The sequence below is a fragment of the Patagioenas fasciata genome, chromosome 1 (assembly GCF_037038585.1).
Source record: "Patagioenas fasciata isolate bPatFas1 chromosome 1, bPatFas1.hap1, whole genome shotgun sequence".
NCBI classification, from domain to species: domain Eukaryota; kingdom Metazoa; phylum Chordata; class Aves; order Columbiformes; family Columbidae; genus Patagioenas; species Patagioenas fasciata.
Window position 1 is genome coordinate 32,809,759 of NC_092520.1, and position 144,179 is coordinate 32,953,937.

Below are 144,179 nucleotides of genomic sequence, written 5' to 3' on the forward strand. Positions count from 1 at the left end.
TCCAGTTGAGGAAAGAGATCCTGCTAGAGACACCATGAGAGAAAGCAGTGTAACCCAAGACACTTGAAGAAGCAACCTGAGGAAGGAGATGCTAAAAATACTCTAGGTTTGAGAAAAGCCTCAGCTGGTCTCCATGTTTTATTAAACATCTGGCCACAATCAAGGTTCACCTCCTCTGTTGGTCCTCTGAATGGGCTAAATACATACTGTGGTGATGGTCCTTCTGTAGGTCACCCTGCAGGCTGGGTACCCACTGGTAACAGAGCTCCTTGCTCTTCTGTCCAGCCCAGACCCATGTGGTCAGTGCTTCCCATGAGGGCATTGCTGCAGTGTTAGCTTAGCTCACACTGTGGGGAGTCCCACACCCTCTGCCCCACACGTTGCCTTCCACCAGCCATGCCTCTTCTTGATGGGATCTTCTGTGATAGCTGCTGCCATAGCATGTGAAGGCTTCCAGACACTGGGTAAGTGACTTTGAGAAACTCCCAGTGAGGACACCTGGCTTCAAGAAGGAAAAGAAGTTCGGGTCATACTGTTGAGACGCACAATTGAGATATTATGCAGGTGCCCCAGGAGGCATTGGTAGGACACACTGTCTGCTCATGCAGTAATTTGACAGTCAGGAGCTGTACAAACCCCTGGAGGAGAGCAGTGCTGGTGGCTCACTGCAGAGAGACTGGCCATGGTCAGGAGCAAACACCAACAGCGATGGATAAGCAGTAGCAGTGGGGTGACAGCAGGCTGAAGTGGCTAAACCTTAACCTGTCTTCCTAGGGCTGAGGGAGACCATTACCCCCTTATTATACAGATGGGAAACTGAGATTCAGTGAAAAGGCATCTGAGAGCTGCTTCACGTCCAGAGAGGAGTCTCCAGAAGAAAGAGGTGAAAAGGTGTTTCCTCCAGACAGGGTCTGAAGGAGGGAGGCAGAGGATGAGCTGCACTGGGGCTTCTAGCCGTGGATCAGCATGTCTAGTCAAAGATGAACACTGAATTTAAACTAGTGCTCAAACCCCACCATGTCATATGAAACAGGTTTTAAGATCTACTGTGAGTCATGTCATAGTGCTAATACCTCATTTGTTTATAAACCAGACCCAATTGCATGCTGCTCCTCCTCTTTCCAGTGTATGCAGCCTTTTGGCGTGGCAATATTGTTAGAGCCAAAGGTTTAAAGATAAAGATTTTTAGGTATGTGTAATAGCTTTTATGAAGGCAGTTAATATAGCTGGAGAAAGCCGATAAGCTTTGGGGCACACACGCTCCTCAGGAAAGACACAGTGAATTTCAAACCTAACTGCACATGGGGAACAATGGTTCTGGGTTTAATTAGACCTGTGTCTGAGCTAGACATCTGACAGCACCTGTGGAATATAAAGAGGGTATTGCTGGTTATCTCCTAAGAGGAAAAGAGAGGCAAGTAATTTGTAGAATAATAGAAGCACAATGTAGAGCACTGAGAGATTAGTGGGAATGGTGAAAAGAGGAGGATGGTAACATGCTCTAAAATGTTAATATTCAGAAAAGTGATGAGATACCTTTTCCAGGTTTACCTAGGGAAGGTTTTGTAGATTTTCTTTGAGAATCAAGACTGGGAGATCTGAGGTGGAATGACTGCCCTGTAAGACATGTTGCCTGTTGGGAGCACTCCAGCTGACTTTTATGAAGAGCTGAAGATTGTATTTTTTGACAGGCTGAGAAAAAAGCTTTCTTTTGCCTTTGCAAAGTTGTGCCTATTGCATTTCAAACTCCCAAGCATTTGGCAGATCTTCACTGTCTCAGCTTAGCTGCTAAACCAAGAATTCCTCCCTGTGAAGAGTTCTTAATGTTACTTTGCAATGAAAAAATGATCTGCTGCTAATTTAGGGGTGTGCAGCAGTCAAAACAGGATGATGCCTCAGCTGCCTGCATCGTGACTCATCTCAATCACTGTTGATATTTGGATGCTGGTGGGGGTCCCTACCTTTTCTGTGTGCCTAAATGCCATCAAGGGGTTCCAAGTCCACTGTCGAGCAGTGTTTCCTCCTTAGGACAGCAGGGATACAGGAGGTGTCAAAGGAGGAAGCCTGAGGTCCATGTCTTAGGAGGCATCAGTCTGTTGGGCTATGCCCATCCCAGTGCTAGTGAAGAATCACCACCAACTGGTGGCCAGACATCTCCTTCCACCCTTAATAAGCAAGATTCAACACTGTTTGCCTCAGCTGGTGATAAGACATTGTTTCATCCCAGAAATGGGCAAGGCGAAGCACATCTCTCCACGTCCTGGCAGAGAACAGGCCATGAGGCTCCTGCAGGCCAGCCCAGCCACAGACAGGGCAAAGACCAGTCCCATGGGGTGGACAGGCTCCAGGTTCATCAGTATGCTCAGCCTGGCATTACTGCAGCTCCTGCCTGCCTGGGGGGTAGATCTCAGCCAGCCCCCTTGCCTGGGGAGTACAGCATTGCCAGAGTAGGGAGCAGCTCTTCAAGCTCCAACTAGTCTCTTCTCAGCATATGGGACCTGAGAGGGTCCAAGGTTTACAGAACAGAGTAGATTTGTTAAAAAATAAAATCTTCCTGGCACTAATGGGACTCCCAAATGCGCTTCTCCAGAGCTTCTCAGCAACACAGCTAGAAACTCTTCAATATTGACAGTGCTACCAGAGTTTATGCTTTAAAATGCTTGAAAAAGAAAAATGATATGAAGTCTTGTGAGTGGATCAGAGCACACACCTGAGGTAGGTAATGCCAGCTGGTAGAATATTGGAAGCAAGTGGACAATGCCCTCAGACACATGGTGTGAATTTTGGGGCTGTCCTATGCAGGGACAGGAGTTGGAGTCAATGATGCTTGTGGGTCCCTTCCAACTCAGGACATTCTATGATTCTGTGATTCTAATATTTCAGAAAAACTGCTAATACCTGGAAAGGTGGGCCTCTTTAATGCCAAGTTTTTCAGACTTTTTCAGGAAGGTATGTACATACCCCTTATGGTTCCTGGCCATGCACTGGTTCCTGCCAGAGCATCAGTACTGTGCAGAAGCCTCCTCAAGAACATCACCCATAACCCTGAGCACTGCAGTGGTGGTCTCGCACTGGCTTGTGCCTGAACAGGCTCAGCCTGGCACTTGAGTCTCCCTGCCTGGGCAGCCGTTGTTGTGTGAAGGTAATGGAGAGAAGACACTGGACAAGGGGCAGCTGAAGTGCCGTGACTCGGCTGGGCATCTGTGAGCTCTGCGGGAAGCTGGTGGTTTTGTGGTGTGCTCCCTGCCTGTGCACGGCATGATAGTGAGGGGAAGAACCCTATGAAGTCCTTGGCAATGGCCTTGGTTTCTTTGCTGTTGGAAACCCTTTCCTTTTGTGGGCAATAACGTGTACATCAAAGAACTGAAGTATTCATTCAGTATGTGACTACGAGTGCATCCTCTCGCTGCTCTTGTTTTCCTCTCTTTTGCTGATTTTGATGAGGCAATTAAAGCCCAGTGGCTTTTGCAGAGATGAACAGCACCTGACTTGTGTGACCGGGTGCATGAATAGCTGCCCAGTTCTCTTGTGACAGCAGCCCAGCTCCCCCATGGTTGCCATGGAGATGAAGTTTGGGAAGCCTTTATTTCTTCAGAAGACCTGAGGAAAGCCTTGAGGCAGCAGCTGAGCCCAGATGGTGCCAATTCCAGGCTCATGGACTCATGGATGCTCTCAGGTGAGCATGCAGGGAAGGCCAGAGCCAAATTGTGCTGCACTGTGTGGTGTGGGCACCGAGGAGCTGTGCATTAACAGGATCTCTAGGCTCTCGACTCATGACCCCAGCTGGAAAGCCACCTGCAATAATTTTGAATTACCTGACTTCCTTCTGGCAGTGAGTCATGAAGGTTCAGCTGTGGTGGCCGAAATCCTCATTCCTGGCATTTTGCCTTGGTGGGCAGATGTGGAAGGCGAGCAGCCGGTAGCAGAACAGCTGGGGTAACACATGGCGTCTCGTGTGCATTTTGTTTTCCAGTTCAGACCCACTATCTATATTCTGCCCATGTGCTCACAAAGGCTGAGCCTCACCTGGGTCTCAGAAGATGGAAGTTACCTTGGAAACTGCAACAAGCCCTTGATGGTTTAGACAGCTCCCCCCTAGGCTGTGGACTTTGTGCACACCAGGAGCTGGCCTGTCTCCTTTTTCTAAAGTTGCTGGTTTTCCATCATGCCTTTTCTCTGCAGATGGGAACTGACCACTTTGACTTACCATCTGCTGGTGGTCTGGGGGCACTGGACACCGAGGGACAGCTGTACTGGGAAGCTGTGGTGGGAGGTGGGCTTGCTTGCTTTCACACAGCACAGACATCCCTTTAGATAAGGCAAAACCTTCATCACCCTTACAGGAGAGGTACAAAGCCGCTGAATAGAAAAAAGCAAACCCCAAGCAGTGGAGAGGGTTGTTAGTCTTCCACAGCCTCAGTGTAAATGCCCACCAGGCCTCCTGCATTTGACATGGTCAGATCAGCCTGTGTCAGGTGGAGTGGACCCAGTGGCCCTTGCCAAGCTCAGAAGAATCAGCTGTCAGCACAGCAGGACAGATATGAAGCTTTGCAGAAGTCCCCACCAACCTTTAAATTCGTCAAAGCTCTATAGATGCGATTTCTTTCCTTTCAAAGGTCTTAAACTTTTCTTGCTCTGGGATCTTGAGTGCCCAATGAAGGATAGAGGTTTGACACAAAATACCTGGATTGCAGGTCTCCAGATTTCAAACAGAGACCCAAGAAGGCCATGCTTTTTCCCTCATAAAGATCAGCCATCAGTAGGAGGCAATATTAATGGAAGGAGTGAACCAGGAGGGGATGCTACCACATGGGACTTCCACAAGGCTCAGGAGCAAAGAGTCTGCTAGGCTGCCAGGAGCTCTGCTGCTGAGGAACAGAGGGGTGGCCACCCTTGATTCTCTATTTCCTTCTGCTTTATGTGTAATGAACAATTTCACAGTAGTGCAGGACACAGGACATTCTTCATGTATCATCTTCCCATTTTAGAAACAATATGATAGTTTTAGTTGCTGCAAAATACCACCCGAAGAAATTCTACCTACCTTCCATGCTCTACCACTGGAGATGATGTTGAAAGTGCATTGCGAAGTTCTACAAGAAGTTGCATGAAAGACAGGCTTAACAAGACATTACAAAACAGCCTTAGAGACTCATGTAAAATAAGTTTCAGACCAAATTTCAGAGAAGGGAAAACAAGGAAATTATTTACTTATCTAGAGCAACCTTTTATGGAAGAGTTTTAAACTTTGTGGGTTATTTGAGCTGAGTGTATTCCATGGAATATACCATATATGTTATAGTGAAACAGAAAATGTTGGGCATCATTATTTAGTATTGTGAATAGCGGCAGGTCTGGAGCAGCTGCAGCCCAAATGTGGTCCCAAAGGCTGCCACTTCATTTAGAGGCTGGTCTGAGGAGAATTACAATCACAATTTTTATGTTCTGCAACAGCCTTTTTAGCTTTAGCTGAGGCCTGGCACCACAGCCCACACTGTCATACTGGGAGTCGTGTCAAACCCTCACAAACTTTTTCTTGCCAAAAGGGAGCAAGTAGGTTACAGGAGCTTTTAAATATGTATATATGTGTGTGTGTAGAGAAAAGAAAACCTCTTCGTTTTCCAAGGGTGTGCTTCTTAATAACAAATAAATGCCTAGAAGAACACCGCTTCCAGGGCTGCAGCTCCGTGGCTGTTAGGCAGTGCTGAGCTCAGCCATGCCCAGCCACCCTGAGGTCTATAAACATTGACTCATAGAATCATTTTGCTTGGAAGAGACCCTTAAAATCATTGAGTCCAACCATAACCTAAATCTAGCACTAAACCATGTCCATAAGAGCCTCATCTATGTGTCGTTTGAACACCTTCAGGACCAGAGGTTAATTGAGGGAGGGACATGGCTAATGCAGAGATGGGTCCTGCTGAGCAACAGTGCTGCTGCTCAGGCTAAGGAAGGTGGACACGTACCCGTGGAGCTCTCCTACTCGGGGATTTCTTGTATTTGAACCAAAGGTTGTCTTGAGAGACTTAACCAGGCCAGCTGCTGGGTTCAGGGTGGTGTCACAGCTCTGCTGCACTACCATAAACCCAGCTATCAAGGTCCAGCGAGCAGAGGGTCTTCTCTTCCATGAGCTGAGGCCAATGTAATAACTCAACACTTGTCCACTCCCTGTCATGGCTGGGCTCAGGCACATTCCTTCCAGATAGCGATGGGTGGCAACTCGGCAAGACCTAATGACAGATCCTGGGAAACAAAAGAGTAGCCACAAAACTGCAGTTGGCTGGTTCTTAGAGCCAGGCCACCAGGAGGAGTGATGGGAAGAGCTGCAGTGGCTCTTCCAGGGCTCACACAAATTAAGACTTATAAAAAATTATTTGTTGATGGACATAAAGGGTTTAGTAGCAGCTCAGGTATTTGCATATGAAGGGAAGCAAGGCTCCTCAAGAGAGACAATTGGGAAAAGACAGAAGAAAGATATAATTTGCCCAGAGACTGGGAAGTTGTCAAACTCCTGGTCAGGTGTACATGTGCAAGCACAAGTGGTTACAACCCCATGAAAGGGAGCAAGCCATGGCAATGTTAGACAGCTGAGAGCCTGGGCTACCCACTTCTTTTAATTTATTTTTTTTTTCCCTCTGAAGTCTGCTTATGAGAATTGCTTTTGAATATTTATGTTTGGATTGCTTATTTGGAAGAAGTCACAGCTGCAGCTGTTCCTGCTGAAGTGACAAACAGTCTGAGATGCTGTCTCCTAGAGACCTTAAAGTTCCCATTCTAAAATATCTTTTTTAATTTTTTTTTTTTTTAAAAAAAAGGCTTGATTTTCCATGGTGATTCAAAATGTGTAGAATTATGAAGAACAATGTGATTTATTACCCACAAGTGGCTGCTGCATGAGTAATACCTCAGTCTTCACGTCGTCACAGAATGTCAGGGATTGGAAGGGACCTCAAAAGATCATCCAGTCCAATCCCCCTGCCGGAGCAGGAACACCCAGGTGAGGTTACATGATTGAAAAGAACAGAAATGCCACATTAGGGTGCGTTACGGTTGAGGATCACCACTTCCCATTCAGCTGCCAGAGCGGGAAGATGCGTTTCACATAACAACGTGGGCCTGCACTTGCGTTCCTCACTGACCCCAGGTAACGAGACACCATCTTCATTAGTGAGTGCATGAGAAAAATATAAAGCTGTTGGCTGAAAGACATTGCATAACTTTTTTTTTTTTTTTAATCCCAGCATGTAAAACACTGAACACAATTCATAAGGATAGAAAATCACAATGCATTTTATTTGAGAATTAGGAAATGCTGCAATTAGAAACTCTATGCGCTCTATGCAGGTGGTGTGGCTGAAGTTAAGGATGCACATACAGATAGTTTTCACAGATCCTGATTTTTAATTTTTTAATGCTATATTACTCTTAAATCAACATACAAATTACAATCGTCAGGACAGAAATAATGTTTACATTTCAGAAACAAGTCCCCAAGCAGGAGTAGCCCCTGGACTCCTGAAGCCCTCTGCAGGATTTTGAAACTTATGTAAAAAAAAGCCCTTTCCTACTGGACAGAAACATATCAATGTTTCATCTCAATGTTTCTTTTGAGAAGAAAGCTATTTCAGCAATGCTACTTTTATGCTATCAATATGACACCATCAAAGCCCTAAATAAAATGCATTTCTATTGCTGTTCATTTTTGGGAAACGCACTTCATCCAGAAAAGCCAACATGCCCAGTGCATCCACTGACTGTAATGGCATAAGTGAAAAGTAACTCTCCATAAATAGGTGTTAAAATCAGAAGAGCAGAGATTTTCCTCAGGTGACAGTATTGCTATACAATATTCTGAAAAAATTTTGCAGATCAAACACCATGGTAGCTCAGTATTCTGTCCTGAAGATATATGCATAGAAATCAGCAAGTTTTCTTGAAATGTCTTTATTGCTTTTAATGGTTACTTGGTAACAGCAGACTCAATGGGGTTTTTAAATTTTTTTTTTTGTTATTAACTTCTAATACTCCTTAAAATACATCTTAAATATCCAATTTATCATATGCCTACCACGAAAGCCTTGATTGATTCCACTATGAATTCCATACCTATTTGACATTTTAGAAGAAATGGACCTTACTCTTGTGCAGGAATTTTTAACATCAGTATTAATAAAGGATGTCTATGCCAGCACAAAACAAAGACAAGTACTTAAAAATCTAGGCTGATAGGCTTTTCACATCCAGGAAAACTTCCCTGACATTTTTTTACAAGACAGAGTTACCTGACATGCCTCAAGTCGATACGCTGCAATGCAAGCTGGCAGTGCAGAACAGCAATAGAATCCATTAAATCTGCACTGGGAGCCGGTTACCAGAAATGTTACATAGTAATTACGGCAAGGATTTTCTCTGAAATAAATTCTGGTTTTTCAAATGAGATTCTGGAAAAAAATCACCCAGTAGCATTTCTGCAGAAATGCTTTACAGTTTGTCCAAATTGTAGAGGACAGCTCATCTTTTCCCACAAAAGCTTACAGAGCTCATATTATAATTTACTGAGTTACTGCTTGTTGTAATGACTGTTCAAGGGAACAGTTTGCCATTGGTAAGAGATTAGTTTGTGTATCAATGCAATTCAAAAGTTCACTCAGTTTTCACAAAGTAATGAAAAGTTTAATTTGAACTCTCAGCAATTCCCCTTTCCTCCCATCTCAAGTTCATAACATGGATTACATTGAGTCTTTGAGAAGCTGCTTCAGAGTGGAAAAAAAATGTTCAGATGAGAGAAAACACTTTCCCAACTCCCATCAAGGCTTTGCTAATTAGACCCACATGTCCCACTTGCAGAGGTGTAATGTACCGCTGCAGGACCACGAAGGGGCTGCCCGTGCGCCCATTACAAGACCTTTCCTCTTGGGCAACTCCATGGATCCTCGCTCAAACATGCCCTTGGAGAGGGCAGGAGATCAAGATGGGGCCAGAGAGGGTGGCAAGCAAACAGCAGGGATACAGCTGGATGGCAACATCTGGCCATCTGCCACATCTTGTGACCAGTCTTCAGGCTAGAGGAGGAGGGATCGAAGGACAAAAATGAAAATGAAGTGCACAACAACAATAAAATCTTAATAAAAGCAGCCCTTGTCCCTCCTACAGACATGTCTGCATGAGTGGGGACTACACAGCGCGCTCACAAGAGCGGCTCCTACAGCATAAGGCAACACCTGATAATAAACTGATTTCTCAAGGCAGTAGGGTTTCCAAAAAGTGGACATGAGGTTCATTTTTTGTCAACTACGGTGATTTAGCTAGTCACTCAATGCTTGCACTGTCATTGCTCCAGTTGCCTAAAAAAAAAAATCAAAACCACCCAAACATTCCTAATACTGCCTTTCCCCAGTAAGAAATCAACATCTCTCTAGCAATTCAGAAAATGTAATTTAACACGCAGCTGCAGGGGAGATCCTCAAAAAAGGGAAAGGAGACAACTCAGAAGGTAGAAACCTGGTGAGGCCTCGCTTGCTGAGGCAAAAAAAGCACCAGGCACTAGAAATCTGTGCTAGGGAAGGAAAAATAAATGGCCCTTGTTTAAACACTCCTCTCGCCTCAAAACAAAAAGGCTCAGAAACTCAAAACTGATTAAAGAAAACCCAAACACAATACAAAACCAGTCCCTCTTCCTCCTGAAGGTAACAGATTTTTCAGAAGGCAAAATGAATTGTCTATTAAAAAAAAAAAAAAAAAGAGAAAAGCAGTACTAAATATATTGTACGCCAGCATTTCATTTGCAACACTTATATTTCTCCAGGACTTCTTAGTACGTGGAGGCCGTGTCTTGGCCTCATGCACACATGCAATGAAACAAGACCAAGTTTTTAGCCGTTTGTTTCTGGGGCTTGTTGGGTCATGGCTCCTTTAACATGAACCAACCCAGAGACTGTCTGTCACAGAAGCTTTTTTCAAATTACAGTGAATGCCATGGTATTTAATACACAAAATGTTTCACACTTCAAATAAGTTGCCAGCGCCTCATGTATAAAGTTGTTTTTCATCTATAGATTCTTTTAGTAACTCCTTAAAAAGGATCCCAAACATTACTTGAGAGAAAAAGGATGAAAGTACAAGTCTAATTTTAAATAAGTAACACAACTCTCCCTTCAGCTTCTCTGCACACAGACAGAAGAGCAAAAGAACTCTAAGCATGGATGTAGATTTTTTTTAAGTGTCAGATTTATTTCCTTTTTGATACCAACGAGCTGTTTTGCTCTGCAAATTAACTGACAAAATAAGCTTTACTTTGGTTTGGTTTTCACACTGTATTGGCTTAAAGAAGATGGATTTTCTGATGATAAGCCCTGCAAATTGAAACTCAAACTTAGATTTTCCCTTCTTGTATGCTATCATTTTATAATTAAATCTGCAAATCTTGAGGTTTTATTACTTCTGCTACCACTAGCTCTTCCTGCTATCATACAGAAATTATATTGCATACATATAAACCTGTATTTATGTACAGACACAGAATCATAGAAATAAAAGCACTGGGCAGACATAAAAAGCTGCCATTTGAGTTTATACTCCCCAGCAGGAACTGCAGTCAAGCAACATCCTGCCCAGGAGCCCAAAGGGGATTTTTGACTTGGCCCTCAGGTCAGGCTCAGCAAGAGAACCTTAAGGATGGGGGAGAAAGGGGTAAACTACCAACTCCATTGCAAGACCAAATCCAGAGCTCCTTAAAATAATACCTATTTTAATTAATTATTCATGTGCTAACAAAAAAAACCCACAAGGTTTTAGAGTCGCAAGTTTACAACATTTTCTTTTTTTAAACCAGGACTTCCCTTTACCAATTTAGTTTTAGTACAGAGGATTGTCCCTAACACTATTTACAGACAAGGAAAAATAGTTAAACATCAGGATATTTATTTTGCATACAAATATTTACAGAAAAATACTTAAAAAATTAAGTATTCAAAAAAGCTTCACGCTTTTATGTTATAAAAACATGTTGCCTTTACTGTGCTCAAATTTACTATTCAGATCTCTGGATTTTCTTAAGAGAGCTTTCTTTTGTGCTTCGTCAAACCGATTGACTTTGAGATCCTGCTCTCGATCAAACGGTCTTCTTTCTTGAGGTTTGTTCTTTTCTTCAGAAGTTTTGCTCTTTAGCTTTTTCTGATGGATGTCCATGAGAGATTCTGACCTCCTTGATTCCTGGAAAAATGGGAAGAAGGAAGAGGAAGTACAGTATTACAAAATATCAACAAAGTACAGAAAATCCAAATGGGGAGATTGGAATTAGGAAGGCTAAAAATTCCAGAAAAGCAAAATGGGTTAGTAACTGGAAAACAGAATCACAATTTCACATACGCAGGGCAGAAAGCATGTGTAATATTGCTCATAATAAATAAAACATTAATATCTCACTGATGTTAAAGATACCTATAATGTTGTTGAATCTCCACCGACAGTGGAGATAAATTAAAAAAATAATGCAAAAGAAATATAAAAGTTGTTCTGCCATTACTAGCAGAGACAAATGAAGACAACATGTCAGTATTCCAAAGTACAGGCCCAGTTTCTTACACACTTCTCATAAGTATCTGGTCTTGGTCACTGCTAGGGACAGGAACAAGCTATTATTAATATCTATTATTAATAGATACCCTTTCGATCTTACCCTCAGGCACTACTGTGTTTTTAATGTGCGCTCTTAACTTTTCAGTATTTGAATCATCCGCTGCAAGCCCACAGGACAAAGTAACAGGTTTGAGCTAGAGCATGTGTTTTGCCAAGTTCAGGGCTTTAGTTTTATTTATTAAAGAGCATGATCCATTCTAAATACAACATAAAACTTTCGCAGATTTCACACAGGAGCAGGATTAGTTCTCACAAGACTATGTGGCTCCTTCTTTAATCAGGTAAAGTGTATTTGTACCCCTAAGCAGTCAATTTTTCAGACTCTCAAAACATTACAAACCAGCCAAGAGATCAGTCCAAACCAATTCTCTCATCAGAAAGAGCAAAAGATGGGCAGCTCTATTTTTTCATGTCTAGGAACACAAGATCTTTATTCTAAAGGTTCATTTTCCTTCACTCCCTGTGCAAACACTTACTTCTTCACACATAGAAATAATTATTAATACACAGCGTAAGAAATCATTATCATAGAAAACAGAAAATGGGCAAGATTTATTCATGGTGTAACTGTGTCAGCGTTGATAGAATTGCACCAGAGAATGTATATGGTATCAGCACTGAAATAATTAACTGTAAGAAACAAGCTTAAGAATTAAAGCTTGTGTTCTATGAAAGTAGCCTTGATAAAGGTCAGTGGAGAAAAAAATAGGAAAGAATAGAGGAAAAAAACTTTAAAAGGAAAAATCCAACCACCTAAAAATCAAAAAAGAGTTGATCTTAAAGACCCTAACAAAACAATCCAAGAAACACTGTTCTTAAGCAAGATGCTGCCTTCAATTTTTTTTTTGACAGAACACTATTAACCTTTGAAACAGTAAAAGCCTATTGTATTCTGGCAATGGTCCAGACCAAAACCCATAGTTTTACATGAAAATTATTCTACTATATTCATAATGACAGTAGAAACAGACAATGCAGAAGAAATTTAAGACAGCTCTGGATTTGCAAGCCTCTAAGTCAAGATGGACATGTGATTTAATGAAGTACCAATAAATTATTAAAAGTGCCAGATAAACTTCAATCATGTAATATAAGCCAAGACTGCAATTCTCAAGTTAATTATACTCTCGAGAGACCAAATTGCCTTCCATAAGACTTCAGACCATAAATCAGGGAAGAACGGGAATGAACAGCTATAAGGCGGGTGACAGTCCGTGTGTGGACAGGGCTGGCAGGCAAAAAAAGTGAGAAGGAATTTGACCTGGAGTTCAGATTTCTAGGAATCAACATCCATCCGTGAAAATTATCTGCTTCTGCAGAGACCGAGGAAAACTTCAACTACTAATGCTGTTGTAATGAGCAGCTAACATAACTAATTACATACTGTAATTAATGCACTGATCTGCTTAGCCCATCAAACTTCTTTTGGGTTAATGCATATTTTGTACTAAAAGTTAAGTTTTTACTACTGTTTCGTTCTTGGGATGTTGGTAGTTCAGTGAAGCAAACTAATACTTGAATTAAGCCTGCCTACTTCCAGCAATCATATCCTGACCTGAGGATGGTTTAAGGAAAACACCACCTAAAACTGAGACAATGCACAAAACCCCCAATTATGTCATTGTTTTCAGCTCGAGGACCCAATCCCACTTTTGTTGAAGTCAGTGGCAAGTGTTCTAATGACTTAAACAGCAGTAGGACTGCAGTGGGCACTAAAAGGGAAGACTGTGGTGGCATCACCATGGAAACCAGCTGCACTAGAAATGAAAACCAGAAGAGTGTAGAATTAAAGGAAATGCAGGAGGAGGAAGTAGTTCGCTATTACACTTACATTGTATGAAGTCACCTGCTCAACAAATCTCTTGTCTCTCCCAGATAATACAGTTTCTTCATTGTCCTTACTGGTTGACTTTCTTGCCTCTTCTCTTTCCTAATGAGTAGAAGCAAATCACACGCTATAGTAATCAGAACGTCTGAAGTGAAAAGCAAGGAAATCAATATTGACTTTAATTAAATCTGAAGTGTAAAGGCCGCAATAGAGGCCACGAGATATTTTTTGCTCAACTTAGTGACAGAAAAAAATGGACACACACTGGAACTGGAAATTCAATGAGCTGAAACAAAGCACCTGAGTACTGCAGAAGGGAGAAGGAATAAGTGAATATTAATGTTACTTAAAATCATTATTTCTTTGCCTTAGCCTGAATTATTAAGTGTTGATAACAAAGAAAAATCTGGGGAAAAAAATTTCATTGAACAGCTCAGAGTATCTTTGTTTTCACAGAACATCAACAACATACATACTGTCTGCAGGTGTATATGAATGAATAAATGCTCACCTTGGCTTTTCTCTCCCTGTCAGCTGGAGTATCTGTCCAAATAGATCTATCACCTGATTTGTCATCGGCTCTTCTCTTGAATGTTCTTGGGCCAAATCCAAAGCTTTTCAATTCAGGTGGAAGTTCCGTCATCCATGATTCCCTGGTAACTTGCTTGGGTTCATTCTTTGAAAAAGAATGGAAAGAGTAAAAAAAGCATAATCAAAAATTGCTGTCTCAATCTCTTAGCTTCCAGAAGAAATCATGGGTTTTTATTTGTCTTAATGGCAAACACTAAGCATCCTGAGCAGAATGGCAGTTGGGCTTACACAGAAACAGGCAAAGAAAAACACAAATACACTCCAACAATGAAGTATTAGAAATTTAAAAATTCAACTTACATTGTCTGCTGAAGTAAGTTTTTCCTTCATTTTCTGAGCTCTTCGTTCAAATTCTTTAGCCACATCAGACTCCACTGGTCCTTTTGCAGGCATTGGGCCTATAAGATTGTCTTCCTCCTCACTATCATCTGTTACCTTCCAAAAAAAAAAAAAACAAACCAAACAACATTTAACTCTACCACAGTGCTAAGACCATCAAGAAACACTTCAGCTTCATAGGATTAGGATGGTTTTGTCTAGAAGAGCACATAAACCTAACAGAACACATCTGCCAGTCAGATAGTCCAGATTAGATCTTTCTTGCACTTTAACATGGATACTTAAATCAACATGTTTCCAAAAGCACAACCTCCTGTCTGAGGCAAAACTGCTGGTAAACATAGTGGCAATAAGCGGAATCCTGCTACTTTACGTTGCTCTGCATGCAGCCACATCGCCTCTGTGGCCAGAGGTAAATCTGGAACACACAAGTGCACATCTTTGATACTTTGGGCTTTGCCATCACCAGCAACATTTGGATGCATCTCCCTAATAAGGATTGCAATTTTCCATTGCAAGGAGAACTGTCTTGAGCTCAGATTCTGTAAGGATGCTAGAAGGATTAACATGCAAGCTCAGGTACAGTGGCACACGTGGTACTACACCCCTGGGTGTCCATTATCTGCCAGTCTCATCTCTTGGTTCTGTCATTTGCTTCTTCGATCCCCTTTGACATCACATTCCAAGCAATTATTTGGACAATGGTTCAAAAAACTGAAAAGGATTAGATGTTAACAAGAATCTTTGTGGATGCCAGGGGTTGTAGAGAAAGCTCACAGGTCACTCCAAGTTAAAACAGACAGAAAATGGTGACACCACAGTGCCCTTGAAGCAAGTTAAGGTGCCCGATATCTATGAAAGTGAAAAGATTTAGGTACAGCCCAAGTATGTGTGATAAAGCAATGGGAGTAGGATGATGACAAGGCTGGATACTCAGGAAGCACAGAGCATTACCTGAGAATATAAGGTGGTGGCAAAGAAGTTTCAAATGAAGGATAAAGAAGGTGGGGGGAATGGCTTTTTTTTGCCATGCCAAACTTTGGTTACCAGGTGGACATCCTAGAACCAAGATATGACAGGACTAGAGAAGATAAGGGCTCAAAAGTGATGAGCAGTAGAAAACCTGTATCAGGGGTCTTCTAGGTAAAATAAGGCGCCTGAGGCAGAGGTGATCCAGTGCAGAATACAAGATGGAAGTAGAGAACCTCACCAGAAGAATCACCTAATGTGAGCATGGGGAGCAGAGAATGAGTGAAAGGAGGAGAGCAGGAAAGGTGTCCTGCTACATTGAGTTCAAGCCTAATACTTCACGCTGCTCATAGTTAGCAACCCTCTGCTGTAGAGGGATTTGGGCTAGGGAACGGAGCTGGTGTGAAATAAGTCACTTCACTCCTCTGTGTGCCATTTGATACAGAAACTGGTGTGCTTTAATGACACTGCTCCAAGCTGGCCAAGCCAGTTGGCCCCATCTGCCTTCAGGAGTCAGCAAAGGTACGAACAGCGGTGAAGCCAGGCTTCAGGCAGCAAGAGACATGGCTACGTATGGCTGTGGGACACAAGGTACAAGACGAGGCTCAGCAAATTCAATGGCTGTATGACCCGTTGCATGAAACTGATCTGAAGGGCGGGTGTCAAGAGGATGGGACCAGACTCTTTCCAGCCGTGCCCAACAACACGACGAGGGGCAGTGGGCACAGACTGAAGCACAGGAGGTTCCACCTGAATATGAGGAGAAACTTCTTTACTTTGAGGGTGCCAGAGCACTGGAACAGGCTGCCCATAGAGGCTGTGGAGCCTCCTTCTCTGGAGATATTCAAAACCCACCTGGACACATTCCTGTGTGATCTGCTCTTAGGAACCTGCTTTAGCAGGTGGGTTGGACTGGATGATCTCCAGAGGTCCCTTCCAACCCCAGCTATTCAGTGATTCTGTGATCTGGAAGACTGAGGAGGGTTAGAAATAGCTGCTCATTTATAAACACCATCCATGCAAGGTGGCAACACCAATTTGTCTCATCATTTTTCTCAAAAACAGTTACATAGTCAAGCTTTCATTAATTATCTGTTACTGTGATATTGCTTCAACTTTCAGAGAATGGGGTGGCTGCATTCTCTCTATTTTTTTAAATGAGCTGGTGGGGAAGAGGAATAACCATCTTGAGAAACCAAGGTGGTAAAACACTTCTCTCTTTCTGTGTACAAACAAATAAAAAATATATAAGATATATAAATATATATCTATATATTTATAAGATATAAAAAGATATGACTTTCACAATGAAGCGTATTGTAAAGTAGGTGAGGATGTAAGAAAAATTCCATGCTGAGTTTTAATTAAAGAAGAGCATCTCATTTCCTTTCTCATTAAGTCTCAAGCTAAATTCACTCCATTACCACCTGCCTCAAACAAGATGAAATTAAATAAACATTAAAACATATTGCCTTCAAGTTTGAAGGGAAAATCAATATAAAGTGATGAGTTGGCAAGGAACAAGAACACACGTACTAAAACACAAAATAAATAAATTAAAACAAAATAAACAAAAAAATTACATGTCATATTCAAAAGGAAAAAACAAAGTATTATTAGGAAGAGAAAAAATAAAATAAGCCAAGTTCTGTAATAGCTGTAACAAAGCTGATGCTAGAAGATCTATTTAGGAGAAAAGAGACGTTTTTGTTTGTAAAATATACAAGCAGACCAGTTTTGACATCCCTGCCTCAAGAGATCTGTCATTATGATAAATTGCTTAATCGTTATTTGGAGTTTTAAGATGATGACTATCTTAAAATGTCAGACAATCATTCTTCATGAAGGATTATGACAACGCTCACTGTAGGAGGCTGGAGAATTATATACTTCACAACTACTAATAAAAAAAAGTGCAGTTCCAGAGCAGCTTTTCCCTCCCTTCCTAGCATGTCCCATAGAGTCTCAGAGTTAAATTTAAAAAAAAAATCGAAGTACCTTAGAAACAAACAGAACAACTCACAATAAATTAATATTTAGTTTATCATAGCAGAAGAGAGATTCAGTCGCTTAATCGCTGGTATCCAGCACCATTTTTGATGTCTTCGGGTATCCTGCCTGGCTTAAGAGGTGCCACTCAAGAAGGATGCAGCTTCTTGGAGGTGCTGCTCCCAGTCTGCCAGCCCGCTGCCACCGATTCATATCCCTCAGAACGATACTAGAGGCCCATGTTCAGGGAGCTGAATCTTCCCTGTACTTCTGGTTTATTCCTAAATTTTCTATAGTAGTACTTGCATTATTTTGCAGCTAGGACTTATACCTAGTTCTTACTTAACCTGAGAAGAACAGTCTAAAAACACAAACCAAAAAACTGCGTCAGTGTCACTATCCTGCTCTGCCTTACTCCCAGTTACAGGTATCATCTTGCTGTCCATTAAAAACAGTGACACTGTAGCATCGTTCTTGATTGCATTCTTTTGGATAAACATATTTAACACATCCACTAATAAAAGAGGTGAAGATATGTGAAATATTCCGCCATTTTGCTCCCCCATCAGCAAAGGAGCAAAAGCTTGAATTATGGGTAAGTATTTTCATTCCAGCAGGTTGCACTACTTCTTTAATGTCTAAAATGTGAACCTTGCCAAGATGTTCACTTGTGAAGGATGTCACACCAAAAGAAAGAATGGAAAAAAATTAGTAAGAATTACTGTGACTGCAGTTTAAGATGCCTAGATCTCGTGTGTTCAGTGAGTGCATCATCCGTCTAACAGCAAAATCACAACAATCCAGACCAGCCTTTTTCTTTTTTAAGGCTTATTTATGCTTCAGTTTTTGAATCAGGCAAAAATATGCCAGACACTTTCTGGTCTTAAATTAAACTGTCATGCTGAAAAGTAAATCTAGTAGATGTTTTCAGGCTCCTACTTCTTTAAGCATTTCAGATAGCTTGTACTAAAACAAAAGGCTTCTGTTTTCACAAACCTGGCTATGGAATTCTGACGAAGCAGATGGTCCTATGGAACATCTACTGTTCCCAGTGTCCTGAGAAGGTTTCCTAAAGCCAGGTGGTAATGCAGGACCTATAATGGGCCTTGAGGAGGAAAAAAAAAAAAAAAAAAAAAAAAAAAGAGAGAAAACATTGGGATTTAGTTGGGGGGCAAAAGCCAAAGTAACATAACAGCCCATTAAATGACAGCCTTTCACTATTTGCTCCAGGAACAAAATGAGAAGCGTGATCCTCCTTCCTCCCTACACTAAGTGTGCCCCCTATGCACACACCATAGAAATAACTGAATAAGAAGAGTCTTTCTCTGTTTTCTAGGGGGACCTCTGCAGACAGCTGGGATGCAAGAAAACTGGGAAAGTTGCAACACGTAGTTAAGAAAATCCACTTTTTCCTTCTCTAGCTTCAAGAGCAATGAAAGGTAGGTGATCACATACATACTACACTTTCTCTAACAACAAAACCAATTTTGTTCATTCTTGCCTTGCACCACAGTCTCACTGCCCTTCAATAAAGAGAACGAGTGAACTGCTCTGATTTTAACTTTATTTTTCCCTCGGAGTGGGCATGAGAGGAGAAGAAAAGTTTGGTGATCCCAGGTAACTTCACTGATTTGTTTATACAGAGCAGCTCTGCAAGCAGTATAATTCAATTGTCTCCAGGAACACAGAAAGGTAAGATTCTCTTTTTAATGGTTAAAACAGTTTGAAGCATACTACAAACTGTGCTTGCAGTACCAAAAATACTTTTGTATACAAGTTCCTCTTAATAATCCACTGTCATATTCTTTAAAGCTAATAAAAGCTAATTAAAAACCCAAACAACTATCACCTGAAGAAATATCCAAGTGACAGTATCCTCACAATGTATCACCAGAGACTTTGTTTATTATGATCTTCAGTTTCTGAGCTTTAGGGCAATCAAATGTAACACAACATTAATTGAATTATGCTAATTATGGTCGTTTTCTACATCCCACATAATCTAATCAGTACAGCTCTGCTGTAGTGATATTATTGTCAGGATCTGAAGAGGGGAAATAACAAGCAGAAAGTCCTGCCAGAAAGTCAACCACAGACAGACAGACACAAATAATAAACATGCGCTCAGGCCAGGAGAGAGGCACTAGTGAGGTTTCAAACCCAGGCAAGAGGTCTGGGTTAAATCTGAAGTTCCACTCCCACCTAGCTGCTGCTGCAAAACACCTGATTTTTATTTTCCTTTGTTCCCTTCTGACTGTTTTCTTGTTAAAATCAGACTTTAACTTCCCAATATAATTTAAAGAGATTGAACTTAAACCCACACAGATACAGCCAAAATAATATTTTAGTATATAAGTACCTTTATTTTGCATGGAAAGAGAGATAAACCAAACTATTAAAAAAAGCTTTCTACCAAAATACATAAGAACATCTATTTTGTAGGCTATATCTGTGCAACTTGCGAAAAAGAACAGATCTCTAATACTCTGCCTTGCTTCTGTCACAGCTCAATGGCTCTTCCAAGAAACAGAAAAACGTTTTGTATATTCATCTCTCCCATTATTTCCATTTCTATGCCTTTTTTCCCCCCAGATAAATAACCCTGTTGCTTGGGTCTTTCCTCAGCAGTGCACAGCAAACATGACTCTTGACAGTTTCCTGGGTGTCCAAAGGGTCTCTGAACAGATGAAGTGAATCTAAATGAAACTCTGTTAAACACATTTTGCTGCTGTTGGCAACTTCAGTATCTATCTATATGCACGCAAAATAACATCCCAAACATACCACAAATTAATTAAGCTTTCATTTAACATATATTGGATTTTATATATGGCAAAGAATGCTTTCCAGTTGTTGGACTTGGAGTCCTTGCCAATGCATGTTTGCAGACGGGCATTTCAGCATTCTTCTGATGTTTAACTTAAAATTTTCTAAGATAACCTCTGCTCTTTACCTCGATGTGTGAACACTTCCGTAATATTTACAAGTGCTGCACTTCTGTCTAACATTGATAAACAGCAACGTCCTCTCCAAAGCTGAAGAAAATCAGCTCATATACATATTTTATGCTGCAGTGATTCAAGCGAGTGTTAAACTACAAATTGCCACATGAGCTGCTCCTAATCATTAATATTATACTTGGACAATTCTGGAAAAGGTGCAACAGAACAAAAGCTTTTATAAAAGAACAAGTATACCACACAGAGCTAACAAACAGTATGTCCATATGTTGAAACAAATAGCCTGCATTTGTTTCCATTGGTCACGGCGAGATTGTCAGCTGGCAGATCGCTGGGGGCAACACAGCAGGGAGAGAGTTAACAGCCTCGCGTGTGCACCCCGCACAGCTCCACATCCGCACGACGAGACCGCCGGGTGCACGGGGGTGGCAGACAGACAAGGCTCTTCCCACACATTGCACCTTTCCTACCTTTTCAGAGAATCACGCTCAGCTCAATCTGCTTTCTGTGTGCATGCCAGGAGCAGTTGTATGGTAAGCTAGAACAAAAAAACCCAAACAACCTAGCAAGGGCCTTTTGCTGCTTTAATCTCTCCAACTCACAGACACTTGGCAGGCTCTTGCCCTCAGTGTCAGCACAAGTTATCCACTACTTTGGAAATAAACTGATAAGTAGAAATAAAAGTTGGGTGAACATAAAAAAGACTAACATTATCGGATGCGTGATGACCTGTGTTATCGTTCATCTCTCTAACCTTCAAACTATAAGTTGCCATTTCTTTCTCTTTTCCTTCGTACACTTTGACGTAACTCTTTACCACAGGAGCATTCACGTCAAACATTAGGAAAACAAGAAAGCTATGTCTGCTGATATTAAAAGCATTTTTTTCTTCATTAGAGATCACATTATTTTTAGTGGCTTTCTAAATTTGATAATTAAAATAACATATTGTGCAAATGAAATGTAAGAAAAAGAAAATATATTAGTTACTTTTTGGACCATCAAAGAACCAAATGACCCCACTGAGCGTAACACCCACAAGAGTTCGTCGATTACAGTTAAGCATAAACAAAGAGATGAAGAAGACATTTCCAAATAACCTTAGTTACATAAATTCTTGCTTTCCTAACAACTGCCAAGCACCATAAAAATTGATACAAACTAAAAAAACCAACAATCCAAAAACTCCGAAATTTTCTTCGAGATGGTGTACTACATACACAGCTCAACAACAGATTGAGTCACTTTCCTAGTACTGAAAACTCATATCTGACAGGTAGGTATTGATTTATTTTATCTACCAGCTCCATATAGCTCTAAGGAAGATAACAGTGATCAAGGGACTCTCTTGTACCTTTCATCAATAAGCATCCCCTTGGAAGTACCAATTTCACTACGGATTATCATTTCACATTACAGTAGGAAATGCAAAGATTGATGTAAAGACTAGAAGGCTGTGAGACATGGCTAAGTTCTGCATAGAAAATCCATAAATAGCTTTTTTCAGGAAGTAATTTATAATTGCATGCAATCAAATGGAAAGTTTCCTAATAGAGGCTATAAATAAAGCTTATTTGCTTAAACATGACAGCTTGCTTTCTAGAAACCTAGGCTGTTCAGATTAGTTTTCTACCTGGAAACACTAAAAAGTAGTCTTTGGTGCATCAGCAAGGGACAGTTACAATAATCTGCATTGTACTGCACCACGCAAAAGCTAAGTGCCGTATTCCCTCACAAACCAGAATGAACTACAGAACTATGAGTCCTTGTACCTATAATCTGTTTTTTCTGCACTGATCTGAGACCTATCATAAGCAATGGAAGAAATTTGACATTCAAAATATAACTCAGACAATTCACATTTTTCCTTTCAAACCTTCCAACCAGGACTAGGAGGGCCGTGTGATCTGTTTCAAGGGAATGCTGTTCCTGTTCTCAGAATGTGCAGGAAGCAATTCTAATAATCTGAATCTCAGGTGCAGAATTGAAGTGTTCTGTAATAGTGCCACAAAATATTTTACCTAAAATAATTGCGTTTTAAGGAAAAGTGTCTGAATATACTTCCATTTTAATTACCTCCCTGGAGAATCATCCTGTTTTTTAAAGCCAGGAGGAAGAGCAGGCCCAAAAAAGCCATCATCATCATCATCGTCTTCCTGAATATTTTTTGGCTTTCTGCAACACAAAGATTTCACTTAATAATTAGTTTGACATGCATAGCAATTATCTACATTTTAAAGAGAGAAAAATTACATAAACTTATTTCAGACGGTCTTATGTACTAAATATCCCGCTGTTACCATGGAAATGGTGCAAAAGGATCCAAAACAATCTGAAGCGATTAAAAAATGTGGAGCATAAGCTTCACTCCAAAAATGCTCTGACATTTAAAAAAAAACATTAAGAATGCTTTTGTTGTAGAAAGAAGAATAGTATAATGTTGAAATACCATTTTCTAGTCACAAACTGATTTTAAATTCGGCACACTTCTTTCTCCAGTTTTATACATTGTCTGCATTTTGACTAGTGTTTTTCCCAGTTCAGCTCTACTGAACTGAAAAACCGTTGAACAAGACAAGAAAAAAAGTGAGTAATAATCACTCTAACACTAATTAAGATGGCATAATGCCCTTCAAGTCGCATACAAGAGTCATAGTACGAACACACAAGTTTTTAACATAGCAATTGTGAGTACTCAACCCCATCAAATTAGACTGCCTCCAGACTCCTGTCATTTCCTAAACAATCTGGGTTTTTTCATTAGGGTTGACTTAATTGAATGCATAAATTCATGCCCATAAACAGTTCTTATAACCCCTCAATGAGAGGTCATATACCAGAAACAGGGCAAAACTCAAATACCAAATAGTTACATACATGGTAAGTGGTGTCTGTCCTTAGTATAAACAAGCAAAACATTAAGGATTTCATTACTTCAATTGCAGTAATTTAACTAAATCTAAAGTAAATAAAACAAAACATGTAAATACAGAGATCTGATTGCCCTAAGTAACTTAATTCTACCACAGGGTGTCAAACAGGTCAGTTGAACATTCTTGACCACAAAGAACATGCAGAACAGGTCATCAAGTTTTACACACAGTGTTTACCTTTTTATTTATATAATACTGTCTCTTTCTCATCATTTATGCAAACGCATTTCATTTGCAATACAATGTAGATATACAAGTAATCGAAGAACATACTCACTTGGGTGGTGGATCTCCTTCTGTCTCCTCTTCAGAATCTCCATTTGTGCCTCTGGGTAGAGGAAGAGATTCCAAGTTGTCATCGCTATCAGAAGTTTCTGAGCTACAGCTGCTTTTATAGCCTGGAGGCAGTGCTGGTCCTGCAACTGAACACCCAGAGTTATCTGCGATACTTATTAAACACCTTAAATCAGTATGATCTACCTTGGTATTCCCAAAACTTATATCTACCTGAAATTAAGTTCATTCAGTCTTTGCACTGTCTGTCATTTAGAGAAGGTATCTAAATAAACTTCTAGAAGTTGTTTTTTTAGCACCATATTTCAGTGAACAAACCCCCTAAATTAAATTAATCCATTACTACATGAGTGTCTTCTGGAACAGGACTAGAAAGCCCTGTTTTATCTAACAACTGATTTACAATGCATATGGTATAAACTGGTATATTTAAAATAAACTACCACCTAAATAAAGCATTTGAAGTTACTAGTGAAGAATCACATCATTTTACATACTCAGAGACCACAGATAAGTGGAACTTAATTGCCAGCCTGCTTTAGGTATGGTTTAACAATTACAGTTATACCCAGTTCAGCCAAGTGTGAACAGCAGGCAGACTTCACTACTCTGCTGAAAAAGGGATGATTTAGGCATTCAGACTTCAAAGAATCGTTGCTGTCAGAAGGCTGGGGCAGTGGGTGCAGCTCTCATGCTCCAGCCAACCCTTTATCCTCCGGAGCAAAGAGGAGTGGGGGGATATCCCAGCAAAGGAAAAATCCAGACACTAACACTGCTAACAGACCAGAGCTGTTTCTGGGACTGTCCTCACCAGCACCTACAGTTCTTTATAGACTTATTCGGATACAGCAGCATACACACTGGGTCCAGAAGCAGCTTAGCTACTGATCGTAACAGCAAATGCCCCCAAAACAGACACTTAACACAGAGAGCCTCACAGGCTCAAGCAACACAGAGCCTGCTGAAGTAAGCAAAGACCAGAAAAGGTCCCAAGATGAGAGGCCTTCCCAGATCCTGGGTGGTGCATGTTTTGGTGGGGAAAAGACATGGTTAGCTTTATGAGTAGTCAAAAGTTAAATGAAAAGATGAGGTGCAATAAAATGACATAAATGGAGGGTACCAGGAAATAACATACCCAGTTAAAGAACTATGACTTTTGAAGGTGAAAAATAAAATCTGGTACAAAATATGGTTCCATAGTTAGTTGACACAAGTCAGGCAGAAATTGAGTCCTTCCAGTGAGCTTCACAAAGCTTTTACTCTTCTTTTAGCACAAGACAGAGAACAAGGACAGTCTACCAGTTACAAAGCGTCCAGGCAGATCTGCCACTTATTTTGTTTTCCATTTTAATGGGAAAGACTTTAACGAGGACTTAGAAATCCATTTCAGCACTACGGAAGAAAAAAAACCTCAACACAACAGCCCAGTCTATAAAGGTAAAAAAAGTTCAAGATGAGACAGATGAATGATACATAGGAATAAAGACTGATATCAAAAAGTCTCCATTTTGATATGAGAAACACCACTGGATAAAAAGCACTTACAGACCAGACAAAACCCACACAACAGCTTTCTCCAGATACCTGGTGCCCCAGTATCGTGAAAGCTGAGCTTTATTTGCTCTGAATGCAGATGGGTAAGAGAAAGGGTTTGGAGTGAAAGGAGCAAACAGAGATCCAGTTTGATGAGTCCGATACCACAGAGGAAGAGAGAAATTGGGAGCAGCTTTGTAACCTGGAAAGCATGAGTGAAACCAAAACTATTTAAGGAAGGAGACTGGTCCCAGTGACATGTTGTCCAACATTAGGGCTAACATACACACTTTCTATTGCAATTCCTCTCCATTATGTTGGCACAAGTGTTTGCGTGGGCTATTCAATAAACCGGATCAGAGAACTTAAAAGGCATAAAAACAACATTGCAAAGCCCAGCATCACCCTGAAAGAACTATTTGTTCATGGTACTGCAGCCTAAGCAGGACAACTAGAAACAAAATAGAGACAGAGACTGGTTCATGAAGGGAAAATGACATTTAAAGCCCGGGGAAGGAAAAGTCATCAAACGTGGTGAAAGAAGTGGAGGAGAAAGAGACTTGGGAGAATGGTGATTAAAAACTAACTTAGTGAGTATGGTCATGGTACTGACAGAGATTAACGATCAGCACAGGTGAGGGATACAGCTATGGATCAGGAGTCACAGGCAAGGGCAGAGAGGGAGGAATGGGAATTGCTAAGCCTAGATTGTGGGAGCAAAGAAAAGAAAGGGTAAGGAGGGAGGCCAAGACCTAAGAAGAAGTCTGTGTATGAAATTTCCCCGAAGCCACGTAAAAGCCAAAAGATCTAAGGAAGAACAGAGGAAAGCTCAGAGTGTCAGGAAACTAAAACTAACGAGGTGAGGAAGAGAAACAGATTTAGCAATGGTAGAGCAACAGGAAAGCGAGGAAGTTGCCAGAATAACTCAGAGCAGGACAGGGGGATAAGAATATAGGAGCAGAAAATTTTGGGGATGGAGAAGAGAGAAACAGAGCCAAAGACAGGTCTCAAGTCGGACTGAAGTGAATGTTCCACAGCTGCTAGAAGTCATCATTCTACCACTGCTGCTCTGACTTGCCCTCTCCATTGAGCTGGCTCTGGTGATTATCTGCCTGAAAATTAATTCAATTCAGAAACCAAATGAAAACCTACTTTTTTTTCGGTTTTGGCTTTCCTAGGTTAACTTCTGCTGCATTTGGCAATTCTAAGCAATCTACCATGCCATGAGCCAGGTACTGGGAACCTCTCAAGGACAGACAGAAGGCCTTTCACCTTCAGCAACAGATCAACTCAGATATTTCACATCAATGCGCCTGTACTTTAACAAATGTGGCCTCAATGCTGAAACAGAGAAAATCCCCTTCTGCATCCCTGATTATTTTTAGTCATTCCCCAGTATTTCTCTGCTGCTGGTACAAGGACAGCACAGAGGCAGGGACAAACTGGCTAAAGGAAGTATGATTCTTCTGGCAAGAAGACATTTAAGCAAGCCTCAAAGAATCATCATGAGCTGAAGAATCAAGAGATGAGTGTGTTCCATGGGTTGGACAGTGACAAGCTGCAGAAGGAGAGGTAAAGGTTTTACCAGGGATGAGCTTTTGACCCAGTCCAACTACCATTTGCTCCCATCCTGGTCCTGATAAAGGGTCACAGGGTTTGAGCAGTGTCAGTTCTCTGACACCAATGGACATAGTATCCCTTGGTAAAGTACATTTCAGCTCCCCTGGTGCTGACCTACAGGCAGAGCAGCAACCAGCACTTCACCTCAGCACCCAAAAGGATGGTCAAACCCTGGAACAGGCTTCGTAGAGAGGTGGCTGATGCCCCAAGCCTGTCAATGTTAAAGAGGCATTTGGACAATGCCTTTAACGACATGCATTAACTTTTGGTCAGCCCTGAATTTCTCAGGCAGTTGGACCAGATGATCATCATAAGTCCCTTCCAACTGAAATGGTCTATTTGATTCTCTTACATTGTACTTCTGAATGAAACCTTTTTGAAAGAATTCTCAAAATGGCTGCTCAAAGTCCTACTTTGTTGATGTTGGAAAAACACCCAGGTGTTCTTAAAGAAAAGCAAAGGGCAGCTCAAATATCAGTGAGACAACAAGAAAACATAACATACTGGAAAAGCCGCTCAGTTTTAAAAGATGAAGTATCTCTTAAAATAGCTAGAACGCAGTTACAGAACAGCTTCTAGTCCCATTCTGCCTCAAGACCCAGCAAGTATTACAATACAAAAGCCACTTGAGGAAGGCCCACCACACGATTTTTGCCACTCAGAACATTCAGGTGCAGGGCTCCAACTGGAGCTGCAGTTCTGCACAACAAAGTGTGTTACGACAAAATACTTGCTCTCTCTTCCTCCTCTGCACTGCAGCAGTTTGCCTCAGGTGTTGGGCAGGTACACTTTGTTGTTGTGGTAAGCCAAGGAAAGTTTATAGAAGTTATATAAACAAATAAACAACCCACCAGTATTTTTTTTTAAGGTAAATAAATTCCTTAATCCACCTCACACAGAAATCCCCAAGCAGGTCTGCCAGTGTAACTGTACTACTATGGAGCTGATGTACACTGGGACAAAAAGGGGACAAACTAGGCTGAGCAAGCTAGATCATATACTGCCGAAATACTTGGTATCACGAAACCACAGTCTAATGATAATTTTAACTTATTTTGTTCAGTGGATTCATACACAACACATATTTGCAACATATACCAGTATGTTGATAAAAGAAAGTGAATAAGCCATCAACATGAAATGTGAGTAGGAAAGGCTGCATCAACTCAAACAAGCATGTAGTCAGGACTTCAGTACAAAGCCAAGCTATGGACCTGGAGCTTGATGTTGCTCTGGTGTCAGCAGCTTTGTTCTGTCTTCCTATTGCTCCCTCTTCTGGATTAAAAAAATAGAGGAGTAGACAAGCACAGCAAACCTTTCCCATCAGAGCTGCTTTCTTTGGAACAGCCAAGTGATCATGGAAACACTATCAGAAATTGAACACATATATACATATATCTACACTAGTGATCTGAACCGGGGTTCAGGACAGACAGCATTAATGAATCATAGAATGCCCTGAGTTGGAAGGGACCCAAAAGGATCATCAAGTCCAACTCCTGTCCCTGCACAGGACAATCCCACAGTTCACACCATGTGTCTGAGGGTGTTGTCCAGTCTCTGCTTGAACACTGTCAGGCTTGGGGCCGTGACACCTCCCTGGGGAGCCTGTTCCAGTGCTCCACCACCCTCTGGGGGAAGAACCTTTTCCTAATGTCCAACCTGAATCTTCCCTGGCACATCTTCCTGCCATTTCCTCGGGTTCTGTCATTGGTCACCAGAGAGGAGAGATCAGCCTCTGCCTCTTCTCCTCCCCTTGTGAGGAAGCTGTAGCTGCCATGAGATCTCCTCTCAGTCTCCTCTTCTCCAGGCTGAACAAATCAAGTGACTTTAGCCACTCCTGATACAGCTTCCCCTCCAAACCCTTCACCAACTTTGTAACCCTCTTCTGGACACCCTCCAGTAGCTCAGACCGCGACCTTCAGAGATATTATTGATACAGCATATGACTAGTTTAAGTGGGGAAAACTGAGGTCTGCTGCAGAAGAGCCCGCTGGGCAGCCAGCTGGTCCTCAGAGAGATCCCAGCTGATGTGACCGCTCTCAACATGAGGCCACGGCAACTGAGGCACCTCAGCCTCACTCACTGTAAGTCAGTTCTGCATTCCGAGGAACGCTGACTGAAAAACGGTGTTTTCATGATGTGTTTTGGTTTGACAAAGGAAAGCATGTTGCAAAGACCTACTCATTGCCTTTTTTTTCTGCCCACCAACTTCATGCTCAGAGCTACTGTGAGGAACGTTTAACGAAGGAATGTTGTTTTTACAAAACTAAGGAGCTGGTGCCTGACTCCAGCCGGGGCAGGGGGGAAGGACTGAGAAACATCAGACTATGTATCCTTAACGTAAAACAAAGTCTCTTCAAACTAATCCCGGAATGCATACTGATACCTGTATTTATAAGTTAATCTAAGGGAAAGCATAGCCAAAGAGCAAGAAATCCATCTTTTAAATAGATTGGTAAGGGGAAGGGTATTGTTCAGATTAGATGAATGAAATATGTAAACTGAGGCAGACGTCAGGTAGTCTGTAAACACTGAAGTACCTACTATGTGTGCCTACCTTTAGGTAGAACACCCGATCTTGCAAAATCATTACTAAAATATGCTTTGCTGAGAGATCCTGCCTGGATCTATTATATTTGCAAGGTAACTGTTTCCTACAGCTACTAGGAGATGCGGGCCTAAAAACGCATACAGGATGTGAGCAGAAAAATAGCAAACAAATTAATACTGTTTTTTTCAAAAACAACTTTTAGACTATTTCATAGCCGCAGTACACCATTACATGAGATTTGTTCTTGTTGTTGTTCCTGAAAAAGTCTCTATACAAGCCACCTGTGCAGTTCAGCTCCACCGAGGCGCCACAGCCCGAACTGCAACACACGCCCCGCAGAGCCGCCCCGCACACACCGCGGGAGCGGCCTCGCCGCTCCGCCACCCGCCCCTTCGGGCCCCGAACGCACCCCGGAGCCAGGAAACACGGGGAACTGAGATCCGGGGGTGGGAAGAGAGAGACACAGGGGGCGTGGGAAGGAAGACCCGGGAGGGAGGCGGGGAGACCCGTGCTCAGAGAGTCCGGGGGTGCGTTAGGTGTCCCGGAGCCCCTGGCGCCTCACCCTGGCCGCAGTCCTCATCCGTGTCCGGCGGGGCGCAGCGCGGGAAGCCGGGCGGCAGCGCGGGGCCGATGAGCTGGCGGGACATGGCGGGGCGGGCCCCGCGCCGGGCTCGGGAGCGCAGCTCGGACCCCTCTCCCTCTCTGCCGCACTTCCGGCGCTGATAGATGACGCAATGCCATCCAGCTTTGAGAGGTTTAACCCGCCGGTGAGCGGCTAAGCTCCGGAGGTGACGCATTTTGTAGCGGCCGCCGGTGTGGCCCCACGCGGTGGCGGCAGCAGCAGCACAACGCGGAGCGGGGGTCGCACCCGGGCGGCCGCTCCGTGCCCGACATGAACCCGTTCGCCTGGTACCCGCCGCCCCCGCCGGGGCTGCCCCCGCCTGGCGTTCCCCCGCCCTTCTTCTGCCCGCCGCCCCCCTGGGAGCCCGGCTTCTGGGCTCCCCCCGGGCCCTACCCGCCGCCCAGCAGCTACCAGCCCGCCGACAACGCGCAGCCCACCGACAGCTACCCGCCCGCTGACGGCTACTCGCAGCCTGACAGCTACGCGCCACCCGCCGCCTGGTACCCGCCGCCCTACGGAGAGCGACCGCAGGGCCCACGCGCTGGTGAGGGGCACGAAGGGTGGCCGTCTGTGGGGCCCGTGGGCTCTTTCCCTCGCCACTGGGGACTCTGGGGCTGCCCCTGTCTCTTTTGGAGTGGAGGACTCCCCCTTCCTCCAAGTGTTTTTAGGATAAATTCTTCACGGCAAGGGTTGTGAAGCACTGGAACAGGCTGTCCTAGGGAAATGGTGGAGTCACCATCCCTGGAGGTGTTTAAAAGATACATAGATGAGGTGCTTAGGGACATGGTTTAGTGCCTGGTGTATGGTTGGGCTCTACGATCTTGAGGGTCTCTTCCAACCTAAATGATTTTATGTGTGCTCTGCTTTCCATATTGGTCTTGCAGCCCTGGCTCACCTTTCTCTTAGCTCCTTTCCTGCTACAGCAGGCCCACTGAGGTAGCAAGTGATGGGTTTTAGAAGCTGTATGTGTAACTCTCTCTTCTTTTTTTCTTTTTTGAAGGTGGAAATGGCAATTTCTCCCAGAAATGGCAAGGGGAGCAAGCACCTGGGTTTAGTAAGCGTTTTCCAGAAGAAAATAACAAACCAAAGGTAATGGACTGGGGTCCACAGTACAAGAAAGGCATGGCTGTATTGGAGTGGGTCCAGAGTGGGGACATGAAAATGGTCGAAGGGCTGGAGCACCTTTCATATGAGGACAGGCTGAGAGAGTTGGGTTTGTTCAACCTGGAGAAGAGAAGGCTCCAGGAAGACATTATAGCAGCCTTCCAGTACGTAAAGGGGACCTACAAGAAACCTGGAGAGGGACTTTTACAAGAGACTGTAGTGATAGAGCAAGGGGCAATGGCTTTAAACTGAAAGAGGATAGGTTTAGATTGGACATAAGGAAGAAATTCTTCCCCATGAGGGTGATGAGACACTGGAACAGGCTGCCCGGAGAAGTTGTGGCTGCCCCATCCCTGAAAATGTTCAGGGCTGGGCTGAGCAACCTGTTCAGGGCTTTGAGCAACCTGGTCTAGTGGAAGGTGTCCCTGCGCATGGCAGAGGGGTTGGAATTAGATGATCTTTAAGGTCCCTTCCAACCCCAACTGTTCTCTGATTCTGTGTGCATATCAGTACTCTGTTATTTTATCAGGGCCAGACAGCCCCATCACCCTGATGTGTGCAGTGGGAGAAGGAAGGATCTCTGCTGCCCTGTGAGCTCTTGCATGTCATGTTAAAACAGGCGTGGTCTGACTTGGTAGGGAAGAGGACTGGGGCTGTAGGCCCGCTCTCCTCCCAGCCTTCAATAAACCTGCCACAGCTTTGCAGAAGTGATAGTTGATGGAAAGGTGGGAGGGCAAAGAGCTAAGCACAGGGTGCTTTGTTTAGAAGATGAGTAATTTGAACTTCACTTCCATGTTAGCTTATCTTTGAAACATATTTTAGTTGTTGGCTTTATTAACAAAAGTACTCATGAAAGTGTTTCACACCTAACTACAAATAAGAATGTTTTGTAATCTTGTAACTGCAATCTTGAGATGATTTCTTTTTTTTTTTTTTTCAGAACAAGAAGAAAAAAGAGCCAGTTTTTTCTCATTATTGTGATACCTGTGACCGTGGCTATAAAAACCAGGAGAAGTATGATGAACATATTTCACAACATAAACAGGTTGATGAGTTTGGCTTGTTTTATTTAAACTTTTTTTGTGGGTGATAAGTAGTTTGTTGTAGTCACTCTTTGAATGGAAGACTTAGCAAAGAGATTCCAGAGTGACAAAAAGTGGTAGTAGGGATTTTTTTCTGAATGCTGTGTGTAGGGAGCTCTTTGTTGTATTTTCGGTTTTATTGCTGAAGTCATTTTAATGTCTGAAGTGTTGCTAAATCACTCCAGTGGTAGGAATTAATTAATCGACATTATATCATGTAAAATTTTTTTGTTTGAGAAGTCTTTATGTAGAATACATATTTTAAAAACCCACTCCCTTATTGCAAGGATGTATCAAAATTAGAAATCATAGAGTCTTGCAAATCTTTTTCTTAAGTTAACTTCACATTATCACCAATTGTCAGATACTTTGGCTTCACTGGTCATTCTAAAATCAGATGAAATTTAGAAGTACTTTGTCTCTTCTTGCTGTTTTTGCTATCATGTTTGGTTTGAAACTGAGTAGTGTAAAGGTTCTGTATAACTAAATGTACGAGCATTTTGCACTGAGTTTGTTTGAGGTGTACTTGAATGCTTGTTTATAATTTGTTTGTGTAACTTGATGTGTCTTATGTTCACCCCCTTATCTTGCAGTGCACGGAAGAAGGCTGCAATTTCAGCGCACACGAGAAGATAGTTCAGATACACTGGAAGAATGTAGGTGTCCCCCTGGGCCCAAAGTATGAGTCTATGCAATCTTTACTGTAGTCCCTTTTCTCATTCTTTAGAGCAGGGGTGTCAAAATAATTTTTCACCGGGGGCTGTGTCAGACTTGCAGTTACCTTCAAAGCGCCGAACATAATTTTAGGACTGTATTAGTGTAACTGCTCCTACATTTGACACTCCTGGTTAGAGGCTTGCTTTCATTCTTCTGGAAGGAAAAGTATTACCTCTGAGTAAAATCTCTTGTAAGACAATGTTTTGGATGAAAATATGTTGAATACTATGGGGTTTTTCAATGGGCTAATTTTGTAATCACTCTGTGCAGTCTTACTACTTTTGGGGCTGAAAACAGTGTGATACTACTATAGTTGGCAGAATGCTTTTGTTTTTCCTTGTGGGTTTTTTCCTTTTAAACACCTATGAAATACTTTTTCCTTAGGCACATGCACCTGGTGCTAAAAGAATAAAATTAGACAGTCCAGAAGAGATCGCTAGATGGAGAGAAGAAAGAAAAAAGTGAGTAAGACTTGTGACCTGTGAATTTGTTTTACTGTGTTTTCCCTGTGTTATCATTAGCTGACAGGCAGCAGCAGCAGCACAGGCTTCCTGCTGCTGTTCCTTTGACTTCGCAAAACTTGGGTGGCAGTGGTCTGTGTCAGAACAGCTGAGCAAGGAGGATGTGAGCTGCAGAGACTACAGTCATTTGGATTATTGTAACAGAAGGCAAGATACCAACTGAGACAGATTAGGTCAGAAATGTGTGTGTGTTTGGTGGGTTTTTGATTGCTAAGAAATCTGGAACTCTTGTGCTGTTGACAATTGTAACACATCCTCTGCGTTCAGATATCCGTAGCTTAAGTTGTCCCAGTACACCCCAACAGGGAATTCTCCTAATTTTTAAGAACTTTCTGAATTGCTTGACACTTTTCTACTGAAAAAGAATAGAATCCATGAATGGTGTTGTTTCCAGTAGTTTTAACTCTCATTGTACCTAGCATACAAGGTAAAGTTCACATATAAGCAGTATTTCTCATTCTGCGATGTGAAGTGGTACAAATTCTTTCCATTTACCAGGACTGAAGTATTTAGAAGTTCTCATTGGACTTCTGTAGATCTTATCACACTGATGTTTGGCTTTTTTTCGCCCCACACTAGATTGAGCAGATTAAAATCTGCCCTTCTCAAGCAGCTGAAAGTTGCTGTATGCTTTCCTCACTTCTGTAGTTGACTTGGAATATAGTCTTGCGAGTGATCGGTACATGGGCTTTGTTTCTGTGAGCAAGAGTTGTATATGCAGAGCGGGAAGTGATACAAATTTAATTACAAGATCACTGGTGATGAGCTTGGACAGTGTACTAGCCACCTGTTGTTTTTAAGTTAAAATAAATGTGGTTGTCTGATGCAATCTTACAGATGAATTCAGCTTGCATTTATGCTAGAAAGCATGATAATTCATTCTTGTTTTGAACCTGACTTCCTTTTTACACAGTGTCTTTCTAAAAAAGTAAAAATGAGTGGAATGCATGTTTAGATTTTTTTTCATGTCTTCTATCACTTTTTGTTGTATTAAGAAGCAAAATTTCTGCCTGTGTAATAAGAAAGAGCAAGTTTAGTGTTCCTTTTGGACATGGTTTCAGCTTTCTGTGAGAATTTCAGAAATGCAAAGCGAAGTGTTTGTCAGCACATCACAGCAGTCAACTGTTGCACTTGTTGATCATTTTTTACAAGTGAAGATAATCTGTAGCTCCTAGTATGTGTGGTGTTTCGTTTTTTTTTAAATCAAGGGACAAACCCAGCTTTTTGGTGGGGGTGTTGTGTTTTTTAAAAAACTTTATTTCATCCTCTGTTTAAAATGCCATAGTTAAGCAGACAAAAATTGTTTGTTATCTGTGCAAATACAAGTTTGGTGTTAGCTTAGTTCTGGTTCCAAGGTTTCATTTTATTCCAAAGATATTTAAGGGTTTGTGTTTTGACTTACTTTCAATATTTTCCCCCAACAGTGATACTTATCAAGTCTATATTACTTATAATACAGTGTGTTTGAACAGAGTTTGCAAAACTCAGAATGTCCTTAGATTTGTCTGTCTTGTGGCCCACACGTAATTTTCTAAGAGTAGCTCCAAGGAAAAGTATGAAGACTTGTGTGCAGAGTCTTCACTATTCATTTTCAACTTAGCACACACTTTACTGTTTTGGGAGATGTTTGGGACAGTTCCCATCTAGTGGCTGATGTGAGAGTTTAAGAGTTGAGATGGTGTTCAAGGTATGTATGTCAGTACATGCTTTGTTGTATACACAAGAACATAAGGGAAGTAGGAGTTGTATATACATTGTTGTTCGGGTACTGTTTGCTTGAGGTGCTGTTAGTAAAAGCAACATATATATATATACAGTTAATTGTAAGGATGATCCTTTGCCTGAGATAGTTTTACTTGATTTTCTAGAGAATCTCATGGCACGTACTGTTGTTTTTTACAGATGAATATAATTTGGCTGTGGTAAAACATTGCTGAAAGCCTTTGTTCACTGTGACACAGTAAAATAAATGGAAATGAAGTCTTGTAGTCACGACCACCAACCGAAAAAAGCAATATGGAATTAAGACCTTCTAAGCCAAGGCCACTAGATGGAGTAGTGCTACGGTTTCTTTTGGTGCTTTGGTCCTGTGGGCATCTTATTAACTATAATGGATGGGTGTAAAATGACTACCTGGGTGGCTTTTATTACACTTTGTACAGCAAGAAAGCTGTACTAATATGCTTTTTTAAAAAACAATTAAATAAATTTTAAAAAGGAGTAAAAGAGAGAAATCTAGCTGAAACTTTTGTGAAGCAATAATTGGGAATCCAGCAAAGCATCAGTTTACTATTGAAGATTTGTTGTTGACTCACAGTAAACAGTGCATTGTACAGAAAAAAAAAAGACACCAGAGGGAGTCTGAGCTATTAGGCAGTTTTGGCTTATGGTGAGAGGAAAAAGCCTTTTTCTTTCCAGAAGCCCCAGTTAGAGCTAAGAATGAATCTTTTTTGGACCATTAGTACTTTGCTTCTAATTAGGATGCAGTGATTTAATGTCTGTGTTCCCATGCTCCATCCGTAACATTCCTGTCTTGTGTGTTCTTTCAAGTAATTATAAATACTTACAGAGTTGAAATTTTTCTTCTTAATTCACTGCAGTGTTGCTCAGTTGTGTGTCCTGCTCAAATATGTTTGAAAGAGCCTGTGTTAAATGTGTAGCCTTGTTCACACAGTGGGAAAACAAGTGGGAGAGCTGTTAAGGAGCGAGTGTCTCTGGGGGAAGTGTGCTGGGTCAGAATGCTGTTCTCCTGTCTCAGATTCTATACAGTGCCCTGCTCATTGCTGCAGCCTTCATGTCTCTGCTTACCTAAAAGGCGCTTTAGTGGTTTGTGGCCACCAAACCTGCTGAGCCAGGCAATCTGTAGTTAAGTGGAGTGTGATAGAAATGAAGTTCTGGAGGATCTCAGGGTTTCCCTGTGTTTTGCAGACAGCTGGTTGTGAAGTCTGACATCAACTTTGGTGATTACAATGATTACACTTGTTTTGTTTTGTCCCATCCCTTCCAAGTATTGAGAAATATGCTGCATTCAGTGTATTTATTTTCTTAAGCACATCTTTAAAAGGAGTTGTCTACAGTGCATTTCCTTAATGTGTCAGAGTGAGATATTGCTGTCCTCCCATGTTTCCAAGTGAAATCTGGGTCCTGCAAGCCCATCTGTTTCTAATGAGCATTTCTTGAGCGAAGGTTATTAGAAAGAATGTGGCAAGGCTGCTCTGGTGCTAAAGCAAATAATTAAACTTACTTTTCTTTGGGTCCTAATATAGCACTGGAGGATTTTCTTGATCTTGTGTGTTGCCTGTAAGTTGTTCCCCTCCTTCTTCCCCCCTTTCTTCAATCTGTTGGGTTTTTTTGGTTCAGTTGTGAATTGGCTGCTGTATTTCCTCGAAATACGTCTCATAGGCTGAACAGGTACTTACTGAATGAAGGGTAGTACTGTCAACCACACCACTTTTAATTAATTTGTGGTTCTCTAGTTTAATAATGACAGTCCTTGAGTAGCTTGGAGTCCTTCCTGATGTTGCATTCATACTAGTTAAATACACAATAGAAAAAATAATTTCTTGGCACCTGGTAAAAATAGAGAGTACAGAGCAAAGTGGATGGAATGTGTTGGTAGATCAAGGCAGACATAAGTGCAGTACAGTTTATGCTGAATTGCAGGGATGGACTAGCAATAAAACTGCTTCAGCTAACACATGGTAAAATCACACTAGAGATGTAATGCTTGATAAAAATGCCTGGCAGTCTTAAACCAAGATTTAATCAGCTCTGTTGGGCCATCTTTGTTCCCTTTGGGCTATCCATGTCCCCTTTGTTGATTGTGTGTATGCAATCAAGACCAGCTCTAGAAATTATTGAGATACAATTTGATCACAAGTACTGTTCCTATAAAGATGATAAACATGTATAGCTCTGGGCTTAGAAATTTGTTGTGTGAACTACTACAGAAACAGGTCTCTCTTCTGTTCGACATTTGCAGAGCTCTGTTATTCCACTGCTTGTGAAGAGCTAGTTTATTCTGATGTTTATGTGAGCACGATAGAGTACATTTGCCTGTAAAATATGTATGACTTTGGCTAGTGCACTCATTCTGAAAAAAGCATCTATTCACTAAGGCACACGTTAGTGCTAACACTCAGCGTCACCATTCCCTGTCTCTGGAAGCTTAGAGTGTCTTTTACCTGTACATTGTTTTGTTGGTGTATATGTAATATAGTCAGCCTGAAAACCTTCCAGTCTGGACTATAAAAGTGTTTTGATTGGGAGCTGCAGCCACTATGAAATGCGGCTGCCTTCCTGGGCAGCGCTGGCTGCTTCATGGCATCTGTACTGCTGGACCATCATGTCCTCCTTTAACTCCCTCTTTTACAAGAAGTTGCTTAGGTTTGTAAAGGCTTTGTGGTGACTGATGAAGCTGTCTGTATTCAAGCTCTGACAAGCTGTTTACAAGACCTAGGTGCTGGGCTGCTTCAGTGTTTTTTTGCAGGTAACATTTTAAGAACCTCATTTTATTGGAGGAGGAGGGCACATTTTCCAAGAATGATGGGAACCCAAGTCAGCTCATTGAATGTCTACATGTGACCTTTTAGGTGGACAGATTTAGTGTAGGCTTTTCCTTCTGCATCATCACACCTCTGTTGAGGAGCAGTCTTCCTAAATTTAGCCTTTCTGAATAAGATTTCTCTGTATTAAAAAAAACAAACAAACAAAAAAACAAAACGAACAAACAAACCACCAGAACAAACCAAAAAAACCAAAACAAACAACCTCTCTTGACCTCTTGTGAGTACTTTGTGGCCATACTTAGATGGTGAAGTTTGCAAAGTGTTTGCCATGAACTTTTACCTCAAGACCATAATGTTTCATCTGTAGACATCTGCCTCCTCTTAGGGTCCAGGTGAATTTTGCTGCCTCCATGGGTAGATCTAGCAGATGCTAGGAGGTGTTTACAGACCTCTGTGTGCTGTGGCTGTGGTACCTGATGAGTTGTGGAGTTGCACTGGGGCTGGTACGTTGAAGCAGGTGGGTAACTTTGGTCCATACCTCTTCAGTCCACTTGCTCCTTGCAGGGATAACTGGGGTTGACTTGGCCAGGTCCCACCCAGACCCACTGATGGGCTTAACCCAGCCTTGTCATTGTACAGCATAGCCCTTGGGGAAGAGTGAACCCAGTCTAACCTGCTACAGAGACTGGTGACCTGCAGACTTGAAGATCAAGAGCTTGCTGCCCACCAAGTCCTTAGGTGGAAGAATAAACTAACAGATGCTCATTTGCTTATTATGAATCAAACAAAACACCCTTGTGTTTGTCTGCTGACAAAATGGGTGTGTCTTCTGCGCAAGGTGAAAGCAGTGAGTAAAATTCTGTTTAACATTTGAGGAGAGCTGGAGAAACATAGCCGCTGCAGATGCCTTCAAATGTGTTTTTGCAGGCATGCTTGAGCTTACAATTTGAGCTCTTTTTAGCTGTTAGTTACTGCCTGTGTCAACTCTAGAGGTGTTTTAGGAGACATCTGTCTTGGCAATGAATGGAACTGAAGGCGTTCATGGAGTCCATTAGGGTGGCTTGGTGGAGGGAGTGGTAACTCGCAGGAATGAAAGTGGGAGGCATCACGTCTCAAGTCATGTTGTGAGAGCGTGTCTGAATATGTCCTTAATCAGCATAACTACAGGAGCACATTGAAGGCTCCTTTGCTCCAGGATTAAGGGTATATCTTCTATTAGGGGCTCTTTTGAACATAAGTGTGTATTTTATAGTTCTCTCTCCTCCTGTGAGCTATACTGATGTGAAGTAAAGCCCTGTATCCTAAGACTGGGGAGAGGTGCCAAGCGCAGGGGTCTTTGTCACTGTGAAGCAATTGAGATTAAATGATTAATTGCACACTTGCTGTATGCTGGGAGTGTTATAACATGGATGAACAAATGTAGCTAATGCGGAAGAGTGGAGATGAAACATCGCATTCGATGCTTACTTGAACTGTATAGTGGGTTTCTGGGAGAAATCCAATGAAAATAGACTTGACAGCTCAAGTTCAAATCCTTTTAAAGGAGACAAGTTCTGCAGTATGTTTAGGTATGTCTCATAGGAAATGCTTCTTGTCTTTTTCCCTTGGTATGTGGTTGAAGCTGTCTTGCCTCAATGTGATGCTTAACATTCATGTTGTAAAACAGAAGATGCATGTGATAAGATTAAATATTTAAAGAAAGATAGCTGTCCTTTTTTATAGCTATATATAGTGAGTAGCTGTTCTAAGTTTCTTGTTACTTCATTTTGATAGACTTATTAAGTATTTATACTTTGTTTCTGTCCAGAAGCTGGTGGGGGTGCATGTGTGTTTCCCGTTTATCACCTTTATCTCAAAGCACTGGGATTTAGCTAACTAATGTTTACAGAGCAACCAGTGCAGCCATTTTTGGGCTTTGGCAGTAATTTGCAGCAGGTCTTGCACGTTGGAACCAGCACAGCATTTGTCTTCAGGAAGGGAGGTGGGGAATGGAAGAGAGGGATGGTTTGGGAGATGGTTATAACAGTAGATTTGTTTTGATCTGCATGACTTAGCAATTTTTCCTGGAAGCTGGAAGAAAAAAGGCAATAATTTTGGTAAAGTAGAGGTCAGTGTGCAAGAACAATACTGCTCGAGAGGAAACGTGTGTGCTTTTTCTTATCTATCACATTAAATGAATCTTTTGCATCCAGAAACTGCTCTTATAACGTTTTATTATTTTTTTTTTTGATAATTCAAGAACTCAGCAGTTGGTTTGCTAAAAGCATGTTGTGCCTTTTAAGATCATTCAAATAGTCCAATTGAAGCACCACAAAAATAAAATTGCAGGACTAAATTGTACTGTTACATTCTGTAAGCATGACTGAACTGTCTGTAGCTTTTTTGGTAGTTTGGTAGATCTAATCATGACAATTTAGTAGATTTTTTTTTTTAATCTGAGTATGTAAGCATTAATGCACTCACGTTTCTTGCCTTTTTAAAAAAGGAAACAGTCTGTTCCATGAAACATTTAAATTTTTTTTTTTTTTTTTAAACCTGTTATGTTTATAAAGGATGCTGATTTGGTAAAGGGTGAACTGACAAAAGTGAAACGTTTAAGATCCAGTGAATTATTTTTTTTTTTCTTCTAGAAATTTTCCTACGTTGGCAAACATTGAAAGGAAGAAGATGGTGCAGATGCAGAAGGAAGAAAGGGGAGAAGTATTGACTACCCAGCAGTTTGGGTAAGCGTTTAGAAACAAGCTTGTTAGTTTTCTCATAATGAGTTCAGAAGGACACACTCTTACTGTGGTCTCTCAGAACTTGCTGCTTTCATTGTACACATGATCTGGCTGCCCCTTAGCACAGGGCAGGTCATTTGACAAACTGGAGATGTAATGTTCCTTTGTTTACAGTTCTTCATAGTCCACTTCAGTTAAATTAAACAATGATTGCATTAGAAACCTGATGGTCTTGCTGAATTTGTTACTTTGGCTTGTTAGAGAAAACCACGTTCTAGTGGCCATTCATTAGATCAGTGTAACCTTGGTCTCTGAAAAAGAAATAACGGAGTCAGAAGTCGTGCAACATAATGAATCCGCATGGTGTGATCCTCTAGTACCTGAAAATGGCCAAGAGAGATTTTATGAGTGGATTTGGCTTCTTACCTTCTCCTTTCAGATCATAAATCAATAATCAGGTGAAGAGGGGAGGAAAATTTAACTTTATTTTCATAGCCTAAATAGTGCTCTTTATTTTGTCAACCCTACATCATCTTTATCTATCTACTACATTTGTTCTGGGCCCGATACTTAATCAGCTTGGATTGCTATGAGTTCTCTCCCTTATGTTGTAAATAACTTTCCATTACGATCTATGTTCTTTTCACCTCCTCGCAGTGTCAGTGAAATGTGGAACCAGCTGACTTCATTAGGTCTACTTTAAGGCCTTTGGGAAGGCTTTTTAAAAAATGTTTAATGATCCATGGCTCTAGAATATCACTTGTTTAAATGAGAACAACTGAGCTGGCAGGCACCACACAGACCCACTTCTAGGGGACTCATGCTAAATCCCATTTGCGGCTGCATGGAAGTGAAGCTGCAGCTTGAAACTAAACTATAAAAATTGCACCATGGTGAAGTGGTTTAATTAGTGCAGAATAAAGTTTGTGCCAGACTAGTATAATTTGTTAAATAGTGTTAGTGGCAATTACCTTGGTGCAGCATGTGCTTCAGAAGGCCCAACAGTTACCCACCCCCTTCAACCAGTTGCCTTTCATGACTTTGGAAGGAAAGGATTGTACAAAATTGAAGTAGAAACTTCCTTTGAAAGATGCAAAGTTGCAAAACTGCTTCAGACCAAAGACTTAGGCATTCAGAATAAAGTTGCGAAGGTGTATAGTATTACATGTGGAGATATTTATGAGCAAAGGTGAGTTTTGCTTGTCATAGTAACAAGCTTTTGGGTATCTACAGGTTTATTTGGTAACGCATGTGGCTGTTCTAGTGAACTGTGAGTCAGATGCATCATTTAGTCTTAAATGTACGTCAGCAATTCCATACTTGTGTATCACGTTGCTAATAACTTTGTATCTGGAAAATTGTTTGGCAGGGGGAAACACTCTCAAAACTATTGTTGTTTGATTTCACTTAGTGACCTTTAACTCTGGTTGGTTCTTGCAATCTCTTCTTTTGTCCCCTCCCTCCCTGAGCTGCTACGACTGTAGACTTGATGAACTGTCCAAAAAGCTGTTATTTCTGTTTGCGTATCAACAGTAAAGATTCTAGAACTGGTGCTTAACTGGCAAATTTACTGATGCATGAGGCAAAAATAGAATACAGCTGATTCTCTGCAAGCTACACTATTAAAGAAAATAGCTAAGCAAGATTTAGAAAGGATTAGATACTTAACACTTCTCTAGCGCTTTCCATTTGTGGTTCTCTGAAGTGCTTTACAACTGCTAATTCTCAGCATCCCCATGTGTGAGATTAGAGATGCAGAAGGACCACTTTGACAGTCTGTTTGCTGTCTTGCAACAGCTGATTAATAGCCCGTGGCTCTTTATCCCCTCCGCATGGGAAGTGAAGAGTACATCTTTCACGAGAGGAGGAGGGCAGATGCTAGACTGACGTTTGTTGGGATGTGTTTGTGACCTTAGGGTTTATTTCTTGGTGCTTGAGGGCCCAGGGAAATCAGAATATTGTTTTTAACCCTTGGTTAAGAACATAATCTCTAATTAAGCCTATATGTGCTCAGTATTCTCTAGGTACAGAAAACATCCTGAATTTAGAAGCCACTTGTACAAACTTAGAAATACAGTTTTGCATCTAGCTGGAGGTGAATTATGGGAGCTAATATTAGCCACCTTTTTGATGCACAGGAAGGTGTTGGGTTGGCTCTCATGCCTCAGGAGCACTATGGTGGATGGTGCTATAAGGGCTGAGCAATCGTTAGGCACTGCCTGGAGAATGAAATTAAATATGTTTTATTATTATATAAATCCATTTTGAATGTTATGGCAGGCCCCGTTCTCTTCTCAAGAAGGACTGAAGTCTGGAAAGGTGTGGAAAAGAGGAGTGTTAGAAATGGGACACATCTGTACAATCAAAGAGGTGGGTGGCTTGGAAGGGCTGTGTGATAGAGGTCTAGAAAAATTGCATAGGTGCAAAGAGGTGAATAGAACTCTTTATTGTAACTAGAGAAGGATGAGGGTACCAAATGACCATTTTAGACATCAGAATGAAGACAAACCAAAATAAGTCCTTTTTCCACAAAATAGTAACGCCTTGTTGCAAGATTTCAGGGATGCCAGATGTTCACACAGCATCCCACAGTATGAGATGCAAAACTATCAGTATTCTGGGAGCATATCTAATCAGATAGGGTCTCTAACTGGTACACCGTGGAAAAATAGATAAAGGGTGACCATCCACCCTGCTTTTATGCTGTTGTTTTCTTTGCTCACATGTTCCACTGGCTGCTTATCAGTGATGAGGTACCAGTTTAGAAATATATCTATGAGACTCTGCTTGCAGATGCATGATTCTAAAACCGGGTAGAAGTTTGAGGAAGAAGCTCTTGGCCAAGTATTACATGGGTGACTTGGGATAACAGGGACTTCTGCCATTCTGTAAGTGAGGCTGAGGGAGAGAGTATGAATGAACCACAGGGCTCATTCAGGATGGTAGATCTTGTATTTTTTTTTTTTGTGGTTATAATGTGCTGATGATTAATTGCAGTCTTGTTTTGCTGAATTAAGCTGCTGTTCCTTGAAAATAAGTATTTTCAGGAAGCTTGGGTTGTCCCTTCAGTACTTGCTTCTCTGTTCAAGTTGTACCTGTTCTTGTCTCTGTAGACTTTGACAAGAGTTTTAAGTTCTCCAGTTACCTTCCTATGAACATGTTTTGTGTTTATAGGATAACCTGGAAGATTATGGAACCATGGAAGATAAGTGGAACCAGTATGCTGTGCTCTTCCCGTACTTTAGGACTTGTTATTTTGTTTCAGGTTTATAAAAATCCATTGTCCTGATAGAAGTTTCTTTTATTACTTTTTCCATCGGAGTGAAAAAGATGACTGGCATGTTAGTTGGAGGCAGGAACAGGCAGTCATTGTTGCTGATGGTGTCAGATGGCTGAATGATTTAGTGCAGCAAGATCCTTGTCTGAGCCCTAAATGGAAAAAGGAGACTTCAGCAGTGGAAGTATGCTTTCAGTAGGTGCTTCCCTTTTAAATTCAGATTCTCCCTGTTTTGAATTCCCTAATTGATCAAGTGAAGGCAATATTTGTTAGCTTTGTCGTGTGAAATGAAGACATCATGTCCTCACACTGTAGATGATCAAAGAATTTGTTTAGCCCATGTACCCTTTGCCTTGTTAAAGGTAAGTCATGAACTTCTAACTCTTCATTTAGGTTCTGGTTTTGTCACATTGCCCTGCCAGTGAGATGAGCTGTGACTGCCTGTGTGGTCTGTCACCGTGTTTTCACTGAGCTGGAGTAAGTCCTGGCATCAGGCTGTGTTACTGAACCTTAAATATGGGCCTGAGCCATTTGGTTACATAAATTGATTTTATCCTCATAGTTTGTCATTTGTGTGAGCTTTGCTTTCCTATTCTTCAGCAAAATGAAGGGGATGTGGAAACCTCCAGAAAATGAAGAGAGGCTTGGGCAGCAAGGAAGACAGAGGAGGAGACAAAAGCGCCCGTTCTGGAAGAAATTTAGGAAAAATGGTGGCGAGAATAATGTACATAGAACTCAAAATGGAACTAATGGATCAGAAAACAGCGTGTGTGAAAAGGAACATGAAAAACAGTGTGATTTGGCAGCTCAGCCATATGTGAAGGACGTGGACCCCCTCAGTCTTCTGGCAAACAGCGACGTTGGTAAGTTGAAGGAACTTGGACAACTTTTATTTTAAGTAGTTCTGCTGAACTGACCTGCGTAACTAGCAGCTTCTAGGGAGAGCTGTGGATTTCCAAAAACGTGTAAACTGTGTCCTTAATTGAAAGAGGGCTAACTGTGCGTGTTTAAAATGGGAAAAATCTCCCTTACTAGAAGATTAATGTGTTGATGCAAGGCTTTACAGTATTCTTGGAGAGTAATACTGGCCAACCTGTTGTTATACTTCTTATTGTTACTAAAAAAAGTCCCGGTTTCCTGTGTTGTGGCTGGAATAGTGCCAGGGCCTAGAGCATCATAAGCTTGAGGGTAAACCAACATCGCTGTGCCTAAAACTTACATTTAGAACTTCCTTTTAAATGGAAATTTCCAAAGAGAGAGAACCTGATTCAGGATGTGACCTTCTAAGAAATTTCCTGGTGTGATTATTGTGGAAGAGTGGCTCGGCGCTTTATCTAAAGGAAATGGGTTGAATCTTGCATTTCGGGGAGCTTCTGCCCTAACAGGCCTGTCCTGTTATGGAGGAAACTACCTCAGTAGTCCAGAGGTTTTTGAGATATGTCTGTGTGTCTGAGTGAATTCATGTCCATGTGTCCTGGTGGGAGGAGCTAAAACTAGCGGACTTGGCTGAGGTATGGTCTGGAAAGAAGCTGAAACAGAAAGTCATTGAAGAGGAGGAAAAACTCTGATTTGGAAAGGCTGACACAAGAATGTTTAAGATACTACCAATGTTAAGCACTTCTGCATAAACTTGCTCGTAAGCCAAGTTCATCATGTTATGAACATATAGGGAAAATCTAACACACTACTCTTATGTCTTTCTGATTTTTCTGTGAGAATTAGAAAGCGTTATGTTTTATTCTGTATCATCCAAAATGCTTAATCTGAAGACACAAAGATACTGAGAGACAGGATGTAGATGTATCTTGGATTAGAAAAATAGCCATGCTGGATACTTATTTATCATAGCTTTGTAGGTTTTAAAATGCATTACTAGCTTTAAATCAATATTTAGCTAACAAACTGGAGGGGGTTTCTGGGCTCTTAATGCAGCATCTCAATTATATATTTGTTTTAACAAGTACTTTACCATAATCTTATTTAATTTGTAATCTTCTGATTAAGAATGCTTTCTTTTTCTTTTTTGGTCCAAAGCACTTACCTGGGAGAGGCACCACAGGGAAAGTGGATCAGGCCATGGGGAAGTGATGTCGTAGTAACTTTAGGAAGGAGAGGGGAAAAAAAACCCACGTCTGAGCTGGTTTAAGTGCGGAAACTTTTGCTTGCTAGTCAGGGTTGCTAAACTAGTATTTCAAATATGAAAATCTTTATAAAGGCAGAATAAAGTGCTGTGACAATCAAATTATTGTTTAATGACTATTAGATATCCCTTTGTGGTTTCGAAAGTAACAGTATTTAGAATGCAAAGACAAATGGATTTCCTTGTATGAGTCAAGTAAATGAATTAATGTCAGCATTTTTCTTTTAATTCTGTTTTTTTGCTGTATTATCTATTTTATTCTTGATACTCTCCATATGTGTGTGTGTTCTCTGAAGTATCGCTACTTAGTTTTTATTGGTGAGCATGTCTTGTTTCCATATGCTGGCAGCAATATAAACTCTCCAGATATAACTATTTATAATATAGTCAGCAGTGATGCAGTACTCTTAGAATATGGCATGTAAGCTGACTTATACTCCAGCTATTTTTAGCAAAAAGGCTAGAATGCTTCCCCTGGAAAGATGTCTGATGTTGAGTTTTTCCTCTTGAAAACATAATCTTCAATTAGTGGGAACAAGAGCTCAGCATCCCCATGCAATTTATTTATTCCAATAATCTCTCTGTGTTGGGAAATCTAAGTATGCTTAAATATAACTGTGTTTCCCTGCAGCATCTCTGTTTTACTTACTGATAAAAAGTCTAATTATACCAAAGTACAGTGATTAGGGTAACTTCTGCTGTAATAGGTAGAAAAGGAATGTGGTACTTATTACATATTATTAAAGCCAGTTGCAGTTTTTTATACTGTTGAGAAATATAGTCATAACAAATAATAACAAACACAATCTAACTAAGTAGAATTTTAAAAAATCATACAATTGAAGTCCGTGGTTTTACTGTATAGGTGCGTTTTGTTGGAGCATTTAAACCTTTCTAACAGCAGCAGCCCTTTCTCTAGAGGAAATGTAATTTTTGCAGAATGCATCCACTGAAGTTCTGTTTAGTGGCTGGTTCCTTCAAAGCTAAGAAATTGAATGGGAGATGATAAGAAAACAGAATTTTCCTCTTGATTTATAACCAGAGACAAGGTGAGATGATGAGCCTGTCAGGTGGAAAAAAAAGGCAGAAACTGTCAGTTGTATTCCGTAGTGCATGATGCTTCCTCCAAACATGTTACTCTCAAAGAGAAAGTATGTTCCAGTAAATGTGTTTTCCTAATTTGCCAAAAAACAAATTAAAAGTAATTCTTTAAAATTTAAATAGGATAAAAGGCAAAGGCACCCAACCACAGTATGCGCTCAACATTTTGCTTGAGATAGAAGAAAGCAGCAATGAATGAAAATAACTTGAAGTAAATGCTACTTTTTTAACTGCTTAAGTATATGGAAGTGCTACGTGTTATCCATCAGAAAAATGTACTGTGTTTAGCATGAGCTTCCAATGTAATTGCAAATGGGCATGATTACTAAACCAGCAGAAATCAGCCTTTCTCAAAAAGGAGCTCAAAGTAAAAAGAGATAAGTAAGTAGTTTAGATAAATACCTGTGTATATATTTAAAAGTTTTTTTACCAAATGGCATGAGCTCCAATGAATCAAATTGCCAATTATATATTAGAAGAGAAGGAAGAAACTTTTGTGATTTAAAAATAAAGATCTCAAAAGTGTTTAAAAATCTTCTGAAGAAGTGTGAGGCAGCTTTCTTGCGTGACAGGCTTAGAGAGACAGGGAATAGGAGAGGGCGCAACTTTTTCTCTGTGAAAATAAGATTACAACCAGTCTTTTTCTGGAAGTCTCAACAGACTAGTTTTTCAAAATGTTTCTATAGTGGTGTGTGTGTATATGTATGAAATTTTTGTGCAGGTGTATTACTGAAAATCATTTCCTAGTTTTCCTGCAGACTCTTGTACTGTTCACCTGAGAGTCTTTCTAGGATTTTGGCCCATATAGATCCTTTGTTTCGAATTATTATAAAGCCATTGCAATTTTGCATGTTTATTTTTAAGAATTGTTTTCTGCTAGGGCTCTATTTTCTGGTATCCTCAATTTCAGCATTTTTGGTCTGCTTTTCTGCTATCTTCTTGGTATTCTCTTTTGGGGCAGTTTGAGTCTGTAATAACTCACTCATGTATGACTATGATGCTCTGTGGAGATTTAAGTATCAAACAGTCTGAAGTACTGCTGAAAACTGATGTTCTAAATTGTAGCCTTGGTTCTCAATGTCCCTTATGAACTTTTTTTACTATCCAAAACCTTCTTTGCTCTTAGATTCTCACTTTGAATGAGCCTAATTCTTTTCCCCTCCTCAACCCCCTGACTGGCTTTTGAATCCTTCTCCCCCACCCACTGCCTCCGCAGGACTAAATCCAGCAACACTTCAAAACATATTATGAAATCTTCTCTCTCTCTTTACCTACATGTGATAATAAAACCTGTAATTATGTTTGGTATGTGAAAAAAGAGCTCTCGTTCAGGAAACTTTTTGCTTCTGACAGGACTGTAAATTGGTGGTAAGATGACTTTGGCACTGAATGCCTGTAGAGGGTAGGCAAGTGTGTTTTTTTGGCTTTTTTTTTTTTCTGTCAGTCCACAGTGTTGAGCAATGGTTGGGTGCCTTTTCCTTTTATCTTATTTAAATTTTAAATAATTACTTTTAATTGGGCTTGCGCAGTGGTGCAATGGGGATTTCGCTGCAAGGCTGGCTGTTGGCATGCAGGAGTATTGGGAAAAACCCCTCTTGCCTTTTCTCTCCCTGCAGAATCCGACAAGGAGGAAGCCTCGGGTGAAGATGAGAGGCTGGGACTGACCGTCGTTCCCAAGCAGGTCACCTCCGCCCTGAGTTCGTTGTCAGCCAACTACGGCAGCGCATCCGACAGTGAGCCTGAAGGTGTGTAGGAGCGTGTCCTCTGCCCTTCTCCTCTCCCTCCTACCTCACTGTGCTGGTGTGGACTGCAAGCAATGATAAAACATGATGACAAACTACCCTTCTTTGGGAAGGGTGGGGCGCTTCATCTCTCCTGTATCGGGTCCTTTTCCATCTCCCATCCCATTGTCTGGCCCCTGTGTATTTATAAACACAGCATTTATGTGTGCTGTAGCCCAGTGGTAGCTCTTTACAGCTGTGTCCCCAACTGCTGAAAGCTGCAGGTTATCTGTCAGAACCTATATAGTAATCAAAATTTCTTGAGAAAAAACTTTTAAGAGAAATTTTTTGTGGTCTGTGTACAGATCCTTTCCAGTTTGCTTTCAGTGATAGTGCATGGTAGCACTGGGGTAAGCCATGCATAAAGGCAAGCTGGGAGGAGTAAAAGGATGTGCCATTGTTCTGCTCCTCTTCTTTCCCCACTCCTCCCTCCTCCCAGTTTTGAGCACTAACTGGGGTTACTGGGTGAGCTGTTACTTGCTCCAAGTATGGTGATATCTCCCAGTCTAAGAGAAGCACCCAGACACAACACAGCATTTGTGCAGACAGCTGGGATGACCTTGTCCACTTGCCCTTTTAATTTATTCTATTTTATTTTTTTTATTCCCCCTAGCCCTGCAGCATATGTTAGAAAGCTTCAAACAGAATTTTCTGAAAGACTGGATGCGTATTTTTCCCCCCTTTCGTTGCCTTTTCTCAGCAGCATGTCCTGGGTTGAAGGGGAACCATAAAATCTTTCTGATTTGGGTGTGTGTCATTGAATTTCCCAAGCCTTTTTCCCTTTAGTTGGGGGAAAAAAAAGCAGCCTGTCTTCAGTCTCGCTTCAAATCATGTTCTAGTAGTGCGAGGAAAAAGTTGTTATGCTCATGCTCTAAACTGATTTCCGTGTCCTTAAGGGCTTTTTCCATCAAAGGCTGCTGGGTGTTGCAGTAAGACTTGAACTCTCTAGTACTTGGATTTTGTGCTTCTCTTGAGTGCTTGCATCAGTGTATGGTAGAGAACTGCTGCTACCACTTGTTTTTGCAGAGAGTTGCTATGCTTTGCTTGCTGTAGATGACCTGCCCAAAGTTACGCTGAGCATCTAGCAGGCAGGGAAAGGAACTTGGGTGTCCTCTGCCTTAACTATCATGATTTTCTCAAGAGCCAAATTTGTAGCAAGCTATATTGTGAAGCAGAAGCAATGTACTTTCTAAGTGATAACAAGGCAGAGATTTGAAAATCTTGTTCAGCTCTTACTACTTTTATTTTTCTTATTTGTATTGCAGAATTTAAAACTCTTTTTCTTTCTGTGAATGTTTAGAGTTTATTCTTTGTATGTTAAAAGAAAACCCAAACCAAACAAAACCCTCCCTTTTTCCAAGTAAACCTTGAGCATCTTCATGTCAGGCTATGTGAGTGAGAACAGTACTAACAAACTGCCAGTGCATAGGGATATAAGCATGTTAGAGAGGCTTTTAAGTTTGATATGAAAGTATGTGCTTTTTCTTTAAGAAATCCCTCTCAAGACGGCAACAAAAGCTGAAGAAAACCAGACTGTGCTCAGAAATACGCCTCAAACTACTGACGTTCCTCGGAGTCAAAACCCAAATCAAAAACGTCCCAAATATACAGGAACAATGTTAAGAAGCTCGAATTCAAATGCACGTCCACACAGAGGGCCTGATAACTTGGGCAAGAAAACATTACCTCTCCTTCCGAAGCGCCGTCCAACTCTGCTGGAAATGGTAACAGTCTGAGTGCTAAAATAATGCCTATTTGTAGCACTATTTGTGAGCGGTTCTCCTCTTCCCTGTGGGAAGTCTATTAGCAAAGGTCCTGCCTTAAAATAGTGAAGTGAATGTCTCACTAGGAGAAAGTGTAGATACTTAAATAGACAGATAGAAGAGATAGAAGTACCCCGTTGTGCATTCAGGTAATAACCGACTTTGGTGAGCAGGAGATGGCAGCTTAATTATATGCCTAAAATGAGCTGCACAAAGGACAAAACCTTTATTCTTCCCCCTCCCCTTCCTATGATAGTATCTGGTAGGTTTTGTGTGTGATCCCAACAGTCTGATTCTGATCTTACTCCCTTTTCTCCTGGCTTTGCTATTCAGCTCCATTCCCCTGACTGAGGAGCACACTTTTTTCAGATGTGGTCAAAGAGAACTTGGTGAAAAGGGTGTTGGTTACTTAAATTGTAGAGTCGTGTTGAACTGCAACCTGCACATGCATGGGTTTCTTCTCTGTGGGCATTTTTAGACCAATATGAGGAAGTGACAGCACTGGGACCTTGAAGAAGAGGTTGGTGTCTCAGAAGGCTAAAAAGAGGTTTGTAGGGATGAGTCCAAGATGTTATGATTCTGTTTGGAGTGACAGTGTGAAGCATCCTCTTAAGAAGCTTGGTAGCTTTCCCTGGTACAGACAAAACTTCGAAGCTCTTATTGTGTTTAGTAGTCATAAGCAACCTTAGCTGGGTAGACTACCCTTGTCATTCTCTAATTAGTCAGCATAACACTCTCCTGTAAAAGGAGAAGTGCTGTGGGCAGAGCACAGGAGAAAGCAGGGTGCCACTGACATCAGGGCTCTGAAACAGGATGTTCAGGCAAGACATAACCTGATAAGCCACATCCCAAGCTGCATATGTGGGAGAAATCCCTTGATAGCCCTTTTAGCATGTACTACCGTTGCTGCCAAGAATTAAAACTCCTAGTGACTGAAAAGGAAGTGTTTGCCCTTTGTGTAGCTCCCTAAGCATGCAGTCATCAGTATCTCTAGCTCTTCAAAGTTGTTGGTGATCAAAGCAGTGAAGTCTATGGAAAAAAAAGTCCTGTGAAGTCCCACATGCTGAGAAAAGCTGGCAGGGCACTGAAAGGCTGAATTGCAGCTTGCCAATAGAGTCCATTTTTGACATTGCATTTTGGTGGTGTCTTTTTGCGTTTTAATGTTGTTCAAAACTTGTTCAGTGATATGTACTGTGGCTGTGAGTCACAGAGGAGCACCTGAGATTTGCAGGTAGGCGTCTACTGTCAGAAATGGTCAGTCTATAAAAACCTTGAGGAAGCAAAGGTGAAATTTCAGTTACTGTGGAGACTTTTTCAAAGAAGTAAAAAAAAGGGATTGCTAAGAAAAGGGTGTTGTATCAGTGAAATAATGTTTTAAAAAAAATTAAAGGAAGGTAGGAGAATAGCTGCAGGTGCCTCTTGACTCTCAACAGCGAGTTTGGGCACTACTAAAACATGTATTGTAGCCATGCAAGCAGTAATGTGTGTTTAACCATCCTGTGTTCTGACAAAATAAAAAGCCTGTGTAGCATCACTCCACTGATACCCATCCCTGCATTAAAAAAAATACAGTACAAAGGTACAGTCTTTGAGAGGGTGATGTTGTATCCTCTCTGTGCCTTTATTCGGCCATTTATGAATCCAGCAGTTTCTCCCAGTCTGGCAAAGAGAACATCACTGTGCTGTCCCTTCTCTGCCCTAATATGCATCTCGTAGTTCAGATGGAAGGTTTCTAAATGCGTGTTTTAGGTGGCAGCTGCCACCTCATAATCCAGATAAAAATAATCACATTTTAAAGTGGCTGGCTAAATCGATGTTGAAACTTAGAACAACAACAGAGTTTCTCTGTGACATGAAAAGCCAAATTAGCTAGGATGTGTAATACAGATCTCCTGCAAGTGGTCAGATCATTACAGATTTGGCCACTTGCTTTAAATTTGTTGTTTGTTCAGAGTACTCGTTTGACTGACACTTAAAATGACAAAAAGTCCTTCAGTATTTTAGCTGATTGTTTGTTTGTTTTTAATACCAAAATGAACTTTGGTGAGGTTAAAGGAGGTAAGAGGGGCCTCTAGCACTTTGATTAAGCTATTAGACTTAGGTTTGTGGATTATAGCTCAAACCATTTATTGCTGTTTAAATCCGTAGTCTGGTACCTGAGGGAACATGCCCTTTCCTTGTATTTTTACGTATCTTTTACTTATGGGGTTTTCTAACAGAAAATGCATGGCATATCAAATTACAGATACAGTATAACCTAGAAAGTCCAAAATATGTTAATGGACTTGCAATCCTGATGTACTGGAGTATGTGACCTGGAATACACTCCTTGTTTCAGGCATTAATTATGGTCTGTGATATGAGAACATTCTTGTCTGGGTCTACAGTCCGATAATTGGGGGGAGAAATTCCTGGTATTTGCGTATATTCAGTGATGTTCTCTACCACCTGAGCAAGCTGAGACTGACAGCTTAATCCAAAAGACACCATCATATTTGTCAGCTTGTTCTACCTGCCTTAGTGCATTAATGGCACTAAATGAGCAGTGCATAAATGTTTGCACTTTAGGCATATGAGCATCTTTCATCCTTTTCAGTGATACAGTGATGTACCTGTACCATAGTGAATCGTGGCCATCATGAGCTTCTATCACTAGAAGTGGTGTTTGGCCACTAACCTGTGCTGCTCTAGCAGCTCTCCCCTGCTGCCTCTTCTCCAGATGCCTGGTCCCACCTCTTCTCTGCTATGGCTCTGCCAAAGCTCCGGTCAGTTGGTAGGAAAGCAGGGAATGTGGGAATATGTGGCTTTTTGTGCTATCTGTGTGGTGGTGGTCTCCCACTCCATATGCTCAGGACTTGTGTGGGAGAAGCAACTATTTAAATTTGGCGATATTCAAAATTACTGTTTGGAGCCGTACATCTTCCGAGGCTGGTATCAGCTCCAGAGCAATAGAAGGGAATGTGCATCACCTTCTCTCCTTTCTTTCCAGCTACTGGCCCAGGACATCCGACACGAAAGGAATGTGGTTTTGCAGTGTGTTCGATACCTCATCCGAAACAATGTGTTTGGACTTCATTTTGGAACAGAACCACAAGCTGAAACAGAGACTGAACAGTCCTCTACAACTACAGCAGAGTCTTTGGACAAACTCAATGCATCTAATTGTGTTTCTAGCTCTGACCTTCAGTTAGCAGGAGAAGATGCGTTATTAATAGCCCAGGGTGAGAAAGCACTCGTGGATCAGACTTCACAGATGGTTCACTTGGCAGATGAGGACACATGGGAAACCCCATCAATTCAGTGTGAAGAAGCGCTGTAGAGGACATCTGTTGTGGACAATAAAGCAAAGGCTCACCTTTTCTACTTGACTGATGCATTTTTAAGAGACATCAGTATAAGAAAATAGTCACTCAAGTGTGTACTGAGAGCTGTTAAAACCACTTTTCTGATCTTTTCTGCCTGACATGACCATTTTCTTGTGAAAGCATCATCTGCATTGTGTAACTGCCTTTCCCCATGGCAGAAAGGCAGCAGTGGCACAGAGTATGACTTTCCTTGAAGTAGGTGCAGATCTCCACTGTTGAGATCTGCAACAGTGAGAGCCCCTTCAGAGCTCTGAATGTTTTACCTTGTCATCAAATGTGTGTTAGTCCATTACCAGCACCAAGTAGTGTTGTGGTAGGTTGGATCTTAGTCACGGTAAATCATGGTGTGACATTTCTGGGAATCTCTGAGTGTCCAGAAGTATTTCAGTCTACTTTTGAAATGGCAATTGAATGCCCTGTTTTTCCCCTCAGCTATTATTGATGTAACATATCCAGTATAAATTGAAGAAATGAAGTGGAAGCTAAAACTGACCTGTCTCTAAAAGTACTGCTTGCACCAGGAGTCTCCTCCTCTCTGAAGCAATTTGTTAATTAAGCAGATAAATGGAAATGAGGGTGCAGAATGATGCAAGAAGCCTTTTAAAGAAATAAAAATGCAATAACTGCTAACTGCTTGCATCAGTGCTAGGTTGCTGGTTGACCTCAGGTACCCAATATGAAGCCCTAGGCCTTAACTGCTGATTCAGTTCATTGCCTGACAAATCTAATTCTTGATGCAGACTTGGTATTAAGAATATTATCAAAGTTTAGAAGGCTTACCAAGAGTTACTGGTTTGTCCCCTTTTAATAAGCATTGGGAATTTATTAGTTGGCCTTCTAGAAGAATGTCTTCCTTGGTACATTTTTATGATGCTCCTACAGTGTACAGCGCCTTTTTTTTTTTTACATAATTTGTGCATACATCCATAGTATTGTGAGCACTATAAAAACATTAGCCAAGGTTTAGAAGCAAGTTTAGTCTTTTGATTACATTGCGCATTTGTTTGTCAGAATCCTTCTTGTCAAGAGCAGATGTTGATTTGTCACATTGACACTGAAAACCTGCTGTGAAAACAATCTACTATCAGAACCTTCACTTCAGAGTGTGTCTTGATTCTTTGTCTTTCAGTTACGGTTAAATGTTGTAGTTAAATCTTTAGGACAGATTTCAATTTTTGGTTCTTTGGTAGAAGTCTAACCGTCCATTCCACGAGCTAAAATACGGAGACTCACATGGGGTTTTTTGTTGCCTAATAATTGTTTTCTTTCCTCTAGTTCCTTTAGTTGTGCCATACATCTCATTTGTGGTGCACAGAAAACAAGAAATATTTGAAAATTCTGTCCCACTGCTGTGTTATTTATAGCTACAACTGCATATTGTGTTTGTAACGCACCATCTAAATTTATGGAGTTATATAAATATCAACACCCTTGTAAATGTTGCATGTCTCAAGAATATATGTGCAGAATAGAAACAGTGATCATAAACATTTATATTTCCAAGGCAGATGATTCATTCTTTCTGTGATGGTCCCACGAGCCATCACCATCTCACTGGCTTACTTGTGGCTCTTTCAGTATTACTGTGATGAAAATACCAGCACAGGACTCTCAGCCATGGAGATCTGGCACTTGGGCAGAACCTGATTTCAGAGTGGAGTGGTACCAGTGCTGGTGAAAGCATGCGTAACAGCTACAGGAACAGAAATTGATGTCTTAGGATCGCTACTAAATTGCACTTTAATCAACCCTTAATGTGCTTCTGTCCCTGTTGAGTTGATGGCAGAGCTTTGTTTGAGTGTACACTCTGAACTTGTCTTAAAAAAACAAAACAAACCCAAAAAAACCCAAACAAACAAACAAACAAACCCCTTTAATCTGAATTCTTTATACTGTTATCATTATGGACTTAAGAATATTAAAATTTCACATAAAACCAAAATATTTGTTGAAAGAAAATATTTTTGAAATCTATTTCATCTAGACAGGAGGAGGTAGGTGGGTTTCTTTTGGGGCAGATCTATATGAGGCCAGCATGGCATGAATCAGGAGTTCTAACCTAGGCCTTGTTGCACACATGCAGAATTGCTGCTGCTGTTCTTGTAGCAAACCATTTTTGTTAGCTTGGGTAGCAGACACACGGAGCTGTACACTGCAGAGATGTTAAACCCTGAATTGCAGTCTTGGTCAAGTGGAAGGTCTCAGTCTTTTCTTCTCCCCTGCTTTGATTTTCCTGCTCTTCCAGGCCATGTTCAGACTTCCTGTTCCTGCTAATGAAGAATGTGCTTTCTTAGTGCTTCGAATTCAGCCTTTGAGTAGGAAAGCTGCCAAAATGACCTTTTCTGGTACCGTCAAATGCCTATAGGCTTCTCCAGTCCTTGCACCTTCACTGTCATGGGTTAAAAGGGGTGGGTTTTGCTTATTGCTTTCTAGTAAGGTGCCTCTCTGTGCCTGTGTGAGAAGGACCTGTTGCTTTTGACATGCTGCAGGAACCAGTGCCTTGATTAAGCTTTGTGTAGCTTTTAACTTTCTTATTGTTTTGGTGTGGGGTGGGTTTTTTTAAGTTTTTTTGCTATGTTATGAGAAAAAAAAAAATCCTACTTCTCAGGATTTGTGACTCACTTTAGATAAAAATATTCCAGTGACAACCTTCATGCTTCAGAAAGTTTATTTTTATCTTCTTTTATAACTTAGCTACTGAAAATGTAATGGTGGGTGTCTAGTTTAATTTCAGTACTACTGGGCTTTGGTGTTTTTTGTTTTAAATCCATCTCAACTACTGAGCTAGAACAGTTGTGCAGCGTGGGAGGGAAATCAGACTGTGGTGGTGCAGCTTAGGCCATCTCTGCTTTGCTGTGAACAAAATCACTTATGCTACGGCACAGCTGCTTCAGGGATGAGTGTGAGGGAAACAAGTGTTGTACATTTCTAATCTATAAATTCTTGGTCAGTGAGGTGTTTTGCAACTGGTTTTACATATTGCTGTTGCAATCCTTGCCTTGAGAGCACAGGAGTTGGAGATTATCTCTAAAAGCACAAGACAACTAAGGAAAGTTCCTGAGGACTGGAAGGAAAGCAACTGTCACCTCTGGAGGATCTGAGGACCTACAGGGTTATCAGCTTCACCTTGATCTCAGGGAAGGTGGTGGTGCAGATGAGCCTGGAAACCATTTCCAGATGTATTAAGATGATATTTAGGTTTAGTCAGCATGGATTTATGAAGAAGAAATGCTTAATCCGCTGGATGGTCTTCTGCAATGGGATTACTGACTTGGTGGCTGAGGGGAGGGAAGTGGATATTGCTGCTTGTAGCTTTAGCAAGACCTTTGATGGTGTCTTCCTGTAAAATCCTCATTGGTGAAATATGGGCTAGGTAAGTTGGATGGTGAGGTGGACTGAACACTAGCTGGCTCCAAGGGTTGTGATCGGTCCAGCAGGCTGGGGGAAGTGGTCCTTCGTTCAGCACTGGTGAGATGCACTGGGGAGCTGGGTCCAGTGCTGGGCTGCCCAGTACAGCGGAGACATGGGCATACTGGAGCAAGTCCAGTGCAAGGCCACAAAGATGATGAAGTGACTGGAACATCTTTGATACAGGGAGAGGCAGAGAGCCCGGAGAAGAGAAGGTTCAGGGGGATCTTATCCACATGGGTAGATACCTGATGGGGAAAGTAAAGAATACTGAGACAGGCTTTTTTCAGTGCTCCCCAGGGACAGGGCTTGAGGCAAGGGACACTAACAAAAATACAAGAAATTTAAATACAGAAAGAAATGTTTTTACTGTGAGGGAGGTCAAACTATGGCACGGGTTGCCCAGAGAGGCTGTGGCATCTCCATCCTTGGGGATATTCAGAACCTGACATATCACAGCCCTGGCTGACCCTGCTGTGAGCGAGAGCTGGGCTGGATGTCTCCAGAGGTACCCACCAGCCTCAGCAGCCCTGGGACTCTGTGGGCTGAAGTGGGTGTGCTGCTCAGAATTACTTCTTGGTTTAAGGCCCATACTTTGCAAGCTCTGCCCCTACTTAAATGACAGAGCAGGCAGACCCCTCAGGCTGCCCTGCCTGCACGCAACTTCAAGGACTGAAGAAAAGGTCTAAATTCAGCATCCGCAAGAACAGACATGACTCTGTGGCCTACATTCATCCCTAGTGTCTGCCTTTGCACAACCTCGGACTTCAGCTCCATGCATTAATTTGCAGAGAGGGGTGCTAAATCCAATGCTTTAACTCTCCTTGCGATGCGATTTGAGATGGATGAATGAAAAATGCTGCATAAGTGTTGGGTTTTGCGGTTACTTGGTGAGGTGAGAAAGAGTTGTGTCAGTCTGGGTGTTCATTGATGCTGTCTGGGAGTGCTCAATGCCTAAAAAGAAACTCCCACTCTCCTTACTTTTCAGTGCTCTTCTGGCTTATATTATGTGCCTTACTTCTTAAATTGTCCTCTAATTTCTAAATATACCCTGCAGACAGCACCTGTTGTTTGGTAAGACAGCTTTCTTGGCATGGTATAATTTTTCCATCTTTTCTTTATTGTGTATGTAAAGGAAGATGTATAGACTCTGTAGAGTATGGGCTCTTATACAAAAGCAGTACTAGCTCAGTACAGTAAAACTTACGTTGAGGAATACCTGAGGCACTGAAACCCCTAAGTGGTCACAGGAACAGCTGTTTTTTGGGGTGAGGGGAAACCCAGTACTGATTTCAGCTGAACATGTTCTTTCAGGTTAACTGACATAACCGTGAAGACACTGATCTGGGTACTTTTTGCAGGAAATGAGACAAGAAATTAGATCAAATGCAATATGTAGTTGGAGAAAAACAGTGAATTCATGTTCTATTGATCACAGCCAGGTACTGAGTTGTCAAACCTGCTTCCCTGACTCCCGTCTTACCAGTTTACTTTCTAAGAATGGGGTGATCTGCCTGAACAGTGGAAGTGTAACCCTGGCTTTGGGGAGGCTGAAAGAAAATTGCCACCACCAATATTTGTCTGTGCTGATCTGCTGCTGTTGTGACCAGCAGGCATCTCTTCAAACCCAGGTGCCTTTTAACCTCTGCTTCTTTGACAAGCGATTGGGGCGAAATAACTGGGTTTCCCAATGGATTGACTTATGGATGGACCTGGGCAAGCAGGATTTTTTTTTTTTTTCAGTTCCAGAGGTGGTCTGAAAAAATCTCTAAGTATGCCAGTTTGTAATAATTTCGGAGGAAATTTATTTGTAATATCTGCCCAGAGCATAACATCTTTGAGACAAGGGTTTCAGGTTGGTGAAACCTTTCTTTCCAATTTGACAAAGGCTATTTATTTCCTTTTAATGGAAGCAAGGAAGCCAGAGCAGCTCCTCCTGGGCACGGGAGAAGGTGAACCCCATCCCCAGGCTCCCGAGACAGGGGTGCTTGGAGTGGTGCCTTTGGGGCGTGCAGGGCTGGCTGGCTCCTTCTCCTGACTCCCTGTGGTTCCACTTGCCCCAAGGTGCTTTCCTCCCAGTGCAGGAAGAGCCAGGCTGCTTTGCCAAGGGGCTGCATCTCCCACCTGGGAGGTTGGACGTCCTCAAAATGGAATTTTAAAAAACAGAGGATGCTGGAGAGGCAGTGTGATGCTTGGAGACATGAAGATCTGCATCCTCAGGATGGTCCCCTTCTGAGCAGGTGTTTTTGCTGACTTGCCTTCTAATTAAAGCTGTCTGCTTCCTCCTCTGCTTGGGCTGGGGAGTCTGGTCCATGCTCTCTCATTTGCTAGAGATATTAAGTAAATTCAACCTGAATTTAAAAATAGCAGTGGGATTACTTAAACCACATTTCTCAGTGAATTCACTGTTGCTAAAACTCTTCATCCTGCTGTACTTAAATCTAAACCCTCATCCGTATTTTCATTTGGTCTCTTAGCCAAGAGATTTTGACTTTCCAGGGCAAGATGTCAGTATTGTACCAGGCAACATTGGAGGCAACGTGATTGCATCATATAGCGACAAAATGTTATTGCAGCTTTCTAAAGGTGGAGGCTGTTTCCCAACCTTTTTGTTAAAACAAAATCGTTCTGAATTTTGGTGCCTATCTTGTCTTTTGTGCTATTAGGTGACACTGTTGGTACAGATGTTTTCACAACAGATAATGAAACTTGTCTGCCCTTGCACCATGGAGAGAAAATACCAACAACACAGGAAGAAGATTCCTTTTCATTGCCCTTTGGTTTCATGGACAGGAGCATGATTTCCATTTCAGTTTCAGATGACCCTTTGTGAGAACCTGGTGTCTATTAGCCCAGGACCATTCACACACACAAGCTCATGCTGGTATCTGAGCTCCTGTGACAGCCTCTGAGAAAACCCCAAGGCAATCAGAAGCAACACATCTGGTGCTTTCCAAGGAATGAGGGTGTTGTGCAAAGAGCAGCGTTTCACTTCATGTATGTATTTAAAGCGGATTTAAAAAATACTTGGACATGATATTTCAACATGGATATTTACAGTATTTTTACCAATAATATTTATGAGATTAATATTCTTGGTGGCTCTGGGGCCATGCCAGGCAGATACCCCATCCCCTTTGCCTATGGAAGGGCTACCCACCTTCTGGCATGGAAACTATCCAGGGGACCCCTGGTGTGAGCTCTTGCTGCAGGCTCTGCTACACAGTCAGACGTAGCATAAGAAAAGCAGTAATGTGAAACGTGGTTCTTCTCTTCTGGAAACAGCTGAATTGTTGTTGAAGTTAAAGGTGGTGTGAAGCACAGGCTGTTCTCAGTGGAGGATTACGAGATTCAGTCAGGATTTAGGGATGGAAATGCAGGCAGGATTTCCTTTTAAAAACCCCGTGCTTAAGTAGCTGTTTTGTTCCTATGCTAAAAACAAAAAACCCTCAGGCTGGTGGGCCACTTTCTGAATTTTTGGGGCATTTTGGCTCACCCTGTGGCATGCCACCAGCAGCGTGACATACTGGTGTACTGTGCCATGTGCTAGAAATGCTGCTCTCTAGTGGACTTTCTTGCTGAGGTTGCTGCAATGATCTCCTCAACTGAAATATGAAGAGTATGCACGGATAAAGAGGTGGGGGCAAGTCACTTGTGGAGGATAATGCCGTGTGCCAGTAACTGCCTCTCACCCCTATAGCCCAAGGGGAGGGGACCAGCCTGGGCACAGGCAGCTTGAGGTTTTGGTGTGAGTACAAACAATGGTGCTCCATCCTGTTAAGCCAAGGAGGCCAAGACATCAGCCCACTGAGACCCAAGGCCAAGGTGACATCCCTGTGACCCACTTTGAATTTACCACTTAATTCATCTTCTCTGGTGCTATAAATAATTCAGCCTGAGGCAGTTCAACAGTGATAAATAGGACAATAAACCTCGTACTGCAGCGAAGGTTACAAAGAGAGCAGCGCTTTTTAATTGACTGTTGCATGGTTACTAGGAAAAGCAGAGAAAACTCACTCAAGTGCTGCACACAAACATCACTAAGCACAACTTCTTTGATGGCTTTGAAGTTTCCTAGAGAAATTCAGCCCTTATCAAAGGGCCATGTTTCACATAGTGTTGCGGGTTTAAAGCGGGAGATTATTTGTGATCCTAAAGACTTTGCGTGAACTAATGTAACCTCAAGGGACCTCTGTGAAGGTTCTGGTTTAGATCTGGTAGGGACTCTCTGAGTACTCATTGAGTCCTGTGTCCAGCTCTGGAGCCCTCAGTCCAGGAAAGACATGGACCTGTTGGAGAAAGTCCAGAGAAGGGACATGAAAATGATCAAAGGTCTGGAACAGCTCTGCTATGAGGACAGGCTGAGAGAGTTGGGGTTGTTCAGCCTGGAGAAGAGAAGGCTCCAGGAAGACCTTATTGTGGCCTTTCAGTACTTAAAAGGGGCCGAGAAGAAAGATGGGGACAGACTTTTTAGCAGGGCCTGTTGTGATAGGACAAGAGGTAATGGTTTTAACTAAAGGAGGGGAGATTTGAGCTAGGCATGAGGATGAATTTTTTTACAGTGAAGGTGGTGAAACACTGGCCCAGGTTTCCCAGAGAGGTGGTAGATGGCTCATCCCTCAAGACATTCCAGGCCAGGCTGGACAGGGCTCTGAGCAATGTGACTGAACTGAAGATGTCCTTGCTCATTGCAGGGGGGTTGGACTAGATGACCTTTGAAGGTCCCTTCCAACCCAAACTATTCTGTGATTCTCTCATCAGCCTGCTTCATTAATCCTGCCTGGACAAGAGCCTGGTAAAATCTGATGGCTGTTGGTGGGGAGGTCTGTAGCTCTTGTCACCAAGCCTTGTACTCAAACTGCTGTGCAACACCTATCTCTAAGTTAAAAGTTGTTTTCTTGGCACTTGACAACCAGCACTGTTAGTCAGGTGTCCTTACTGCCCAGGTCTGAGCCAAAATCATAGAATTGTAGAATGCCCTGAGTTGGAAGGGACCCACAAGGATCATTGAATAGCGGTGGGCTACGAAGATGATTAGGGGCCTAGAGCACCTTTATGAGGAGAGAGTGAGAGAGCTGGGCCTGTTCAGCCTGGAGAAGAGAAACTGAGAGGGGATCTCATCAGTGTTTATAAATGTCTCAAGGGTGAGTGTCAAGAGGATGGGACCAGACTCCTTCCAGTAGTGCCCAACGATAGGATGAGGGACAACAGGCACAGACTGAAGTACAGGAGGTTCCATCTGAATATGAGGGGAAACTTCTGTATGTTGAGTGTGCCAGAGCACTTGGAACAGGCTGCCCAGAGAGGTTGTAGAGTTTCCTTCTCTGGAGACATTCAAAACCCACCTGGACACATTCCTGTGCAATCTACCCTAGGTAAACCTGCTTTAGCAGGTGGGTTGGATTAACTGATCTCCAGAGGTCCCTCCCAACTCCAACCATTCTGCGATTCTGTGAGTCCAGCTCCTGTCTCTGCATAGGACAATCCCAAAATTCACACCATGTGTCTAAGGACATTGTCTAATTGCTTCTTGAACACTCTCAGGCTTGGGGTCATGACTACCTCTCTGGGGAGCCTGTTCAGTGCTCCACCACCCTCTGGATGAAGAACCTTTTCCTAATGTCTGACCTGAACCTCCCCTGAGACATCTTCCTGCCACTTCCTCAGGCCCTAAGCTGGACTGACAGCAGTGGCCTTGCAGGGTTGGACCAGGAGGTTGTCCCATTGACATTGGCTGTTTAATATCTGTCCCCAGCTACTGGTCCTGATCACAACCAATTGCTACCGCCACCCCTGGTGTCAAGGAAAAGATGAGCTGTGTTGTCCTCTGGGCTAGCAATCGAGCCTTGAAAGCAGGAGTGAGCTGCAGGAGGCTGGAAGGGGCAGCACATGTGAGCTCATTCATGTCTGAGTGTGGAAAATAACCAGGCATGCAGAAGGCTGGGTGTTTGGCAGTGAAGCAGAGGCACAGCATTCCTCCACGTGGTTCTGGGAAGATCTGGTTAAAGCATTTTGGCTCATTAGAGCTGCAGTCGCTTCATCTGAAGAACCATCCCATGTGTTACGATTTTCTGCTCCCTGATGAATTAGGCTCAGAGCTTCAGAATTACGTCGTCTTAACTTTTATTTAATGTGTGTCTATATTTAGCTCAATTTTTAATGGTCTGCTAGACTTCTCTGTAGTTAGCTAATGAGATCTGGTTCAATAGGTTACTGTGCTGCATTCGTGTCCGGTTTGACTTGTAGCTATGCGAAAAGCAGGGCCAGGGAATCTCGGAGCCTGCATTTGTACACTGCTTGTTCTGCACTGCAGATGTGCCTCTGTTCTTTCCCCTGATCCCATCCAAGCATGGAGTCCCAGGGTGGCTTGTGGGAATGGCCTGTTTAATTTTATAGGCCTGGGATTTCTACTTAGGGTCATGGGTGGTGGGGATGTAACTGGAGAGGAGGTTGAGATCCAGCAAAATCACTTCTTGGCGATCAGTGGCTCCAGGGAATAGTGATATAAAAGGCTTCTCCAGTCTGCATCTCATGCTCCCCTGGGAGCTGGCATTGCTGAGTAGCCTGAAATTTGTTCTGCTTCAGCAGGATCTTGGCCAATGCCAAGGGAGGTGTTATGGGGCATGGTGTGGGAGAGGAGGGGAAGGAGGAGAAGGAGATGGCTCAGCCTCTGTAGTCATCCCAAGACTGATGATAGATGGCTTTGGGAATGCATTACCCTATTAAGGGCAAGGAAATGAGAGGGTGTTGACTTATAAATACCCACAATTTCTTGGAAAACAAGACCCAAGATACAGATGGGCAGCCAGCCACTGGTTTCTGGACTCAAGAAGGTGCTGTTTATACCAGCAGCCAATGACAGTATCTAAATATCTGTCTAAATCCATAAATCCAGCAGTAAGCATCAAAAGGGTTAACCACAGTAAAAACCTAGCTTGGCATTGTGTCTTTTCACTGAGAATCACTGAAGTAGAGATTTTAACTCTGACCCATGTAGCTGAGCTTCCATCTCTTGAAGGTCTCTCTAAATTCAGGCCAGCATTCCCCTGAGACAGCACTCATGTTTTCTTATAGCTTTTTCAAATACCTATTAAAAATGCCATACCTGAAGCTATTTTGATCAACTGATATTTGCTGTGTTCCAAATGAGAGAGTAAGGTTGCATCCCACCTGATCTCAGTAATGGGAGGCAGTTTTGCTTCTGGTATTTTTTGATTTTTTTTTTTTTTTTCACTTGGTGGTTTTAACTGCACCACCAGGAAAAACTTCATCATTGCCTTCAGCTTCATGTAGCAATACATCAAAGAAGGAACATAAATTCAGCAGGCTAACGGGGACGAAGGGTCATGGGAGTAGACCTTGGCAGATAAGCTGATGTGTGGAGCCTGGTCAGTACCTGGCTGGGTAATATATCACTGCTGCTGCAGAGCGAGAGGCCACCCTCTGTTGCAGCTGAAATGGAAACCCCTGCAGTAACGGAGGTGGGGTTTCTCAGATGGTGGTGGGGTGAGGTAGATACGGGAGAGGAAGTTGTGGGCACTTAAAAGTGCATGGCAGGGGGAATGCAATGCCTCTGATTTTTCTTTTTGTTTTGGGGGGGGTGGGGGGAGTCTAATCCCTAAAATCACCTCCTGATCTCAACTAGAGATGCTAAATTTAGCGTTATTCTTCAAACAATTTGCTCTCCTCAATGGATATGCTTTAGCCTCTAGAAGCAGGACCTGTTCCTCTTCGGGACAGGAAGCCCCAGTATAAGACATCAACCCCCTGAAAGAAAGCACTACCCTGGTCTTTCTCCTGGACAAAACAAATGTCTTGCACTTTGTGTTTCTCGTGGGAAGTGTGCTCACCTTGGATACATCTTTAGGGGACAGTGTGTGCTCCTTTGAGTACCTTCATCTCAAGTTCCTAATAGAGGTGCTCTGGCTTTGAGAACAAGGATCCCTTCTTTCACCTGCAAGGGTGATGACTTTATAGATTTGCATTTATTGGTTCTCAGAAATTAAGCTGATGAGTGCTCTGTCAGCACCACTGTAGGCAAGAAGGTCCAGTGAGGTGGAGTTGACATAATTTGTAATCAATTGTATCATTTACAAGTGGCTGTGTAGTGTTCAGACAGGTCACGGCACAAAAACACTGCTGGAAAAATTTAGCCTTGGGTCTCGTGTGCTCCCTCTGCAGCAATGTCTGTCTGTCAACCCTGTACACACCTGCCACAGATCTTCAGGGCTAAAAGTGAGTCCTGGGTCTGGTTTGCAAGTAGAAGGATCCCAACAGCTCAGGAAATTGTCTTGGAGGCCTTGAGCAATGCCATGGGGAGCTTTTCGTCTCAACAGGGAGGTTGGAGAGCAGAGCAAATGTTAGCAGGCAGCCAGGTCTGGAGGGGAAGGGGATTCATCTCAGGATAAGACACTCCTGGGTTAAAATGCACTGAATTTGCAAAAAAGTTCTTTAGCTCCAATGGGACCACAGTGAGACAGACTCTGTGACAGTACCTTCCTCTAGCAGGTCCTGAGAAGGCTGGAACAGTTCCGCTATGAGGGCAGGCTGAGAGAGTTGGGTTGTTCAGCCTGGAGAAGGCTTCATGCAGACCTTATTGTGACCTTTCAGTATTTAAAGGGGCCTATGAGGAAGATGGGAACAGACTTTTTAGCAGGGCCTGTTGTGATAGGACAAAGGGTAACGATTTTAACTAAAGAAGGGAAGATTCAGGCTAGACAAGAGGAAGAAATTTTTTACAATGAGAGTGGTACAACACTGGCCCAGGTTGTCCAGAGAGGTGGTCAATGCCCCATTCCTGGAGATATTCAAGGCCAGGCTGGATGGGGCTCTGAGCAACGTGACTGAGTCGAAGATGTCCCTGCTCATTGCAGGGAGTACGACTAGATGACCTTTGAAGGTCCCTTCCAATGCAAACTATTCTATGACTCTGTGAGAGCAGGGCTGGTTCAAACTATTACTGAAAGCTCTGAAAAACTCCCCCCTCAGTGCTAAACTAGAAAATTAATCCTCTTCACAACCCAAATCAAGGATGGGGAAGGAGTGGGAAGGAGTCTTGGGACTCCTGGAGGGGCTGTGGCTTTCTCCTCCTTTCCCTCTGTTAACACTGCCCAGCACAGCAAGCATTCATGCAAGAGCTGCCGCCCGAGATCTTCCTCCCTCCTTCCCCCATCGGCACTAGGGGGGAGCAGCAGCTGCATCCAGCATCTTTGCTTCCCATAATAGAAGCTATAACCAACCCTGTAAATCAGGCTCTGTAATTATGGGACCCAATGTGGAATAACAGGATGAACATATCGGTCAGCAGCCACTTTGAGGAAAACACGCAAATACAACGAGGGGCCCCAGTAGATGCTGAAAACAGTCCATACTGAAATCTTGAACATCCTAACAGCTTCTCTTAATGGTGATTTGTGCTTTTGCTGTCTCCAAACATAGCTGAGAATCAACTCCTTCTTGTTCACCCTCCTCTGTTACCTTCTCAAAGGGCAACTGCAACCATACAGGGAGCCACTTCTCTTTGCAAAAGTTTGGAAATGAAAACAATGAGCAAGGCTTCGATTTCTCTTTCTGTCCTCTACAGCGTATACTTGCAAAAGTGTCCTGGTAAAAGACCCTGGTATTCTGCAGAGCACTAGTGTCGCTCAAACTTTGTGTTTTCAGGCTTTTAGTCATCAATAAACGGAGCGATTACACGCTCTTTCTGGATGTGCTCTCTCTTCTGCACTGAATTTGTTTGTTGCCATGGATATCGCTTTGTCTTGAGAGACTGAAATGGATTTAAACAGACCCTTGTGGGTCAATATTTCCGTAGAGGCGAATGTACATCTTGAGGCTTCCTGGAATTATTTCACTTGTCCATGACACAAGGAGCATGAAGCACCCAGAGCTTCAGCTGGAGAGGTAATGGATGCCCCTTCACTGTAGGGGAAGATGGAATAAATTTTGTACATTACTTTGCCCAAACCCACAAAGGCAAAGGAACCTCTCTGATCCCAGTGGCCAGAAAGATCAGGTACAAGTTTCTCTATTGTTTGTTCTTGACAATTTGAAACTACTTTTTCTTGCCAGTCCTAATTTTTTTTTTTTTTTGAGAAGTGCCTTTCAGTCTGGGATTTCCAAGATGTGTCGTATTGCAGCTCATAAATGGACTTGTGTTCTGGGCAAACAATAGTTGTTACTGTTTAACACAGAGATTTGATAAAATTTGCTAATGACTGCTGCAGAAAATGGGCAGATCAAGTGAAGAGAAGTTTTCAGTTTCTACCCAGGAGCAAAACTCCCACTCCCTGGGTTATGAATTTCATTAAGTGGAACTAATTAAAGGGATGTTTCTTATTACCAAGATGAGAAGCAGTCCAACAGGAGTCCAGGGAGGTTTGTATGCTGCAGCACAACTGCTCCGCTTTTAAATGCTGCGAAAGCATTGTGTCCTATTTAATTTGACATTCCTTGTGTTTGTTTCTCTTCGTGACTCATAGCACAACACTGGCAGCAGGCCTAGGAAGTAGGTTATGGGATCTGGCGTGGGGACACTGGTGAATTGTATTCCAAGTGTTGTGCTTACATTGCACCACCAGCCATGAGAGCACCCAGCAAACTGCGTTCATACTGCCCAGCAAGCTGGTGGCTTCAAAAATCAGATTAACAGCTGCAGCAGCGGGCCAAGGTGGGCCTGATTTAGCATTTAATTTGCCACATCTCTTAGCCTAGCTCGTTTAATACAAAACAATTTCAGCAAGTCAATAAAAAAGATCTGGAAACCATGCACTTCTAGCTGTTGCATTCTGGTTTTAAGCAATAGTTTGACCCCTTCCAGCCTCTCAGTGTCCCCTGACGGAGACACTAAACAGCAATCATCAGACCTGCACAAAACCAGGGTGATCAAGTAATTGTTGACAGGAATTGCACGAGGGCTCTGATTTCACCCGCTGATGGGAGGTAAACGCATTCATTTTCACGCTGATGGGGACTTGATGGCGAGATGGGGTTATGGTGAGTGGCAGCAGCTCTGCCTCAGCTCTTCAGCTCTTTGTCTCTCCAGTACAGCCCAGGAGCTCAGATCTTTGCTCCCTCTGGCTTAAGTTAATTAAAAGGCGAGGGCATCATGCTGCTCTTGTGGACTCTGAAGCTGAAAATGCTAGTGGTGTGTCTTGGGAAAGACTGGGTAGTTTATCTAGCATTGCTTTTAGTTCGGTCTTCTGCAGGATGAAGAACTCATGGCAAAGCAAATAAAATCTTTAGGAGGGTTCTTTGGCTTTGCATGGATGTTTCATAACTGATAAGGCCAGCAGGGTGTCAAATACAGCTGGACAGCAGGCTATGTCAAATCCTGCTTTCTTAACCCAATTCCTCTGTGTAGCAGGACCAGAGTCAAGATTTAGGTTGTCTGTCTTCCTTTGCTGATTTCTTCTGAAGGAAGACAGATGATTTTTTGCAGCTTGGTGTCAGAAAATGAGGAATATTTGGTGAAAGCACCATGAAAAGTGATCATTTGAAAGCAGAAGAAATACAAACATCATTAAAAGGTATTTGCCTGTGGTGCCTACCATAATCATGTTAGTGGCTTCTTGTGTCACTTAAAATGGTGTGTGCATTTTGCAATGCAGATACCGAATGGGTTTGTGCATGCTTGTACGTGTTGTGTTAGATACAGAGCTAAGACCTCAACCAAGTTAAATTTAGCTTAGTTTTGTAAATTTATGGGGAATTTACAAAGTGGCAGGTCAAGGGCAAGATGCAACATTTGTGGTGGCTTATGAAGACCTGAATAGCAACATTAATTTTGGGTGATTCAGGACTGATTTTTTAAAAATATTAATCCGAATTCAGCTAAGCAAGGAAGCAAACCAAAAACTATTTCCTATTGCATTTCTTGGGATTTGCTTTCTTAAGAAAAGAGTTTCTAAAACGCAGACCTGGCCTTCAGGATGACCATCCTGAGGTCAGTAGGAGCAGTACAAATCCAGCTTTTGTCCCATTTTGCAGCATCCAGCACTGTGGAGGAACAGGACTTTTCTTTGGAATCCAAGGCAGCATGTACCCATCTTCTCAGGTATTCCTGGAAATGTTTCCATTTTATCATGCTCCCAGGCACTCAGGGAACGTTTCAGAGTGCACTTAATTCTTCCTGAATTTAAATGTCTCTATTTTTTTTTCTTTTTGCAAGCAGTAGGTGTGAAAGAGCAGGGTGTTATTTACTATTGGTAAACTTGCACCAGTTCTTCTTTCCCGCAGTCAGAGACTGTCTGGTGGGCCATTCCACCTCCTTTATTTGTAGATGCACAGTGAAACATCCCTGTGGCTGCACAAGTACTAGAATACACAGAAAAAGTGAAATTAAGCAAGTCATTAATACTTTATTTAGGTTTTTGTTTTTATGGTTATTTTGCAGCTTGGAAACAAAAGGAGAAAGCCAGCTCTGTGCTGTCAGCCAGCTGGAGACAGGCCAAAACCTGGAGACACGCACACGCTCTCACACTGTCTCGTTCTTCTTTTAAATTCTTGACTGGATTTTTCTCAAAGCTTCTTGAAACATCTGTCTGACTTCCCTTTTGGAGAAGAGGGAATGGAAGACGGGAGCCATGGCTGAGGCCATCGGCAGAGGTTGCAGGCCGGCCGCTCCACACGCTTGCCATCACCATGGGCTTTCTGCCTGGGCAATGCTGGAAAACAAGTCCCAGGAATGGCTTCAGCCAGTGTCAGAGCGGTAGATCCTTCTTCTACTGTGGAGGAAAATGATGGAAAACACATGATGGTTGGAGGCTTTCTGCAAGTTTCTGGTTTTTTAGAATATATTACATGTTTCGATGATAAGTGCGGTGAAAGGGCAGTCTTCATTGCACTGCTGTGCATCCTAGAGAAGATTAAGCTCCATAAATGTTGTTACTTTGATTGTCATACGGGCCAAATCAGTTTAGAGCATCTAAAACATTGCGTTATCTGTGAAAAGCAACCTCTGTCTCCAGCCAGTGCTGTCAGCTCTTCAGTGCTCACTTTGACTTTCTCTGCAATAATGTGTTCTTCTCCAAAGCTGTAATTTTCTATGAAGAGAAACATTAGATAGAGGTCTGATTTGTCAATTACCCTGATAAAAATTATGTGGCTTCCTGTGGTAGATTGATATTATTATTAGAAATGATGTTTTGCCACACACTAAAATAATAAACACCATACAATGGTGACTTTTTTTTTTTTTTTTAAAAAAAAATCCACCTTGTGCACATGAAATCAGTGAGTTTATTCAACTGAGAGGAATTACTTATCTTCTTTCTTACTCTCCCCTCCTCAAACACTGCTTCTCCCACAGGGAAAGGTGGTGTGTCAGCAGGATGCACATTAAAAATGTAAGTGCACTTTCTTCTTGAAATTTTAGCACAAGGTCAGAAATATCCAAATGGAATAACCTGACTGCTGGGTTTACAACTGCAGCCTGTCAAAACATCAACACAAATCTAGTGTTGGTTACTTGAAACACATCTTGATAATGACTTTTTCTCTTCTGCTGAATAGTGTGTTTTAAAAGGGTAGCTGGAAGATCAAATAATGCCCCATACATCACTTTCCACACCTCATCTTGGATGGCTACATGGGAATAACAATAATTAACATTCCTGCTTTCCTGTGCTAGAAGATCCATCCTTCTGCAGTCTTGCTGCTCCATCTTAAATAATGCACACATCCATATGTGCAAGTAATTCCTGCATGAGAACAGGACCTATAATGAGCATTGTGCTCATAAGAAGCTCTGCCTCACCCAAAGGTATAATCCTTTATTTGTGACATCCCAACTAGTTACCACTGGAAAGGATCATGGTTTCATGTGAGAAAGATACAGGACCAGTGGAACCTAAGAGGTTTTTTCCACACATTGAAATGACATATTTATAAAAACAAAAACCAAAACACATATAAATAAAAAGGAGGAACTTGGGTGAAGCTTTGCCCACAGGAATGTTCCTGAGTAGATTTGCTCCTGTTATGCCTTGCTGCTGTCTGCCTCTGTCTTACTTGGACATTATTGTCAAGGAGAAGTGTATAGGCTACACAAATTTTAATGTAAAGAGAAATCTATACTAGCAAAAGGCACCCGTGCTTTAATCCTATAGCAGTAAAAATGACAAATGCTACCTGACATGCTTTTACCATTCTTTCCACTAGAAATCAAACCAGGGGAAACACCAGAGACTCAAGATTTGACCTGCATTTTGCTCACCCCCTGTCAAGCCCTCCCGAGAGGTGCTGGCTTGCTCAGGGCAGGGGTGAGGTGTGTTTGGTGGCAGCGAGGTCATGCATGTCCCTGTCCATCTCTTCTGCGTGGTGCAAACCTGCAGGCCCAACCCTGACAGCCCTGAGGAACCTTGGAGGGTCTTGTAGTTTTTCAGGGAAGTGCAGCCTGTTCCAGTGATCCAGCCCCACTCACATCTTGTATTATAAATACAGGCTTGACCTCATGGCCTGACTCTGTCCTCAAATGTTTGTGCCTGAAGAGTTGGAGCGTAATGCTATATCTTCCCATAGAAACAGGATAGGGGGAGGTTTCTTGGAAACTACAGAGACAGGCACCAAAAATAAAAGGCATCTGAGGAACAAGTGGAACCACATGGACACAGCTCTGCTCTTCTCTGTTTGCTTTTCTGGTTGGCACTTTTATGTTATCTTTTCCTCTTCAGGACATTTGTGGGAGGCTATAAATATATACGGTCTGTGCAATTGTTACTGTGGAAATTAATCTGTCTGGTGTCCCTGTGCTTGGGGCTGAACACCAAGGTGTGCCTGGAGTTGGTGCTGTGATGGGGGTCTGTGCTGCTGGGCTGCTCTGGGAAGCCTCTCCTAGTGGTTTAGGGAAGGGAAAAGAGAAGCGTGATGTTTTGAGGTTGAGATTGCTTATATAGAGTAAGTGAAGGCAGTATGGAAGGGCTGGGGACATTTGTCCTAATTTGAGATTGTAATATACAGATATTCTGTCTCTCTTCATCCCTTCCCCATCACAGCTTCCACAGAAGTCCCAGTGTGCCTGTGGCAATGAGTGTCTGGGGCAGAGACTTGGCTTGTTCTAAAACGTGCAGTGAAATATCATTATGAGGCCTGAATTACCCCAAAATACTCAAGCTTGGGGAAGGTCCTGCCTAGAGACCCTCCCACACAGGTGCACAATAAGCACACAAAAATTCGCCTGCACCTGTTTTACTAGGAATGCTACATGTAGCTGTTGGTGAAACAACAAGATTAGTGAAGTGCAACCTCTTCTGCTTTTCGTGGCAGGGCACCGCAGTGTTAATGGTTTCAATTACAGCACTGGGACCTGGATGTCCTGTGCAGGTGTGCTGGGATGTGCTTCCCCATGAACACCATGGGGCAAGTGGGAAAACAGATCAGGCTCTTTCCCTCCAAACACCAAGGTCCCCATTCTGTCTGAGGCTGGTGCACGCTTGTGAAATGGATTTTACCGCTCTGAGCTGACTCCAAAATATCCGCTCTGCTTAATTTCTGGTTACTGAGTCCAGGGAGAAGCAAGCCAAGCCAGAGGGGTGGCCCAGCTCTCTGGCTGTGAACTCGGAACCTGGAAGCTGGTACTACTGAGCGGTAGCTGTGCACGGGATGTTGTGACTTTGTGCAACACCTGTAAAGTTCTCTGAAGCCTGGGAGCAAGGAGAGGCAGGTTTAGCTCCTCAGCTCAGTGGAACAGACCAGGCAGTAAAATAAGGCTAAATGAAAAATTATAGGGTGAATTTGGCCTCATAATGACACACAGATAATTTGTTGCTTGAACAGAGTCAACTGAATATAAAAAAGTCTACAATTTGCAGCATTAATTGGAGCTATTTTTCTAGGAAGCCCCATGGAAATATGAAGTGGCTTTGCTCTGCAATTTGTGATATAGTTTGCTATTAAACACATTCAGTTTAATTGTAGTAATGGCTCTCATTTTGGAAGCTTTCACAGCCACCGTGTAAAAATAGCAGAAGATGGCAGGAACCAATTCCCCAGCACAGATGTTCTCCTCCATTTGCTGCCTGCTGCTGGAGCAGACAGGTGTGCCAGGTGAACCTAAGCTGTGAAGCACAATAACACTGAGGGCAGTGAGAGACATTTTGGGAGAAGTGGGTTTACTCTATGGGTAGCGCCACATGGGATAGGCTGTCACAAGTTTTGACTGCTTGGACAGTCACAGTGCCCTATCTGACTTCCATCCAACATTGGCTTTCCGTCTGTAGTCACAGCAATAGGCCCATACATCTCTGCACAGATATAGTGCCTAACATTAATACATCTGCCCATTTTATACACCAATCCTGTAACCTCCCAAAGATGACATCGTGCTGGGCTGCCATATATCAAACACTTGCATCAGCTTCTTGTTGACTTTGGCCATATGGTGTCAGAACAATGAAGCAAAAACATTTTTAACCTTGACACGCTGGGGCTTAAGATGGTGACTTAAAACATTTTTCCATATTTGGGAGTACAAAGCCTTCTCTTTAAATGTACAGTTCATTTTAATCTGTGTGCTTTAGAGTGGACAGAAACCTATGAGTGGGTAAAGGCCAAAGCTGATTAGGAGCCAGGTGAGCTTGCCCAGCACAGAAATCTTTGTTTTGATGATAGAATATGGCTGTTGCATCCCAAGACATAAATCTCTATTACTTGGCACAACGAAAATAAATCTGGGCAACATTTGAGTGACTGTGTTTGTTGATCATGCTGCATGGATCTGGGCTTTTAGCAATCTGAATATGACTGAAAAGGAATCATCCAGTCTTTTCAAAGATCTCCGGTCTCCTTCTGGGCAGGTGGCATGTGGCCAAAAGGCGTGAACAAGAATGTGGGTTAGGGAGAATGAAAATAATTGTCAAATATTTATCCAGCCTCTCGCTTTTGCCCTTAAGGCAACTGCTAATGGCGCACAGGAGGAGCTGAGAGGAGCACACCTGAGGTACATACTGCACATTAAGGGACCTGTGATAGACAATGAAGTTGTGGCTTTACACAGCACAGTGAGGAGGTCTCATTCACAGGAGAAGCAGCAGCACAGAGATATCTGAGGGAAAAGGTGCCCAGAGGTCTTATCTGCACAAACCAAATGCACACACGGTTCGGTGATGATCTGTGAACCTGGTGATGTTCGGCAGCAGAGATCTTCCCCAATAGCCCAGCTTTGCCGCAGTGGGACAGATGAGTATTCTCTTGACTGAGACCTTCCAACTGCTTTCTCTGCACACGCGAGCAGCATGTCCTGGAGAACGTCAGTGCAATCTCACAGCACATATTTTTCAAGGGCACGTACTGCGATGACACGTGTCACCCAGTGTCATCTGTGCCTAAAAAATATGGCATTCAAGAGCAAACACTTGGCAGAAACAACAGTACGGGCTCAAATTTAGACAGGAATAATTTATGCTGCGCATAAATGCTGGAAGGGGGCATGCTCCCTGGAAGGCAGGGAGGGAAATGTGTTGCTAATTTTGCTAGACAACTTCTGCCCTCCCCTCCTTTTCATTTTGTAGTTGCCAGCCTCCCTGGTTGCTCTTGAAATAGAAACATCCAATGCCTTGTTTAACTTATTCTGGGTGCCTGTGGGGAGGAGGAGTAGGAGAGGAATCCCCTCTCTACAGTGTGTTGCTCAGTCTTTTCCAGGAAGCCCTGCTGGGAATTAAATCCCAGTTTTCTACCTGCCTCTGGCTTCACAACCCCCTCCCTGCTCTCCTTTTCCTGCCCCAGCTTTGTGCTGGGTTGGGGACTTCCCTGTCATCATCCCACTGTCTCACATTACTCTCCAACCCCCCAGGGCTCGCTGCTGTCAGAGGTGTGGAACTGATGACAACCACCATGGAAAGGGGGGGCTTCTCCATGCCACACAGGCAGGGCACCCACACCAGCAGCGGGGACAGAAGCTGGAAATGGAGAAGGGGTATTTCGATGTGGTCAAGGCAGATCTCCCCTTGCATTTCAATGAGCCCGTTATTGTTACTTGCTTGTTTGCAGTTAATCTCCCCATGCAGTATTAGCCTCAAGAAGGATGGCTCAGTCATGTTGCCATGCTACTGAACACACTCAGTTAGCTGTGAGGGGGCCAGATTGTGCCTCCAAACAGTTTGAGTGCTTTGCAATCCCCATACAATGACCCGTGTAATGCTTGAGGTACTTTCTTATTTCTCCCTCCTGCAGGGGATCTCCTTTCCCCTTCATATGGATGAGAAAACAGCTTGATTTTTGCTTTTTCTAAGGGAAATATATACAGAAAGCTTGCAGGAGGATCCACGAGACATCCTTGTGGGGTGGGGTTTTTTGATATTTTCTCTGGGGAAGACACAGACAGTTGTCAGAGCTGTGGAGTCCTCAGTGGTGAAGCTCTTGCACACTCTTTCGGAGCCCAAAGTGTCAGCACATCCCTCCCCAGAGGAGACACGTGTGCAGTTGAGCACAGTGGAGGAGCTCCAGCTCATGGGACCATAAGTAGGTACATGCCCACCTCCCCTGTAGTCACATTGCAGCTGCATCTGCCCCATCCCGTTTCTTCCAGGGACAACCATGGGGACAGTTCTCTAGAGAGGATTCCCTGCTCTATGTGTGATCTGGAGGCTGCTGTCTTTTCAGGAGGGGTTGTAATGCAGCCATGATGTAATTGGGCTAAATACTGTCCAAGCCACGTCCTGTATAATTTTCTAGATCTTGTTACCCTGCCAGCTCAAAAGTTGTTCTGTCTTCTAAAATCGTCAATTACAAAGCAACGGGGAATATAATGGAGCATGGAAAATGCAAGTGAAGAAATACATACAGATGAATAAAAGAAAAAAACTTTCCTGGCAGAAATCCCCTGAACTCTGAATATAAAGGAAATTTCTCTCCTTGATTTCTCTCTCTTTTTATTGTTTAACAAGCTGCTCCTAACCTCATGTTCAGTGTCAAGCTGAGAAGTCTGGCCTGGCCTTGGGAATGTGGTCTCTTCATGCACGCTGCTCCTCTGTTTGTTTTCTCATGGTTTCATGATGAGGGCAGAGGAACAAGAGAGAAATATTAAGGTCCAGACCCAGTTGTATCCCCACTGTTTGGCTAAGGATGACCTCAGTTTTGCAAGAATGGAGCAGGATCCCTACAGTTGCAGCAATGTTTGTGCATCATGACAGACACCTGTAAAGCACTTAGATGTGTTAGACCTGAAGTGATCAACAGGTTTCCAACTACTTAAAAAACAAAGTGACCTTAGAAATTTCTATTTAGACAGGCGTGACAATGGCAGAAGCATGTGACAAGCCCATCCTAGCTCTGCTCCAGGACTGCAAACATAGTTTGGCCATCTGGTACCTGAAAGTAGGAAGTTTAAATTGGATTTTAATAATACATTGCACCATCTGATACCGTGACGACTCAAAGGAAACCCACTCTGCTTACACCTTGAAGACTGCAGCCTGCACTGAATCCCAAAGTGCGGAGGAAATCTGCTATTTCTTTTCAAAAGTGTGTCAAGTATCTTGTTATTAAGAAAAAAAAAAAAAAAAGAAGAAAAAAAGAGACAATAAAAACAAATTACTTGGATTTGTCATTTCTGCTTTACAAAAGAAGCGGCAATTAGGTGACAGGTGTGTAAATTCCCCAGCCATACTGCTGAACACAAAACACACACTCAATTGAGTCTGTTCTTGGAAATCCTTCACCTCATCTCCTAGAAGGAAATGATCACAACCCATCATTTCCTCCGGAGCTCTTCGAAGTTTTTTTTTTTTCCTCATTTGTTTCTCCAGAGAAACTGAAAGGCTTGGAGATTGAAAGCATAATGATGGCTCTTAAAAAAAAGTGGCTTTTAAAATTAGAGACTAAGGCAAGAGACAGGAGAGATGAATGATGGTAGCTGGTGAGGTTTGCCACTCCCTCCAAGCTTTGTGGTATTCCAGAAACAGCTGTAAATCATTTCCACCTCTGACCTATTCAAAGCGTCATCTCTGGGTCCCAGTGCAGCACACATGGATTGCACAGCTCCCTTTCACTCCTTCCTGGTATCACCCAGGGCTTCAAGTCCTAAATAGCTGGGGTAAATTATTAATCACATGTGCTGTTTAATTAGCTACCACATGGTTTTCACCTTCCAAACTGGAGCCAGCTTGATTTTTTTCTTCAGGATGAAAAATACATCTGGATGCAGTCATGTGGGTTTCTCTGCAGATTTTACTATGTGTTTGTTAAAAAAGGCTAAAAAATAAAACAAAAGGCCTCTGTCTATCTCTTTCCTTTGTACCTGTTAAAGCTTGAATTGCAAAGACCACAATGGTGCGTGCTATTTAGAGGAGGTTTCACCGGGACTCCCTGCAGGGGCAGGAGCAGTGACTGGGCACTACCACCTCATGTGAGCTGCAATCCCCAAACCATGTCTTGGGGTGTGATGGACCTGGTCTGAAATAGGAGCCATCAAATGTCTCTGCCTAACAGGACAGATGGAGGCAGATGGGCTGTGAACATGAACCATGTTTTCTGAGCATAGAGGGAGCTGCAGGTGACCATGCCCAGTGCAAATGTACAGCCAGACCCATCTTCACTGGTTGGCAGGTCTTGCCACTGGATATGAGCTGAGCAGTTGTGAAGTGCAGTGGTTAACTCCAGGGTTAAGACCTTCTTGTGGTGAAAACTGCCATCCAAAATGTCTGTAGCTGGGCTGGAGAGACATATTGTCCCTTGTTCCCTCCCTCTCCGGTCACCTCAACTCTACTCTGCAGTATCAGACATCGTCCAAATCTTGATCCATTTGATCTGTAATTGAACCAGACAGGCTCCCAGCTGCCGGGCTGATGTTCTTCCTGAGCAGTGAGATTCAAAAGGAAACAATTAACATTGGAGCTACTATTTGATGTTCCTTGACTGGTTGTGCATCAGCTGCACTGGGATAAGCCGTAACGTAGACAGTGCACAGGAATGGACTGAGAAGAGCAAAAATGAAGTTTCCCTTGCTGCTCTTCATGTCACCTTTCAAAGTCCTCTCAATAGCTGCCTGAGAACACTGGGTGATGGAGGATATAGGACACCTAAAATATGCCTTGTTCACAGCTTGGTTTTGATGGTTGTGTGGTGGTTTTTGTTTTGCTTTCTTTTGGGGAGGAGAAATATTTTCCTTCTTTAAGAAACTTCCTGATGGTTCTCACTCCACTCTTTTCAGCTCTTAACCTTAGCAATGATTGATATACGTATATTTAAAGTTCATGAATTGTCATTTCAATCAGCTGAGCATGAAGACTGAGATGACAGTTCTCTCTGCGATGGCTGATATGTGGAATTTGAGTCTGATTTGGCTTTTGTTTTTGTCTGACAATGAAGAGGTGAAATAACTGATTGTATATTTAAGAGGGCTCAAAGGCTACATCACTGTGACTGTGTGGTACCCTGGCTGTACACTGCCTTATTTTTGTCAGGTTATGGAAAGGGACAAAAGGGAAAACTACCTTTAGGAACAATCTAGTTGATAAAGACAGTATGATTACGATTTCTCAAAAAAAGGAGAACCAATAGTGTATTAAGTATGTAAACAAGAGTGTCTTGTGTAAAGCACGTAATGGCCTTAATTTCCCTACATCAGTGGGAATATGGGTTAGGTGTTAGGAAATGCTGTCTGCAGCAAAGGATAATGAAGCATCTGAACAGACTGCCTAGGACATGTGCAGGATCTCCATTGCTGCAGATTTTTTGAGATCATTTGAAAAGGGAATTCAGAAAAAATGTGATAAATGTGTTTAATCCTTCCATGGGCAAAAGGACCCTTCCAGCCCATTTTCCATAATTCCTTCCATTATTGCATAAAACAGAGACACTTCTGTTATCCAAGGCAAGATGGCAAGGTGATGGTGAGATACAGATCGCACCTTTAATAAGACTAATTGGTTTATCTTCAAAAAAGTATAAAAAGTTGATGCTCAGAAATCCTTCTTCAGGTTTGAAATAGAGGCAGCTTACTTCAGAGCTGGGAGACTTAAATACATCCACAAACTTAAACTTGCAGCTTTGCTGGATAGCATGAACTACAGACTCATTGATACAATTTTATGGTACATTACAATCCTCCCCAACTTTATGTTCCAGGATAGGTAATTAATTATTTGCTTCATTGGAGATTACCTATTGCTTTTCTTTCCCCTGCCAACATCTTTTCTTCTACACCAGTGTCAGCTACATTACCTTTCAGAGGTGGTCCCTCTGCTATGTATATAGCACATTGCTGCAACATACAAGCAGATCTGAAGTCAGGGAAGGACGACCCCTGCTATGTTTTTTAGGACAGCGTTCTGGTCCTTTCAAGCCCTGGGTCTGGCTTCACGACTTGATGTCTCCCAAGTGCTGTCTGCAGTCCCAGGACATACCTCTGCTCTGCAGGGGGGCAACTTCTCATCCATCTTCTTCCCCAGCTTAATGTCCTTTCTGACAGGTATCTGCCCACCTGTCCGTAGTGGAGACCTGCAGTGATGGAGAAACCACAGCTTTCTCAGTCTTCTCCAGCACTTCCTTATCTTCAGTTTTAGAAAGCCTCCCATGCCACAATGCTTAACTTTTTACTTTTACCGTTAAATAATTTTGTTTTAGACCTGGCTGCCCCTCTCTGACCTGTCTCTGCTTGGCCCACCCATCATACAGATTGTGTTTGAAACACTGTTGCCCAAACTGGGCACTGAGACCTTTGAGAGAAGATCTTCAAGCAGAGCAGAATTATCTTGTGTTTTCACATTGGGACACTTGTGTTTGTATATCCCCTACAAGACTTACCTTTTTTTACAGCAACAAGATATTACTGAGTTATGCTCAACCTGTAGCCCACTTCTCCAAAATTGCTCCTGACCTGGTAATTCCCTGGTGTGATTTTGCGAAGTTGTGTTTGCTGTTTAATGCAGAACTTCGTATTTGACTACTCAAAACTGAGTCAAACTGTTTTGCAGGGGATTTCTTAATTTATTTTATTTTTTAGTTCTTAATCTGTGCACTAATTTACATGCAGCCTCTTCCAGCTTCATGTCACTAGCAAATGTCCCTTCTTTTCCATTCCCAGGTTGTTACTGAAAATGTGGAGTGACATCAGACTTGGGACAGACCACAGCCTGAATGTCCTTTCAGTCTTATTGTGAGGTGAGACTAGGGCACCAAGAACTACTCTCTGTGATTTTCCAGCCACTCTTGTAACCACCTCATATAATTTAATCTGGACCATACTTTTTCAACTTTGAAAAGTCAAGATATGTGACATTTACTAATTCTTCCACTATCTTGTTATGAAAACAAATTTAAATTGGCCTGACATAACCCAATACAATTAGGTCAGTTTGATGCATGCTGGCTGTTAAGAAACTCCTTGTTTTCTCCCAAACACTTACAAAATTGTTTGTGATTTGTTCCAGGAGAATTCATGGAAGTGAAGTTGAGCAACGTGAGCTACTGGAGTTAATCCTGAAGTCCATGGAACCGACACAACCCCTGCCAGGAGTACCATGTGCTTTAGGTCAGCATCAAAATAAGGGGATCTTTGATATTTAATTAAATCAATTATCTTTCCTATCCATGTGGAAATGTGCCATTAAGTATTTTGCAGGTAGAATAGGAGTGTTCAGTGGGAAACTGCTGGAGCAGCTCTGGAAGCTGGTGGAAAGCTGAACTCGCCTCCTCCTTTGCTCAGGCAAAACCAACCCTCAGTTTACTTGCTGGGGGACTTCTCAGGGTCACTTGCAGGAGGGGGATGCCAGGCTTCTTGGAAGTGCTGCAGGGGTTAGCCAGCAACTGAAGCTTTTGGTTTGGTCTAGTCAGGGTTGGGCTCCTAGTGCCACAGTTCTGTGTTCAGGCTCAGACCTTCACTCCCCTACCTTGGACACAGTTGTTGTGTTTCCAAGGGACTGCAGTTGTTCATCAAGAAGGAGAGCAGATCTGGGTCTTGAGACTGAAAGAAAACCCTAAATGTCTGACTAAGTATTGTAAATGCGGGATCCATGCACGTTTTTGGGTGTGTGGGCAAGGAGGAATCTTGTGGCTGCCTCCAGCACAGATGTGATGTGTGGAGGGGCTCTTAATCCCAGTGGTTTGGTCTGGAAAAAAAAAGAGTCCTCCCACAGGTACTGCTTTCACTGATCTTTTTACTGATCTGGGCTTCAGGTCCTAATAGCAACTAATCTCGATGAGTAAATTGCCCCTCACCTCTGATGTGCATATTTTGCTCCTTTTACAGTGCTCACAACCACCCAGTGTTTCTGCTTTTCATTCCCGATGTTTTCCCACACCAAGGCTGTGCTTTCTGAGGGTTTTTTTAAATTTCGTTCTATGACACAATGTGTTCATTGCTGTACATTTCCCTCTGAAGATCCCTGCAACAATACCATGAAAGGATCTGTGCAACTCAGCCATCACAGGTGCGTTCAGCTGCTGCTGAAATTACGTAAGGCATCTAAAAATAAGCAAAACCTCCAAGTTTTCAGGGTGAATCCAGTTTCTTGGGATCTACTGCAGCCAGGAAAGAGGAGGGGGCTGGCTGGAGCTGAACCCCCACCCCATACCCCTGCCTTGCACTCAACTCTACCCTTTCCCATGCAAATGGAACTGACTCCTGAAATGGAAACCCTGTGGCTGGGCTGGTGTTTTTCAGAGGAAGGTCTGGTTTTTGCTGTGCCAAACACTGGGTTTTGACAAGCCAGGCAACATCCTCTTGGTCTGTTTGCATCTGCGTAAGGCTTCTGGTTAAAGTCTGGGGGAAGTGTAGAGATCACGCCTTAACTATGAAAACAGTTCTGTTCTCATGTCATAGGTTCCAGCACATCAGCACGTAGGAGCGCTCGTTTCCTTTGAGCAGCACTGGTTTGTATCAAAAAAGAAAAAAGGAAAAAAAAAATTAAAAAAGCAAGCAAGACACAGTTTTGCTCCTGTTGTTGCTTAAGCCGCTCAGTCTGATGTCAAGAAGAGGATAGAGGGGGGCGCTGAATTTCCAGACACCCTTTCTGGGTAATTACCCTTCCTCTTCTCACATCCTCAAGGAAAGGCTGATTTTTATAACCACTGCATTTAAGGGTTTTCTTACTCTATTTTTTTTTTTTTTTAACTGTGGCAAATATTTTAGATCAGGCATATGCAAAAGGCTATGGAATATGACTGTATTCAGCCAAAAGTGATTATTCTTATGGGATAATTCGACTAATGAAAGTTTAATTGTATTTCAGGGAACCGTATGCCATTGTGGCGCATTATTTTTGTACCTCACGGCTTGTGCTATTAAAAGATTGCAGCTGATACAGAGTGATATGGGAGGATGCCAACTGGATTCAGAGAATTTAATCAGATTACTTTGGCTTTGAAATCTCTTTGTTGGTTAGTTACAAAATTTCCTATTAATTTTAGGGCATTTCTCCTCAGTTTTGAGGGCTCTAATAGCATTAACTTGAAACCTCAGGAACGATCTGGGGAGGAAGAGATATTCCATGTTATTCTGTTTTCCTCTAGTCATATTTTTCTGAAGTTTCAGCTTGCGTAACTTTGGGATGGGTGTTGAGTACCTTTTGAAAGCATGCAAGAGCAGATTGTTTTAAAGGTTGCTGTCCACATATCCGAATCATCTGCCTTCACAGACTCAAAAGGCTTGTCTCCATTTTAATTTGTAGCCCTTTGTACAGCTTTTAAATTTTGAAGTTTCTTGTTTGAATAAAAAGCATGCAGGTGCAAAAGGCTTAAAAATATCAGTTACAAATTCAGTCTTTCCCCCCACACTGATACACCGGGGTGGAAGAAAACAGCTACTGGGTGGATAACAATTATGTGGAAGAAAAAAGCATCTACTAATGCTGGGTACCACAAGCAGAAAGAGGAATAAATGACTGGTGCTTAGGAGAAGTCCAACTGAGTTCACATTGCTGGAAAAAAATGCTCATCAGAAAGGACATCAGATAACAGGGTACTTTGCCTAGTGAGGTAATTACGATTCAAATAGTAGATGTATTCAAGGCAACATAAGATGAATTCTCCAAAAATATGGTGTAGGCTGCGTGGCGGTGCCAGGGGAAGATGAGGGCCTGGTGTTTGTTCACCCGCTCTCCTTCCCCACTACTTCTCCATCGCCCTCAGACTTCTCTGTTGGTCAGGGGACACAGGCAGGAGGGGGCAGTGGGTCCCACTGCATTTCACAGAAAGAAGCCAGGGCCAAGGTAATCACCTAATAAAAACAAAATTAACAAAGTTTTGGACACTGAACAAAGGGATGCATCCAATAAGGATGGCCAGGGCCAGATTCCCAAAGTGTGAGCTTTGTCTGAGCCTGTTTGGAGGGTGTTCGTCTCTTCTCCCAAGCAGCAAGTGATAGGACAAGAGGAAAAGTCACCAAGCTGTGGTAGTGGTGGCTTAGATGGGATATTAGGGTTTTTTTTTCCTGGAAAGCATTGCCAGGCACTGGAACAGGCTGCCCAGGGAAGTGATTGAGTCACCATCCCTGAGGTGTCTAAAACATGCATAGATGAGGTTCTTAGGGACATGGTTTAGTGACAGAGTTCAGTTAATGGTTGGACTTGATGATCTTGAGGATCTCTTCCAACCAAAATGATTCTACCATTCTATGTCTGCTTGTTTCTTATCAAGTAGGGGTGTATCTGGTGCCTGAGACAGTGCCAGTCCAGGCTGGGATTTTTTTTCAGCTTCTCATTACAGAGAAATAGGAACTTCTGGTTATGTTTAAAGAGCAAGGGTGGGAAGAAAATCCCACTGACAGCATATGCCTTATGACAGCACTAGCACATTCATTGTGAAAGTGATGGGCAGCTAATTAAATCAATGCAGGAAAGAACCCAAACTGGGGGGGCTTTTTGTTCGTTTGGTTTTGTTTGCGTGTTTGTTTGTGTTTTTTTTTTTTCCCCTTCTCAAAAGCTCTGGCCTGAGAAGGGGCTGCAGAAACAATCACAGCCTGTGAAATCAGGACAGTATTAAAAAAAAAAACACAAAAAAACAGAGGGGCAGGGGGGAGGAGGATATATAATTAGTGCCAGCTGGATGTGAAATCACTCTGGCATTTCAAAATAATAAAAATATTTTTTGGCCATTCATTTGGTCTGGCATGTAACGTCAACACTGCTGCCACATCAGCATTCAGAGTTAGAGTGCTGGAAAGGAGACACCAGCAGAGACCAAATGGCTGCTCAGCCTCCCGGAACAGGACATTGTTGTGGGATCACAGAATCACAGGATGTCAGGGATTGGAAGGGACCTCGAAAGATCATCCAGTCCAATCCTTCTGCTGGAACAGGAACACCCAGATGAGGTTACACAGGAAGGTGTCCAGGCGGGTTTTGAATGTCTCCAGAGAAGGAGACTCCACAACCTCCCTGGGCAGCCTGTTCCAGTGCTCTGGCACCCTCACTGTGACGGTTTCTTCTCATACTTAAGTGGAACCTCTTGTGTTCCACTTTGTACCCATTGCCCCTTGTCCTATCATTGGTTGCCACCAAGAAGAGCCTGGCTCCATCCTCGTGACACTCACCCTTCACATATTTATAAACATTAATAAGGTCACCCTTCAGTCTTCTCCAAGCTAAAGAGACCCAGCTCCCTCAGCCTGATGATGCTGCAGCTACAGCATCACTGGGAAGGATGCTCCAAGCAACAAGTACGCAAGCAGGAGCACTTCCTGGATCCAATAGATGGAGATCGCCAGGAAAAAAAAAAAAGCAATTTGCTGGACCAACTCCTGAAAAAGAGAGGAGTAGCTGTAGCTGAGATAAAACGGGCTGATGGCAATGGCACAGCTTTTCCTATGTAAAATTTTGCATTATTTGACTTGGTCATTGCTCGATCTAACCTTTATTTTGAGGTAGGCATTTTAAGTTTGACCTTCCCATACACACAAGATGAGAAAAATATTTCCAAAATGTATGGCACAGCCTTGGATGATCTGAGCATCCCAATTTGCAATAGGAGGAGTGAATTTCTTCAGTCTTCTTTAGCCTGACTCTTGTTTACAGCCACCTCTCTCTTTCAGAGTTATGCTACCCCGGGTGAGTGCTGTCAATGCAAGGAGGAAAAGCAGCTTTCACTTCTCTGTGCTTTGGACACACACACCTGTCCCCTTTTCTTCACCCAAAGCTGAGAGCTGTGGGGATGAAAAGCCATTTTAATGAATAAGACACCTTGTTGAACAAGCAAACGCCAGACAGGGAAGTGTTGAACTGGGAGATGTATTTCCTATTTTATTCTAACGCCTGCTCCGGGGCTGATCTGTGACTAAGACAAGACAGAGATGCTGGAGAGCCAGAAAAGCACATCAGGTGGAGCACAGCAGCATGGAGGTGGCTCCTGTGCATCGATGGGTGTCACAGAGATGTTTGTGAGGAGGTGGCACCTCCCCAGCCAGGGAAGTGCCATGTGCTCAGCCACTGGGACATCCCCCCCATCCCCAATCCGGGTTTGACACTGCTCTTCCTGAAGCAAGACACACCAAAGGCAGGGTTTCACTGGACGGACTTCACAAGGGAAAGCTCCAGACCTACTTGGACAAGTGACAGAGGGACACTGGGGTAGGAGCAGAGACCAAAGAAAAACTGGGAGAAGCGAAGGGGTCTCCATGGGTTGACATACAGAGGAAGCTGCTGTAAATCAAGCTGAGTTAGACCCAACAAGGACAGCAAGCAGCAAAGTCCTTTCTGAGGCATAAACAGAAAGCAGACAAGAGGTAAGTAAGGAAGTAGTAAGGGAAGAGGCAAGTGCAAGAGATATTCAGATAGTGAATCAGGCTAAAAAACCACCATAATTCAGTTTTTTTATAAACAGATGTTAAATATTTTGGGTAAAACCAAGAACGCTGTCAGGAATTAGGGCATGAAAGTTCAAGGGACCACACCACAGGTGAAAAACAAAGCAGTGTGGTCAGTGCTTACCTTACCTTATACACCTATATATATATGCCTTACCTTACCTTACCGCATAGACAAGATCACCTCAATCATCTCCATCTGAGGACCCTAAAGAGTCATTCATCAAACAACAGGGAATTGTTAATCCAACAGTAACTACTTTTTCTGTAAAGTACTCAGTCAGAGGTGCTAACCCAGATTTAGAAAACAGGAAATTATTCCTAGCCTGTTGACCACTGTAGTCTTGATATTAGAAAAGACCTAGAACAAAATTTGAAGGACAAATGAAAAATAAAAGAGTATTCAGGAGAAAAAAAAAACAACAAACACCTGTTAAATTTAGACTGAGTTTAGCAAGGGTAGCTCAAGGCAGCCTCATCTGATAGACAACTGAAAGACTGGCAGATGACTGATAGAAAATTGATTTTCTAGGCATGTAATATAGCTGAATTTCAACAGATTATTTTGATATAGAGATACCTGGAAAATTTTCAGAAAAGCTAACGAAAATGGACATTAGTGTAAGAATGACGGGTTGGGTAAAGGTTTGACTCACAGTGAGAAACAGCTTTTGTACTTTAGGGGAGCATCAAGTCAGACGGAACTTGCCAGTAGCATTCCTTACAGACAGGTCTTAGCTTTGGTTTTCTTAAATACTTGCATGACTGGTTTTGGCACAGACAAATGGGAGTGTACTTATGAACCCTGCTTTAATGTGCTGTCATTACGGAGTAGCATATGGGCAGGTTTTGAAAGGAACTGATTAAGTTTGAGGAGCGGGGTAAAATGTGTGAGATGAGATGGGGTAACACAGAACAGCAAAGTGATGCACAAAGGAAATTTTGTACTATGCTCTGGGAAATTTGTCTGTTGAAAGTCATCTGGCCTGGAGAGAACTGAGCACCGGACTCAACTATGGGTGACTGAAGAACAAATGTGAGGTGACTATGAAAAATTAAAACCAGCCCAAATAGGTATGAAAGCTAGTGTGGAGGAAGGATATACTGAGCTCTAACGAAGATGCTGGCAAGCTCTGACTTACTCAACTCCAATTATTCACTTTTAAGAGAGAGAAATTTTACTGAAATCAAATCAGATAAGGATATAAAACTGAGCTAAGGGAAAAAAATATCTAATTGCTAAAAGGTGAATAAAAAGCTTTGGCTTGCTTTCCTTAGTGAAAATGAAGCTGAGAGTTGGTTGATGTCTATCAAAATAACGCAGGTAACCCAAAAGGAAGGACACAAACTATTTAAGCCGGGGAGATGATTGGCACAAAAGTAAATGGGTCTGGACTGTTTGCTGTTACCTAAGGCTGGAAACTAGAGGATGTCTCCTCTGGCTTGAAAGCAGTAAGGTGCTGGGACAGCCTTCAAATAGAGGCAAGTGCCCAGCTGGCATGAAGACGGAGTCTCAGGAGGGTGAGAAAGAGCTGCAAGCATGGGGGCAAGACTTGAGGTTGTATGAATTTAATTATCATCCTGTCTTCTTCTGTTTGAGTAGCCAGTAATCACTTGATGAGCCTCACAGTGGACTCTGTTTGCTCTGCACTGTATCAATGTTTATCTCATTTGCAGCAGAGAAAGCAAACCCGGGAAATAGGAATTTCACTCCGAGGAGAAACGCGACAGTGCCCTAGCTTGCGAGCTGTGAAGGGCAGATCTGCCTCCAGGTTTCAGCAGACTATTCTTCAGCCATCTTTCATTCATCGTCGGGAATGAGAGCTAATTAACTCCTAGCCTGTTTCATAACGGAGAGACTAGCCTCTCTAAGAGGTAAGACACTTCCTTTCTTTGCTTGAAACATCATGAACTTTCAAACTTGGCAAGGCTCTTTTGAGTTCAATCTAATAGTAAACCCAAACTTCCCATCGCACAAAAGCAATGAGCCTGAACTTGCCTGAACTTGCCTCAGGGAGCTGAGATCCAAAGCTCTGTCATTCGCTCAAAAGCCATTCTCCTCTTTGCAAGGGCAGGATGTTGTTGTAACAGAGCATCCTTGCTGTTTGCTCAGCCTCCCTTCCTCGTGATGAAATCCCTGTATAGCGACTCTGGAGGTCCTCCTTCAGCTCCATTTTTGGGCATACAATGTGCTGCCCAACTAATCCCCACTCTTTTCTATGAGTGATTTATGGAGACTCGAAGGACATTGAGACTCAGCACATTCTCTGTTTTCCAAACGTTGGTGCAACGAGAGCGGTACTTTTTCTGCCAGTGGGAACCTGAAAGACCTGATGGGCTTTCCTGGCAGGACTCGATGTCAATGAAAGGGGCGCCAAGCTGCCTGTGGAGCAAGAGGAAGTACCAATGTGTGTTTGCTTTGACTTCCACTGGGAACCACGGAAAATATATTTTGACTTGATTTTACAGTTCAGTTTCTCGTTAGCACAATAAGAGCGCTCAGCCAGTGATCAGAAATGCTCTTGCTTAATTTGCATCGGTTCCCATTCAGTTATTACGCACAACTGACATTATAAGAACAAAAAAACCAACCACCACATTGAAGAGTGAAATGCTTTTTTTCTCATATCTTTTTCCTTGCAATACCAGTTCTTTTTTAAAGAGAATGGTTTTATGTCATCATGAAGTGTTTATTCTGGGAGGGAGGAGGGGAGTCTGTGATGTTTACTCTAGGTATCTAAATTTAAATGACTAAGTTAAGCACATAAACTCTCTAGCATGCCTGTAAAAACCTATGGAGAGGGAAGGGCTCCTCTAGTCAGCAGTTCAAGGGCTCTTGCTTAAATGAGCAATATTTTATTACCATGTCATGCAATAAAACAGGTGTTTAGGGTTATATTTTCTTTTACATTCTTGCTGCTCTTATGCTCCAGGATGATGAGAAAAGCACAAAAAGTTTTCTGTATATCTAGGTTTGCTACCCAGCATCTTCCTGTATTTCATTAAACAGATCACAAAATTACTAGAGCACAAGGGAATGAACTTCCTTCCCCTTGTATAAATACAAACAACCCACTCTAATGTTGAGTTCAAAGCTCAGCAATTTTACCTATGCAAGAGTGGAGATTGCTGGTGGAAACATATCCCTTATATTTGGAGTTGGAAAGTGAATTTGGACTCATACAGGCCTGATCCAAATATCATGGAAGTTGGGAAGCCTGCAATTTAGGAACTGTTACACTATCCTATTCCCAAATCTGTTTTGCCCATCATCTTATTTGCGATGGGGACCACCAGAAGATGCTTTTGGTGAGTGCTGAAATGGGTTTGAAATAGGCAGGCCGTGACATTTGGTCACATCCTAATCCTCCACGAACAGAAGCTGGCTGAAGTCAGGTCTGGCGTATGGATGTTAGTTTCCCTTCTACATCTTATCTTAGCATTAAATATTAAATACAGGTTTTCTTGTTGCCCACATAACAGGGAAAAGGTGCAGCTACAATGTATTAACCTTTAGAGAAGCAGTTTTCTTGTAAGAAAATCAAAGGGAAAATGTTTAAATGAAATTACTGTGAGTACTCAGAGAGCAGGTGAGCACTGTCAAACTGGAAAGATTTATTGAGCTGAATCCCTAGGGGTATGGCCTGGGTTCAGGACTATTCAGTATTTTCATCAATAATTTGGATGAAGGAGTAGAGAGTCCCTTTGTTAAAGTTTTAGCCAACAGCAAGAGACACTAGGGAGGAGAAGATTAGCGCTCAGGAGATTTCAGTAATTAGAGGGATGGTCTGGAAATAAACAGAATGTGACTTTGTGAAGACAAGTGCAAATCTGCACCTACATTGAAATAATCAGCTCCGCAGGCACACGGTGGGAGAGAGCAGCCAGGTAGCAGCTCTGCCACGAGGGAGCTGGAGGTTTTGAGGGAGCAATGACTCAGCCGTGGAAGGAAGGAACATCAGGCTGCGTTCGACAGATGAGGATGTCGCCTGTGAGACACAGAGGGATAATCCCTTCGGCGGGATCAGTGAGATTGGTTTCTGGCATCATACCTCAGGAAAGATGTGGCCACAGCCCCAAGGAGAGAAAGGCATCAGGGAGGAAGCCTACAAAACATCTACGGAGCTGTGCCAACGAGGAGAGAGGCAAAGCATTTGTATTTAGCCTGGGGAAGGCAAGGCTGAATGGAGACAGGATAACAATCTTCAAGCACAGTTAGTCTGCAAAAAGAGGAAGGTGGTGAACTATTCTGTGTTCAGAAATTATCCTTTGTGGTTTAACCACGATTTTCTGTGGTTAGACAAAAAAAAAAAAAAAAAGAAAGAGAGAGGGAGAGAGAAATGGAGATGGCAGATAACCTGACTTTACTGCTTTACTTATGAAGTGCCTTGGGGCATAAAGCACATGATCAAACATAGTCGAGTTACTGCAGCTTAATGAGTTATTGCCTGTTGGCTGAACCATAGTAATTAACCATGTGTATGCCCTTAGCCTGCCTCCCTTGCCAGATTAAAAGGGCTCCCTTAAATTCTTGTGTTTTACTCTGCGGATGAGGCAGGCTGAAAGCTTGTGTAAGATCAGTGATTACAGCTCAGCTGATGGAGGGTGACTTCTCAGGGATGGAAACTTGTTCTTAGCACTCAATGGTAACATGGGCATTGTTATATCTGGAAGTAATAAAAGGGATTTGACAAGGGAAGAGGGGCAGAAAAGAGACCTAAGTATATTTTAATTCACAGGCTTATGTCACACCGAGTTTTATAGAAGATCTCAGTAGTTTTTGTCTGGGAAGGCTTCTAACACAGTAATTTAAAAAACGTAATATTAAGAACACTACAGAGCACTGCACACATTTCTCTCACGACTGCACACATACTTGCTTTCAGTCTCTCTGCTGTAGTTTCTCCTTTCAATGAGAATTTTCAATGAGAGTTTTCCTTCTTCCTTTTACTGTGACAGGTAGGAGTTGTTGGAGTGGAGCTTTCCTGGTGTGCTGGTACATGTGGAGTATACAGTGTTCCTTCCTTCCTTCCTTCCTTCCTTCCTTCCTTCCTTCCTTCCTTCCTTCCTTCCTTCCTTCCTTCCTTCCTTCCTTCCTTCCTTCCTTCCTTCCTTCCTTCCTTCCTTCCTTCCTTCCTTCCTTCCTTCCTTCCTTCCTTCCTTCCTTCCTTCCTTCCTTCCTTCCTTCCTTCCTTCCTTCCTTCCTTCCTTCCCCTTGCCATTGTTTTTCCACTGTTATAATCAGTTTGAAGTACATTGCTGAGGATGAACCTTTGGATGTCACAATCTTAGAGAAGATTTTTGTTTACAGTCATATTTCTGTCCAGGTGTTGTATGTTGTCCCTTTTGAAGCAGCTTATTCTTTTGCTAATAAGTATATCATTCGGAGAGGCAGCAAACTTGGCAAATTTGCTCAGCAGACAAACTTGGGAAGTGCTATGTGAAATGAAAACAGAGACTTTGACTTTGTTAGTTTATTGCTGTTTTATAGAACCACATAAATTAGCCTGGTGAGGACCTCAGGAAGTTATCTTGTTCCTTTCTGTGCTCAGAGCAGGATCAGGTTTATCACTGTCTTTTCTGACTGCTCTTTGTCTAACCTGTTTTTGAAGCAAACCCCCTGGACAACCTTTCCCTGTACTTTCCTATCTTCAGCCACTCCATCTGATCCAAAACAACATAGCTGATGACAAGTTACACACAGTTCAGCCTAAATCAGCCAAACTACATTCATTTGCTGCTGCGATCCTTCCGATTTTTGGTAGGAAACAGAAATGCTAGAAATCTTCACAGAGATTATTTGATAACATAAAAGTTTTGTAATCTAATTTAGTCTAAAGTTGATTGATTGTTTTCCCTTCAGGACATAGATTTTTGCATTGGGAGAGAAATTACAACATACTATGAGCTATAATGCTATAGTAGTAATATATACACTTCATCTCTTAACTGCCTGCAATATGGAAACAAGTTTTCATAGCTGTGTCTTGTATATGTGGAAGGAGGTGCTATTACCTACTATTTGGTGTTAGGCTTCCTGGCTTTCACAGATACATGCTCTAGACTGAGGATTTGTGATTTAGTTGGAGCTGAAATTTAGTCTGGGTCTGGAGAGTCTGTCCACTGCAGCACAGAAATAATTGACATCTGCATTAAGTTAATATCCAGATGTGGATCTACAGTGGGGGAAGTCTGTGGCTGATTGGAGCTAGGGTTTGTCTTATCTCTAGTTTTATGGCGAAGAAATTTTATCTTAAAACAGTGTCCTTCCAGTACTGCTAACCCCCTCTGGTATTACCCAGGAAATATCAAATAACAACTGCTCCGCTGAGACCCAAAGTGAAACCATCATACAAGAAGAACGTGAGAACTGCTGAACAGACTGTATTTCCAGTTATCTGAGAACTGTACATCTACAAGTAGCTGAGAATTGTGATGCTAGTATGATTCTGTCATGTCCTTCAGCAGATACATTTTGTATAGACAGACCCTAGTACACACAGATTAAAGAACCAACAAACCGTTTTCTCCCCCTGCATGCAGAAGGAACTGTATGCAGCTTGAAAGTGAGGGGCGATGCTGGAAAAATGATGATCGAACTAGGAGGTTCTCTTAAAACAGATGAAAGAAAGCCTATTTCTTTTACAATGAGCAGCAAACTTCTGGGATTTATTCCTGCAGAAGGTTGTGGGTACAGGTACTACCAACTAATTCAAGTAGTGGTTGGATAAATTCATGGACAACAGGTTCATAAAGAGATACTTGGGGAAGAAGCAGGGTTGTACTCACTAAACTCCCTAGGCAGCATGTCCTATCATCATTAACAGTGATAGCACATGGGGTGAGGTGGGCTTTCAGGGTCTTGCCCCAGTAGCACAAATCTGATCTTTTTATGAACTGCATCTCCTCCTCATCCCATCTGCCAAGCCCGTGGCTCCAGAACCAAACCTACTTGTCACAGGGCTAAAAAGCTTCTTTGCTGGGCTTGCAGTAATCTACAAAACTGGAGGTGGCCCATGGAGAAATGGATAATTGGAGTCATTAGCATAAGGCATACTAGATCTGGATCTGGGTTAAGGGTGCTTAGACCTATCAGTATCATTGTCCAAAAGTTCCTATTCGCTGCTGTAGAAAAGAAGAGGAGGGACAGACTGTCAGACACACAGTTTGTCTATTTTTGTGTTCACTATGTTTGGCGAGAGCTGGAAATGTCGTGTATTTTCCAGAGCTCACACTATCAAATAATTCTCAGCAGTGTCACAAATAACGTTGTTTCAGGTCTGTCAGGGATTTATGGGCTAGAGCCAAAGACCCTTGAAATCGATATCAATAATTCCGCTGCTGAAGCTGAAGGCAAAGCTCCAACAGCTGTCAGGGGCTGTGTTTTTTTATACCCCCTCTAGCCGCAAGGAGGCAAGACCATCATAATTAGCTGCTAATTGAGAAGCCTGCATCTGAAAAGCACAATTTCAGAGAACAAAGAGCCAGAGAGGCTCATTTCCAGGGCTAATTAGAATTAATTCATAGCTATAAGTAGAAGGGCTCCCATAGTTCTGGGACTCTCTCTTGCCCTCTCCTGAAATTCTAGTCTAAACATATGTACGACAATCACAGAAGGCTCAGCGTGACTTGTGCGGCTCTTGTGCAATACAGAAATAGCACCGCTTGTTAAAAATTCTCCTGGTTTTCTCTTTTTTTTTCTGTTTTGCAGCCCTGGGCTATGTCTCCCTTTTGCTGCATCTCGTACCTGCGCTTGGGTATGAAACCTTCTGCCTTCACTGCCCCTGGGGGTTGTCATGGTGTTTGTCTGCATGGAGACTCCCATGCCACAGTCCTCACCCAGGCCTGCTGCAAGTGCCCAAGTGGCTCTGTTGCCTGCCCTTCCTCCCTTTAGTGATCTGTGTGCTAACAAGCAAAGTGACAACCCCCACACTTTTTCTATTAGTGCAGGAACAGAGCTTTTAGGAAGAAAAGAAAAAAAAAAGCTCTGCAAAACCAGGCTGCGCTGTCTGTTGCACCCTCTTGAAGATGGCTCAGGCAGGACTAACTTCAAGCACCTCCGTGAGCTGCTGGAGGCCATTTGTTTTTCCCCCAAGAGGTCCACAGGAGCTGTTTTCCTACCTGAACTGGAGCCCCACCAGAGTCTCTGGTAGCTCTTCAGGTGGTGAGGACAGAGGCTGCAGCTTCTATTCTTCCTGTGGTTTCTTAGAATCCTTCAAGAGCTGATTTTATTCTTTAAGGCCTACAGTTAAAAAAAAAAATAAAATCCTGTAAACATCTCTCAAGTCACAGAATCACAGAATCACAGAATGTCAGGGATTGGAAGGGACCTCGAAAGATCATCCAGTCCAATCCCCCTGCTGGAGCAGGAACACCCAGATGAGGTTACACAGGAAGGCGTCCAGGTGGGTTTTGAATGCCTCCAGAGTAGGACACTCCACAACCTCCCTGGGCAGCCTGTTCCAGTGTCTGTCACCCTCACTGAGAAGAAGTTTCTTCTCAAATTTAAGTGGAACCCTTTGTGTTCCAGTTTGTACCCATTACCCTACAATATTCATGTCTTACTTGAGATCACCATGTCTCTTTTGTTCGTGTTTAGGCTACCACTTGCCAGTCCCAGCACCTCTCATAACTTGAGGATTGAGTCAATGCAAGGGCACTCCAGTGAGAAAACGAACCATATCGTTCTCTTATGACAGCCAAAATTTTCAAAACGCCTCAATTTGTGTTGCTTCCACTTTTAGCTGTCCAATAGAACGTGCTTTTAAAATGAGCTTAATTTTTTTTCAGAGGGTGTTAAACAACTATCTCTGGAAGACTGCAATTACTTCAATTTGCATCAAGCTAGAGACCAGAAAAAGTGCAAGGTGATAATTGATCTGGAAAAATGCAAGATAACACATTCTCATTAGTGATGATCTTGTTATAGAGGAAGTGGCTTGCTGAATTCTGTTGTGCTGGCCTTCCTGTGTAAGGATGTCTAACAAACCTCAGAAACTTCACAGTTTAACTGTGGGTGTTGGAAGCTGATGCTCCTGAAGCAGACAAGTGGCTTAAATTGCAGGAAAGGAGTGTGTACTGCTCAGTAGCTGTGAGGTGCCTCAATTATGGCTCCAAATATAGATTAACTTCTGTAGCTTTCGTTATCCAAAACTGAAAATCTGGAGTGTGATACCTCTGCAAGTGTGTGCTGGGGCATATGTGAACAACATGTTGCTGAGTGCCTTGAGTACCTTTTAGATTTCCTGTTAAAGGAAACTGATTTTCTGAAAAAAGATTTTCCAAAGGATTTTCTGCCCACAGGTGGCCATCTGGGTTAGCAAATTGCAAGAATAATCTTTCAATTCTTTTCTACGTGGCTTAAGCAAATCCTCCTTTCTGTGCAGTGTATCTTGTACATTATTACACAATTCCCTTAGGTTCATTTTGGTGAGCGACAGCATCTACTGCTGTCACGAGACCAACCTGCCTTACCTTGGCTTTGCAGCCCATTGTGGAGAGGGGATCCAGCTGCCACAGTCTGTGCAAGCGTTAAGGCTTCAGCTGGAACCAAACCCCACCATAAGCACTCTGCTCACCTTCCACTGCCTCCAGGGCCCCAAGTCCTGGGGACATGAGCCAGCAATGTCCTCTTGCAGTCCAGAAGGCAAACCATATCCTGGGCTGCATCAAAAGCAGCATGGCCAGTAGGTCGAGGGGGGTGATTCTGCCCCTCTACTCCGCTCTGGTGAGACCCCACCTGGAGTCCTCAGTACAGGAAAGGCATGAACTTATTGGAGAGGGCCCAGAGCAGGCCACTAAGATGATCAGAGGGCTGGAACACCTCTCCTGTGAGGACAGACTGAGAACTGTGGTTGTTCAGTCTGGAGAAGGCTCTGGGGAGACCTTATTGTGGCCTTTTGCACTTAAAAGGGGCTTATAAGAAAGATGGGGACAGACTTTTTAGAAGGGCCTGTAGTGATAGGACAAGGGGTAATGGTTTTATACTAAAGGAGGGGAGATTAAGGCTAGACATGAGGAAGACATTTTTTACACTGAGGGTGGTGAAACACTGGAACAGGTTGTCAAAGGAGGTGATAGATGCCTCATCCCTGGACACATTCAAGGCGAGGCTTGATGGGGCTTTAAGCAACCTGACCTAGTTGAAGATGTCCCTCCTCATTGCCAGGGATTGAACTAGATGACCTTTGAAGGTCCCTTCCAAACCAAACAGCATAGCAGCTTCAGCCTGAGAGGTGGGACTTAACATTTCCATCTGACCCAGATGACCACACCTGCTTCCTCAAACTTCCCCATTGCACAGTTTTGCCACTGAAGGTTTACAGATAGCTTGAGTCTTCAGGTGCTGCATGCTAGGTAAAAGCAACTTGGCAGGCAGAGCTGGTTGTAGAGGGTTGCCCGACACAGTAATGCTCCTCAGTTATAAGGCAAAATAACAGCCTCACCTTCCCTTTCATACAGCCATTGCTCCTGCCCTGCCACCCCACACTGGTGCGGGCAGCCTGCAACCCGCTGCTTCTGACCTGGCTTGTGCTGCTACAAACCCACATGCTTCTCACCACAAGAGCCTCCAATTACTTTCTGAGAGGTTTCCATCAATTTCCTTTGCCTAACATCTGGATTCCCTGTGCAATCTTCAGTAACTTTACACTGCCTCGGTCCTGCAGGCAAATGGTGGTGCAATGGTTTGACAAAGTCCCACGCAGTTCAGTCTGGCTGAACACCATCATTTCCTTCCCCTTTACACATTGGATTCCTGCTGCATTGCCTGCTGTCCTACCTTCAGCTGCTGCTTGAAACACTGAGAAGTCACAGTGGGACTTGTCATTTTCCACTGGGGCCCAGTGGCTCATGTTTGCTGGATTTGTTTGCATCTGCAGTGGCTCGTGTTTCTTACATTAGGTCAGCAAAGCTCGATAAGGTTGTAGAGAAGTCTAATTTTAAAAACTTTAAAGCTCTTTTTATTTAACATCTCACTGACCTAGCCTGTAGTAGGGCAACCAGATGATAATAGAGCCAACTGCTTGTTGGGCACTGTTCTCCCCTTGACCTTAGGTCTCTTCCTCATGAAGGCATGAAGCATGATATCAAATGAAAACTCTTTCCTTGGATTGTAAAAATCTCTTTAACACCTTCTTTTCCTCTGCACTTTATGCAAAAATTAACTGACTGACTGAGATTAGGAGTGGAACCAGAGATAGTGAAATACCATTACAATGGTGCTGGGACTGCTTTGTACCTAAGTGATACCATATGTTGGCCTGCTTCTGGCAGTGTTTATTGTGTGACTACATCGGCTCAGTAGGGATCTGTCTGGAAAAACAGTCAGGATGAAAATGGATAGCTGAAGAGAGCTGCTCTGAGCAAGTGCTGAAAGAGCTGCTAAGGGGCAATGCCAGAACCACCGTCTTTGATGACTCTGTTTCCAAACCAGGCAACCTGCAGAATTGGTTATGACCAAGAAAGGAAGAAGACTGTTCCAAAATGCACTCAGGAGACGTCTTTGCTCCTCATTACTCAGTCTGTATGCAACGATGATCATCAACCCTGGAGATGGCACCCAGCCAGAATACCCAAATACTGCTTAGCATGACACTGTATGGCAGGAGACTGCAACCTGTAACAGGATAGAAACTGAAAGCTGGCAAGTGGCTTCAAGCTTCATATCTAACCCTCATCTGTCATATCAAGAAGTGTCCATAGATTTCAATGCTTGCATGATCCTGCTTTCTGTAGTACAGTCAGTCAAACTCTCTACACTCAGTCTGAAAACCAAAGGTGGCAATGACACAGTTCTCATTGCTAGCTTCAGATGTAGGCTTAACAACCAGCTTTGGACTGTTGTGAAGTAGAATAAATCCCAAGAAGTCCGTATAGTCACACACATGTGGAGGATGGCTGATACATCATTTATATCTCATATTATTGCAATTATAACATTTCTATCTTTAAGCAGTAGTTTTCTTGCACTGTTCTCTAATTATTTCTTGTTGAAGTCTTACATTTACTCCCTTTATAAGGCTCAAAATGTCCCAGAATCTGAAAGATATTTGATCCAATCCCACAGCTGCCATACCAACAAACATGTAAATAAAACAAAGATTCTGTGACTGAGGATCTCAAACAGTTGCGGGCAGGATTAGGGATTAGGGAAAGATGATTCTGCCATTGTTCTCCTAACCGATAAAAGACAGACCACTATTGTTTTGAATAATGCTGTTACCACACAAGCCTCAAGCAACTTAACAGAAGATCCTATGTAATCAAGAAGAACCGCTTCTGGATGTTGGCAATCTTCCTGTGAAGTTACTCCATTCCAAGTGCTCAAAAATCAGGAGCAGAGTGAGGGAGGCAGTATCTCTGTTTCTTCTTTTTAATTGAGAAAAATGCTTTCAGATTTATCCATTTATTTTTTCCTCTGAAAACTGTCTTTCCTTCACTGCATCTCTTCTGTCTCTGAGCTCCTTCCCAGCCCTGACACAGCCCCATGGTGTGCTGTGATGCTACATTGCTCCTGTCTGGTCAGTCACTCCTCCCCTCCCAAATCCAAAAGAGATGGAGAAATTATAAAAGCAGCTCCGCATGAACCCCCTCCCACCATGGCTTTCCATCCTACTCCTGTTCATCACCTGAACATGGCATCAGGCAGATTCATGTTTATAACAGTGAAAGCAGCCAAGCAGATTGGGTGAGATTACAAAGAACTTGAGGTAACTTTACGAGGTGTACTTAGAAATGCACACCTATATTTACTCTGAACATCATCTCTTCTATTGAATATTGCTGCATATTCAGAAGGAATTTAAAATGAACAAACAAACAAACAAACCCAACCAACCAAACAAGCAAACATATGAAAGAGAGAATCATATTTGTACAATGCATGAGCGTCATCCTAATGCAGATGTCATATATTAGAGGACAAAATGAAGGTGCCTGGCAACCCAAAACAGTCATCTGTATATTCAAAGGAGATTTAAACATGGGATTTAAAAGCAGCTCATCTCTGCAGGGTATCTGGATGAATCTTAACACAAACCTTACTAATTTGGCCTTTCAGGAACTCCCAAGACAAACCAACTGCTGAGCCCCAAAGCCTCTCATGGGATTGTGGTGGGATCACATGTGCAACACACTCCAAATATGACTGGCCCCATATGAGATTTGACTAAATTCTGCTGTGCAAGCCTCTGGGGTGAATGTGCAGAGTGAGAACCAGTCCATACCTTTGAAGCTGAAGTGGTGGCTGTTGGTTTAGAGCTGTAGTAGCACCTGGCTGGTTGGTGGGCATTGGTCTCAGGTGGGAGAAAAGGAGAAACGATCTACTCAGTGAAGCTGGAGCAATGAAGGGTGAGAGCCACCAGAGGGTTTAGAGATTGTGCTGCTCCATATCCAATACTATTGCAAGTTAAACACTGCACTGAGCAAGCTCCCATGAAGCATGCCTCATCTTCTTCCCAGCTCCACCACATAACTATCCATGTCCTCCCAGGGCTGCTATAGGCACCGAATTTGCCTTTAATAGAATTTTGTGCATCCAAGACCCTTGTCACACACAGTTTAGGTTGCGTTTTGGGAAAAGGCTCCAGGGAACTTTTAGGTCCATGCATGTCAGATGAAAAATGGCCATCTTTGGACATGAATTATTCTCCTTTTCTCCCTCTCAGAAAGCAAGTGTGTAAGCAAACCAGCTGGAGGTAAAGGCTGTGATTTTCCTTGCACTCTTCTAGCTAGGACCTCCTGTCCTTTTCCTCTGTCATTTAATGAAAAAAAAAAGTGCTCTGCTTCTGGTTGTTTGGCAGCTGCTCACAAGCCTGCATGAGAAGTGAAGAGTGATGTGCTGGGGAAATCTGACTCCCAGTGCGACAAGGACCTGCAAGCAAAAAAAAAGAAAGAACTGCTGAATATGTACAGAGGAGCTAAAGAGTCGCCGATGGACCCCTAAAAATAAAAACCCCACATTTGATATCCTTTAAGTGGGCAGCATGAGTAGTTGCATGAAATTAAGAAAGGGAAGTTATAGACCTTGAAATCAGGGAGCTTTTAGTAAGATATACTTTCTAATAGCACCCCAGGAGAAGAGCAAAAGATGTGTGACTTCATAAATTTAAAACTGGACAAGACAAAGCCCTAGTGAATAAACCAGAGTCAGTAAGTGAAACAGAGTCAATAATCCTGCTTGGGCATGGGGTGAACTGTTGGCCTCATGTCATGTGTCTTTTGCATTCCCCACTTCTGTGATACTAAAAAAAGTCTGATCCAATCCAGGGATTACACAAAGAATGCACTCCAACAAAGGGAAACGCATGGCCTTTCTACTCACCCTCCAGTGGCATTCAGGACCAGAAGAGGGGTTGGTCTGACTAGGCAGGATTACATTCCTGGCTGCGTCTAGCAAATACTATGTGGGTTAAGAGGAAAAATATATGTACCCTCTCATTAGAATATTTTCTTTGTGTTTTCCTGTCAGCCAGGTGTCAAATGGAGGCAGTGATGGCCATTGAAGCCATTCCTGCCTAACAGCATGTCTGAAACATTATTTCTTCCTGTGGCTGCACGAGAATGGGCTAGTCCCAAGTGCAGATCAGCAGTTAGGATATTAATAGTCTTATTACTTTGCACAGTCTGGTTTGCTTTAAAATTCATGGTGCAGTTAGACAAGGTTCGTTCATAACAGGAAAAGCACAGAGATGCAGGAAGACTGAGTCAGAATAGAGCTTTGAAATGCATCAAGCAACCATTTAATTAAAGAAGGGCACTCTAATATTGTGTTCCAAATGATTACTTATTTATGTACTCCTCAAATAGTGCTATTTTTAAACTAGGTTTTGAAGAGAAGACAATTTGTATTTTTACATGCAGACAGTCTTAAAGTTAAATGAGCTGCCAGCATAGCACTGCCCAAGAGGAGAAGGAAAAGAAAAATCCCTGTGTCAGTCCTGGTTCTTCTGCTCCCTCACAGCACCACAAGTGCTAGAGATCAAAAAAAGTACCTCAACTTCTGCAGGCTTGCCAGCTTCTCCCCATGGTCCTCCTGTGGCAGCTCATTGCCCGATGCTGTCAAGACACGGGTTTGGAGGTGCCTGGAGACCGGTGCTCAGAAGCCTGGGGAGATGGACAGGAAGAAATGCAGACATTTGAGGGGTGCCTCCTGGTGAGAAAGAAGGGTTTTGAACTTCTAAATTGTGGATATCCATGCGGTGTGATGCAGACAGGAATTTTGTCTTATGGTGCTGATATTAAATTAAAGGCAAACCTGGTGTTCAAGTGATGAGCTTCATCCTTCACTCCTCTGATATTTCTGCATGCACTGGAGTGGAGTGTGAAGTTCATCAGGGCCCCGTTTTATGCCCATTTTTTACTGCTCTGAGTAAGTTGCAAGGAAACAAAATTTTGGCTCCAATAGATGTTTGAAAACTTCAGTTTTTCTTAGGAGTGGAGCTGAGAAAGGCCTGTGTGGGAAGGAATGAATGTTTGCTGAGTTCACAAATAAATCTGAGCCCAGTGGCTTCTTCCATTTCCTTCCCTAACAAAAGGCTGGACCCAAGTGCCCTAAAGTCAAAGAGAGAGACTCTCATTGACATCAAAGGACATTGAATTGGTCCCAATGAAGGACAGTCTCAGCCAGGAACCAGCAGAAATAATAGCATGTGATGTACGTGACCAACTGCCACTAACCAGCCGCTCAGATTCCAGGCATTAAATACTGCAAACTGCGAACTTGCAAACAATTAATGAAAATGTGCCAAAATAATTCAAAGAAAAATATGTAAGGAAACTGCAATGTGTTTGTGGGTATTCCGTGAGCACAAAAATATGTTATATTTGTGGAATAAATTAGTCCCTGAGAAGTGTTCTTTCAGCTCAGGGTTGTGTGCAGTCAAGTCAGCTAATCGAACTAAAGCTTTTTTTCTCTTGCCAAAGGAAGTGGGTAAGTTCAGAGACATAGATTAAATGAGTTTGGTTCTGCTTTTAAAATGTGAGGCGCCAATTATATCTCATCTCAATAGTTCTCATCATTTTACTGCTATCTAAATGTTTCGGTTTATTCTCTCACGAATGCTGACAAGCTTTGGTCTGGTGTTTATCCATATCAGACACTGCAAAGCTCATCCAGTCTCTTATCTCTTTCTGATTAGATTACCGTAATGCCCTGCCGCAAGGTTCACCAGGCTGCTTCCTCTGACAGGGATTGCCACCACTGTGAGAGCATCGTGCGCGGGAAGAAATCCAGCCATTTTATTCCGGCCACATCATGCCCTTCGCTGGTTATAAACAAAAAGGATTAACTAAAAATGGGACTATCTGCAGCTGGGTTCTGGATCAATTAGGAAATGGGGTAACAGCAAGAGCAGGCATCTCTCCAATGTGGTGAGCAATATCTGTGCAGAAGCAGCACAGTAAAGGAATGAGGGTCAGGCTTAAACCTGCAATTCACACTTGGTCCTTTCTAGACAAACGTGTTAGGGCTGTGTGCGGACCGGCCTGTGCTTCATTTATTGGCTGTCTCAGGGAATTGAAAGGATCCATTTAACTCTTCCCTGGGAGGATCTGCACTTGGTGGCAAGCAGTGGAGTGGAGGTGGGCTTGTCTGTGTCTACGACATGGGATGGTGGCTTCTGATGGTGGTTGAAAAGAGTCTGTCAGGAGCTCTGGGGGTATCTATGGTTATCTGCATTCAAGCAGCCCACACCTCCAACAAGCCATGCAGAATCGGAAGTGAAGGAATGAAAGGGTTTTGGGGTGCAAACAAGCCAGCTCCAGACGAAGCCTCAGAGGCTTTCAGATAGGACCCCTAGAGGCAGGGAGCATGGAGAAAGATAGACCTATAGGATAAACTTCTCATTTACCTGCACATGTTGGCAACCACCACACCTGCTCAGTTGCAGGTTTGGGTACGAGGGTCACAGCTGTACTCACTAACACCTGGATTTTAGTTCAGCTTCTAAGGTGGGATAGCAGCAAGAGCCACACTGCTCCTGGGGCTGTCCCACTGCTGGCCCAGCTGCTGAAAGTTCCAGCTCTCTTTACAGGTGGGTGGTTATAAACAGGGGTGGTTATGAATGCTTTCAGATGCCAACCAGTTCTCGATCCTGACAAGCAAGCACCTCTTGCTATTCGAGCATTATGCAGTGCTCTAGAAACCTTCACAGACACTCTGCTAAAGACTGTTTTACATCAGGACACTGAAGCACACTGGATGACTTCTTCAAGGTCACACACAAAACCAGCGTGGCATAGACTGCAAGTTGCTTAAATCCCCAAAGATAACACATCTCCTTGCTTCCCTGGTGAGTCCCTGTCACTGAGCATCAGTCTTTGGCCCTCTTTGCCTTTCAGCTGTTCAACTGACCGCTGCTACTTTCTGCACAATTGAAATCCTGTTTTATATGGTTCTCTGGGTAGTGGTGTTATTTATAACTGCTCTTACCTTCAACTGGAGTGTTGTTTTTTCTTTTTTTTTTTTTGTTTGGTTTTTGCTTTGTTCTTGTGTGTGTGTGTGTGTATTTTTAAAGAATGTTCAGCTCATGATTACGCTTCAAGTGCTGTGAGCATCTTTTGTGCAGCAGGTGCTGCTCAAAATTAATTGTTTGCCTCAAAATTATACTCTCATCTAGTGATTTTCAGGTGCATCAGTTGTTCCATTAGGGCTGCCACTTCCTACACCCTTTTGGTGAGCACCACTTCTCTCACAGCCAGTCTTTCTTCACTCTTTGCTCCCCGTAATACAAACTATTTTCCGATTGCCAAGCCTTGCAGACCAATACCTCCCCTTTTTTGTCTGTCACAGACAAAAGGCTACTGAGTACAGCTCTAAAGCTCATTAAAGTCCACAGCATTGCTTGTTTAAATGCATTTTTTTTTTAAGTTACCGTGTCAAATGTGCTTAGCCTGCAGTATTGGGTTGCTGCAGCAGTGAGTGTCTGCAAGCTCTGCCATGCTTTTGCTGATGGTGGGTGGGGAGGTGCCTGGAGGGGCCTCCGGAAGGAAATCCCTTGGCCTGACTGCAGTGCCGGGGGTTTTCACATCTCTGTCAACCCTGGGGATGGCCTCTGCTCTCCCAGGCAGGCACCTTCTTTCTCACGTCTCTGAAGATGCTGTGGAGAAGAGCAGGCCAGTCTGGGCAGTGAGCCCACTGAGGGTCTTTCTGCATAAGGCAGAAGTGTTGCAGCAAACACTTGGCCTGAGACCTTGACCTGGCAACATTAGAGGAGCAGATTTAGCAGTGGGGATTAAGTGGGGCTTTGCCATTCCTCTCCATTAACACCATCCAGCACATGGGCGAGGTCACAAGACAACATGGGAAGATCTGCAGCTGCCCCCTTTGTAGCTGTATCCGGCTTTTACATCCAGCTCATGTACTTCTCCAGAAACCATGCTGGCCACTCAGTTGGGAATCTAAGTTCTTTAGTCCGAGGATGGAGTAAATACAAATAGAAGAAAATGCATATTGTCTCAGAATAGCTCTAAACATGATGAAGGTTGGGTTAGTCTGCCTGTAAGAACTGTTCTGCCCATCATGGTCTCCCACTTTTCAGCTAATGCATTGTATGGTGTGGTCTCAACTTCTCTCCCTCAGGATCCTGAACTTCTAGTGCAGCTTTTGATCTTGCACTGATGATAAGATCTGCCTCATACACTTGCTTTCAGCTTCTGGGAACTATCCAAGTTATTTTGCAAAAAGCACCCCATAGTAGACTTGCTAGTCACTGAGTCTTGGCTCCGCTCTGGGACTTGCATTACAAGCTAAACAAAGGTAGAGAGGAAAAGTGGGATTTTTTTTTACATAATAAAACAAGTTAAATCAGACCTAACAAGGTAAGGGCTCAAGTACATGAGAATGGCATAACGTAGTGACTCTGTCCCTCTTTTTGCTTTCACTGCTCAGGAACTATTTGGCTTCTTTCTTGTATCCTGAGCTCATGCATGTACCTAATATCGGCTGGGTGAAGTCTTCTTTAGCTTCTGTGTTTATCTTGTAGCACAACAAGGTGCTGGTTCTGAGTCCCTTTGGCTCTACTTACAGAGAAATACGAAGCAACAATAATTTTTGCTTTGCGTCTTCATGGTACAAAGGAAATGCTGCTTGCCACTTCTACTTGGAATCCACTAAACTGACTTCTAATGATGAACAGAGCTTTTACTGATGATAATTATTGCTCACTTAGCCTTTAGCATCTGGGTCCTCAAAGCCCAAGGAAGAGTCCATTTCCCAGACCATCAAACCATGCACCTAGATGGGATGGTGGGAGTCAGCCATGGAGGTGCACAGGACTTGGATATTTTAAATTTTCTTTTATTTTTCAGGGATTTGGTTGGTTCTTGGTTATTTGTATGGTTACAAGTCAGCTGCTCTTTCTACTCTACTCTCCACTTTCAAAAGCTTTGCTACGCTTCTCCTCACGGTCATCACTCATAGCAGTCATTGCTGCAATGTCAGTGTCTGCCTATGGCTGAGGTGGCTTCCAGGGGTTTTCCTGAGGCTTTCTTTTGCCTTCAGCAAGGACAAAGCTGGGCAGAAAGCTGTGTTCAGTGGCTTCAAGGACCTGATATGCAATTCTTTCATTGCAAATTAAATTTTCTGGTTTTTCATTTGCTAAGAAAGAATATCTTCGATTCTCAGACACTGCTGGCTGCCAAAGGTAGATTATCTGATTCAGCAGTGTTATTACCATTTTCTTCCTACCTCTGCTTTGCTTTACGACTCATTAGCTTTGTAAGAGCTCAAACAAGACAGGTCTCACTCCCTGGGAGCAGGTCAGAAGCTATTTGGTGAGCTTGATCACTGCTGCAGCTCATGCGGGCAGGCTCCCTCAACTGTGCTGCCATCTTTGGCTTATCGCAGAATCAGGAAAAAAAGAGAAATAACTCAGTGCCAGTGACAGAGAGTAGCAAATATTGCATGTCAAAGACCATCTCTGCCCCTAATGCTGTTGTTTTGGAATGCAGCCAGCTCTTCCCCCGCAACCAACCCTTCTTCTCACCTACGCTGTCATCTGCGTAGGTGAGCTGGTAACTGAGAGGGCTGTGACCCTGATCAGCAGCAGCAGCAATTTTATGGGACTGTAATTGTGCTGACTAGGAATGACCTCTGGTTTCTAGCTCTGTGGATGGAGAATCTGGTCTACAGTAGGTGTGGGAGTTTCTTTTTGGGGAAGGATTTTTGTAGGTTTGGGGTTTTCGTTTGTTGTTGTTGTTTAAATTCTTTTTTGTTTTGTTTTGTTTTTTTTTTTTTATTAAATCCAGAGGCTTTTGGAAATCTTTTGTCACTACAGGCCACAAAGTTGCATTTTCTTCACATTACTGAAGCAAGTAAGAAATCCAAAGGTGGCAAGTATTGTGCAAACACTGTAGCTAACGGCACACATGCAAAGAGGCTGTTCTGGTGGAAGGTGAGCACAGGACAATGAGGGGAAGAGAAAAACTTAAATGAATGAGATGCCAGCACAAACCCAAAATCTGAAAATGAGAACTTCTCTCTTTTTGTTAGGTTTTGGTGCTAAGGATTTTTTAAGTGCTGAGATAACCACACCATATAAAGTATATTCGTTGTATATACAGTACATACGCATATAAAGTATAAACCATTGAATTTTGTGTGGATTTCTTCTAATAACATTCTCATTTCATGGTTTTATAGTGTTTTAGTGGTGGGAAGCTGAGCTTAATGAAAGTAAGGCTCAAACTTACTCAGGTCACCTCAGAAGTCAGAAAGGAGGGATTTCTCGTGCCCTAGGCTAGTTTAATTCTCTCTCTGTTGCAGAGCTCCTAATTTCAGAAATATAGACAGAGAGTTTTCACTTGGGTTTTTACATAGGAAGCCACTTAGGCCAGTTGCAAGTGCTCTGGGAGATCTTGAGCCCTAGGCGAGCTCCTATGTCAGTGCCTTTGGAGGAGAGAGGCCAGATGGCCAAATAGCAAGTAGGGCATTAGAAAGCCTTAGGTTTAGTCTCAGGCTCTGCCACAAACTTGCCCTGAGCCTTCAGACAAACCTCTTCATTTTTTGGTTTAGTGTTTCTCATCTGCTGAAACACATAAGGCAGCTTACCATTTTTACTGGAGTGTTGGGAAAATTGATCCGTTCCTATTTTAAGTGTGCTTGAAACAGTTGATGCTAAGCTTTGTTAAAAAGCTATCAAAGACGAAAAATTGAGATACAAATCACATGAACTATAGCCACCTATTTGTATTATTATTGATTTCATTTTGCATTTATAGTGCAATTTATTCTAGAAGCCCTTGGAACAGAAACAACAAACTTTACATGATTCCATCCCAGGAGATGGCAGATCAGAGATCCTGTATCTGGCTGCACAATGCAGTTATATATAGAGATTGCACAATATTATCTCTCCCTGTACCCTTGCCTGGCTCACGTCTTAAGACCGTCAGTGTTACAACCGCATCGCTGCTGTTATTGCCTTTGTGCAAAGCCAATTGCCTGCCATCATCCTGTCAGGCACTTATACCTAGTTCTCCTAAAGTAATTTATATTAAGCTAATTTATATTACACAATGAGTACCTGACAGAGAAGGTACCCGCAGGAGGTTTACATGCTGTTTTACCTCCACGGTATTTAGCTGATCTACTGACAGGTATTACCTCTCCCCTTAGGCTTTGCCTCATTTACATACTTAGACCTTCAAACCTGCAACAACACAGTTACTCCAAAAACAACCCCTGTTTTTCAGGAATCATTTTGCTGTCCTCTCTGTGGGCTACAGGATAAGTACCTATCACCTGACTCTTCAGGAGCCCCAGCCAGTGCGCTTTGGTTTTCTCATTCTGTCTCCGATCAGTTCCTGTCCAGGTATGTTTGTGTTTCTATTTACTTTAGTTCTAGTTGTGTTTGCTCCTCTTTCTTGACTGAAGGTTTCTCTGGGAAACATGCAATTTGCTCAGCTTCTGAAGGTGCCAGCTTTTCACCATCTTCCAGTGATGGACCCAACTCCAATTGGGATTTTTGTCTAGTGAGTTAGCTGCTGTTTACATCAGTGGACTTATACTGGTGGAAGACTAACCTGATGATGGCTCCACCAAATCCTGTTAAGTTTCTGTTTCTGTAATTCACCTTCCTTGACTATTTTTCTTATATATTTTTGTCTTTTAGATCTATATAGTGCTCTGCTTGCTGGGTTCTTTGAGAGTGCTAAGGAATGGGCTAGCAGACAATCCCAAAAAAGATGAAAGCAGCTTCAAGTCATCTGAATGGGTTGGGAGGGAGTATACAACATGGCCATTACTTGAAAGAGGAACAGGGGTAGGTGTTGATATCTGGTAGCTAATATGGGGTGAGGGGTGGGGAATGCAGAGAAGGCATTAACTCCTCCTTTCTCCTTTTGTCCCTGATTAAGTCCATGCCAGGTTGTGATGCAAACTTGCATTTACAGACACAGTTCTGCCACGTAAACCTACAAAATCCCTTATAGAGCAAACATAATGAATCATCCTTCCTTCGTTGCTGTTGTGTAGGAGCTGAACACGCTCCTCTTCTTCTACCTTGCCCCTCTGCAAGGGGAGCAGTCAAAATACCCACTGAAATGCCCATCAAACTGGCTGTGAGAAATCTGACAGCCAAAGACATCTGGATGTGATGTCCTTACATGCTGCAGGTTGCAGCACAGGTCTGTCAGCTCAGGGAAAAGACTTAGCTGTCTCTTTCAGTTTTGACCTATTTGTGAGTAACATTTTATGCTTTCCCATATTGTCCTTCACCTGCAGCATGACAGCCTCAGGGCAGAGAGGGCTCTCAGCTCCCACAGGTGAGCCCAAGCCCACGGGTGCTGGACTTCCTGCCTGATCCCACGGCACTTCACTGATTTCCACAACAGTCAAGATTAAATCCTCCCATTTGCAAATCCGCTTTCCAGAAGGCAGCTTGCATTGCACAGCAGGGGTTGAGAATACCCTATAAAGTCCAGGCCAGCACTTAAGCCAGAGATGTACCCTTTATTTTTTTTTTCAGTGGCTTTTATTTTCTGCTCTGCAGAGTTTTCCAGGCTTTGGCTGACAATCTTACTGAAATAATTATGCGACTTTGAAAAAACAATTCATTTTTCACCACTTCCCCAGCACAGCCAGCTTTTTGTGGCTTTACAGAGAATCTCATGCTATTTGATGTTTTGCCTAAAGTTACATGCAATTAATCAAACAAGCTCAGCCTTCACTGAAAAATAAATCCCCGGTTCTGTCTCTGAGTCCAAAGCTTTGAGCTGGCCATGTTGCACATGGTGCGCTTTCGGCACCTCTCACCAGCTCCTTCCACTCAAGGTGAAGCCCACCAACACGGTCCAAGCCCTGGACACAGTCTGAGCACTGGTACTACACAACAATTTTCATTGTAGTTGTCTGCAGGGCTCCTGTGAATTAACACAATGAGGCATTTACCAGTACAATGCGACATTTACTGGAGGGGCCCGTGGGGTGTTTGTCGTCCCCCCTCCATGCACGTTAGCTCCAGCTGGCGTGGCACGTGCTCCCCGTATCACAAAATGCAGTCTTGTAACTGCATATCCCCCCCCATCCAAATCAGGGCCACCTCTGTCCTTGCTCACCCTGCCTAGGAGTGAAAGAAAAAACCAGCAAACAAACAACAACTACAACAATAACAACAACAAAACAACAACAACAACAAAATACACCCCAAAAAACCTGCAACAAAGGAAAGATTAAACCTTTCAAAAGGAAGTAAATTATTTGAATGAAAGTAGTTCAAGGAAATGATTTTATCGCTCTGAAATTTTATCCATCCTTTAAAAAATAAACAATCTCAGTAACTACTTTTTCAGGCTACATTTTGCTGGTAGTTTTTATCTGCAGAAAGGATTAGCTTATCCGTGGATGGAACGTGCTGCACACACCCTGTTCCCATGCAGATTCACGCAGTGAGGAGCTGCGTTTCCAGCTCAGCGCTAGGACATTTTTCTGCACCTAAATCAGATGACTGCAAAGACCATTAGAGCAGTTTATCGTCAGAATCTGCAGGAACATACTGTACCCAAAAGGAAAATGTTCATTGATAGGGGAAGTGCAAGATCTGTGATCCTTGTAATTATGTAGATGATCCTCTCTAGAGGTCTGTGGTATGTGAGCAGGTCCATACGATGGCTTTTGGCTGCAGCACTTTAATAGTCCACTGACATCCAGCTGTTCCTGCTCTCAAGTCCACTTGGCTGCAGCCCTGACTGGCACATCAGCACGAATGGTTTTGTTGCTCACTGGGGACATGCACAATGCTGACATCCAAAAGGCTCTTCAATATTAAACTGCTGCTTTTTCTGGGCAGTTTGTGTTGTGGCTCTCTTGAGATGTAAGAGAAGTTTTCACCTAGCAGGTGAGCACTGGTGGAGACACCAGACACATGGAGGTGACCGATTTTCGAAGTGAGATGGCAGTATGCAGGTCAGTTGCTTCCTCTGAAAATCTCCAGTCAAAACCTGGTCCAAGGAAGGATCGCTTGACATAAACACTTAGGTAAAAACAAAACCTTCTCCTCCCATAGCAATGTTTCTGCTTGATATGCAACTTGTGCAAGAGCTGCATGTTTTCCAGCATGAAACCAACCTCACTCATGCGCAGAGACCTTGCAATGCTCCACAAAAGAAAGTCACCTGGTGGTATTTATGTTATAATTTCTTGAAGGGCATTGCTGTAGTAAAAAAAAATCAGGAATCAAAAAAGGTTCTCCTCAAAGATTTGAAAGCCATAGCCCTGACAGGCACAATAGATGGTACAAAAATGTGTAAGTTTTGCTGCTGGTTTCTTGCCTTGCCAGGTGAAAGCCATCCTCTTCCCATAAACACTTGATTCCCATAAACACTTGATTCCCATAAAACCATGTCCTCACCAGAGAAGCCAGAGCATCTTAAGATTCCAGCACTGTAAACTTCTGGTGACCCCAGAGCAGCTTTTCGGTGGGGAATATGATCCATGTTGATCTTGAGGAAACTGTAGCTGTTTCCTGATAGTTTATCAAGGAGTTTAAAGAAGCATCCAGCTGAGTTATGCCTCTCTACATTCAGAAGATGATCCTGCCAGGCCCCACACCAGGACCTCTTTGGGCTGTACTTGTTTGTAGCAAGGCTCAGATCCTTCCCCTTAAAACTTACCCCTCTGGTGGGCAGGACTGGTTGAGAGTAAGGAAATGTTCCAGTTTTCCTGATAAGGACCCAGGGGAAGTGGAGAAAAAAGTGATTTTTGCACAAGGCCATAAAGGATGACTGTTTCAAATCTGGGAAACAAGCCTGGATCTCTTGACTCTCAGTTCTCTCTCCTTTTTGACAGTAACCCAACACACTTTTTTGATCTCAGGGAGACCTATCTTCAGGCAGGGGACAGCCAGGCTGACGCAGAAGGAAGCTTTGGTGGCTGCCTCTTGGAAGAGCTCATCAGGATTTTTTTATATGACTTAACACAGCTGGTTGCAGCACGGAAACCACAATGACTTTAGGCCTGCAGTTTTGATAGTGGAAATGGCCTGGACTAGCTTTTAGTAAAATTTTTACCCAAAAAGTTGTGTACCCAAAACCTGCATTACTTCCAGTGCAGGTTGTCTGAGCCTGATGTGAGTTTACCTGCGCAGTTCTTTCTGGAAAAAAGGTTATAGGATGTGAAAATGAGAATTTAAATAGCCAAGCAGAGACAAGGGGTAACACATTAAATGCTATTTGCCTGCTGTCAGGTAGAATCATAGAATGTCCTGAGTTGGAAGGGACCCACAAGGATCATCAAGGCCAACTTCTGTCCCTGCACAGGTTAATTCCAAAATTCACACCATGTGTCTGAGAACATTATCCAGTCTCTTCTTGAACACTGTCAGGCTTGGGGCCGTGACACCTCCTTGGGGAGCCTGTTCCAGTGCTCCACCACCCTCTGGGGGAAGAACCTTTTCCTGATGTCCAACCTGAACCTCCCCTGGCACATCTTCCTGCCATTCCCTCGGGTTCTGTCATTGGTCACCAGAGAGAAGAGATCAGCACCTGCCCCTCCTCCTCCCCTTGTGAGAAAGCTGTAGCCGCCATGAGGTCTCCCCTCAGTCTCCTCTTCTCCAGGCTGAACAAACCAAGTGACTTTAGCAGCTACTCATGCGGCTTCCCCTCCAAACCCTTCACCAACTTTGTGACCCTCCTCTGGACACTCTCTAGTAGCCCTCTAGGTAGCATTAAAAGGAGACAGAAAATAGAGAGCAGAGGCTTTCTGCAGTGCCAGGTCCCAGAAGAAGAGCTAGATATATCCTATTCCTACAGCATAAATTATAAAATTGCAATAGGCAGCTTCAAGTCAAGAATGAAAGTTGCTGTGCAAAACCATGGTTAGAAGATAAATTGCTGAAGGGCTAGTTGGATGTATGGAGCAGAAATCAGGATTTATTGGCAGGATATAGCCCATGCATGTATTTCATCTTCTAGCAATTATTTATATAGGGAAAGCTTAGCTGAGCTAAACCTGTTGTTGGAAGCCTACGGGATGAAGAGTTGCCCATCCAGGAGTGCCCTAGAGAGACGTAGTCTTATGGAAATGCATTCAATAGGGTTGATACATTTTCTCATATCTAGGAGGGGTGTGTGTTTCTGCAAAGAAACCACAGGTGAGCCATAGAGCAGAGGAAGGTGCAATGGCATGGGGGAGCCTGGCTGAATGGGCAGCACCCACGATTCCTTGCTCTCCCCACCTGATGGCAAAAGTGTGGGGCTGGGAAGAGGGTTGGGGCAGTGCCTGGGGGAACTCTGTGTGCTGAAGGGTACTGCAGGACAGGGGTCACCTCAGATGAAGGAGAGGAGGGTTTTCAGCGTTGTCGCTGTGCTGTGGGGAAGGAGGAGCAGGTTGTTGTGTATGAGCATCAGAAAAGCAGCTTCACTCCCCTTGCCCAGTTGCCAGCTTTAACGGGAAAACAGCTCTGGCTGGTAATAAATGTTTCATGTTCATGAATCAGCTTTTCATGGCTGCTCTAAACTTCTTTCTAAGCCCAGTGATGGCTGGTCACCTGCCCTTCAAGCTTTCTCAGTTGGGGGTCAGGGCACTCCATAAATTTCTCTCCTTCCTACACAATGTCTACATTTGCTTTGCAGCCGTGGCTCAGAGCAGTAGCACACGTGTCTCCCAAGTCACCCAGTACTTGTTGTGGCACGTCCCAGGGGAAGCGCTGCTCCTGACGGGGAGATGGTGAGGTGCCATGGAGCATCAGCTTCCACCCCTGGGAATCACAGCTCAGCCAGACTTCAGCCCCGGGACCCTGGCTTGCTCAGAGTGACACTTTTCTGATGGATCAGCAGTCCTTTGCCAACATAGGGGCTCTACTTTGCCTGTGCTGCAGATTACAGTGCTCAAAGCATTGAAACATATATATTTCTGTATGTATGTGTATATGCATGAATGTATATGAAGTCAAACAAAGAGTTATAAATGTGCAGTGAAGAAATAACAATCTGGCTTCTTTGATTAAACAGCTTGATTTATTGGGCTAAACAATAGGCTTACTACTCTGTGCTACATAATTGTTATTGGAGGACACATCTGGTCTCTGAGCAGAAATGCACTTTTGTGATACCAAAATATTCCAAAATGTGAGGAAGAAACAACTGTCAAACTGGATCTGTATATAAAAAAATCCATCCAGAAAGGTCAAATAAATTTTGAATGATATATACCTAAAAAAGGCTGTCAAAGAGTGTGGCTCTTCAATATTAGTGTGGCCAACCTATGACATTTATAGCTCTTCTCCTGACTGGCCACTGGAGGCTTCTCCATTTCTGTCAAGTACTGGCAGCTGCTGCAACACGATGTCGAAATAATTCACTCTTTTTTCCTAAGTTCAGGTATGGAGTCACAGCTACTTGAGATGCAGACCATGCTGGAAATCGCATGGAAATACGAAGAATTTGGCTAAGTACCTGAATAAACGCATGGGGCAAAAAGTCAGCTTCCATCCCGGTGAATGTGGAGGGAGGCAGAGCTCCCGCTCCTCAGCCCTTACTGCTGAATGTGGAGCTGGGGACTCAGAAAGGTTGTCTCATGGCTGTCAGTCCTTATCACCGTCACAAATGGGGGGAAAAAACTCAAACAAACTCACGACAAAGTTAAGAAGATTAGAGGGACTGAGCAGTGAGACCTCCCTCGGGTCGCTCTCAGTTTTTCAATGAGGCACAAAAGGGCCTTTGAAAGTATGCACTTTTTTTCCTGCTTGTTTTGCTACATTAGAAATTTAGATTGCCATTGTTTTCCCAGGAAGACTCAACTGATGGAGGACTTCCAGCAGCACAGGAGCACTGCACTTCCAGCAACCCTGAGCAACCTCCTTCCTCTGGCCATCGATGGCCACAGCCTTCATCTTGCTGCCCTCCTAGTCATCCTCATATCCAAACAATGCCAAAGGGCCATGTTTTCAAAGGTGACCAGCAATTTCCATCTCTTGGCCTGCAACATCCTAAAAGGAGGTGAGGTTTCTGAAAGCAATGAGTATGCACGCTATGGAAGAAGCCAAGTCTTCTAGAGATTCTCCAGCATGGTAGGCAGGAAGTGAGGCTTTCCACTCAAGTAACCTAAACAAAATTCAGACTGGGTACAGAATTCACCTTTCCCTTTGGAAGAATTTACTTGCAACATGCCTGGGAGGAATGTAGGACCTCCTAGTTCTGTAGGGCAGTGTATGTGTATGCTACGTTTAAGGGAAGTGTTTGATTGATGGACATTGGGAGAAGAAGTTTGTGTCATCTTTAAAAATTTACACTCATATGTCCAGATAACTTACATGGCAGACGACCACATCACAGAGGAAGTAAGCATCTGTTAAGACTCGTTTATTTTTCACACGAACTGGGGTTTTCAAGCTGCTGCACTCGTGTGCTACCAAGCGGCACTGTCACATCCAAGCATGCAAGAAAGCATGAGTCACGTCCCTTTGAAATTAGAAAATGAGCTTTATCTTAAAAAACCCATGCTGGTATTTTTTATTTTTCTCTCTGTGTATATATATATATATTGGAGTCACAGTTTGGAAGGCAAATTTAGATTTTTACAAAGAAATCACACATGAGATTTTTATGTAATACTGTGATTCCAGACAATGATGCCTTATGGGATCCATCATGCTGTGATAGTTGCAATTCATTTGTGAGACTTAGAGACTGGAAACTGGATACAAGATTGTCTTACAAAAACACAAACAAATCACAAAGATCCTCTGCTTTTCTTCACAGCAACAAAGAGCTTAATAAAGAAAACATGTTAATCCTGAAGCTGCTGTATTTTTTTCTTGGTCTGCTTCTTATACCAACCTCCATAACCTTCTAGTTTCCTCTAATGACATGAAAAAAGCATGAAGGACACTTTTTCTTTTTTTTTCCGATTCTTCCTCAAGTCCCTCTTTTCTGTATAAAGGAAGTTAACAAAACAACAACAAAAAACTAGTTCCAGAAGGAAACCTGGTTTCCCTGTTGCATGAGGTGTGGTCCTGTTTTGGGCTCTGCTTACCAGATCAGCAGCTCTTGGTGGTGTAGGAGAGGTGGCATCTCATGGGCAAGGGGCTGAACAGTGCAAGCAAAGAAGCTGGGATGCTTCGTGCCTCATTATCACAAAGGTACCATATACAGAAGCTGAAGTTTTTAACCTCCGTGTTAGTAAATGGGTGTTTCTGGGCATTTTTGTGTGCAGGTGCCTCAGTTCAAGAAAACTGACACACACCTGCTCATAATTTATTTCTAGCAGACAGTTGATACGAAGGAAAAACATGATAGTTTTCATTTTCAGTGTGTTAGGGCTTATCGCTCATTACCTTTGGAATTATAAATGTGTGTTTTCACCTATGGTAAAAATTTGGATGGAGAAACATGCTGAAATACTTTAAGATATACAAAATATAGGAAAAGGAAACATTGACACCTTTCTGAGGCTAACAGAGCTGCTTACCACCTGGTGCTGCATTCAACATGGTCAAACTGTTCCCCTAAAACCTGAAAAAAAACATGAAATCAGAATATGTGGAAACCACTGGGTGGAAACGTAAGGACCAATCCTGGAAATTTCACTTGTGAAATTGCTTAACTTAGAGCATGAGAAAAGCTCATAGGAGCTGAGGAGATCACACAGGAGTCCCCATGTGAAGCCCAAGGTGCAGCTCCATGCCATTTCAGTCCCCGCTGCACTGACAGCGTGGGGGTGGGATGAGCCACTAAGACACATCAGCACAAAACAACCCCCCCACTACTTGCAGGGATGTTTCTTGCTGGTGGAAGGACTGAAGGTGCACACCATGGGCCAGGCACACATCAGTGCTGGCTCATGGAGGAGATGGGAGCATGGGGATGGAGAGGGTAGCAGGACAGTGGCAGCCCTGGCTCAGACTGGCGGAAGACGCACCCATGGAGAGCAAAAAGCTTGAGGCTGGATCTGTATCTCCACCTCATGCAATGGGTTGCCCTGGGCACTGCACTAAATATATTAAGCAATGATGAATATACATAGTATAAGATTAAATCTACTTCCTAATGGAACTTTTCACTGGCAACCTTTTCTTCTTGTGCCTTTGAACTTTGTGTAGCTGAACAACCGCTTTTGGGTGGAACAGCTTCCCCATTAAAATATTTAGGGTAGTGTCAAAAAAAGGTTAAACAACATTCACACTATCCAGAAAAGAGCTTTTGTGGATAAAATTAGTGAAACCAGCTTCCATAAAGCTCTCTCAGGTTTAGGTCTTGGTCTTGGAATTTGGTTTAAAACAGCTGAATTTTCTTCCTGAGAATCTTGTTACAGATGGTTGGACTTAATGCAGGGGACAATATCCACAGTACAAGACTATCCCCTTTTTCTTGATGTTAAAAAAAGCTTCTGAAATCTATTCCCAGGCTGGATGAAGACCTCAGAAGAACTAGGCTCTCACTGCAGGTGCCAAATCCAGTGCTTTTTTCCCCAGCCTACCCTCTGGAAAGAGTCCAGCGCAGGGCAACAAAGATGATTAAGGGAGTGGAGCATCTCCCTTATGAGGAAAGACTGAGTGAGCTGGGTCTCTTTAGTTTGGAGAAGAGGAGACTGAGGGGTGACCTTATTAATGTTTATAAATACACAAAGGGTGAGTGCCACGAGGATGGAGCCAGGCTCTTCTCAGTGGCAAACAATGATAGGACAAGGGGTAATGGGATCAAGCTGGAACACAAGAGGTTCCACTTAAATTTGAGAAAAAACTTCTTCTCAGTGAGGATGACAGAGCACTGGAACAGGCTGCCCAGAGGAGTTGTGGAGTCTCCTACTCTGGAGACATTCAAAACCCGCCTGGACATGTTCCTGTGCGACCTCACCTAGGCGTTCCTGCTCCAGCAGAGGGATTGGACTGGATGATCTTTTGAGGTCCCTTCCAATCCCAAACATACTGTGATACTGTGATCTTGAAGGTGGAATAAGTGCCATTGCATTCTTTTGGTGAGAAGCAGCAGCTTCATGATGTGGCATTACAGGGATATTTCTCCACCCAAAAATCTGATAGCATGTCGAGGTCTCCATCTGAAGACATCCTTCCAGTGCCATCTTGCAGTACAGCGGTACAGTGGCACCAAAGCAAGCCTGGCCATACAGGTTGCAGCTCCCTGATTCCCCTGGGGATGTGGTGCAGCACCCTGACTTCTCCCTAGCCCTAGGTAGGGCCAGAAGCTGGTGGTGGGTCCTTGGAGAAACCAGGATGGCAGCCTGGGTCTTCTTTCCAGTAGAAGGCATTGAGCGATGAAGGTATGGTGAAAGGTGGTGAGGATAACCACAGTGTGGTCTTGTTGGTGCAGGATGGCTGCACTGGCCTCCTGCCCATGCTGTGATGTGAAGGAGGAGGAAAATGGGGGAATTACATAAGGGCTGAGATGGGAGGTGTAAAGGCTGGAAAACCAGGCCTCCCGCTTGGCAGCCTCACTGTGCACCCAGTGGCTGGGTCCGTCTCTGTGTGGAGAGGAGAATGTACTGTCACAACCACCTCTAAGGATTCTATCATGAAGTTTGGGAAAACCATCCATCCAAACACCTCCTTTGCCAGCTCCTCATCCATCTGGCCTTCAGCTTTTCCCCTGGAGCAGGGCCAGCTGAAGGGGACAGTCCCACAGCTTTCCCCAGGCCATTTCAGGGAGCACTGACTACATCCAGCTGGACCTGCTAACCGAGGAGGAATCTATGGGTTTTCTGCAGTTCCTACTCGGACGAAATTTCTGCTGGAGACAGTGGCAGTTTTGCTGCGGAAAGCTGGAAGCAAGGACAACAGAACAGGATTTTTTTCAGATGCAGTAATACTTAAAAAAAAAAGACAGTAAATAGAAGAATTGTGGGGTTTTAAAAGCAGGAAGATGACAGGCTGAGTCAGACAGAGTTGCTGACCACAGCTCTGCCTGTGAAATGGGAAATGCAAAGAAAATCACTTCTGCACTATAGAAATGTCTAATTATTATCTACCACCTCAAATGCCTCCAAAGGGAAACTCCTGCAGAGACCTTTGAAGCTCTTTCAATACAGAAAGTAGGAAAATACTCTGTCAGACTGAACCAAGATGCAGAATGTGATCATATAAATCCCGTGTCTTGGAAAACAGCCCAGGCGTTTCTGACTTTGTTGTTTTTTGCTGCAGTTTAGCAATTCAGCAGAATCACGTTTGCAGTCCTAGATCTGCTGGTTTTGGTAGTGATGGTACTTGAACTAATCGCTTATGTAAATAAACATTTTAAAACCTAGAGGAGGACTAAGACGGCTAAAAAAAAATACAGTTAACTTCCAGCAATATTTGGGGGTTACAAATTACCATTATTTTTTGAATTCACGGAAGCTTTATTTTTAGAGAGGATAAAACCTGCTAAGCCTTCAGTTCCTGCCACATCTCTGTGGAGCAAGGGAAGAGCGACAGCAATTAACGGGGAGGTCTCCAACAGTGCCGATGGGCAGGGGCTTGTCTGTGCATTTTAATCTTTTGGCTCCCTAAGTGAGAAGAATTGGTGAGGTAGGCAGTGCACAGCCATACAAAGATAATTATGGGTAATGAACACAGAAAAGCACCATCATCGCTTCAGCAAAATGGTCCTGGCCAGAACAGGTGTACCTGGGCTCATTAGAGACCTTCCAGAAGACCTTGTTGAGGTTCTTCGGAAGCAGGTTGATGTGATTCCCATGTGACTGGTGCTGTCACCCGTCCCACTGGCAGTGGCATTGGGGAGAGTTGTGAAAGAGTTGTAGGTGCAGATCAACCTTTGGTGGGCCAGACCTTTGTTTTTCCCCCTTGGAATATCTTTTAAATCAAGCATCTCTAGTGAAAAGAAGAGGGCAGGCAAGAATTCAAAACTCTTTATTGAATAAAACAAGGTTTTAAAAGCCATATTATTGTTCCAGGACACAATGGTCGTTACTGTTTTTGTTAGTAAGTACCCGTGTGATTTAAAGCTGCTGACAGCATCAGATGCTTACAATGAAATCATCTCTTCCCTCCCCTCCCCGCAGCTCGGGCAGACACTCATTTGTATGTATGGGTTCAGCCTGTCTGCTGCGGCCGGCCAAAGCGACAGATACTAATGGCATATGTTAATTACAACCCAACAACTTCCTTTCATTTGGGTGTTTATTAACATTCTCACTTCTGGCCGTGGAGGCAGCTGGCGGGAGATGCGGAGGCTGCTGGGGGGTCACATGCGATCTTCAATCTGGGACCGCGATGTGCACCAGATTCCGCCTGCCTGTCGGCTGGCGAATCCAGCATCCCAGCGGAGACCTTTTTCCCCCTCTGCTCATAAGGCTGCAGACAGGTTGGAAAGGAGATGAGAGCTCAGGAGCAAATTCCCAGGCACGGCTGCTGGTCTCTCGACCGCTCCAGGTGTGGCTCTGCTCTGAAACCAGGATTTCCCTGGGAACGCTGTTGTGTTCCAGTCCAAATAGCTGGAAAACAGCTCAACAATTTGGAATTTAGAGGGATCATAAAGTATCTGGTGTAATTGGTGAATGCAGCCAAACAGGCTTTGCTGGGAGCAAGAGGAATTGTCATCTCACATAGAGCCAGGATCCCTCTGCCCTCCTGTCCGATTTCTGAGTGCAATTGGAGATAAACATTGTATTTCAAAGGGAAGCCCAGCAAATATTTAAAAGGACAATTAGAAAGTAATATTAGAGGTGACATTTCACAGAATCTTCACAACTGCTTCGTGACGTTGGAAAAATTAGACAAAAAGTTATTTTTTGAGAAAGACAGGCTATTGGATTTTTATTTTTAAACACCTCATCCTCACTGAGCGTCAACTATCTCAATGATTTCTTATGGCATGGTTGTCCAAGGTGGTCAGTTAATTCTACATCATATTTAAAAAGAATCCTCAAATCCCTTTTCAAGTTGTTCTGCTTCAATTTCATGCAGTTTTATTCACATCACTGTGTTGGCCAGGAGTCGTGGCCAATGGAGCAGGGTGTCACACAGCCAGGTTCTGCAGACACATAGACCAAAGCCCACCAAGCTCAAGGTACAAACCAGGCAAAATCAGACACATGACCACAAAGGAGAGCAGCATGAGGAGATTATTTTCTGCCATCTTTCAAAAAAATTGTTTCAATTAAAGGCCATTTTCAGGAGCAGTTTGTAGGAGGCAGCTCTGTGACTGATGGGAAGCTGTGAGGCAGCGTGAAAGAAAAAGAGGAGAGTCCTTTTGTTTTTGGGTGGATTTTGATGCATGTCAAGCCCTGTGTGAGGTATGCCTGAGTACTCGTGACATTCCTCTCAACACGCATCAGGCTGCTTTTGGCATCTGGGGACTTCACGTAGTATTGTGCTGCTCTGGTGACTGTGAGTCGTTAAGTCCCTGCATAATTCCCTACAGCTTTCACTCATCTGGAAGTAAAGCATAATTAGCAATTTTTGCTGCCTCATTATTTAATCCTTTTTTTTTTTTTTTTTCTTTTTTTTGTGCTATTTGGTCACAAACATCCAAGCCAAAATGGTGTACCAGCTTTTATTTGTTGAGGTGTGGAAAGAATTACTGTAGATTAGTAAGATACGACTGTCCTTTGCATTTGGCTGTTTTATCATCTTTCTGCATCCTGTTTACCTTCTTGAGATTAATTATTTTAGCTACTGGTTTGACCAATTTTGTAGCGCAACATTTATATACTAAAATGAAATGAAATGAAAGATGGTGCTTTTCTGTGTTCATTACCCATAATTATGAGTTTTTATTTCTGTGCATAGTTGATTCTCAGATTCCAGCATGTCATTTGAGGTACCACATTTGGCCCTGCTCTTGTGCAATTCAGTGTTACTCAGTGGAGGATCTATAGGGTGAAGCCAGACCAGGGGCTGTTTGTCCGTGGCCTATAGCACCTTTTTACTCAGAGGAGACAGCAAATGGCTTCTCTCCTCCTGTGGGACACAGGACGAGGCTACACTCCTGCATATGCAGAGATGTCTGTATATTGTTTTTTCCTTTGTGCTGAGCCAGGGCAGAGCTGAATGGAGTTACACATGGTCTCTAAGGCTCTCAACAGGACTGGAAAAGTCATATCTGGGATGAGTAAGCCAGAAGTGCAAAATAAACAAGGGTTTTTTTTCAGTGTTTGCATCCAGCAAAATCCCCACATAATCACTTGTCACAGAATACCAAACACAGCCCTGCAAGCATGTCAGATGAGCAAGGGCATCTGGTTTAGCAGCCTCTATTGAAAATGACTTTGTGTCTTGCTTAAAGACAAGACATTTAATTATCTGGTCATACATTGTTCTCGCTCCCCATGCTACTGAACTGATGGAACATTTTAGTTATTTATTAGGATGCAGTAAAGCCAAACCCTTTGAATGTTAGAGCAACAAGGAGTTTGCATGCATTGTACCAGTCCTCTGTGTCTAACTTAGAGAGGCTGTCCACAAGACAGAGGAAAATCCATTTCTTTCTTAATGAGAAAAACACAATCCTACACTACCACAACCATATAACCAGGAGGTGCACATGGGGCTAGGTTTTAATGAGAGCTTACAAAAGACAAGGTTAAATACTCTGTCATTACCCCAGCACAAGGGCAGTCACACCATCTGCATACACCCATGGGCAGTTGCACAGCGAAGGGATTGTTTCAGTGCTCTGTGGCTTGGCCTCTACTTGTATATTAATAGAAATGATAAAGTTAGAGTGGACGTCCTTGGATGGCTTCTGCTGTGTTCTGTGGGAATGTGCCCCAACCTAAAGTGTTTCACAGGACAAACCATCCTGTGAGAGAGTCTCTGGTTGATAAAATCCCAGCTATCCCACAGATGTTCTTGCTTTTGCGCCTGGTCCCTATATGCACAATCACAAACCACACTAAATAATCCCTTCCCCCCACCAAAATTATATCCTTTGCGAGCCTCCACTGAGAAACCATGAAGCAGGGTTTTTCCAGCCATGGGCTTCCCAGTGTTGCAGATACATCCTTCACCCAGTTCAATATGTGCAAATTTGTGAAGGAGGAACAGATAAAACTGGTAAGCTGAAAGAAGCACCACAAGAGGAATCTGTAAGATTTTGTCATTGACCATGGCAGAGTGAATGCATTGGGTGAAGCAAATGTGGCCCCTCTTTGCAGCAAAGCCTGGTGAAACTTGTCAGTCCTTTGCTCACCTCAGTGTTGGCCAGCATACTTGTTGGTCCTAGGTGGAGCCAAACACTCCCATCACCAGGAGGTGTTTCTGCAGAAGCCCTCTGGGCAACCGCTTCTCCCACCAGAAGCACTCTCCAGCATGACCCCAAGTTCCCTGGAGATGACCTTTGAGGCAGGACCTGAGATATTGTTTCCCAACCTGAAAGCCTGAATGCTTTAGAGGGTCTTTACTCTCTTTTTTTCCTCCTTCCTGCACTGTTTATCCAATAACCAAGGACTGGAACGATATGAGATTGAGTTGCCAGTAAAAACATCCCTCTTAAGTCCTAAAGGAATTTGGGATATTTTTCTCTGGACTGCTAAGACCCTCCAAAGCACCAATCTTGGAAAAAATAAAAAAAGCCTTGGACCAGGAAGTCTTGAATCAGGAGCAGGAAGCCCTGGCTGAACTGATAACTGAAACGCTACTTTAAAACAACCTGGTGAATATAGCAGAACAGCAGCAGACCAGAGTGGCTTCTGCAAGGACAAGCAGTATCTCTCCCATCATCTATTAACTCATCTGTAGTAAACAGCAAAACCAATTAAAAAAAACACTTTCTCAGTAGCATTTTTAAGATGCTCCTCAGAAAACTGAACAGTCAGGTGGGTAAAATTCAGTCATGGATAAAAATCGCTGACAAGAGTATAAAGCAAGAGTTCACTTGCAATATGGCCAAGGCAGCGCACAGCTACAGGTGTCCCAGTGGGCAGAGCGGGAGGGAAGGAGAAGGAAATATGCTGAAGACATCAATTTGCCGAGGTTAATTGAAAGTAGAAAAACCTGTGAGGCACTTCAGACATGAGGTCAAAATAGTCTGAAGGAGTATAGAAAGAGCAATAAAAAGATTTGAGGAGCAGAAGAGACTGAAAGATGAAAAGGGTTAGGTGACAGTGATGGTAAATAGGAAGGAACCTGACAGAATGACTTGAGATAGTATAAAACTTGTCAGCTGAAGCAACGCAATTTCGGCTGAATACGTTATTTCGTTTTTTTAAAAGTGAGAGCGAAGTGACATCAGACAGAAATGAAGGACAACTGGTATAAATAGCCCAAAAAGAAATGCTGCATTTTCAGAGCGAAGCACACCTCTATTGCCATAACTGAGTAGTTTTATTTTTCATTCTGCCTGTATACAGGGCCATGTCCATAGGTGAGTGACTTCTTGTTTCTCTCATTACACTAACAACAAATGCTTGATGCGTGAGAATGATTTTCATAAGGTAACATTGGAAGTGATAATTCAGATGGATGCTAGAAGTGGCTGGCATTTCCATGACTAATAGGCTCAGCAGGTACTATATTTCAAGAGAAAAAAATGGTCTAGGAGACATCCCACTTCAAGCTGTGATCCAATCAGTAATTGCTTAGGATTAGCAGAAAGAAAATACATCCCAGGAAGGATGTATTCCAAATGTACCTGATTCGGAGATCCTTTCACTTTCTTCTACAATTAGACATATTTGGAAGCAAACAACTCAGCTGATTTAACCAGTGGGATGACACTTATGTCCTTAGCAAATGGCTGTAGTCAGGTGGAGATGCAGTGCACGTGAAGGCAAATAAATTCGTAATTTAAAACACTTCTCTTTAGACAGTGAAAATACATGCAAACCTGATGGATGACACTGCAGCAAAAATACCACCCTGTGCATCCCCCTGGGGCCCTTGAAATTCCCACAGTCAAAAGGGCCCAAATCAAGGGGAGCTTCAGTGCTACCAGGTGAAAAGAGAAGCCCAGTGGCTTCTTGAATAGGCTTGCATGCAGAAAAGTTGGTGATTGCAATAACATGTGCAAGCACAGGTCAGCCAGATCTTTTAGAGGGAGCCTGGGATGGGTGGCTCCCCCACCCCAGCCCTATAGCTCTCAGCATCTGAGCTGCAAAGGGAAGACGCTGTAGCGTGTCTGCAGGAGCAGCCAGCAGCAAGGGGCAGAGAGCAGAGCACGGGCTCACAGCTGTGTAAGTCCTTGCTATCCCGCAAGACTAATTCTGAAACCACCAGTGAAGGTTACGCAGGGGCGGGAAAGCTGCCAAGCAGCTATATCCCAAAGCAAGAGAAAGTGAAAGTGTTACAGTTTTGGCATTTGTTATTACAATGCTGTTTCCCTGCCTCATTCAAATTTCGTTTTTTTCCTCTTTAATAAGTGCATTTCTCATTACCTATCTGACTCTTGTTGGAGAACGCTTGGAGAATGTCTGCCCAACCTCTTTTTCTGAGGTTGCTGGTTCTGAGCTCAAGATAGAGGGTTTGTAGTGGTGCCCTTAGACTTGAACCCAACCCTCGCTGCTGCCAGTTAAGTTCTGGCAGAATGGTTACATACACATGACTCTTACTCACTCCTTTGGAAAAGCTGGACAGGTGTCCAAGGCCAGGCTTTGCCTCCATGAGCAGACACAATATCTCATTATGGTCTGGAAGCATCGTTCTCAGAGATTCAGCACTGGGATTACAAATCCATAAACTCCTCGGGGATCTGTTTCTTTGTAAATACGCAGACATGACTCAGATTATACTAATGCATTTATGTGTGAAAATTCAGGGGGAAAATATAACCCCAAACCACCCTCGTAAGAAAATAAGCTGCGAAGCCAAATGTTACTGCACGCCTTTTTTGCCTGGCTATCAGCAGTTTGCAAGTTTTCTCTTGTTGGCCCTTGGGAAACAACACATCCCAGGACTATGAGCACCAAGCAGTTCAAAGCCACACCAGTGTTCTCCAGTGTGATAGAAAAAGCAAGCTTGCAAAAGATTTGTCAGTATTCCCAATTGGCCTAGATGGTCCACAAAGTCCTTCTTGTACGTCATGCTGTCCAGTCCTCACAGGTGGGAGGTATTTATTCCCTGGGACACTCGTAGCTCTTGCGCTTGCTCAAGGCTCCCAGATCTCATCCTGTTCAAGAGCAAGCCTTTGGAGGGCTTGATGTTGCAGATCCTTCGCTAGTGGGCTGTGCACTGGTGCTAATGAGGTTCAGAGCACTGACCACAGGGAGGATGGGACACTTATTATTTTCCTAATTAATTCAAGAACTAATCATACAGTAGGATGCTCCAGAAGAGAGTCCATCAAACAACTGAGTTAAGAATTCTGCACAAATCTGTCCCCTCTGCATTTGCCTCTGAGTATTTTTTCCTGCCTTTTGCAACTCACTTGAGTAAAAGACAGTAAAAAAAATCTTGTTCTACCAGCTGCTTGTGTTCTCCCCCATGTCAGCTCATCCTGTAGATTAGCTCCTTCTGCTATTTTAAATCATCTCGCATTCCTTTTGGGCCCACCCATCCTGCGTACACTGAGCTTAAATTCTTGACCCCTACTGGGAGATGACATTAGCTCTCCATTTCATTGCCTCTCCCATTTTACTCAAAGCTTATCTAAACCCACACTTGCTCATATCTCTTTTTTTTTTTCTTTTTTTTTTTTTCTTGGTCGTAACACTCTAATTAGAGCCTTGAAGCATACAGAGATGTTATTTGCATGAAAGGCACTATTTGAAATGAAACTAGATCCAACTCGTGTAGCTCAAGAGCAACATTTGAAGGCAATAAGTTATTCAGAACCCTCACTTCTTGTCATTATTTTCTAAGACATTCAAAGTCCCCTTAATCTGCTCTTTTCTAAAGGATCAGAGCTAGTTTGTCGAGTTTTTCTGGGTGGGTAGTAACCTCATAGCTCTGCACTGTGTTAAATAAATCCTGTAAGAGTTTCCACGTTCCTCTTCAGTGTGTATATATTTACTTGAACATATATCTCCTGTTACCCAGCCCACACAGTGGATGTCTAGCTTGCATGTTAAAACACACAAAATAAGGCCATTAGTACAAATATCTGTGCTCACCAATTTCTTACTCATCCAAATCTGCTTACTAAAAAATAGACAATAAAAGTTAGTTATATCAGAGTGGTAGGTAACTTTAAAGTACAAATAGAAAAAATTAAGATATCTTCATAAGAATTATTATGGTTCATGACTATTATTAAATATTAAGTATTATCTTAAATATGGAAAGTTTGCAAATACCCCATTTACATACCAAAGTGTTTGTCTAACATTAGAAGCCTCCCCTCAGAAGAAAAGCAGCTCCTGGTGCCATTTAGCACGAAGGGGACATAAGTTACAGAAGACCTGACATGAGGAATTTGTACTGTGGCTATTCATGGTGCTGATGCTTTCCACATAACTCTCTATTCATGGCCAGCTTGGGGAACAGGATGTGTCCCAGGAGCTGGAGAAAAGCCAGAAAAGGGCCATTTCTTGGTAGTGTGTTTAAAACAACATTTGCAAAACAAATTCAGCTCAAACACAATGTATTGGTGTGCTCTTCCTGTAGCAATATTGACAAATCCTTGGTTGGGGTGTCTATGGACAGCAAGTCACGTCCTTGCCAGGTACTCTGGATGTGCTTCATGAAAGTCTCACTGCCCTAAGGATGCTTTCTCCCAGCTTTTAGCTGGGAGAGTTCCTGGCATGCTGAATACATGGCTAGTCTCACGGGAATCTTTCTGCTCCATGCTATTTCAGCAGCCAGCCAGGCAACAGTAAATGGGTTGTTCGCGGTTGTGTTTCCCTGTCCCCCTGGCTTGGAACCACCAAGGATGAAGAACAAACTTCTAAAGAATTAACTTCAGTGCATTGAACATGCCTCTGGATGGACTGGTATAGTTCTGCTGGCCTGGGGGATAAATGATCACAGAGTCACAGAATGTCAGGGGTTGGAAGGGACCTCGAAAGATCATCCAGTCCAATCCCCCCGCAGGAGCAGGAACACCCAGATGAGGTTACACAGGAAGGCGTCCAGGTGGGTTTTGAATGTCTCCAGAGAAGGAGTCTCCTGCTGCTGGAGGAGGCTGTGCCCGTGCTCATCACTACACCTCAACCTCTCCTCCAGCAGCATCCACAGTGGTGTCTCTGGTGTCCAGTGCTCTGGCATAGGCAAAGTGAAGAGCAGAGTCACAGACCTTGAGCTGGCCCCTTCCCTCCTCCCTGCTTCAGGACAACCCTTCCCTGTGGGGATCCATCTGCTTTGCCCATGCCTAAGCTGGTCCTGCACTGTGAGGCTGCACTTATTGTTTTATATGAAAGATATTTCTGAGAAGAGCAAGTGAGAGAACGTGTCAGAGGAGGGGAAGAAGTGACTTTGTAACTCCAAATAAGTGCATGCAAACGGGGAGGGTTGCCAGTGACTACTCCCAGAGCTGTGCCTCCCAGACCTACCACATTCCCATCCCGTGCTGTTTGCTCTTCTCTCCAAGCAGACTGCAATCATTATCCAACTTCAGATAATTTCACTACCAGTTAGTAAAACTAGGCACTAGAAATTAGCTTCCCCTGTAATTACTTCACAGTCCTCAGAGGAGCAGATTTGAGGCATGTAGGACACACCACAGCATCATAAGATGGTTGTGGTTGGAAGGGACCTCTGGAGGTCATCTAGTCCAAGCCTTCTGCTCAAACAGGGCTGATTGCACAGGTCCGTGTCCAGATTGCAGTCCCAAACTCCAGCAGGAGGAATAGTTCCAGGGAAGAACTGGCTTCTCAGAAGGAAAGGAAGAAGACTTCTCAAAAGATGCTCCAGACAAATGGCAAAAATGCCTTCATGACTTCTGCATAATGAAACAGAAAGGGAGACTGGGGCTACAGCGGAAATGGGTTTTGGCCACAAGGAAATAGATGAGTCCCACAGAAGTGGGGCTGCCCAAGGGTAGAACAATAATAGTCCAAACTCATAGAATCATAGAATTACAGAATAGTTTGGGTAGGAAGGTACCTTCAAAGGTCATCCAGTCCAACCTCCATACAACAAGCAGGGGCATCTTCAGCTAGATCAGGTTGCTCAGATCCCCATCTGGCCTGGCCTTGAAGCTGCTCCTCTTGGTGTAGCTTCATCAGTGCCCATGGAGCCAAGTTAAGGGTCATGCTTTAAAAGAAAATAAACGAGTGTGGGGAACCCAGTCCAGCTCCAAGGCTGGAAGGAGACCCCGCAAACAGGAACCTGGTGTGTGGGAGACCCAGGTTCATGTTTCTGTGTTGCATCGGCCTTCCTGTGAGATCTTGGTCAAAGCCCTCAGCCTGATGGTGCCTTGGTTTCCAACAGGCGCAAGATGGATGCAAGAGCACTGCGGTGCACAAGCTTGGATGGGATAAACCTCAAATACTGAAGTGCTGGATGCCAGGTAAGAGTGGTGGATATTTAAGTAAGCAGGCAAAACCATGAGCCAGTGCTGCCAGGTCACCTTTGATGAAGACATCTCTAGCAGTCTCAGAAAAGAGGTGATTTGAAGACCTCCCTAAAGTGTTTCGCTGCATAAATCCTGATTATATGGGCTTTGTGCAGACAAAGTGATTGTTACCCTAACTTCTTAAGGCACATAAGCATTTAAGCTGCCTTAAATCTTTAAGGTAGCACAATGTAAGCATTAAAGACAACTTAAATCCTTATTAAGTCTTCTAGGTGCTTAAAGCATTTAAGCCATTTTTAAGTCTTTTTCAAATGACTGCTGATTTCCATGGAAAGCATGCAATGTTGAAAGATGCTGTGTATGCAACTTCCCCTTAAAGTTCATGCTGTCAGACAAGCTCATGTCCCATATACAGCCACATCAGGAAAGATTTGAAAAATGTCTGGATTTTAATTTCCCTGCCATTTCAGGTCTGGTTCTGAGTTCACAGAAATGCTTATAAATGTGACAAGGTTTCAAGAACATGATGATCAAGCCACCAACTCATCCTGGTGGTTGATGTTATCCCATATTGTGGCTTTACCACACCAGTCTGTGGTACATACTTGAGAGGACAGCAGAGGAAGTTCCAAATGAGTGGATTCCCTGCACACACAGGGACAATCACAGCTCACAGCCAACTGAAAGCCTTTTGCCCTGACTTTTCAGTGGTGACCTTGGAATGCAATCAACCTTGGAACGTCCCATCTGAAAAGGCAACATTCTTGGTATGCCATGGAAGCGAGGCTTTACAGTAGAAACCACTTTTGCAACTTACTATATGATTTGCCCTCAAGAGGATGCTGTAACCAACTGCTGACTATAGCAAATCTTTCTGTGAAAAAGGACCCAATCCAGCAAAGCCTGTGCTCCATGCATAGTCAAAGAAACCACTTAACCCCAAGAATAAGGGCTGCATATGCAGCAGACGCCCTAGAGGCTCATCAGTTGACAGAATGCTTTTCCAATAACTCCTGACATAATTCTGACCTTTTCTAGTTCTTAACTTCTTTTGCTTGGTTCTACCTCTTCTGCCAGGAAAGGCTCTGAATGGCTGATGAAGCCCTCCTCTCTGCTTCTCCTCCAGACCCATAGCTTGTCCTGATATTGCAGGCAATCTCCAAAATCAACAGAGAGAGAAGACCCCCAGAAGGGCAAGCCAGAAAGACATCTCACCTAAGTGTAGATCGCTGTGCTGGGACACAGGTTTTCTGGTTGAGGCTGACACTACAGCTCTCTCAAGAAACCAGAGTACAATTCGTTTCTCTTAACTTGTATCCTAATAAAATCTATTATTAGGTATGTCATCTGTGACGAACCTAGTCACCCTTCATAGTCAATGGGCAGGGATGGACACATTTAGGAAGCCATTCATCTGACCTATTTCACATGTCTGTCTTAGTAAAAAGGAAGATGCACCTTAAAACAAGCTCATTTCTCTCCTTTATGAATCCAGTTAACTAGTGAGATGTAGGCATCCACAGCACACATTTGAGCAGATAAATACATGCACTTCATACCTATGTGCAAGCTAAGTGCTTAAGTGGGCCAGACTGGCTCTTACCTACTTCTCCAGTGTGCACAGAAAAGTGAATGACTTCCTCACCCACATCTTGAGGTCAGTTTTGAACTCCTTCTATACTCTATAAAATGCCATTGCTATTGAATCATGGGGTCAGTCTAGTTTTTCCTTCTTTCACTTAATTGCAAACTGTCAGTGTGTGCCATAAAAGGTTTATGCAAGCATACCCAAGTGGTTTTGAATGCTTTCCACTTCCCTGCATTTGCACGTGAGAAGTTGCTAACTCCCATTTGCAGACTCTCAGCAGATCCGGGGTTTATGACTGAATGCCTCCAAGCTGGGGTATGCAAGCGGACAGCAGTGTTTGGAGTCAGTGACCGCACTCATGCCCATGATAATCACTAGCACGTACAAGCCACAGGGAATTGTTAAAACAGAGACTGATTTGACTATAACAAAAGTCTTGACTGAGTTTCGTTATAAAGTGCCTCATTAGTCTGATTTTTTTTTGGTGACATTCCATTGGTGGTAGATAGAATAGAGGTGTTTTGTTTTGTTTTCCTGTCTCACACAGGAGCAATAGGCACAAATTCCCATGTCAGCTGAAAATAGGCCTGTTGTCCACACCAGAGCTGTGTATCCAAAGGACCTGAGCCTGCAAGATGCTGAACATCCCCCACTGATGAGAGGAGCCAGGTAGTTATTTGCCTCAGCCTCCGGGATAATCTAGCCTAAAAAGGGAATGGAAAGTTCAAGAGCTTATTTAAAAGCTCTGTGCCCAAACTTAGCTCGTGCAAAAGGAATCTGCAGGCTGAGTGAGAGCAGGCTGCTGCAGAGCTCTCTCTCCTCGTTACCTACCAGGATGAGTTAAGAAGTGTCCCAAGCCCGAGCAGAGACTGCACCTGATGAAACTGAAAGGGAATTACCACACACAGCATAGCATCCGATGGGCGGTGTGAATATGCAAAATGCTTGGGTACAGCAGCCCAGATCATCCAACACCAAGCACAAGGGGCAAAGGGAAGAGGCTGTGCTCCTGCTCATGCAGCCCAGGGTAACACTGATCTCCTCTGCTGCTTATGGTGACCTTGTGGGACACCAGGACCTTCTCTGCAGAGCGGCTTTCCAGCTGGCTGCTCCCAGATTGTACTGGTGCAGGGGCTGTTTCTGCCCAGGGGCAGGGCTTTGCATTTCCCATGCTCAGCTTCGTAGTGTTCCCGTTGGACCACTTCTCCAGCTGCCCTAGGTCCCTGTGCATGATGGCCCAGCTCTAGAGCTTATTGACTGCTCCCTCTGGCTCAGTACCATTGGTCACCTCACTGATAAGGCAAGCTGTCCTGACAAACTCCTCTAGCGGGACTCTGAACCACTGCCCACCACATTCTGACTCTGGCAAGCCACCCAATTTTCCACTCACTTTATATCCAGGTCACAATAATTGGAGCAGGTCCCATCAAGCATTAATTTTACAGATGAAGCCACCATGGTTAGGAATTCAAAATACATCTGCCTTTCCTTTTGAATGCAGTTATCCCTGTTTGAAACAGTCATCCCACTTCTCCCCCACTATCCAGACATGCAAAATGATTCAAAGTGCTGATCCCATGAGAAACAGCAAATGTCATCAGACACATCACAGAAACCATTCATTTGGCTCTATAACAATAATTCGCACCAGTGAGGAGGCATAAATTATATTTAATGGATTACAGATCAAAGGCCCTGAACCAATCCTTGGTATCACCTCACTTATTACTTGGCCAGAGGAAAGACAATATTCCTGGTACACCAAGACATCTCTGTTTATCTGAATGAACTGAAAGAGAGATTTGTAGTTGTTCCAGTGAGGTTCATAAAGAATATACAGCATGCTTAGCTATCGCAGAGATGGAAACCATGTGCAATGCGCTATTGTTAAATTGCTGATCACCTGCAGAGACAACGACCTCGATTCTGTAGGACCCTCTTAATAGCTAAGGCAAGTGATTCTTTGCGGTTGCAGTCAAGAGTTCATTCTGTTTGCTAAGCCATTACAGTCATTATTCTAATTACCTATCGAGTCCTGTTCTTGTGTGTGGTGCTGCACAAAGACAAAGGGAATAGTGTTTTTGTCTCCCAAAGTTTTCACTCTGAATTCTAGAAGGAAAGCTTTCAGGCACCTAAAAAGTTGTATAAATTAGAGAAGGGTAGAAATTACCCCATGAATTAGCTAGGTGATATTTGTAAGAAAAATGTCTGGGTGAAAACTGATGTATTCCTGTCAATCCCCAGGCCCTATATCCTTGCAAAGTAGCATGCGGGAAGGCTGAGTGTCTAATGGCCTGATTCACAGGCAGTAATTCCTCTGGAATATGGTGACTGATTTGCTTGACATTTCCTTCTGGCGTCTACAGTATGAGAACCACTAGGCAATTTCTGGGAAGCTAATTTGTTCCTTTCTACTATATGTTGATAAGGAACAAAGAGAGGTTAAGTGCTCAAATCTCTCAAAAATCCAGTGTGATTTGGATGCAAATCTCAGACATCTTCTCTATAGTGTAATGCAAGAATATATATAATTCCCTTTTCTATTTCATTAACAAAGTTTCCTGCTGGCAGTATCCAAAATAAATCTGAGGTCTGGCATAACTTATAGAGATGACTCTATAGAAAATAATTCTTTTAATTTAATCAATAATATGCCCATATATGGAAATCTTGTCAGAATGTAATAATATATCCAAGCAATTGTATTGCTGCATGCTTCTTATTAAGACTACTGCAGACCAAAGCTGTGAACGGAAAAGGATCTGAGAGGCTTCAGATGCCCAAAATATTCTACAGTCTCTGTGCAGAGGAAGCTCCCAGCACTGATGTGGCAGGGCCAGGAAGTCATTGTAACTCGGTTGTCTAACATTAGCCACTATTTGAGAATTTACTCTTTTTTGGGTTGTGGCTGAGATCATGCTAGTCCCCATTGATACATCAGGTTCACTAGACTCTTGGCTTGGGTTCAAACAAGTTTGTACTGAATTAGAAGGCTTGGCTCAACGGATGGACCTATTTACTTTTGTCTCTATGTCTAACCTTTCTGTTCCTGCTTTTCATCACCTATATAGGTCTTCAGAGGCAGTATTTCTCCCATGTTTATCGTGGCTACTTAGTGATGCTCAGCTTGGCTTTTTACAGTGCTGCTTCTGCACGGGTGGTGACTGCTCACAACAGTTGTCTGAGAGCTCATGGTGATCTGTCCACGGCAGAACAGCCCTTATCCTGACCTGCTGGAGTCAGAACAAAAGGTGAGATGGGTGCTCACTATGTAGAAATATCTGTGTTCTTATTGCTATGTCCTTTCCCTTTTTCTTCTTCCATTGTTTATTGCTACTCCCCATTGGCTAGGTCTCAGGTACAGAGTTAGTATTTCCTGTTGCTTCATCCAAGGTGCAGGTTAGACACACACAGGCACAAGCTCCTTCATATGCGCAGGAGCCAGTTGGGCTAATTATCTCATGTGAAAATGAGCTGAATGGCTTTCAAGGTCACCTCATATCTGACAATTGCTTTTGCACTACGTAAAGCTCAAATTTCCCAGAAGACTCTCCTGCTCTACCCCTATTCTCTGTGTTTTTCCATTATTCGGCTAACCCAAGTCCCTTGCTACTCTGGATCATGGAGAGTTGACTTCCCTCATTCTTCAAGCCCAACGGAACAACAGATTTGGGACCCAAATCCCGAGGTATCACTGAAACACATGTAAGAGGGGTGACAAGCACATTGCCAGCTTTGCTGTTTGCTGATGGTTGAAGATCAGTGCTCCCTGTGGTTTGAAATCAACTCCTTGTGGAAGCCCAGGCAAGAAGTCAGATTTTCCAGCTTTTGAAAGCTACTTGTTATTTACAAGTACAAGCATTTCACGGTGTGCAGCTTCCTAGAACACGATGATTTTTTTCTTCTTTAATAGTTTCAATAAAGCAAATATCCTTATGAGAATAAATTAGTGAGAAAAGACTGAGCCCCAGGTGTAATCTGATCTCAGAGCCAGACTTTGTGCACACTTGTGGTGGTGCAAGCTGCTGCGCTCAAAGGAGCGTGCTGGCTCGGAGTGGCACAGCTTGGAGAATGTTTAAAGGCGAGCACTGAATGCAAAGAAAATTGGCAGTTTACTGACGATGGTTCTGCTAATATGTTTATGCAAAACTTGTCCTTTGATTCTCCGAAGGCGTGGGCAAACGCATGCAAGCAATGTTAATGATTAGCTACAGAAAGTACGGATGACTGTGAGCTCTTATTTTACCAACAGTGTTGCATGCGTAGGCAGGCATAAAGCCAAACCATCTCATTAGGGAAGGCCAAAGGGTTTAGATTCACACAGGTATTGAAGCACTTATATCCCGTGCAGGCACTGGCTGCCAGACTCTCCCCACCAAACACAAGGGACATAAGAGAGGTGCTTCCACTTGGAGCTTAGTCACACAAGTCAGCAAGGAACAATAGGTCCTTCAGACCTGAGCCAGGCATATCCCCATGGAAATGTGCTGCCAGAGGTGCCTGAGGGCAGCGAGAGCAGATTTAGTGCTTTGCAAGACAGCAAATGACAATAACCACTGTTTGCAGAGTGTGGCCCATAAACAAGCCTGGAGAGCTAGATGGCTGTTGAACCTTCGTTTCTGCCTTTCAGACTATTCCCATTCTAGTATTTGAGTGTCTTCCTAAGGACACTGACTTTTTTTAGTGCTGTGAAGAAGTTTGAAGTTATGCCCATTTCTTAAAAGAGCACTGATTTCCATGCACTGCTCATTTAGTTTTTCTTTCTGCAAACCACCTAGCATGGAGAGGAGGAAAAAAGCACAAAAGGTCATGCAGGTCATGCAGGTCATGCAAAAGAATACCTAGAAGGTTTAACCCTTGACAGAATGTGTTTGCCCAATACCTGCATTTTAATTAACTTATTTCTAGAGCTGTGCTAGCCTGTTTTAGAGTACAGCAATGCAAACATTTATTTGCAGCTGCCTGCAATGAGGCTACAAATCAACTAATGATACAATATTTTCTCTTGGAATTTATTCTATGAAGATGATTCATACCAGACAGCTAAATGCCATCAGTGTTGTGTCAGCTTTTACTGACTAAAGTATTTTTCCATATGTGATAGTGGACTGTTCTCATTAATGGCTGAGCTGTAAAATCTTGCTTTCCCTCTTATTTATGACACTGGAAAAGATCCAGTGTAGCACAGTACATGTGTAAGTCATTACCCTCCCTCTAAGCTTCCCCCCCAAGTATGGAATGTTACTGTATTCTAATATATTACAGAAATAAACAAATGTTATACATGTGGGGGATGAGTATAAATCAGATATGACTCAAATGGTGAGGGGGTTAAACAGAGTTTGCTAGGTCTGAAAATCTCCAGAGTGCAAGGTCTACAGTGGGGGCGTAGTGTCCCCACATCACCAGTTTGGCCAGTTCCGACCCTCCACATTGCCAGGTTTCCAGCTCATGCAAGTTTTTGGGGCTAGTCTTTAAAGTGCTCGAGATATCCAATATGGTTTGGGTTGTGTGGTCTGTGCAACAGGCAATGGTGCCTGGCACGGGAAGCCTGTCCTTCCCAGGAGTCTAGGAGCTCCTTCTACGGCACCTCCTCAGCAGGTGTCACGGGGGAGTAATTTAGGGTTCCAGAGCTCACGTCCTTGAAGCCTCCTGAGGGACAGATCCAGACCCTGAGCTCTCCCATCCCCACCTCGGTAGCTTCAGCCAGCCACTGCCAAGGTGTCCATATTTCTTCTCACTGGGATGGGTAAAAGCTGGTGGAAGTTCAATGTAAAGACTTGGGAACAGGGACTTCCCAAGTGCCTATAAATTTTTGCTTTCTCCTCTTTTGACCCTCCAAACCTTGCATTTCCCCTTGGATTAGTGGCCTAGTTTGGAGAGGAGGAATACAGTGATCCTCTTTCCTGAGGAGCTGTGGCTTAAATGACCTCACCCCAGGAGTGAGCCGTCCCTTGGCTGTTGGCCCTCATCATTGACAGTGTCACCACGAAAAGGGCAGGAGCTTTTTGAAGAGCTCTCACAGCCCCCTTAGGTGCAGGACTGTGGTCTGAACAACAGTGGGTGTCATCTGTATGGGCAGGGAAAAGGGGCCACTGAGAACTTATGGCATATGCAGCTTGTCTTCTTCTCCCTGAACCCTTTCACCTCTCCCCAAAAACAGGGTGGCTTCATCTACCCTACCCGCGGACAGTCCCGAGCTTGTACCCTAGTCTTACCAGCCTGGCTGTAGGCACTGAATCTACCCCTAAAAATGCTGTGTAGGTAATGTAGCTGCCTAACTTGGGCCATCAGAGGTGGCTGGTGGGTGGTCACCCAAGCATGGGGTATCACATCTCCTCTCCTGGAGGTGCCCAAGTGCCGCTTTGCATCAGGCTTTGAGTTTGCTGTGCCAAACTCCCCAGCCCAAGCACTTACTCTTTGATCAATTCCCTGTCACACAGGGAGTGAGGAAAAAACAATATTCCTCTTGCAAGAGCCTTTTCTTCGCCCTGGATCAATGCGTACAACCTCATTTGACATCAGTGGGAGCTCTGTCATAGATCAAGAGCAGTAAACGGCCTAATGGAAAGAATAATAACGCTATCATGCATACATACTGCTTCTCAGGCATCTTGCGGTTCTAAAGACCTTCCTCTTGGCTGATCACAATGGTCACCCTCAGCTAATTCATATCTTTTAATTATCTTTTCAAAGGCGCTATTGAGAATCAGAAGGAAAATGGTAAAGCACAGAATATGCAGATTGCAAGCTGAAATGACTTGCTCTAAAACTTGAGTCTTTCCTTCTTTGAAATATAATAGGCAATATAAGTAAAAAAAAAATAAATCACAAAACAACAAAACCAGTAACTTTTATTTGAAGCACCATAATTTAAAAACTGTGAGCCTGAGGTTTAATTTCATCCATAAGCTGCAATGTAATACTTTATTGACCTCAAGGGTTTTTTTTATATGTTATTTTTCTTCTACCTCTTAATGCTAAGAGGCAGATTTTTATAAACCACTGTATTACTTGCTAATTCAACACTTTCTCTGCATTTCAAGTGGGAAGAAAATCTATTTGTTGTGGGAATTTATTTTTCATAGTGTTTTTTTCCATGGATTTTGCATCTTTGTGAGTACCTTTCATCTGATACAATATTAGCATTCATGATGGGGCTGACTGCTTCCTTGATATTCACTTGAAGCTGGATCAAAAAGTGAGATAACAGTAAGAGAAAGACAACAGAAATAGAAAAGTCTTGCATATATGTGACAGTGACTTGACTAGCAGCAGCATCATTATATCCCCAAAACACTGTTTCTGTATTAGAGTTTCATTCTCTTTTTGATTTTTATTTTGTTTTGTTTTGTGGTTTGGGGTTTGTTTGTTTGTTCGTGTTTGTTTTGTTTTGTTTTTGTGGCTCAGTGGACACTTAAAGAGTTATTGGGGTTTTTTTCCTTTTGCATGTATAGCAAAAACGTGCTAGCACTCATAGCTTCAGTGATCTTGTTTACTTATAGTTCCAGAAGTGGAATTATTGGAAAATATTTTTTAAGATATTGTGCAGTGACCCAAATAACACACACAGAAGGGACACAAGTAAAGCCTAATTATTTTCTATGTTTATTTTGGCATCCAGAAAAACATAAATCATCATCCTGTTACTATAAGGGTTCATTAGGAAGAAACTGAAAGTTTCTAATGGCATAATTGCTAAATTCTTAAAAATGAGGATGTTAAAAGAGTATGACTGTGTTAGCAAATTGTAATGGATTGATCTCTAATAAATATCCTGTCTATGTCAGGTATCACCATATATTCACATTACAGAAGACTTCCTACACAACGAATAAATAGTAATAGCCTGAACACAAGAAATCATGACAAAAGCATTTGCATTTATTTTCAAAATGTGCTAAAGAGCTAAAACTAAACATGTGCTTCCCTTCCCTTCCCTTCCCTCGGTTGATTCATCTCAATATCCAGCAGGTAAGCAGAAGCACATCTGTACATGACGCAATAAAACACAGAAATTGAGAATATTGATAGAAAATTATTTTAGGGTAATTGCTCTTTGCATTTAGTCTGCCCCTTGGAGATGAACGAGTTGTTATTAACCAAGTGTTCAAAACCATGCCGTGTAAATCTGCCTTCCTTGTGTGGCTCAAGAGATGAGTCTCAGAGAACAGGTAGGGTCGCTAGGAGGAAAGAGACATTTTAGCATGAAACCTGCAGCAATATGCTGTGGTCCTTAAACAGAAGACATGACTTTCTTCGTGGCAGGGGAGGATTTCATGCAGGAATTCCGAAATCTGAAGAGCGGGCAACTGGGGTTTTATTCACGTGATGGAACAGCACACCAGAAGGTGAGCTCATAGCAGAGCCCTGTTTTCTACCAGAAGGGTTGGGGAGAACTTGGCTTGTCCAGCAAAACCTTGGGACACATGAAAGCATATGGAAATGTTTGATATTTTCCCCACCAGCATTTGGGTGTTAGAGAGCGCAGGGCAAAAAGCCAAAATGCCTTGCGAGCAGATGCCTGTCATTTGGGACCCTGTCAGTTGCCAAGCAGCAGGGAGATGTGCAGCTCCAACAGGCTCTCCATTAAGGGCCAGAAAATGGGCACACCAGGTATCAGGGCAATCCTTCTTGGCAGGCTGACATGATTCAGGCAACAGGAAGGATTATTGACACCATTCTCCCTCCATTTTAACTCTTTTGAGCTCCCGTTAACAAGCAAAAGCAGCTTGTTCCCAGCTTCCAGAGCACTCCTCTTGTCAGGCTCTGCAGCAATTTCTTTTGCAGAGGTCACAGTTGAAGCTCAGAGAGGTTAAGTGCCTTTCCCAGGACTGGAGGGCAACAGTAATAAGGGCTATGGGGAGCGATGACGAAGATAGGTCATGCCGCAGAACAATTGCAAGTCAGGAAAGGAATCTGGGCCATGGGATGCTCAGACCCTGCACAGCCGGACGTACATGCACCACGGTGGGAATAAGAAAGACGACATTGTTTCTTCAAATATCTGAGGCCCGAATGTTTATCGACATGGAGCCATCCTCAGATTTTTTCGAAACTCAGTTGAGCACAGGGCTTTCCTGAACATGGGGGTCTGCTTTGAAGGAGTACATAAAAAGCAGCAGAGCCTAATGAGTCTTTCGTATGCTTGAACACTTTATTTCAGCGTTGCAGGATAGATGGCTGCAGATCAAAATAGTCTGAACAAATCATAGATCCTGTCTTTATCCAGAAAATAGGACCATGTAACAAAAAATCAACAATCTCAGAAAATGTCCACCAGAAAGACATCATTATCCAGACTCCTTTCGGAGAGTATGAAAATAGTTGAGGTCGAAGGCAGCTACACCAACTGCCTTAAAACATGTTTATACATAACATTTTCCAAGCATTCTGCTTTTAAAAGAAGATAAGGATTGGAAATTATTCAACAACTTATTTGAAATGAGTAAGAGCCCTCTGAACAGGGATGCAGCTTTAAGAATACCAGCACCAGGATGAAGAAATGCATAAAAAGAGGTCCATCTGCAGATGAAGGGCTGTAAGGAAAGCTGTTGTAAAGCCCTTCCAAGTTAAAGATGTTCGGGAAGACGTCCAGACATGCAGACATCTGGACACAGGGAGTTGCTTGTGTCACACAAGAACCTCAGCCATGAATAGAGGGAACCAGCAAGGACAGACTAAGGAAAAGAAGACTTAAGACGAGCTACTGGCAGAGAGAAATGAGAAGAACCTCAGTGTAAATCTCTTATTCCTTTCGTACGATATTTTGGGTGCAAGAGAGAAACAGAGTAGACATTTGACTTACAGTTTAGTCTGGTTTTTACTTTTTTTTTCCTGTCACATCACTAGAATGCTGTGATTTAATAATCTAAGTTAAGCCTGGGAAATGAGGGTACTTACCCTCTGTGTGGAGCCCAGATGCACAGAAGGAAGCAAAGGTTACCCTCCAGCAGCTGCTGGAGGCTATGATTCATTGGAGTTTTCTGTCTTCTACAGCTGTCACAGGGGTTCAACAGTGGTCTTATTTCATGAGAAGACAGGGATGTGTTAGGTTATCCACAGCAAGTGTGTAAGAGTTTATCATGCATGCAGTCTGGGTTTCTTTATTGGGTAGGAGAAGGAAGATACCTGCTTGGAAGGGACTGCTTTGCATGGGGATGATTCTTCCCTGACTTTTTTTGATGAGTAAAGTTCTCTTTGCACCATTTGAGAGGGATGAAAGGATCCCAGTGCAGAATAGATCCTAAGGAATGGCAAGTGTTTTTGCATCCAAAATACTCTTGAAATACAACATACCAGACCTACTGTTGAAAGTATAGGTCCTGCCTCCTGAGCACACACTTTGCTTTGAGTCCCACTGAAATCAATACCCCTTTGAAGCGTACTTTTGAGATACTGAAAGGTTAACCTGAGGTAATGGCACTATAAGCTTTAAACTTTGATCTACAGTTTTTCTAACAGCAGCTGTATAAATGGATAAATACCTTTTGATGCCTACAACCATCTTGCTGCAAAACAGCATTTAGAAATTGCACCTCTTGATTTATTGCTTGAGCCAATTTCTCGTGTTGCAACATAAGGCACAAAGAAGCTTCTGCAGACCTGGCAGGTTCAAGGACAAGTTTTGTCCGAGTGCTTCTGCTGCTGCTCATGTTGGGAGAGGACTTAGTCCTTGTGTGGAGCAGCAGCCATAGGCAGGCGAGAAGACACCCGGCTAAAGACAGAATTGCTTGGAACACCAGAATGTAGGTGTGTAACACAGAAATCTCCAGGGGAAAGCAAACTGGCTCCAGCACAGGGACACCTCACCCTGCTGTGCTTTCTGCTCTATGGTCCTTGCATCACGCGTGGGTGAGTGGGGAGCAGGATCCAGCACATACCACTGACATGGCCCTGTCTGCCCGCGGGGTCACGTACCATCAGGTCAAAATCATCCTGAGCATTTCCTCTCATGTTGCCATGCAAAGCGCATCTTTTGCTTTCTGTCACCTCTGGCTTTCCTCCAGAACTCTGACTTTCTAGGTTTTTCATCCCCTTGAACATCTGTGTTTCAGCTGTTTTTTCCCTAGATGTATTATGTTTCATTTTCTGAGTGAATGTCACTTTGTTATTTTTCAGTTGGTATGTGCAGATTCTTTCTATCCCCACTGGTGTTTGCAGCAGTATTGTCTGTGAATCTTAATAAACCGGAGCACAGACTATGAGAGACAGGCACTTGGGTTTTCAGGAACCGCTGAGCTAACAAAAGGGGAAGGCGAATGCCCTGCCCACAGCCCCACAGGCAGGTCCAGACTCTGATGGCACAGAGAAAAAAGTTTTCATCTGTTTGAAAAGAAAACAGCAGTGATGGTAACCCCTCAAGCCCCCAAGGTGTGTATGAAAGCACGGCAGTAAAGAAAAAGCAATAGGGACAGAAGAGGAAAAAACATCCTTCTTAAAAGTGGAACTGGCACTTCAGTGGCTGGGTTTGCTTTTAATTTGTGGCTTTGGGACATGAATGCACATTACTTGATGTTACAGAAGATGACTTGTGCTGAGTGGGCAAGCCTGGTGGTGTGCAGAGGAGCTGCCGGAGGAACAGGAGCTGCCTGAGGGAGGTGACACTCCGCCTGGCATCGCCTCAGGCATCCAGAGCTGACCTTTAAACCAGACATGAGCCTCAGGCTCTCCCTGAGGCCACCAGGATTTTTCTAGCATGTGCTGGGGTTTGGGAGGATGCTTGGAGGTTGGCTGGGGTATATTTGTAGGGACAGGTTCAGACTGTTCCACAGTCACCTTGTCTGTCCTGATGAGACAGCCCAGATCTGGCATTCCCTCCATTTAGGAATCCTTTCTTCCCCTTGGAGAGGACTGTTATCCCTAATCCCATTTCAATGTGCATCTGCATGTCATAGAATCACAGAATGGTTTTAATTGGAAGGGACCTTCAAAGGTCATCTAGTCCAACCTCCTTGCAATGAGCAGGGACATCTTCAACTAGATCAGGTTGCTCAGAGCCCTGTCCAGCCTGGCCTGGGATGTATCCAAGGATGGGGAATCTACCTCCTCTCTAGGCAACTCACTCCAGTGTTCCTCCACTCTCATTGTAAAAAATTTATTCCTTATGTCTAGTCTGAGTTTACCCTCTTTTAGTTTAAAATCTACCCGTTGTCCTGTCATAACAGGCCCTGCCAAAAAGTCTGTCCCCATCTTTCTTATAGGCCCCTTTTAAGTACCAAAACCCCACAATAAGGTCTCCCCGGAGCCTTCTCTTTCCCAGGCTAAATAACCCCATCTCTCTCAGCCTGTCGTCACAACAGAGCTGTTCCAGCCCTCTGATCATTTTTGTGGCCTCCTCTGGACCCTCTCCAACAGGTCCATGCCCTGACTATCCCTTAGCCTTTATAAACAGTGGGTAAAGGATGATTTTTAAAATAGCACTGGCCTATCTCTTTAAAAAAGTATATTCCTGCTTCCTTTCTCTCCTCACCTTTCCCATCTCTTTCTTTGTTGGCTTCAGGGTGAATGGTCAAGGGTAAACTCAATTTCACAGGCTTGGTATTATGTATGGTAGGCTGGAGAGCAACAGCTTTCTGAAGCAAGTATAAATATGGAAGGTCTCATGGGAAAAGAAAGGAGAGTGCACATACAGCAAAAAGGAAAGCTAGGATGAATGAGAAATAAAACACTGGGAGTGATTTCCTTATGGCTGGTGAGTACTTATTTAATTTAGGAGACAATGTATTATTGTAAAATGCATTAGCTAGCATGTTCTAACTGCTGCCTCTTAACATTCATACTAAATAATATTTTTAATTTTAATATATTATTATATATTTAGAGGAACGGCTCAGACTGAAGTGAAGGCTAATGAGGAGCTAACTTTGCCCTAGCTGGCTAATCTGTGCTAAAATAGTTTTCCTTGCCTAGATTAAGAGCACAGGTCCATGACTGCAAGCAGTTGTAGTAGCTGATCAAGCTGCCCCACATCAGCTGATGTGCAGTACTGGTAGAGTGCTCCCTCTTAGCTTATCAAGACATTGAACTCACCTGATTTCCCGAACAGGACCCCCAGGGAAAATCTGAACCACAGTTCATGTTAAGATGTATAAAACAAGTAGTTGCTGTGGCCCTGGTATGCTCTTTCAGCAGAGGATTTGCCTGATTTCTGTGCTGCAAATACATCTCTTGATACCATGAGGTCTGAGATCTGGATCACTTCTCAGTCCTTTGATCCTTTAAGAGTCACAGCACCTACATGAGGCACTGCTGATAGGCAGCCTGAATAAAGCCCGTTTCTCTATCTAATCTGACCAGGCTGATGTAATGCACGATACAAGCCAGTATCTTCACGAGATAGGAATCTAGGAGCTGCTTATGTGGCTAAGCCTTATACCAGACACTGCCCGGTAATGTCGATTGGATGGGGGAATTAACTAGAGGAACAGTCAAGGCTCTTTGATTAAGGGATTGCATCAATTGTCCGAAGATATGTTTGCAATAAAGATCTGTGGTTCCTGCTAGTAGGTCAGTATCACTTGTGGCTAAGAATGCTATCTTGCCATCTGCTCTTGGCAGGAATTGTACAATCCTTTCTTTCAAGTCGCAGATATTATTACACTTACTCAGCCTTTGTCAGCTCAGGACTTGACCATTATAATGCTCCCTGCAGGATGCTGCTTGCTGCGGCCATCTGGAAAATGAAGCTAGATCAGAATACAGCTGCTTGCTTATTCAG

At 43.1% G+C, this 144,179-nt stretch overlaps 2 protein-coding genes and 1 long non-coding RNA gene across 5 annotated transcripts; 2 read left to right on the forward strand and 1 right to left on the reverse strand.

Annotated features, from left to right (window-relative positions):
* Positions 1-10,903: 10,903 nt before the first annotated feature.
* GPALPP1 (GPALPP motifs containing 1) lies at positions 10,904-29,970 on the reverse strand. The gene is made up of 8 exons (XM_065846250.2): positions 29,810-29,970; positions 23,524-23,668; positions 22,390-22,488; positions 18,350-18,458; positions 14,357-14,491; positions 13,977-14,141; positions 13,469-13,567; positions 10,904-11,211 (listed from the first exon to the last, which is right to left on the reverse strand). The coding sequence occupies exons 1-8, from the start codon at positions 29,892-29,894 to the stop codon at positions 10,993-10,995; spliced, it is 1,056 nt and encodes a 351-aa protein (XP_065702322.2). The 5' UTR covers positions 29,895-29,970; the 3' UTR covers positions 10,904-10,992.
* Positions 29,771-55,890, forward strand: NUFIP1 (nuclear FMR1 interacting protein 1). Its single transcript, XM_065853140.2, has 10 exons — positions 29,771-30,413; positions 30,870-30,958; positions 31,914-32,018; positions 32,649-32,711; positions 33,157-33,233; positions 40,432-40,524; positions 44,399-44,661; positions 48,656-48,784; positions 50,312-50,544; positions 53,573-55,890. The coding sequence occupies exons 1-10, from the start codon at positions 30,140-30,142 to the stop codon at positions 53,900-53,902; spliced, it is 1,656 nt and encodes a 551-aa protein (XP_065709212.1). The 5' UTR covers positions 29,771-30,139; the 3' UTR covers positions 53,903-55,890.
* Positions 55,891-80,374: 24,484 nt separating this feature from the next.
* Positions 80,375-115,291, forward strand: LOC139827492 (uncharacterized). 3 transcript variants are annotated; one of them, XR_011738070.1, is made up of 5 exons: positions 80,375-80,453; positions 80,723-80,823; positions 87,769-87,966; positions 107,785-107,903; positions 114,317-115,291. It is a non-coding gene; the product is annotated as an uncharacterized lncRNA (long non-coding RNA). The 3 variants fall into 3 exon arrangements; XR_011738071.1 differs by lacking the exon at positions 114,317-115,291 and adding an exon at positions 108,204-108,341; XR_011738076.1 differs by lacking the exons at positions 80,375-80,453; positions 80,723-80,823 and adding an exon at positions 87,055-87,132.
* Positions 115,292-144,179: the final 28,888 nt, after the last annotated feature.

Coding starts and splice junctions, on each gene's coding strand:
- GPALPP1 (XM_065846250.2), bottom strand. CDS start 29,894: ATGTCCCGCCAGCTCATCGGCCCCGCGCTGCCGCCCGGCTTCCCGCGC. Junction 23,669..29,809: donor GGATGAGGACTGCGGCCAGG/GTGAGGCGCCAG, acceptor CTGGGTGTTCAG/TTGCAGGACCAGCACTGCCT. Junction 14,142..14,356: donor AACTTACTTCAGCAGACAAT/GTAAGTTGAATT, acceptor TCTTTTTCAAAG/AATGAACCCAAGCAAGTTAC.
- NUFIP1 (XM_065853140.2), top strand. CDS start 30,140: ATGAACCCGTTCGCCTGGTACCCGCCGCCCCCGCCGGGGCTGCCCCCG. Junction 30,959..31,913: donor AAGAAAATAACAAACCAAAG/GTAATGGACTGG, acceptor TTTTTTTTTCAG/AACAAGAAGAAAAAAGAGCC. Junction 32,019..32,648: donor ATATTTCACAACATAAACAG/GTTGATGAGTTT, acceptor CTTATCTTGCAG/TGCACGGAAGAAGGCTGCAA.